At 44.2% G+C, this 144,179-nt stretch overlaps 4 protein-coding genes across 6 annotated transcripts; 2 read left to right on the top strand and 2 right to left on the bottom strand.

Moving 5' to 3' along the window:
* Positions 1-870: 870 nt before the first annotated feature.
* LOC146009717 (lysosomal acid lipase/cholesteryl ester hydrolase-like) lies at positions 871-19,621 on the top strand. The gene is given in 10 exon segments (XM_083150175.1): positions 871-891; positions 1,422-1,536; positions 7,536-7,640; positions 7,643-7,727; positions 9,633-9,742; positions 11,363-11,499; positions 15,020-15,166; positions 16,818-16,889; positions 19,127-19,195; positions 19,388-19,621. Coding segments are annotated over 10 exon segments (1,083 nt in total). The 5' UTR covers positions 871-882.
* Positions 19,622-26,097: 6,476 nt separating this feature from the next.
* On the bottom strand, positions 26,098-53,579 carry ANKRD22 (ankyrin repeat domain 22). Of its 2 annotated transcripts, XM_083149052.1 has the most exons (8): positions 53,466-53,519; positions 52,612-52,697; positions 45,778-45,864; positions 40,844-41,035; positions 37,636-37,743; positions 34,364-34,441; positions 27,957-28,055; positions 26,098-27,284 (listed from the first exon to the last, which is right to left on the bottom strand). In XM_083149052.1, the coding sequence occupies exons 3-8, from the start codon at positions 45,796-45,798 to the stop codon at positions 27,207-27,209; spliced, it is 576 nt and encodes a 191-aa protein (XP_083005178.1). In that variant the 5' UTR covers positions 45,799-45,864; positions 52,612-52,697; positions 53,466-53,519; the 3' UTR covers positions 26,098-27,206. The 2 variants fall into 2 exon arrangements, with proteins under 2 accessions (XP_083005178.1, XP_083005179.1); XM_083149053.1 differs by lacking the exon at positions 52,612-52,697 and having other exon boundaries at positions 53,466-53,579.
* Positions 53,580-61,606: 8,027 nt separating this feature from the next.
* Positions 61,607-124,031, top strand: STAMBPL1 (STAM binding protein like 1). 2 transcript variants are annotated; one of them, XM_083149050.1, is made up of 11 exons: positions 61,607-62,322; positions 101,679-101,763; positions 102,669-102,886; positions 103,321-103,396; positions 105,204-105,299; positions 108,066-108,447; positions 109,598-109,722; positions 115,111-115,248; positions 117,870-117,982; positions 121,187-121,286; positions 123,702-124,031. In XM_083149050.1, the coding sequence occupies exons 2-11, from the start codon at positions 101,734-101,736 to the stop codon at positions 123,756-123,758; spliced, it is 1,335 nt and encodes a 444-aa protein (XP_083005176.1). In that variant the 5' UTR covers positions 61,607-62,322; positions 101,679-101,733; the 3' UTR covers positions 123,759-124,031. The 2 variants fall into 2 exon arrangements, with proteins under 2 accessions (XP_083005176.1, XP_083005177.1); XM_083149051.1 differs by lacking the exons at positions 61,607-62,322; positions 101,679-101,763 and having other exon boundaries at positions 102,851-102,988.
* A 4,068-nt stretch (positions 124,032-128,099) lies between these two features.
* ACTA2 (actin alpha 2, smooth muscle) lies at positions 128,100-137,965 on the bottom strand. The gene is made up of 9 exons (XM_083149049.1): positions 137,812-137,965; positions 135,179-135,338; positions 133,050-133,178; positions 132,043-132,153; positions 131,374-131,458; positions 130,951-131,112; positions 130,665-130,856; positions 129,647-129,828; positions 128,100-128,407 (listed from the first exon to the last, which is right to left on the bottom strand). Exons 2-9 carry the CDS (start codon positions 135,305-135,307, stop codon positions 128,264-128,266), a joined length of 1,134 nt encoding a protein of 377 aa, XP_083005175.1. The 5' UTR covers positions 135,308-135,338; positions 137,812-137,965; the 3' UTR covers positions 128,100-128,263.
* Between the last annotated feature and the right edge of the window lie 6,214 nt (positions 137,966-144,179).

Below are 144,179 nucleotides of genomic sequence, written 5' to 3'. Positions count from 1 at the left end.
TCCAGAATATATGCTACTGTAAAACCTTTGCCTCATATTGCAGTTATCTCTGAATTTATGCAGAATTGAAATAATTGTACTTTTCGCATGTACTTGCTAATGGTCTGTAATCAGTGCGAGATTAAGCCCTGTGAAAGCCGCTAGGCAGTGCAAATCTCGGGGACCCCTTGCAAACTAAAGCTGTGTACACACGGCAGCGATATGGGCTATAATCGTTGGAAATATGGTCGCTGGCGACCATATTGCCAGTGATGGGAGTGTGCCCCAGCGATAAATCGCCGGATGCGCGCTCCCGTTTTCAGCCCCATTGTGATCGCTAGTCGCAGGAGCTTGCTCCTGCGACCAGCTGATTACCTCTGAGGCTCCCCCGGCAGAGGTTCCCTTACATCAGCGACCATCTCTGGTCGCTAATGAAAAGGAGAGACTGAGCAATATATCTCCCCCATGTGTACGCACCTTAACTCCTAGTATACTGTATGTTGAAATCTTAAGTCCCCTCTCGCAACTTATCTCCTGATACATTTTTCATTTTAAGGTGCGTACACACGGGGGAGATATATTGCTCAGCAATATATTGCTCTATATATTGATCTATTTAGTTAGTAGTTTATCTCTCTCTCCACTTTATCATACTCCAAGGCTTAGTACATTTGCCCCTATGCATTTCCAGGTAAACTTTCCTGTTACTTTTAGGCTTGATTTAATATTTTTCCTTTATCTGGGTCTTGCCCATCTGTGTCTTTTCCTGCCAGTTATAAGATGTGGAGGTTGGTTACAGTGACCATATTGATGCTGGCTCATATCACACAACCAGTGGACATGTCCGGGAACTGTGGGAGTGAAACTAGTCATATTAATTATAAACCGGACCCTGAAGCAAGTATGAACATTGTAAGTTTTTCATCCTATTATAATAATTGATGAAAGTAGTAAATATACCTCCAACTATTAAAGTATCTTAAATACTGTACAACAAAAGGACACTATGGGGGATATTCAATCTCCCGCAGCCATTCCTGATGGAGGAGATGGCTGCGGGGCCATATTCAATGCTGTCTTCCTCAACAGCATTGAACAGGGGATATCAGCAGAACGAGCCCGACTTTCAAGCAGTCGGGCTCGATCTGCCGAGAGCGGTTAGAAATTGACGAGCTCCCAGACGCAGCTCGCCGATTCCCGCCGTTTTTTACAGCCACGCCCCATCTGGACCTGGTTCAGGCGGGACATTGAATCCCGCCTGCAAAATCTCAGTCGAGCAGACCGGAAAGGGGACAGGGTCACGCTTTCAGGCCAGCCTGACAGTCGTGACCCAACAATGAATACCTCCCTATGGCAATGCCCACTTGTAATGTTTTCTGTTACCCCATATGCGAGGCCATATAACTTAATACATCTCCCAAAAATCTAATAATACCTTTTAGAGTGAGCTGATCAGATACAGAGGATACCCCAGTGAGGAATACGAGGTGGTCACTGATGATGGATATATCTTGAGTGTCAACAGAATACCGCATGGAGTCAAGTTCCAATCTACAGGTATATATATTATCAACTGGCATGTGGGGCTGGTGCTAGTAAGAATTTGGTGGGCAGGTCTAGCGATCAGGGCTGACAGATGTCAAAAGGAAATGTGAAATGTGCAGCACCTGAGACAGTGTGTAGGGAGAGGAAAGGGAAGACTGAACCAGCCAAGGTAGAGGCAATCCAAAGACTGAGGGTAGATGTATGAAGGCTTGTTTTGGGGGATAAGCAGTATCAGTGGCGTTATCTGTGCTCATACCACTTATTGCCCATGTATGACAGAGGAGAGGCGTGGCAAGCACCTATGTCATTATTGGCACTGTAACCTACAAGATAGCATGTCGATTTGCGGGGGTTACAAATTACAACAGTTACAAATGCAGCTATCGATATAGACAGTTGCAGGTGTTTTTGCCCATACACTGCAGCAGGGAAAGCACTGCCCCTGGCTGGGGCATTCTTTGTGGGAGTAGCAAGATCACACGAATGCCTAGTGGAGCCGGAAGGGTGAGACAGCACTAAGCTCTGCGCTCTGTTAGGGTTCCCTGGAGGGGGAAGTTTACACTCCCTTGCTCCCCTGCTTCAGTAGAGAGGCAAACCTGGAAGTGTTATACCCGCAAGATGCATGATACATCTACCCTTGACCCCAGGCTATGACCTAGAGACTGTTTATGGTCTTTGCAGGAAACTCCCCAGAGTAGGTCGACAGGACACCCGCTTGTGAGTTAGCATACCAGTCATTGAAAATGAAACCGGCAACTATGTGTTGTGTATGCGTTTAAAACAATGCTGCAAATGTGTCTAAGGTCGAGATGTTATATTATGTGCCATTCTGTACCTCTTTGTATTAGATTCTGTTAAGCTGTAACCCACTACGTTACTCTTTATCATTATTGATGTACCATGTGTCAATCTTTTTCATTTTCAACTTTTAATAAAAATATATAAAAAAAGAAAAGAAAATGAAAACGGCTCTGATACAAGCTCTACTACCTGCAGTAAGAACTGTCTAGTACAGACTGATGCATCACAGAAAGGACTCAGGGCCTGATTTAGCGGATTTGCAAACATCGCTATTCTGTGATGTTTGCAAAACTGCGCATGTGTGAACGCCTGAGCCTGCATGTGCGCCCCCATAAACAGTGGTTGCATTGCAAATAATGTGACTGCAGTCTACGGGCCAGTGGGGGGAGACTCAACAGGGGTGCGGCACGGGCAACTCAGGTGTGTCCAGACTGATTGTGGGGTGGGACATGGTATCTGCGCGATGTCACGTGCTGCCGCTGCAGCCCAAAGGATGGCAGCTCTCCATCTTGCTTTACAGCTCTGCTATGTAGCTAGGAGGCTACTATTGGTACGTGAGTGCTTCCTTATATAGTGAACCGCTCGCATGTTAGCAATGCAACTGCATGCTGGGAGGGACCCAGCATGTGGGGCGGCCATGCTCTTAAAAAACAAGCAGAATCAGGCCCCCAGAGCAGTATTGAGCCAGTGTGGGCAAGATGGGCAAGAGCACCCTGAGGCCTGTTTGAGTAGGAAACTGTTACAGAGGTTAGTGGGGGATGCCACAATTGAAAAGTGATGATTGGCAGTTGTCTGGGCTGTGACGTTCCAACCCTATATTTACAGCTGACATTTCACTGTGGGGATTAATTACATCACAATTGGCTACAACACACCACGGGGGAAATGGCAGAATATTATAATAAAGCATTGCCCTTCAGATTTGTGACTTTCATCCAATCCACAAAGCACAGCACAGAGTGCCTCAAGTGCCTGAATCCCCGGGAGCTACCGGTAGCCCAAAATGACTACTGGACCAGCAGCCAAATTATTCAGACATGGCCCCTAATACTTAGCCCCTAATAACTACAATAGATGATGAAGGATTGGTCAAAACATGACAGCCACTTAAATGACATTTTGTGTCAAAACATAATTATGCTAGCAATCTATGGTCTGGAATGCCTATCCCTTTATTACAGAAATCATAAGGCAGTACTCCTCTGTGCAGAATACTTGCTGATTAACGCCCCAGGAGATAAAAAGGGGTGTGGCGTGTGTATGTATGTGTGTGTGTGTGTTGCGCCGTCATAAATAGAGTGGCCCCAGCCTGCTGTACAGGGCGGCAATTTGTGACATTGAGCCCTTTAACCACGAACATTTGTTGGGCAGTAGGCTTATAGAGAAGACTGGCCTATCTTGGACGAAATCACAAACCCTCATTAACATACTGTTTTTTTGTGCTGTTTTTTTATTTTTATTTTAGTATACTCCTGTCTCTCCCAATAGATTTAGATGGATTTATTTATTTATTTATTAACAGTTTCTTATATAGCGCAGCATATTCCGTTGCGCTTTACAATAGCAGACTCTGCATTTATGTGTTATGTTTTTACAGCACCAGTTTGCTTACACTTTACAGCTCATTTCAGCTTATTCTAGTTATTACAAGTTGACTTTACACCCATAAAGTAAGTTAAACCCATTATGAGGTTCCCTTGCCCCTGAAATTTGACTCCTTTGTGTAGACATTAGACCTGAATAAAATTTTATATGTGAATAAACTATTAGGTTTATACTCTGTTTCTCATAGATCACTGAGTAGTGAGTGAGTTCATAGACTTCTTCAATCCTCTGTGAGGGGCCCTCTGGAGACGTTCTCTTCACAGTAAGAGCACTTATGGGCATACCGGGCACACTAAGAGCTCTCATTCCCTGTTCTGGTTTTTTTAAGGCAGTCTGCACTTGTGTAATACAAAATACAAATGATTGTATTATTGCACAAATGTATAGCAAGATTGTGTGACAAACCAAGTGTTTTTTATCATTGAATCAGGGTACATTGGTCTTCTCATAGAATCTTTAGGAATCACATAATTTCACATCATTTTAGCCCCTGCCCCAATCCGCGTTTGAAGGTCATGGGGGTGGGGTTTGCCAAGTCCCGCCTCTCCTGGCAGAAGTATCTGGTATCCTCTCCCGGCTTCTCCCAGAGAGGAGAGAAAAAAGTCGGCAAGTATGCTCTCCCCACCACAGTAGAATCTTGTCTACTGTGTATGCGCTAGTCTCCAGAAACATGGCGCCAATTTTGGTGGTGATTTTTACCCGCGAATACAGCGGCTGGCATGGGACTCCGGAGAGGTAAATATTAAAACATGGGTGCAGTATGTGCGATGTGGGACCCCATGGGATCAGGGGGCCCGTGTATACCACACACATTGCACCCATTATGGAAATGCATATGGCCACATTATATCTGGGTTCCTCCACTGGGAAGGAAACATTTCCCCGTTTCTATCCTGTGATGAAACAGGAAATATTTACACACTGCCTGATGTGGCGACCGGTGAGATCACTAGGGAATATTGGATGTTTTTTATGCTTGAACGTCAAATCATCGGTGCGGCCACACACTGTGCAATTAATTATGGGACCGATCCATTAATAATTGAGGTTAAGAAAGATAACTGCATCATTAATGCACAATTTAAATCAGCATATCAGCCTTTCAGCATGCAGAATAATATATATGTTGTCCAATATAAAGAACTGAGAGCAGGAAGCCCTGTGGGTCCTATACTCCTATTACTGTACCTGGAAAGTCTTAAGCCGGTACACACGGGGCGACTGCAGCCTCCGTGGTAAGCGACGGGCTTAAGCATGATTGCTCAGCACACATCGCGGTACACCCATAGGCGTGCGCAGCCCATTTTATTAGGGGGTGCACCGTCAAAGGGGTGTAGCTCCACCTATTGGGCGTGTCTAACACCGCCAATCAGGCATGTCTTCCGTCATCTATTGGCACTCGCTACAATATAAAAAGTCTCTCAGCCACACCATAATCTCCTGCCTATTTCAGTTTTAATCTTCTAATTACGCTGTGTAACAGTACATGCAAATACAGTCATAAACATATATTGATGACACAGATATGTAGTGATATGACAATGGTCTAGTACAATTAACAATGCAAAACACACATCATTAATTGATGGGCGTTCTTTAAATCAAATACAGTTCTAAAAAACAAAAGTCTTTGGTTAAAGGTATTGCTAGCGGCAGAGGTGTTCGTAAGGGTGGGCACAGCATTAGGGGGTGCCTGTGCTCCCCTAACACTGAATGTGCGCACGCCTATGGGTACACCCACCATGCTCACTGCGATGTGTGCTGAGCAATCTATGCGGAGCGGGGCTTTGCCTATTGTTTATAGGCAAAGCCCCACTATCTAGCAGGAAAGACAGCACAAGCACTATCTTTCCCTGTAGGTGATGGCGACACACGGGACTGCACATCACCATCGCCATCACCTGGGGCCAATCACACGGCGCAATCAGAGCTCCATTTCTAAGCGATCTGGTCAGATCGCTTAGAAATGGGTTGAAAATCGGCAACTGTGTATTTAGTATATTCTCCAATTAAAACCATAATATGACACTGTCTTAAGGTGCCCATACACTAGTAAGATTTATCTTCAGATCTGGCTGGTTGGAGCAAAAACATGGTTATGGATGAGTGACAGTTTGTCAGTTTTCCAGCATTTCCAAGCAAATGGTCAACTGTCATTTGCTCTCATCCATAACCATGTTTTTGTTCCAACCAGCCAGATCTGAAGATAAATCTGCGTGTGTATGGCCACCTTTTACTCTATCTTTCAATCATATTTCCTTTTTATCATCCTAATTGGTACAAGTTATTAGTAAGGCGAGGAAATCTCTGCAAAAACACACAGAAGAATATTTCAGATATCCCCTCAACTACCGTATAGTAACTTACTCCTCCGTAACGTCTAATTATATTGATTTACTGAACTGGTGTTCTCTAGTGACAGTACTCAGACACTTCAGCAGCACACCTACACATAGTATAGATCTCCTATATCCACTGCAATCATCAATTATTTATATCTCCTACAAGACACTAATTGGTACAGTCCCTAGATTTATGACCATATAGCGCAGATGGAAATGACATCATCATATTTGCAAAATGTAACTTATTACAGTTTGTTGCAAAAAAGAATATAAAATAAAACCATTGTTCTACAAAATGACTCTTCCCTGATATTGGTGACTGTTCCTTCACACTATGGGTGCGTTAGTTCCTGTATCTCTGCATTCATTATGTGCTCCTTCATAGTTCAGTGCATGCACAAAGAGCCTGTTATCAATTCTATTCTGACACTCAGCGGCATGCCCTAGTCACTGTGATCAATAGCGCTGGTGCCTGACATATTCTCAGAGCTATTTGCTCCCATCCTTTGAATAAATTCTGTCATGGGCTCTATCCACATTTTCTTGAGCATCAATGACTCACCGTTTTCAAGGCACATCCCAAAAAAGTGTGGCGTCTTATTTTTTTCTACCAAAAACCTTCCTAAAGCACATGTAGAAAGAAAATATTAAATTTTTTTTTTAATTTAGGTGTCTTTAATCACTGCCCTTTTAAGAGTGCATCTTAAACTAGTATGGTTACATAGTGGTTAGCATTGCAACCTCCCAACATTGAGGTCAAGCATTCAGTTCATGAACAAAGTATATCTGTGTGGTGTTTGTATGCTCTCTATGTGCTTGTGTGGGTTTCTTCCGGGTTGCTCTGGTTTCCTCCAACAATCCAAAAACATACTGGTGGCTTCAGACAGAAAGTCTACATTTGAAGCTACAGCTCGGAGGCTCGCTACACTCGCCACAGGTTTATATCCTACTCCATGCCCACTTGGATAGCGGGGAAAGGAAAAGGACCCCTTTTTCCCATTGAATTCTATGTTAAAATGGACTCAGACCATTTTAACATTGAATCCTATGGAAAAATCGGGACCATCGCATCGCATACGATGTGGTCGCATGCGATGCGTTGCTACTGATCCGACCCGATTTCTAAATCGGACGCCCAGATACTGCATAAGTACCAAAAGCTACTATGTGTGATAATAACTGGGAATATTAAAAAGTCTTGTAAATTTAATTGCAATTCATAATCATTTTACTTATATTCTTACTGTATTTATTCTTTAGAAGCAAAACCTGTGGTATTCTTGCAACATGGCCTGCTTGCCGATGCCAGCAACTGGATCTCTAACTTTGAGTACAATAGTTTGGGGTTCATTCTGGCAGATGCGGGTTATGGATGGGAAACAGTCGAGGGAATACCTGGTCTAGGAAACACAAGACTTTGTCTCCGAAAGAGGGAGAATTTTGGGCTTTTAGGTACAGTATTTTAATGTTTGCATTTAATTGATTAAATACAACTATAGGCATATCATGAAACCTGATGAGGACTCTGCAAATGATGTGCATGCTGGTAATCTGGGCATATTGGGGAGATGCACTAAGCATCGGAGAGAGATAATGTGGGGTGTGATAAAGTGTCAGCCAATCAGCTCCTAACTGCCTTGTTACATGCTGTGTTTGAAAACTGATAGGAGCTGATTGGTTGGTACTTTGGGCCTTATTCTAGTTTACTCTTTCTCACAAAATCCTTCTTAGATGGGCAAAACCATGTGCACTGCAGGTGGGGCAGATTTTACTTGTGCAGATATAAATAGATTTGGGTGGGGTTTTACTTCAAAGTGAGATCTATATTGCAGTGTAAAAATAAAGCAGCCAGTATTTTCCCTTCACAGAAACAAAATAACTCACCCAAATCTAATTCTCTCTGCACATTTTACATCTTCCCCCCTGCAGTGCACATGGTTATGTCCATCTAAGAAGGATTTTGTCAGAAAGAGTGAACCAAAATAAGGCCCTTTATCACTCTACACTTTATCTGGTCACTAAAGTCCATAGGGACTTATTTAATCCCCTTTTAAAGCAATAATGCCACTAATTTTGTTAAATGTTGGGCAATGATATTTCTATTCCCAGCCTGCAGTTTACAATTTGCCCGACTGCATTAAAGGCATTTCAAAGCTAAGTGAAAGTGATTGATATTTTAAAAATCTTTGTTTAATTTGCCAATTTTAAATATTGGTACTGAATGTGGCGCTAAAGCTTCATGACATCTTTTGACCATCAATAATTCGTTATCAATTCATATTGCAATTCCTTTAGTTTATTAAGAATTTAAGGTTTAAGATTATATGTGATTTGAATGTGATGCACTCTCTGTAATTAACCCCTTAAGTGGTGTATTTTCTTTTAGGGAGCGCTCCCCACTGCGTTTCTCGGGGCTGGGCAGCACTGCTGAGCCCTCCATCAGCCGCAGCATGGCCCTGCCCCCGGCAACCTGGCTGTGTGCGTGGTGACGTTAGCAAGGTCACACCACACACAGCTGGGGGAAGGAGGCGAAGCCGGGCAGCGGCTGAAGCTGAGGGCAGCGCTGATCTCAACGCTAAGCTCAGCGGCACTGCTCGGCAGGAGGGAGAGCAGGCAATCACACTCCTGAGAATTTTCCGGGTTTGCCAGTCTGCGCACTGGACAGTAGCCTCTCCAGAAGGGACGTGTGGTATTTATTTGTTTATTCATTTATTCCTGAAATACGGAGAAGAGGACCGTTTTCCCTATTATAGGGTTGTACACCTTTCTCTTGCTTACATTGGGCGCCATTGGAGGGGACACCTACATCTCTTTTTTTAAAAGTGTGCAATAGCTTATGCTCATGCTCTCAGTGCTAAGATCCCCAGGGATCGATCATCCACCGCCTATAGGAGGTAATTCTGGTTGACTCGCAAAGCAGCAAATTTTGCTGCTTTGCGAGCCAACTAAAAGCTGCCTGCATGAACGCCCGCCCCCCCACTGGATGGCGAATGTCCCCACAGGCATGCAAATGGATGTTTTGCATAAACATCCGTTGGCAGCCTTGTGTGCAGGCCCGAAATCATTTGATGGTCACCGATAATGACTCTACTCTGGGAACAGGGGGGGGGGGGGGGCAGCTGACATCCAGTGATGTCAGCTGCCCGCCCACAGAATGCAGGAAGCTGCCCACAAGGAGGCAAATCAAACAGAATGACCTCCATAATACATACAAGATAACATGCATGTATATATGTGCCTAGCCATCCTCCCCTCCACTACATGGTTGGTGCTGGAGCCAGGGCTGCTTCTAACTCTGCAGGTGTAGTTATGTTTTTCTATGCTTTATGGACACAATATTTGTCTTTTTCTTTCCAGTTATGATGATATGGCAAAGAAAGATCTTCCCGCAGTTATAAGTTTCATTTTGCAGAAAACCGGGCAGGAACAAATATACTACATTGGCCATTCTCAAGGGACTACTATAGGTATGGTAACCGGATTGGTATGATCAAATCGGTAATGATACTATTTATGTATTGTCCTACAGCGCCTCTTGTAGGACATAGGTGACATGTTCAGAAAAAAGGTGTCAGTACACTACTCACCTAAAGTTACTCATTGGAAAAAAAGATTGTATCTTCCGCACTCTTTATAAGTGCGTATTGTACACCGTATTGTATCTTCCGCACTCTTTATAAGTGCATATTGTACACCGTATTGTATCTTCCGCACTCTTTATAAGTGTTCAAAGGCTTATTGTATTCATTTATTCAATGATTTCACTGAATTCTTCCTGTAACTAAATATAAGAATTTAAAATGTGATCATAAAAAAAGAAGGGGGGGCTTGCTGTAATTATGCCACGCCCCATTTCCTGTAGATGTCGTGATTCGTGGCTTTTTAAGGAGGTGGTGGCAATTAATTATGCGATTTGCGTCATTTTATCCCAGCCTCCTCCCCAAAGAGCCGCAAATGCCTGTATTTGAACGGCAGAGGGAGGGGGGTGGGGCTGATGTGGGGGGCCCGCTAAATGTGGGAGGCTTGCGGAATAAGAATGCGGTACAGGCAGCCATACAAGGAAAGCACTGCACAGGTGACACTTCTGTGTGATACAGGCAGCCATACCAGGAAAGCACTGCACAGGTGATATCTCTGTGCGGTACATCTCTGTGTGATACAGGCAACCATACCAGGAAAGCACTGCACAGGAGACATCTCTGTGCAGTACAGGCCGCCATAAAAGGAAAGCACTGCCTGGGTGACATCTCTGTGCGGTACAGACAGCCATGCAACGAAAGCATGGCATGGGTGACATATGAACCAATGGTACTTGTGTATTATAGCGGCGCCCATCGCATCGTATACCAGAAGGCGATATCGCGCGATGTTGTACAATGACATACAATTTTAAAAATGTATGACATTGTATATGCCATAGTATGCCATACAATGCGATGGGATGCGAATATAAATTGTATAAGCACCCTAATGGGTGCTTACAATGTTAAATGCACCCTAATGGGTGCTTACAATGTTAAATGCACCCCCACACCACCCCCCACTATAAACGTGAACCCGAAGCCTGGCGAGCGCAGCGAGCCACCGAGCCATAAGCGTGGTGAGCGCACGCGCATAACTTCACAGGTATACGCGTCCGCTCGCCACGCTTCGGGCTCGGTGGCTCGCTGCACTCGCCACACTATATAAAATCACCTCCACGCCGACGTGGATAGTGGGGGTATGAAAAGCTCGTAGGACGCGTACCGCCGCCCCTCGCGGGCTCGCTGTGCTCGCTGTGCTCGCCACACTTCGGGTTCACGTTTATAGTGGGGGGTGGCGTGGGGGTGCATTTTACATTGTAAGCACCCATTAGGGTGCTCAAAATCACCCATTAGGGGGCTTGTACAATTTTTTATCGAATAGTCGTGTAAAATCGCATCGCATCGTATGCCATCGGTTGTATGGCATACGATGTGATGCGATAAAAACACTGCACGACCAACATCGGGGGCGCCGCTATAATACACAAGTACCGAACCAATAATTGTGTTAATGTTATTATTTAGCAATAAATAGTTTTTTTTATTATTTTTTTTATCTTTCAGGGTTTATAGCATTCTCCACCATTCCTCAGCTGGCCAAAAAAATTAAAATGTTTATTGGTCTAGCTCCGGTGGCTACTCTTCAATACCCTTCTGGTCCAATTACAGTATCAAGATTTATCCCAGACTGTGTTATTAAGGTATGATGTCCTGCTGCTGGCTTTTGTGTAAATCTGTGATGACTGCCATCAGTTGTGAAGCTAAAAAAATCTGCTACTGCACTGCAGCAGCCCACAGTTAAGGGGTGTACACACAGGACTGAGGGGTAGATGTATGAAGAAGCTATAAGGGAGGAGAAGTGATAAAGCGCATGGTACTTTATCACCGACCAATCAGCTCCTGACTGTTAAGTTACAGTCTGGGTTTAAAATGAAACAGTTAGGAGCTGATTGGCCGGTAATAAAGTACCAGGCACTTTATCACTTCTACTCCCTTATAACTGCTTCATGCAGTACATCTACCCTTCAGTACTGGCGAATTGGACTAAGCCCCCTATGTAATCAAGATGTAGCTACTGTAACTTCTCCAGAAATGGCTGTCTATGGATCTGTTGAGGGTAAAATTAATAATTCTTTGAATTGATGACCCAAAATGGCTGCTGCGCCTTTGTATTATATATATGTTTCTGTATTTTATGCAAATCTTAACTTCTGTATTATGATCATAATATCTGTAAAGTGCCTTGAGTTCTATTGAAGTAAGAAACAAGGGCCTAGTGCTTATCTAAATTCCCACAGGCGCAAGGACGGATTTAAGTACACATGCCCAGTCAGCGGCGTAACTATAGCACCTCAGCCCCCGCCACCGCGGGGGGGGGGGGCGCTGTGCATGTGGGGGCTGCGGTGCTATAGTTACACCCCCCCCCCCAATCCCCGGCAGACTTACCTATCTCGCTGGTCCCGGCGGCTCCGTTCCTCTGCTGAGGACCACCACAAAATGGCCGCCCCCATATAGCACACAGTTCTCTGAAACTGTCTGCTGTATGGGGGCGGCCATTTTGTGGTGGTCCTCAGCAGAAGAAGAACGGAGCCGCCGGGACCAGCGCGATAGGTAAGGCTGCAGGGGATTGGGGGGGGGGGGGTGTGTGTTTGCATGGGCGGCGGGGGATTGGGTGTGCTTGGCGGGGCGGCGGCGGGGCGGGGGCGCTCCCCCCCCTAACGGCGGGGGGGTGCCCAAAACTTAGTTACGCCACTGTGCCCAGTGCACACAAAAAAATGCCTACAGGCTCAAGGCTGCATTTATATCCACAGGCCTAATTCCCAACTAAATGCCCACAAGATCAAGGCCTGATTTATGTACAAGGGCCCAGTGCCCACCTAAATGCCCACAGGCTTAAGCCCAGTTCTCACCTAAAGCCAACAGGCTCAAAGCCCATTTACCCAGTGCTCACCTGAATGCCCACAGGTTAAAGCAGGCATGTCCAAAGTCAGGCCCGGGGGACAATTGTGGCCCGTGCTGTCATTTCAAGCGGCCCACAGCCTCCAGCTGGCAGCGGGCAGAGCATCAGATGTGGAAAGCACAGGACACTAAAGGTGGGGCCCCGGCGAGGGTGCCTTTACCTTGCTGTCTGCTGCAGTGAGGACGTGCCGGCCGCCACAGTCAGATGTGTTTGGTGTCCTACCCCTGCTGCTGCAATCGTATATCACCCTACTCCACAATCACCGTGACAGCAGTGTTTGGGGAGGGGGGCAGCAAGGGGGAAGCTTGCTCCCGTAACATGCAGAGCGGAGGAGGGCGGCAGCGGGAGCCCAAGCATCTCCTGTTCTTGCAGTGCCTGCTTTGCCTCTCCTTCCTCTGGCTCACACAAGGGGCTGGGAAACATACAGAGAAGGGAGGGGGCAGAGTGGGGGACATACAGTGAAGGAGGGTCAGGCTGGGGGACATACAGTGAATGGATGCAGTGATGGCCATTCAGAGAAGGGGGAGCAGGGGGAGGCTGGGGGACATACAGTGAATGAGGGCAGAGTGGGGTACATAGTGAATGGGGGTCATACAGTGAATGGGGGCCATACAGTGAAGGAGGGTCAGGCTTGGGGACATACAATGAATGGAGGCACTGATGGACATTAAGAGAAGGGGGGCAGGCTGGGGGACAGAGTGAATGGGTGCAGAGTGGGGAACATACAGTGAATAGGGGGCAGGCTGGGGGAAATACAGTGAAGGGGCAGGCTGGGGGACATAGAGTGAATGGGGGCAGAGTGGGGGACCATTCTGATGTGATTAATGATTCAACGAATTTCAGGCTGAATGGTCGGCCCCCACACATTTACACTTCACCAAATCTGGCCCCCGTCGCAAAAAGTTTGGACACCCCTGGGTTAAAGGCTCGATTTATGTCCGCTGCCTTCTATCAGCTTAATTTTGCATAATTTCCCCTTTCTGGTCAAGTGAAGAATCCATCTACTTTTTGATGGGGCTCATATGTCTATGGTTAGAGACATAGAAAAAAAGAGAGAGGTAAGGAGAGAGAGAGAGAGAGAGAGCGGTAAGGAGAGAGAGAGAGAGAGAGCGGGGTAAGGAGAGAGAGAGAGAGAGAGAATAAACTTAGGCAAGTATCTCCTTCTGCCGGTGAGCTGTGCATTGCCAGGTCCCTGGAGCTGTATGAATGAGGCATCAACAGCAAAGCCTTGATAAAACTTTTTGGTGATCGGGTTGAGAAAGAGGCAGGGCTTGTCATACAGCAGGCGTGTCCTATGGTAGAGGGGCTGTGGCCTAGCACCGCAACCTCCATTTTTCATCAATATGGGAGCGTGCCCATCGCTCCAAAAGCAGCTGGGAATCCCCCATGCTCCCTCCCCGCACTAAAGAGATGTTTATTCGCCGATCACTGGCTGCTCTGCGGTGATCTCTGGCTCTCCCCCCCTTGCCCGTGGGACAAGGTGACCTGCACAAGGGACAGAGGGACAGTCTGCAATTAGCAGGGATGTGCCCCTGTAATCAGAACAGTTGGAAGGTATGCGTTACAGTACCACTATGACAACCCTGTATGACTTTACAGACACCTCCCAGATCAAACGCTGTCTTCTATGGCTGGCAGCACCCCCGTCCTGGTCCTTGTCCTATTCGATTTTGCTTATATATACAAAATCGAGTGAAAAATAGTGCATATCTCACCGTGTGCACCCTCTATTAGTTATATGGGTAGGCATTTTCGGTATAGGACAATAAATTGGGTGTGGTATGAGTCACCGACAGTCGGGATCCTGACAGTCATTATCCCGACGTCGGGATCCCGACTGCCTGGCCTCAGACAGCGTGGCCAGCGCAACAAAGCCCCTTGCGGGCTCGCTGTGCTCGCCACGCTGCAGGCACGGTGGCGATCTACGCTCGCCACCTATTCTATTCTCCCTCTATGGGGGTCGTGGACCCCCACGAGGGAAAATAGCCGCCGGCCGTCGGGAACCCGGCCGTCGGTGTTTTAACAGTCGGGATCCCGACGTCGGGTTAATGACTGTCGGGATCCCGACTGTCGGGACCCCGTCCGGCACCCCAATAAATTATATACGCTATTGAAATGTATTATCATTGGTTTATATTCTCATCTTAGTATATCACATTTTCGGGTCAATGTTTGTTAACTTATTTTAATTGTTTAAGGACCCAGATGGAATTTGCATGGAGCTTGTTAAATATGAAGCCTATTTTGTTATCTTTTTTTAGGGGCTTTTTGGTGACAAGGCATTCCTACTACAGACACACATTACCAAATGGCTGGCCCAAAAGTTTTGCAGTCAAGTGGTACTGGACGAAATGTGTGGCAATGCTTTCTTCCTCCTGTGTGGATTCAATAGGTGGAACCTAAATATGGTATGGTGACAAGTATCTTATGTATAACAGGAGAGTCTGAAGTCTTTTCCGGTAAATCAGCATAATATCCCTTTCAGACCGATATCCCGGGTCCAACCTGGTCAATCAACTCTGGTTTAAAGATGTGTCTCAGCAGCTTGAACCTTGTTCTCACCACAGACGCCAAGGCATCTTTTGTCCAACCCAGGTTGGATTGCCAAGTCACCCGGGTTTTTTCAGGGGACCCTGTAACACCAAGCCGAAACCAGGCAATAACCCAGGTCAAAAGCTCAGAAAGGGATATAAGAGTACAGACCATACATGCAGTTTATGTACTGTAAGTGATAGTCTTCAGCAGCTCAAAGGCAAATCCAATGCTCATCTGAACTATTGATTCATCCCACAGAACATCCGATGGGTAGATGTAATAAATGACACGTGAAAATGATGGATTGGGTGTAAACACTATACAATGGTTGTGCAGACTGATCAAAGTACCAAAATTGCACAAAATACCACACAGGGCCTTATGGGAAGGGGTGTGGTTTTACAGTAGAGTGTGTGGCCTGGCGACCCAATCTCCAGTTTCTTCACTTCACTTTGTGTGTCCCGGAGAGGAAGCGGTACATCTGTCAGAATGAACTTAGGTCTACAGTCATTAGGTCGACCCCACTAGGTCGACTGGCAGGAAGGTCGACCTGACTTAAGGTCGACATGGGCCAAGGTCGACATGACTTAAGGTCGAATTTGCATAAAGGTCGACATGAGGAAGGGCGACTGGTCATAAGGTCGACATGGTTTTTTGACTGTTTTTTGATCCGAATGTCGACACAGTCGACATGGACACAGTTGGCAATGAGAATCGGACCCTCGCATCGCTCGCTTCGCTCGCAATGCTTCGGGCACGGTGCCTCGCTGCGCTCGGCACACTATTTTATTCTCCCACCACGCCCTAGTGGATGGTAGGGCATGAAATACCGCCTGTCGGCACATGTCGGCTCAAAAAACAATGAAAAACCCATGTCGACCTTATGACCAGTCGACCTTCCTCATGTCGACCTTTATGCAAATTCGACCTTAAGTCATGTCGACCTTGGCCCATGTCGACCTTAAGTCAGGTCGACCTTCCTGCCAGTCGACCTAGTGGGGTCGACCTTCCTGCCAGTCGACCTAGTGGGGTCGACCTAATGACTGTAGACCTAAGTTCATTCTGACAGATGACCGCATCCCCCGGAGATGCTAGGCAGCCCCAGAGACTTTGTATGCAGTACTAGCTCTTACACTGTGATAGAAGCCAAGTGCTGCATATAATGTTACAGTGCACAACATGATTTTTGTCACTGAAGAGGAGCTGCCTTTTTGGTGTCAACTTGGTGGGCGACACCTGGGAACAGCCCTCACAGCCGGAGCGAGGCCACTAGATAGGAGAGTTCTCCTGCATTTGGCATATTCTAGGTTGTGGAGATAATAAAGTCATACAGAAACTAGTTTCAGGAGAAAGTTATTTTCATATATAGGCCCCATCCTTTTACCCATTGCATGCTCGCATGCTTTATTCTATGGTAATAGATAAGCATGAAATGCATTTTATAAGTAATTTTCACCTTATTAATAATAATAATAATAAGCATAATAAGCAGCTTTGGTAAATTTGCTTGCTTTCACACCATAGAGTCGAGTGAATGTATACTCCTCCTTCTGTCCTGCGGGAACATCCGTGCAAAACATGCGCCACTGGTCACAGGTATTATCATTTATTTTAATTGAAATTAATTGGATACGGTAACTTTTATGAAGTACAATATAGCTGATGGACAACTCAAAGTCCTGTCTTATGTTGGCGGGCACATAGCCGGCTCTACTCGTAGGCAGCTGGCTAGGGCACTGGAATTTTTGTGTTACATAGTATTTAAGGTTGAATAAAGACTCACGTCCATCTAGTTCAACCTTGGTATATTAGCTTCATCCGTTGTAATACATAGTGTATACTGATATACTGTATGTGTGTGTGTGTGGGGGGGGGGGGGGGGGGGGGGAGGCGGTTAAATCCTCAGTAATATCTAGTGGTGGGCTTAATCCTCAGTAGTATCTTCATAGACACTTTCGGCAGCTCCCTAATACACCAGGGTCTTTAGAGTGGGGTCTCAATGAAGAGACATTCCTGTTGTACCTAACGCAGGTGGCTCCACTTTACCTTGAGGGGCTGGAAAGTGGGTATTGGTAGCATTGTGGGGTCAGCGGGGGGGGGGGGGGGGGGGGAGCAGTAGGTAAAAATATTGCCTAGACTGCAGAGAAGCCTTCACCATCTTTGGGCGTATACAAATCAAATGAGTTTCAGAACACTATGGTTGCAGCTGTGGAGGAGCAGAAGTTTATTTTGGTGGATGAGAGGAGTTGGACACAGCAGGGGTGCAACTGGTGGAGTACAGTATAGAAAACTGGCGCACCTAGTTTTGTGGGACAGTGTAAAATCTTGCTTTTATTTGGTGGATTGTTAAAAAGAGATGGAGTGGGTATATATTTAGGGACTTACCCTGCGCTATGAGATATTACTATTGTCACTCAGCAAAAGAACTGGTGCAAAACTTAATTCCAGACACAGAAACATAGAATTTGACAGCAAATAAAACCCACTTGGCCCATGTAGTTTGCCAATGTACACGCACACACTTACATGCTAGGGTTGCTTTTTGTAGGTGAGCCAATTAACCTACCAGTATATTTTTGGATTGTGGGAGGAAACCCATGCAAGCATGGAGAGAATATACAAACTAAGGCCATGGTTAGGGGTTGCCTCATCACCTGGATTTCCGGGATTCTCCCACATTTGGTGGCAACCCTCCAGGAGGCTTTTCCATTCACCCAGAATCCGGGTGCCTGGAAAAGCTTGGACAGCCCTCACTGCAGCGCTGCCACTGCCCAGCCTGATGGCTCCTGTGGACAAGCTCCGGTTCACGGCGGGGGGTTATTGGGCTGACTGTCTGAGAGCCCGGTTGTGTACTGGACAGCCTGGCTGTAGAGTGCTGCAGTGGCGCAGCATGTGTTCCTTCAATCACTAGCACTGACTGGACTGTCTGTTAGCCGCTGCGGAGCACAGACGATCTCGTGAGATGATGAAGTCATCATCTTGCGAGTCTTTGTCTGCAGCCTGCAGGAGCTGCCAGCTTGATGTTCTGGTGTTTCAAGTGGTCGGTCGCATGTGGACGGGATGCGCGGGGTCAGGTGGTAACCCTAGCCATGGTGGAAATCTAACCCATGACCTCAGTGCTGTATGGCAGTAATGCTAACAATCCGTACTGTCCCATCTGTAGTTCTGATATGGCAGAAAGCTGCCAATTGGGGTGACATTTATACAGTGCAACATTTCAGATTTATTTTTCCCCGACAGCTGCATGTACTTCTAGTTAGGGCTGGCTGTAGTATTAGAGAAAACATTGTAACTAACAAGTAGGTTTGATCAGTAGTAAGTTGTTTACAATGTAATAAAAAGCATACTTGCCTACATTTGAAAACTAGTTTCAGGGAGATTATAGTTGGTAGTAGAAGTTTGCACAGTGCCCCATTGAGGGGGCGTGTCATGCTCCATCCAGAGGGCGTGTCTAGTTCCATATATGGAGAGATTGTGAACGTGGCACCTAGAAGCGTGGGTGTGTACTGCTACATCTGAGAGGAATCTTTTATTATGACTTATATCCAAATGTAGTTGAGCCCCAGAGCAGTTAGTAACAGCTACTATACTTGGTAAAGTGCTGGGAAATGGTGCTGATGATTCAATGTAACTGTATCTGTCTCTTATTCCCTTTTCCCCAAAAATTTAACAGTGTAATGTGGGCTAGGTGAAATGAGGGAGATTGCTAGACTAATGAGGGAGAGAGGGAGATTGCTGCTATTTCAGGGAGTCTCCTGCAGAATACAGGAGGGTAGGAAACTATGATAAAATGGTTCATAATGTTTACTAACATAGTATGTTTTATTGCTTAGGCTGTCAACTCTGGGAAGCTGCAAGCTTTTGACTGGGGTTATTCAGGCAACATGAAGCATTATAAACAGGTGAGGTTATACATACAGATATAACAAGTTTCCATGAATACTGTTCTTCTGTCAGCTATAAAAGGCATGACGTTCTCAAGTTCACACAGCACGCAGTAGTAATTGCCCATGTGATTCCAGCCTCACATGTGTAATGTGATAATCGCTAACTAGAGGAAATGTAGCTGTAACACACTGTATTGCTTTCCCCAGCCAGCTCCTCCTTTGTACAATGTGAAAGACATGAAGGTCCCCATGGCAATATGGAGTGGTGGCAATGACTGGTTGGCTGATCGGAAGGATGTGGCTTTGTTGCTCCCTGAAATCACTAACCTGGTTTATCATGAAGAGATTCCAGAGTGGGCACATCTAGACTTCATTTGGGGCCTGGACGCCCCATATCGGCTATACAATCAGATCCTCAATTTGCTGAGAAAGTTCCCTTGAACTATTTACGATCAGGAAAACGTTATAACACATCTACAACAGAGATATGTAATAGGAAGCTTTCTTTATTAAAAAAAAAAAAAAAAAAAATCACATATAGAATTTTGTGCACATTATTTGACAATACCTTTTACTTTAACCAACGCCATTTGATCATCATCCCTTTTGTATATATTCACACACAGAACTTGTGTAACCCCTGTACTACTCCATAGGCCTGAAGAATAGGATTTCATGCTAGAGAACTGTGCTAGCAGAGTAGGATGTTAAAGAGGGTTGTGACTTTTACTCGGCGTATAGGCATACTTCCAAACATTACCCTCTTCAGGAGGGACACGTTGCTCTGTTCCTGGACTTCCCTGGTAATGTATGATAACCATCACCTGTGGGGAAACACCTTTCTTATCAATTACCTAGCTCCTCACAGGTGATGGCAATCATACATTACCAGGGAAGTCCAGGAACAGAGGGGTAGATTTACGATTGTGCGCAGAGGGGTTTTTGCGCTATCCCCCTGCGCTAAAGCAGGGGATAGCGCTTCCCCTCATTTATCAAACCTGCTTGACAGGTAAAATATCGGCGGCGGTGCGGGGGCGGAGAGATAGCGCATGTACTTTTTTCAGTACAGGGCGCTTATTGCATACCTGATTTATCAACGTTCTTTATGCGCCTCTGAGGCGCTGTCCTTATCGCCAGAAATATCTGGCGCTGCAGGTCTCTCCTGCCGCTTGCTGATCTCCGGCGTCTGCAAATTCAAACTGCGCATGCGCCGGGTACACAACATCCCCGGCGAACATTACCCGGCGCATGCGCAGTTTGAATTTGCAGACGCCGGAGATCAGCAAGCGGAAAACTGCGCATGTGCCGGATACACAACGCGAGACCAAGGTATCCGGCGCATGCGCAGAAGACACCGCCGGACGGAGGATCACCCTTCGTTATGGGAGGAGGCGTATCACCACAGGTCAGTGATAACGCACTCCCATAACGTGCGCACACATATTCATAAATAAGGGCATGAAACAGGTACGCTTCGCTGCGCAAAAGTGGCGAAAAATACCTGCGCCCATAACGACCATTTGCCACACATTGATAAATCCACCCCAGAGCATTATGTCCCTCCTGGAGAGGGTAATGTTGGGAAGTATGTATAGGGATTGATGTCCCTATCTCCCAATAGGGATGTAGGGGCACCAAAAGATCAGGGCACAACGGGCGAACTGCTTGACTCTAGATGTCTGCTGCAAAGAAAACAGGTTTAGTCAACCCTGGGAAATTTGGACAAAACAAACAGATACAATGCAGCACCTATAATGAATTGAAAAGTAAAATATATATATATATATATATATATATATGTAATGAATCAATGGTACATTTAATCAATTAAGAAAGGTAGTAACAAGTAAAACAATTGCATATATGCAACATAAAATGGTACTTGTTTCCTAGAATGGCGCCCACGATTTCCATCGTATGGACTCCTAAAAATCTCATTGCATTGCATCCCCCTGTAATATTGCGGCATGCGATGCAATTCGATTTTTAATTGTACAAGCACCCATGCCATGAGATGTGATGGGTGCTTACAATGAGATGTAACCCCCAGTATCCATGCCATCCCAAAGTGTGGCGAGCAGCGGCGGTACGCGTCCTCCGACCTTTTCATACCCCCACTATCCACGTCGGCATGGAGTTGATTTTAGATAGTGTGGCGAGGATACTGGGGGTTACATCTCATTTTAAGCATCCATCAAATCTCATAGCATGGGTTCTTGTACAATTAAAAAATCGCATCGCATCCCATTTGCTGGCATGCGATGCTATGCGATATTTAACTGTACAAGCATCGCATTGCATCGCACGCATCACACACCACTAAATAAGGTACACAATGCCATGTGATGGGCGCCGTGCTAGGAAACAAGTACCCATAAAATAACTACCATAAAAATAACCCGTTCCTATGGATACCTGGAATAATTTTAAGGACTGGCTCAAGGCAATATATATTTACCCTCCGCCTTCTTGGATTGGGGCTCAAAATGTCCTGTGGATAGCTGGTAGGCTTGAATTCCTCCCAGAACGTTCCAAAAGTCTTTCTTGGGGGTAAGGGATGATACCAGAGTCCCTGATTTGTAATCCGGATAATGAAAGAGGCATGGAAAAGCTTGGAGAAGATGACCACTGGTTGTGGCCTTGAGCTGTGCGGCCAAAAGTATCAGTCCGTCCAGGCTGGTCCGGATAGTGCCCAAGATAAATATAGGTGCTGCTACTGCTGCTTTCCTGATGTGGTTTTCTACAAAATATCTTTTTCAAAGGTGATGGGATTTACTCGTACTGCAAATCTGAGCCGTAAATTTCACATGTGACTGCATATGACTAGAGAGCTCAGCTGGGACAGGGGAAGGCATCAGTGGTTCAGAGGCTCCTATGCACTTTGATACTTTACTAGATGCTTGCACTTCTTGCCAATTAAATGAATGTATACACATTGTGTGTAGTGCAATTGTTACCATGGGGCAGATGTATTATGCCTATCAAAAAGATACGCTGGAGATAAAGTGGAAGGAGATAATTCATCAGCCAATCAACTCCCAACTGTCATATTTCAAACACAGCTGATTGGCTGGTGCGTGATCTCCTTCCACTTTATCTCCAGTTTATCTATTTGCCAGGCATAATACATCTGCCTCCATATTTGGTACTCACATTGATGCAAAGCCTCCAGTCGTATTTAAGCTGCATTTGACATACTGTATAGGGAGGGACATGGTTTCCTACCTGACCCTTTCCTTCAGGGAAATAATGCTCTGTTCCTGGACTTCCCTGGTAATGTAGGATTGCCATCACCTGTGGTGAAACACCTTTCTTATCAATTACCTAGCTCACCACAGGTGATGGCAATCATATTTTACCAGGAAAGTCCAGGAACAGAGCATTTTCTCCCTCATGGAGAGGGCCAGGTAGGCAACACTGGGGAGGGAGTTGCAGTGTGTAGGTCACATTACACAATCCAGTTTCCTATTCTGAATACGGACAACTGTGCTGTAACTAGCACAGGGCAACATTAACATAACTTTTAGAGGCAATTCCTCATTCCCTAATTCATCTAAATGTTTTTGGTTGTACATTTAAATAATGCAAAAATATAGGATTTTATTGCCAGTTTGCCATTATACTTGTTTTGCACAATGACAGATGAGTGTGTTATTATAAACAGCAATATTTTAATTTAGAGTAAAATTACAGCTGTACAATTATCCAAGTAAAATTGCCATTATTCACCACAAGATGGCAGAGTACAATCGCAAGTTTTACTGACATCAAATAGGAGGGACGTAATATTTGAAAACAGAATTTTGAGCCTGGAAATAGAATCTACATGGTTGTGCTGGCTATTGGCTACTACTGTATGTTGCTACTTCAGTATTTTTTCGTATCTTTTATTTTTTTATTTATTTTTTGGGCGGCGGGTTCTCCAAAAACGGAAAAATCTCAGCGGTTTCCTGAATTGAAATAATCTGTGAGATATGTTAATGAACAGTTTTCAATGTAAGGTTTTGTAGCAATCCTGTTACTTTAACACAGTGATTTTCAAATCGGTCCTCAAGGAGCGCTTAACAGTTCATGTTTTCCAGGTCATGAATATTTGAATTGTGACAGTTGGGGATACACTGGTTCTGCTGGCTCGCCTGGAAAAATGTGACCTGTTCGTGTTCCCTGAGGACCGAGTTTGGGAACCACCGCAGAGTTTAAAACCACAGCAGAGTTTAACACGTAGAGAACGTGTTAAACTCTGCGGTGGTTCCCAAACTCGGTCCTCAGGGAACACGAACAGGTCACATTTTTACAGGCGAGCCGAGTTCTTACTTATATTTACTTGCTGCTTCTATTTTCCCAGAGAAGAACGTACATGGGATACCACTGGCCACTTCATTAGCCCCATTGCAGCAAAATGCTGCAATTCATGGTTCTGCAGGGAAGGGTTAGCCTAAAATGACACAATTCACATTGTTAAGCCCTGTCTTCTCCATACAGCACTGCGTATTAAAGGTGATTGTCTCCCCATTATACCCACTTCCCTAGCAAGCAGGCAGGATGCGGGAGAGACACCTACTCCTCTTGGGGTGAAGAGGACTAACTAAAAAATCATGAGTCTCCCAAAACTTCCAGGAAAGTAGGTATGTATGAGCATACTTGCCTACTTTGATTCACTGGTATATCTTTAAAGGGTGCAAAAATGTGTGGTTCCCAGGCCCCTGGGTCCAGGGGAATCAACACACTGTCCACCATGCACCCATTTAGCTATATTCACTTCTCTTTTGTCCCAGCTACAAATGCTGGGAAAACGGCTGCCATTTTCTGGTGGTTTGTGCATGTACAATAGAGATGACCCCAGGAACGAGGTGTGAGTTCCATGTTCCCGGAGGCCTGTACATGTGGGATATGGTCACTAGGTCTACAACGACTAGGTTGACACCACTAGGTCAACATGACTGAAGGTCAACATGGGGTTAGGTCCACAGTCAATGGTCAACATGGGGTTTTTCACTTTTTTTTTTAGCCAACATGTGCCGAAAGGCGGTATTTCATGCCCTACCATCCACTAGGGCATGGTGGGAGAATAAGATAGTGTGCCAAGCATAGCAAGGCACCACGCCCGAAGCATGGCGAGCCATGCGAGGGGACACTGTGCACTATTTTGGTTTCCATGCCAACATTAGGGACAGAAAAAGTGAAAAAGCCCATGTCAACCTAATGACCCTGTCGATCAAACCCCATGTTGACCTTCAGTCATGTCGACCTTCATGCATGTCGACCTAGTTGCTGTCTATCCAATGATCCATACCGTGCGAAGTAGACTCTGATGGGTAGTGTATGATGGTGGTCAGTATACCAACATTGGAATTCCAACTGTTCAAATGCCCGACAGTCGGGAGCCTCACTGGCAGGGGCTAGTCTCCTTCGTTGAGATCCCCCAACCCCTATAGTGGGAGAATAGAAGGGGCTTCTTTGCGCTTGCCCACCTGTTGAAGTACCGGTGGTCGGGATTCCGACTGTCGGGCCGTTATACCACACCAGACTCTGGCACATTGCCAGAGTCTGCTGCTCAGCCCATTTGAAGCCTGCCCACAGGGCCCCTCCTCTCTTAAAGTGCTTCTGCCCCCCTGATAGAATGTCCAGGAGACTCCTGATTTTTAGGGGGCGCTCCTAATCTCCAGAGAGTAGGCCAATCTTCCAAGTACTTTGTAGCATCAAGTCCCACTTGCAAAATATTAATGTTCTTAATAAGTTGGTTGCTTTATTTCACAATTAGGATTGAAGTGAATACAAATTGGCACTTTATAAATAACAATAAAAATCTGTAGTACATCAACATAAAATTACCAAATGTGAAGTTTAAAGAAAGTATAAATAAGACAGAAATAATTACAAAGCTTATACAGTACATACACTACATACACAGAAATAATATGAGAATTTTAGTTACAGTATATATATCCTCTAATCAAATTGTTCTTTCCCCTCATATAGGCCCAAATGCAATCGCCCGTGATTTGTGGCAATTGCCATGGTTACAGAGAAGTACACTAGCTGCAAGATTTAAAGACATTTTTAATACCAAAACCAACTATTTTTTGCTACTAAAAAACTGCCGCTTCTAACCTCACTGCAAATGCTTTGAACGTTCTGTAACTTGCAGGCCTTTATGTTTGGACCTTTATCTTATTTAAGTTGGGAAGGGGCATTTTTACAGTACACACTATTACAATATTCTGCACCCTGTAAGAAGTTGCAGCGCAGTTTATGTATAATTCCTCAATGGTAGGACTTTCTTAAATCCGGTACTGCCCCAACAGGGTATTGTATGTTTTATTGACTGGGTCCCTGAATTTATACAATGTCTTCCTGCAATGATATTAGTACACTCAAGAATTAAGATTATTCTATGTGCTTGGGGAATAGATTTGATAAAGTCAGCTTTGGTGATCCATGTTTTCCTTTGTCACTGGTGATAATTACTGGAAATCTGTAACATAGAATCCTTAATTTCATTCTTATGGCTGTCGACTTACTAGTTAGTTGTACAAAACACATTGATGAACAGTGGAAAAAACATTTCTTAGGAAGAAGATACAGTATGGGGCAGATTTAGTATGGGCGCCCTGCCCATACTAAATCTGCCCCATACTGTATCTTCTTCATAAGAAATGTTTTTTCCACTGTTCATCAATCAGCAACAGAAATCTTAAGTCCCTGTACACTGATATTTCTGGAGCCTTCCTACTACCCCACCCCCTGCTTACATATAATGGGCTAGATTCTCTAAACTTCAAAAGTGATAAAATGGAGAGTGATAAACAGCCAGCCAATCAGCTCCTACCTGTCATGTCACAGACTGTGTTTGGTGTTTGACAAATGTCAGAGAGAAGCTGATTGGCTGGCTGTTTATCACTCTCTATTTTATCACTTTTGAAGTTTAGAGAATCTGGCCCAAAATCACTTGTAATGCTTACACACCGCACTGGCTGGGCTCCACCGCTGCTTCTGCTGTTCACTGTGAAGGGAGAAGAGCGGAGCACAGACTTCTCCCACCCCTATGGCGGCCCTTTCAGATATGGCGCCGGCTGGTGAACCAATTGGAGCTTGCAGCCAATCACTGCGGCTGCCAGTACATGAGCTTTGATTGCCCGGCACCGCATTTGAAATGGCCGCCGGGAGCCAGAAGGGTTGGAGAGAAGTGCCATGGGGCAGTCAGCGTCGGTGGAGGCAGTGCAGGTGGGGCAGTCGGCAGGGGCGTTTGTGGGTATGACCCACTAGTGAGGGCACTGTGACAGAAGAGGGTGGAGCGGCCGGTTCCCAGAGAGTAGGCGGCTGGGAGCGCAGAGCAGACTGTCAAGGGACCAGGGGCACAGAACAGTCGGCTGAGGGAACACAATACGGAGTACAACATCACTTCTGCAGCAGCCATGCTCACGGGACCTTCATAGAGGCGGGGCCCATTACAGCTGTCCACTTTGACTCCCCCCTGTTGCCAAGCCTGAGTATGGATACCCAAGCCACAGGTCATCACCAGCACCATAAAACCAACTAAAACAAAACAAGATCTACAGTATGTGCTAAACTTTCTTCCTAGTCTTAATTACCTGCAATGTACTGTATGTAATACTTCATTGTGACAGCTAACAAAATCCCCCTGTATATGTAATTATTCTCAGAGCTAGTGGAAGCTTTCTCGGAAAAAACTTCAGCCTACCAAAACACCACCAGCAACACCAATTCCCACTTCCCAACCCCTCAGGTGAATGTGTGCAAACGGCATTATGTCCTGTCTGCTTCAAGTACAAAAAAGGTCTCTCTCAGAGAAATCCCCAATTTTCTGATAGGCAGACTCGTGGCACCCTTTCGATCCGGGTGCCCTAGGCAGCTGCCTAATCGGCCCGGATTATTCTACAAAAACTCTACAGTGAGGGAACATTCAGAAATACATACATCTGATGGCAAGTACTGTAACCACTCCCCCAGTACTACACTTATCAGCTGGCCTTCAGCTTGTAATGGGTCCTGGTCTCCCCCACAATTAGGAGGACTTCTGCATCACCTGCAAGATTTTTTGGGACTTTAATTTCCTTGTGATATCAAATGAGCTCTCCCCCTCCTGTGAAGAAATGAAAGAAAAAAATAGAAGTCTGCTATAAAACCACATACAGTGTTCCAAACCAATCGTTTTATTTTATATACTGTACGTGTATTTCAGCAATGGATTTGATGTGTATGTGAATAACACATAACCCTCTATTCACATTTGCTTTTCTGAAGCTCCTGTACTATGGGGTGCGATTCAGATTCACTCAGTATGACCCAAATTTGCTACCCCAGCCGATGTTTGGGGATTGCGCATGTGCAAACCCCTAGAGCGAACGCCTTCATCGAGTTTCACATAGTTGGCGGGAAGGGGGCGGCCATGGGGCGGAAGAAGAGGGAACCCCAGCATTGGGCATGCTCATTGAGACGCTGGGCGTACCCCTGTGAACGGATGTACCCATGCCTGCTTGGGGTGGGTGGCTGATGCCATATGATGTCAATGGACACCCAGAATTCTTTGGGAAGCGTATGCTAGAAAAGTCAGTCCAGGCTGACTTTTCTTTACGAACAGTGGAATAATCATTTAGATGGCAAGCATCCAGCAACGGACTGCGCCGCCGAATCGGCCCTGGCAGCGTTTACCTGTTTGCTAGGCAGCGAATATACACAGCCTAGCGAGCAGGTCCGAATCAGACCCTATATCAGTTACTTGCCATTAGAACAACATTGACTCTCGTATGCTCACCTTATTCTTTATGTAGGGATCAGCATTAGCTGCCAGCAGAATCGGTATAACAGCCTGGCTCTTCATCTTACAGGCATAATGTAGGGCGGTGTTTCCACTCTGGAACATAAAAAGGGTTAGGGGTTGGGATCTTTGGAATAAAACAGCAATGCAATGTGGGAATTTCTTATACGTTACACACGTTATTTTGGTCAAAATAAACAATTAGGGCACTGAAATTGCAGCAAATGGGTTTTAACTATAAGCATCAATATTGGTGCTATTATTAGTCCAGTAGACACTGTATAAAAATGAAGTGATGCCAATAATACATAATAAAATAAAAAAAGCAGACAAACAGTTCCCTAACAGTGATATCCCCCCAAAAATATAATACTTAAATACAAAAAGTATTACTACATGATCAATACTTTCTGCAGTGAAAGTATTCATGTACAATTGCAAACAAAATAGTGCTACTGGCATAACTGCCTCAGCTGGGTTACTGTGATTGGCTGGTGCAGGGGTTCCCAGTGGTTGCACTTGGGACTTGTGTTCCATATTAAAACACACTGTCGTCAATATGGCATTTGTCAGTGTTTTATGGACATGCTAAGAGCCTGGGGAAATCAAAAGGATATAAAGTCACTAGTGAGCCCGCTCGAAGCAAAAGCTTCGAAAGCTAGTCTGCTACCTTCTGTGTTTGAGCAATTAGTTTGACTCGCTGCCAGCAGATGGCAGTGTTTCTGAGACTCACAGATAGATAAATACATACATACACACAAACCCATCATTTGCCATATGCAGGTTAGAGCCAATAGCATCTGCTGAAACATCTTTTCTTGGAAGTAACAACCAAATTGCTAATACACAATTCTTCTTGTGTAATGCTGCCAAATTTGCTATAATACAATCTGATTGCATCATTGCAAATGGGCTTGGTCTGTGAGCAATAAGGACACACACACACTGGTGTAACAATGGCATCGCAGCCCAAGCGGTGGCTTGGTCTCTGCAGATTCCAATAGGTATGGCCATCTGTATTGAATCCGCTGAAAATGTCCCTCCAAAAATGTCCGCTGCCTTGGAGGTAACAGATGCTAGAGTTCCTACTGGGTAGCGTACATCGCTACCCGGAGTTACAGATTATATATAGATTTAAGCTCCTGGCAATGTATGTATGTTTACTCCTGGAAATGAGCATGTAACCCACTTGTTATACCACTGGTCACACATGTAAAAACCAAAAGAGCCCAGTATGAGTACAATGATGCAGTACACTGCAATGTGATGTAAAATGATTACATATTGGGCAGTATAATATTTCTCCCTGCTGGATCCAATCAGATTTAAACCTACCAGACGTTTAGAATGTGACAACCACATTCAGGGATTGGTAACTGACTAATTTGATGAGCTGCTTGTCAGCCCATGCTGTTGGCAGCCTATCAGGAGAGAGCACGGTCAGAGGCCCCCTCCTACACATGAGACTGACTTCACAGATGTTGAACATGATGCCCTCAGAGATTTAATGCACTCTTCAGGCTGAACTTGGAATAAAACCTTTTACATGTCCTCTGAGGAGTGGATTGTGTTCAATTACTAGATCAACATCTCATTTAATGGACTTAACGCACAATGAAACTGAACCATACACCGCTGCTTAATGTGTTCCTTTCGGCATATGAGATCACTACAACCAGTAAATCACTATTAGCTGGATAATGCATTTGTGAGCTGATGTTATACAAGGCTGAGACCCTATTATGGTACAGTACCAATAACAATACTCTCCACCTCAAAGTGTGCTTTAATGTAAATCTGAAACCACACATTAAATACAGAAATTCAACAATCTATTTTCTTGTTGCATTAGAATTACAATTATCATGCATTCAGCTCAGTGGTGTAACTCCAAGGGGCAATGGAGACACCGTCCTCTGGGCTTCAAGCCCTAAAGGGCCACCGACACATCCACATACAAAAAGTGTCGGGATACATAGTGTCCATGTATCCCGAAACACTGCCATCTGGTGTCTCAGATCTCCCCCGCACCCATGGCTGTGAATGGCTGATTATGTAAATCATCCATTAACAGCCATGCAGGGAATCGCGGCATGTGAGGGGGCAGCCATCCCTGCAAGTGGCGTTTAGTCCACACGCAATGCTGCGAAATTAGCAGCGTTGTGATGACCAGAATAAGGTCCCATATTGGTTTTACATATTTTAACTCCACCATGCCTCCGGGCGACTGGGATGAATGCAGCGGATTCAGCTATATAGAACAGGTAAAGAAATAATCTTTCTGCTTTTCTGAAATGTTGAGGCACTGCGCTCAAAAGAACAGTGAGTGGGTGTTTGTTATGCGGACAGTCAGACTGTCGACACCAGACTATTATTATGGATGTTATGGCGACACCTTGCATGTCAGGATATTGAGATAGAGGTTTTCTATTATTAAAGCCACAACACTTGCACACAACTGTACTATGGACTTAACGACCATGCTAATATTACCTAGGTCAGCATGTCACCATAACAACTTTGTTGTCACTTTGATGTTGACATTCTGAATATTAAACATAATTACTGAAATGGATGCAGTTAAAATCCCGGCGGTCGGGATCCCGGTGTTCAGAATCCCGACACTTTCTCCCTCCGTGGGTGTCCACAACTCCCCTGGAGGGAGAATAAATTAGCGTGCCAAGCGTAGCGAGGCACCGGGCCCGCTGCGTGGCGAGCGCAGCAAGCCCGCAAGGGGGGGCGATCCACGTCGCCCCCTTGTCGTGATTTCGGCGGTCGGGATTTTGAACGCCGGGATCCCGACCGCCGGGATTTCATACTGAATCCAACTGAATACGTTGTGAACATCAATATGCCTGCTGCATTTTACCCAGCAGAGGTGCCACATTGTAGTACATCCAATATATCAGACTGCTTACCTGCACAATACCATCTATACTTTGTTAGACTTTTCCCCTTTGCCATCGAGCCCAACTACTGAAACCGACACTGTTGGACCGATTTGAATGAAACCAATGCAAGGTGGCTTGAGTGGGTCTAGATTAGGTTCCCGGGCACTAAGACCCCTAATCCAGACCCCATTGGGGTCCAGCCACTAAACAAAGTGGGTCAGGTAAGCAAGATATGGCAAGTTGCATAACAAAAAGAGGGTAGAGGACATGGGGTGTAAGAAAAAAACGTGGCGAGATCCGGGAGCTAACCACAGAGAGCTATATTCAGGGCACACTATAGGCATGGGGAGCATGTTTAGGGCCTTCCGCTGGATGGATTTGGATAAGAACTTCAGATGACACTAGGCAGCCACATTTTGGGTCTTTTGGAAGCTTATAACAAAAGAAGGATTGTTAGAGGCCCAAATAGTCACTTTTAACAAACCAGGCAAGGTGCCTACTTCAGTACAAAATTGCTGCCCCATTGCTTTGCTGAACACGGATGTTAAAATTTATGCTAAGATGCTTTATTCACGCTTGAACCCCTTTTTGCCTTCTGTAATCAAATCTGAAGTAGGGTTCATCCCTGGTCGGCAGGCCCCAAATAATACCAATAGAGTTCTAGGCAGTGGCGTAGCTACGTTTTGGGCGCCCCCCCCGTCGCCGCCCCGCCGAGCACCCCTACCCCGTCGCCCATGCAAACCCCCCTCAATCCCCCGCAGACTTACCTATCGCGCTGGTCCCGGCGGCTCCGTTCTTCTGCTGAGGACCACCAGAAAATGGCCGCCCCCATACAGCAGACAGTTTCAGAGAACTGTGTGCTATATGGTGGCGGCCATTTTGTGGTGGTCCTCAGCAGAAGAACGGAGCCGCCGGGACCAGCGCGATAGGTAAGTCTGCGGGGGATTGAGGGGGGTTTAACTATAGCACCGCAGCCCCCGGCGCCCCCACATGCACAGCGCCCCCCCGCGGTGGCGGGGGCTGCGGTGCTATAGTTACGCCCCTGGTTCTAGGTGTTCTGGCGTTCTGTGGTTCCCGGTCAGAACCCTTGTTGGTTATGTCTCTAGATGCAGAGAATGCTTTTGACAGACTTCACTGGGCTTATCTGTGGGCTGCTCTTGACTGTTTTGGCTTTAGTGGAAGGAGGTTTGCTTCAATTTCTGCCCTTTATTCTTCCCCATATGCTAAAGGTTTTTTAATGGCTGCGTCTCCTTGAGATTTAGTATTTCTAATGATACTCGTCAAGGGTGCCATTTATCACCTCTATTTTTTTTAGGTGGAATGTGGATACAATACATGGCCCAGTAATTGGGGTATTCTCCACAAGATTAGCCTGCTTATTAAAACCCCAGATTTCCCTCCCATTACGTCACTCAATACATGATAGGTATTCCAGAGGTCCCGATTATAAGCTGAACACTTCTAAAACGGAGGCCTTCCCTTTACATACTGTATATCTGAGATTGTAGTCAAATCTTTCAAATAAAAATATAAATATGCTTGGTAGGCCAGTTCCCTTAAATACTTAGCCATTCATTTATCAAGGGGCAATATTTTACTGGAATGTAACCATGTTGAAGGCTTTTGAAACTGACTAAAATTGCTTGCTACACAAGGTCTCCTGGCTGCAGGCGAAATGGTATGATTGCCGAAATTAACGTACCTCTTCTGCACTATTCCGAGATTATTTCCCAGACTCTTCTATAATAGAATTAATTAGATTTTTTCCACATATATATGAAATTATAATAAAACACGGGTCTTCAAAACAGTGGCCCTCCAGATGTTGTGGAACTACATGTCCTAGCATGCCCTGACAGTTTAGGCATGCTCGGATAGGAAAAAATGTGGCAATGCGTGTTGGAACATGTAGTTTCACAACATTAATTCTTGGGAAAAACATGGCCTCTCTTCTCTCAAAGAAGTTCTAGAGAACAGTCTGGCCCCTCTTTGGTTCTTAAAGCACAACACAATATACCAAAACAGGATTTCTACAAATATTTACAGCTCCGACACTGGTTGCATAGTAACATGCCTAGACATACGACAAAGTGGTCATCCCTGAAGCTTAATGTCTTGTCTATGCTCTCCCTCTGTGAGAAGAGGAATTACCTCCTATTGGAAACCAAGAACGGCAAACTACCCGCACAGCTTAAATGGGAGAAAGATCGCAATATTTCCCTTTTATAGGAAGTGTGGGACTCCACTGCCTTCTCCGGTTTCAAAATGTATTGGTCACTCAGGAAATGTTTTATAAATGAACCCAAAAAAACCTATCTTACCCCTGATCGTTTACACAAAATATTGTCTCATGTATCCCAATATTTTTGGAGGAATTGTGGTTATATTGAAAACATTTTCCATGTGTTTTGGTCCTGTTCTTTGCTCCATCCGCTTTGGACTGGACTGAAGTGTCTCTCCTGATTAATACTGTTTTATTATTAGTAGATGTTCCTGCTGAGCCGCTGGTTTCCCTGTTTCACTACTACTGTCTATTGGAGATAGAATGTGACCACAAAGGCCACTATTGCTCAGTCTTTTGTTATACCGACTAAACAGGTTATTGAAAATTAGATACATAAAGCACTACCTGTTTGAATCTACAAACTGTGTGTACTCTTCAGCATCCATTCCTATGAAGTAGATTAGATGGAGTCAGTACAGAGAGAAACAGCATCAGTCCTCAGCTGACAATTCTCAATTTAGATCTCTCCATCCTACATTTTCTGAATTCTAGCCTTACAGTTTGATCATGTGTGTTTTGTTTCGACTATTTGTTCATTAACATATGCATTGTATCATGTATGGTTTGCTACCATACTGTATCAATTGTGTTGCTTTTTATTTGTTTTCTACAGTATGTAAATATTCAATATCTGGCTTCCCCTTTATCTGTCTTTGCTTTTTGTTTCCCCTTTTTTGTTGTTTTTGATTGATAATTTCAATAAAAACTATAAAAAAAAAAGAGAAGGATAACGTTCACGTATTGCTAATTGCACAACGAAACACGTGCAACAGCATGTACCTCAGCTAGTTTAACATATAGGACATGATCCTATATAGATCCTCGACTATTGAAGAGAGTAGTGCCGGAATTGCTTTTATAGGATTCCTTCCAAAGACTACTGTATATATTTTTTTTTTTTTTAAATGATGTATCAGCTTGTACAATGTGAGGCTGTAGGCAAATTTAGTGAGCCAATTTCTTTCTTCATATACTAAGATGGAACAATATAAAAACATAATGTATTCATTACGCACTTAAGCAAAATACAAGCGGTTTTCAAATGCTGCTCAGAACACACTTTTTTTTAAATTTTTGAATCTATGGTTAAGTGCATGCAACACTCGGGACACTATACAGAATGTAAATTACAATCAATAAAAAGGAGCTGGCATTGGGAACCGGAAACGCACATTGTATAAAGATAACTGAATATAATATAGTAATTGATACGTCAATATGTCACTTACAGAATCCGCAGCATTGACATCGACATTGGAGGCCAGTAATAGTTTGATCAATCGCTCATTCTGTTTACTCTTAGAAACCTGTACATACAGTAAGCGATACACAAAAGAGGTGAGTGAAAAAGTTGTCAAAGCCTGAATCACTTATTATAATATTTATTTTTATATTACACTATCAAGGATGGATAACCGTTATCCGTTTGTCCCTTAGAATGGGAAGAAATAACTTGCGAGTTGACTTTAAAATTGTTCAACATACACAAAAAACTTGCGGCCATCACTTTTGCTATTCAATTAGAAATCTGTATTAAAATTTAGTGGAAATTAACATGGCATTTAGGGCCTTATTCTAGTTCACTCTTTCTGACTAAGGGGGTTATTCTAGTCCATTCTTTCTGACAAAATCCTTCTTAGATGGACAAAACCATGTGCACTGCGGGTGGGGCAGATGTAACTTGTGCAGAGAGAATTAGATTTGGGTGGGGTTTTTCTTCAAAGTGAGATCTATATTGAAGTGTAAAATCATGCAGTCAGTATTTTCCCTGCACAGAAACAAAATAACTCACCCAAATCTAATTCTCTCTGCACATGTTACATCTGCCCCCTGCAGTGCACATGGTTTTGTCCATCTAAGAAGGATTTTGTCAGAAAGAATGAACTAGAATAAACCCCTAAATCCTTCTTAGATGGACAAAACCATGTGCACTGCAGGGGGGCAGATGTAAAATGTGCAGAGAGAATTAGATTTGGGTGAGTCATTTTGTTTCTGTGCAGGGTAAATACTGACTGCTTTATATTTACACTGCAAAATAGATCTCACGTTGAAGTAAAAACCCACCCAAATCTAATTCTCTCTGCACAAGTAACATCTGCCCCACCTGCAGTGCACATGGTTTTGCCCATCTAAGAAGGATTTTGTCAGAAAGAGTGAACTAGAATAAGGCCCTTAGTTTGTAGACCCAGTCTAGGTGTTCAGTAGATAAAAAGCCTTATGTTAATGTAAAAGTTACAGGACTCAGTGCGCTACCCCTTTGACAAGACTGCCAATTATTAGGAATTATTTTAGAGGATTTTAAATAAGAAAATATGACTAATAATTTTCTCTAGAAGCAGCAATCGATTACATAATGTAGGGTATATATATATATATATATATATATATATATATATATATATATATATATATATATATGTATGGAGATTGTATAGATAGGAAATTCCATATGGAAGTTACAAGGCTTTGTTTCCAACTTTGTACATACTTAATTAGGGACACTTGAAAATTACTACAGGTTGAGTCTCCAATATCCAAAATGACAGGTATGGGTCAATGGGGCAGATGTATTAAGCCTGGAGAAGAGATAAACTGGAGATAAAGTGGAGATAACATGGAAGAGATAACGCACCAGCCAATCAGCTGTGTTTGAAATATGACAGTTGGGATCTGATTGGCTGGTGCATTATCTCCTTCCACTTTATCTCTTCACCAGGCTTAATACATCTGCCCCATTAAGTCGACCCAATTTAGGTCAGGCCTTAGGTCGACACCTGAAATAGGCCGATATGGCTAAGGTCGACAGGGTTTGAAGGTCAGCACAAGCATTAGGTCAACAGTTAAAAGGTCGACATGGTTTTTCACCCGGATGTCAACATAGTCAACATGGATACCATCAAAATGTAACGCTGTGCTTGCCATGCTTCGGGTATGGTGCCTCACTGCGCTTGGCACGCTATTCTATTGTCCCTCCACGCCATAGTGGATGATAGGGCATGAAATACTGCTTGTTGGCAAAAAAAAACGTGAAAAACTTATGTCAACCGTTTGACTGTTGACCTTATGCTTGGGTCACCATTCCAACCTGGTCGACTGTAGCCATGTCAACCTATTTCAGGTACCTTCAGTGGTCGACCCAATGCAAGTCGACGTTAATAGGGTTGACCTAATGACGATTTCCCCAAAATGACTGGAGCCAGAAGTATTTTGGATTTTGCGTATTTTAGAATATTTGCATACCATAGTTGGAGATGGGACCCAAGTCTAAACACAAAACGCATTTATGCATCAAATACTTTACACCTTATAAAACATAAGGGGGAATTCAATTAGGCCCTGTAATTTACCGCATGTGAAAAAGGGTGGTAACCTCAGACTTTAATGCCAGGGGCTATGCCATTAGAGCACCTTTTTTGCACCTGGAAAATTATTGTGTTAATGAGCATTAACCCATACAATCTGAGATAAGCTCCTAAACCTATCGGTTGTGGCACCCGAAAAGAGGATATTTAATGTAAATTTATTTTCAAGCAAAAATAAAAAAAGTCAATAACTACAGCTTGCAGGGTGCCTTCAGGACTTATTCGGGACTAATTGAATAGCCTCACTGTTTCATTGAACCTGCTGTAAAGGACAATACTGTGGCTATTGCAGTTCCCCCAATAGTATCAAGGTAATTAAATAATGTTATGTTAGTGTACATTAAACCATTTCAGTCATGCTCCAAAGATTTGGGATTTTGGAGTTTTTAGGATATTGGTTTTTCAGATATGGAAGACACAACGTATATTATTAAATCCTTTAAGAAGTTAGGCCCTTATTCTGATCGGTGCGGCCGGAGCCGATTATGCGGCCAGGACCGTGCGTGCAAAACCCCGCCTTCCATACGGATCGCCAACTCCCTCCGTATGCGGTAAGAAGCTGTCCGAACGGACCGCACGTGTATTTTTCACGTAATACGCCTCCTCCATCTAAGGGAACCTCCCCCATCATTCGATGGTCGCAGACCATCGAATGCAGGACCGTGTGCTCCACCAGCACCCGCAACCTCAGACCACACGGACATTTTTTCGTGCAAAAGCAGGGATCTGGGCGGGCAGCTGACATCCGGCGATGTGATATGTCCGCCCCCTACACGTGCGTCACGGCCGCATTACCATACGTACGCCCAGCGTTTTCATGGGAACTCCCATGAAACGCGGGGCGTATGCATATGGTAATGCGCCCAAATAGCCCTTTAAGCCCCTCTCCACCCCCTGTTCGGAGTGTTCACATATCATGCGGGATTTGGCCGTACGCCCCGCTCGCACATGCGCAGAGACGCCTCTGCACATGCGCAGACACAAAACATCGGCGGGCCGAACGCACGCGGATATATCCGCACCGATCAGAATAAGGGCCTTAAAGAGGTGTGCCCTTCCTCACGCTTCGAAGGCGAGTAGTGTAACTGCACACTGGCTGTAGAAGTATATCCCATTATCGGTGTCTGATTTGCACTCACCATGATAACATATCCAATAAGCATAACTGGCATCAAAAGAACAATTAGCAGGTAGTCGAGGAATGTGAACCTTTTCCTTACTGCATAGTGCAAACATGTCCTCTCCTTCTGTAACCAGAGAGAATGTTTTTTATTACACGGTCAGCATGTCACCTTCATTTATCATTTAATGTACTTCTTGTTATATTTGAGTTGCAGTTAACCCTAACGTTACCACCAGAGATTGTAGCAAGCAGTGGTGCTGCAGGTTAGAAAAGGTTTTGTACAACAACATAACAATAATAAAAACAATAATATTTATATAGCACTTTTCTCCCAATAGGACTCAAAGTGCTTTACATTTACAGCACACAAAACAAGCTTAAGTGGATATTAGTGAAATGCTTGAGAGGACAGGAAAGTCTTGAGTCTATTTTTGAAGGATTCTACAGTGGGGGCTTCTCGCACTGTGCAGGGAAGGGAGTTCGATAGAGTCAGAGCCACAAAGCCAAAAGCTGTATACCCAGATGAGTTCAGGCAGATTCTAGCTACAGTTAATAGTCCATCAGACTATCGCAGTAATGAAGAGGGCAGTAAGGATCAGAAGCTGCTTCAAGTACCTTGGGCTCTGGTCATGAAGGGCTTTAAAGGTCAGTCAATCTTAAAAGCAGTTCCCCATCTTACAGACAGCCAGTCAAGGGAGTAAAGAATGGGTGTAATGTGGCTGGAGCGGGGCTGGCTGGTTAATAGCCTGACGGCTGTGTTTTGTACCATCTGCAAGAGGTACAATTCTTTGCTGGGAGACCAAGGTAGAGAGCGTTGCAGTAGTCTAGGCATGATGATGCAAATGCATGTATGACTGCAGGCAGATCTTCTGGGGGAATTAAGTGCTTGATTCTGGCTAGGTTTCTTAGATGGAAGAATGAAGATTTGATTGTGGCCTTTACCTGTTGATAAAGTGTCAAGCCACTGGACCTTATTCTGATTGACTCGCAATAGTCTACTCTACATGGTCCTTAATAATGTATTTTATCAGTAAATGAGATAGTCAAGGTACTGCCCACTATAGATCAGCGCCCTAGCTACCAGAAGCTGACATTGCAGCACCACCTACAGTCTGGTAAGAGCAATTTTTGGGATGGACACCCAGTTTACTACTCAGTAGAATCATGGACAGTGCTATAGTTAGTATTACTACCTCACTCTCTTGTCATCTCCCGCCTTGACTACTGCAACATCCTTCTCTCCGGGCTACCTCTTGCCCGCCTCGCCAATCCACTCTTTACGCCGCTGTTAGGCTCATCTTCCTCTCCCGCCACTCTACCTCCGCCTCCCCCTCTGTCTATCTCTTCACTGGCTCCCCATTGCTTTCCGAGTTCTCTTTAAACTCCTCACCACCACCTACAAGGCTCTTTCCTCTTCCACCGCTCCTTACCTCTCTTCACTGATCTCTATCCCTCCCATCCTCTTCGCTCCGCCGCCGACTGACCTCTCACCTAATCACCTCCTCTCACTCCCGTGTCCAAGGCGCTGCCCCCCTGCACTGGAACAACCTCCCGCCACCCATCAGGCTGATTCCCTTAACTCCTTAAAGCGCTCCCTCAAAACCCACTTCTTCCGACTAGCCTATCCTTCCTCCTCCGAACCTCTTTCGCTCCTCCTATCCTGCCTAACCTACCCCTCCATCCGTTCCTATTTATCCTACTGTTTTCGTTCGTCCACCCACCTCCTTTTAGTCTGTTAACTCTTATGAGTAGGGCCCTCCTTCCTAACCCTACCTCTTTACCTCACCAGCGCTCCTGCCCTGTTCTTCCCTTCCTCTACTTCATCTTCAGTCTCCTCGACAATTTCGACACCTACTTCAGAACTGATGCTGATTTTAGTTCTACCCCTATTTAGGCTGTATTTTATCAACACACCCTGTACGTTACCTTGTAATTTGTTTGCTATGTACGGCGCTGCGGACACTTTGTGGCACCTTATAAATAAAACTACTACTACTTTGATGCAATTCCCACCATGGCCCTAGCAGTGTGGCTTTTCTTACGTGATGGGTACTAGCGTGAATGTGTGTACATATGTGTTAGGGAATATAGATTGTAAACACCACTGGGATGGATTTCAATGATCAAATATTCTCTGTAAAGCAACGTGGACAGATCCAGATTAAGGGCCTCTTGGCCATGGAGCTGAAAATGTGCCCAGGCCTATTATGAGAAGCAGGGGAAGTGAGGCCAACGCCATGTAGAAACCATACATTATAAGCTCCAGTGTCTCCCTAATTATATAAAACTTACTATACAAAACTTGCTTAAGTCTGTGGAAAATAGAAATGCAGTTTTAATAGTTATGGTTTATGGCCCACCATGTGGCCAGCTGGTGTCGGTCTGGTGATCTTCATGCTGTCATGAGGATGGGCCTAATTTTATGTGGAGGCCTGTAGCCAAGGGCGTAACTACCATTGGTGCAGGGGGTGCAGCTGCTATGGGGCCCAGAGCTGAGAGGGGCCCATTTTGCCTGTCAAAATTACATGCGCTGTATATATTTTTCAGCATTAGGTGATAAATAAGGGTCCCTTACAAGCTTTTGCTATGGGGCCCACATGTATCTAGTTACGCCACTGCCTGTAGCTTCAGCCCCATCCGCCCCATTGTTAATCTGGCCCTGGCTGCAGAATATGTGTGCCCTATATAAATAACTGGTAATAAGTAACCAAATAATATGTACAGAGCTGTACAATACTGGGTAACCTCTTTTATAAATGGGATTTACCTTCTTCTGGTAATCACGTGTACAGCTAAATAAAAGAAACAAAGGAGGCAGCAAATGTACGGTTACTGGACACATGGGGGTATTCAATGTGGGATTCCCACTAATGGAACATCCCGACAGTTGTGAATCCCGTACGGTTTTCGGTCAGCTCGTCTGCAACTCGACCGGTGGAATTCAATGTACCACCTGACGAGTGGCGAAAAGCGGGCCTGTCGGTGAAAACGGATGTGGATTGTTGAGAAAGACTGAGACAATCCAAAGCCGTTTCCGACAAAACAGAACTGACTTGTTTTAAAGTCGGATCGGTTTTATCGAAATCCACAAATAGCAGCATGGAATAGCACAGTCGGAAATAGTGGCAAACATTGAATACCGTCCATAATATAATATTAGCAATAAAGCATATACCGGTAAGACTATTTCAAAGTAGACAGAAATAATATACATTTTCACTTACATTATTTCGGAGGTTTACATCAGCTTTCATAGACAGCAAGAAGCTAGCTACTTTAATATTGCCTTTCCTGCAGGCACAGATCAGTGGCGTGTCCCCTCCAAAATGGTCCTTAACATTCAGAACGCTGCTATCTTCTTTCAGGAGCAGCTGGATGTCATCTAGATCATTTTCATATGCCGCTTGGCAAATTGGCTAATAATAGGAAAATAGGTAGGTAAGGTAAGATTCAAATTTATGTTGCCTGGGCCCTATGCAGGATTAAAACAAACACAAAAAATTCCCGAGCATTGGGATTAAGCCATTAAAAGTGCGGTGTTCTAGTTTTACGTTATTTTAGAGGGTTTTTTGTGATGATCCTTCTCTTTAGTATATTGTTACTGCATCTAGGGGAACAGTGAGAGTTTCCAGACATGGACAGAGGTAGCAAGAGAAGGAGATCAAGATCGCCCTCCATAGGCATAGTGCCAGCTGGCCAATAATGCATATTATACAGCCAAGGATATAAGTTCACTGTGCTGTGAGGGCGGCTTTACTGAGATACATGAGGTGCCAAGATAGGGAGCGGGTAATAATTACTGGCACATGCTGCTGTGTTCTAGGCTCCATGGGTCTTGGGAGTCTGCTGTGCCTGAGCTACATCAGTTCACCCCTGCCTGCTGGTAGGTTTGGTGGTGGTGCCCCCATGGATCTGGCCCATCCGTTTTAGAATGGTCATGCCCATACCTCCTAACTGTACCGATTTTGGAGGTATGGGCATGGACATGCTGAAATCCAATAGGCCAGATCCATGGGTGCATGCTGTACACTATTCTTATGCCCACGTCCCTCTTCCACAGGAGAGAGGAACAGTATCTCACATAATGCCAAGCATGCCCTCACGATGAAGAAAATGGGGGCATGGCTCACAATCGCAGAACTCTAAGAAGCTATGCCCCTTAGCTGTGAGGCCAAGCCCCCTAATTTTTGGACACAAAATGTCCCTCTTGCAGCCACCTCACAGTTGGGAGGGATGCATGCCTCCTCCCAGTAATGCATTAGTGAAAGGGAAGCAGAGCTGGCTAGGACAAAAGTTGGGACAGCATTCTGTGGCAACAGACTGCTTGGAACAGTGAAGCCGCCCATGGGGATTCAGAGGTAAGCACTCACCACTATTGAAGCAAGGGGCGGGAGGGGGTATGTGTGTGAATTTAAACGGCAAAGCCCCACGATCAAGAAAGCTGCGGGACTGCTCATCTGCATCATTGCAGGGCACACACACACTTGCTCCTTTTCCAAGTGATCTAGTTAGAGCGCTTAGAAAAGGGTCTGAAATCGCCCCATGTGTGTATGCCCCTTTATGCTTATATAAATCAAGGATCTACTGCAACTTGCTGATGTTAATATTCTAATGCTGCTTTAGTTGGCTGCAGTTGATTGTGAACTCTGCCTACGTCATCATCTGCTGGTATGTGCAGCTCCAGTTGAATGGAATGAATACAATAGTTGCTTTAACTTGAAATATGAACACACCTAAAAAACTAGACACATACTATAGATAACACTTTAATTATATAGTAGAGGGCTAAACTTCTCAATGGATCATACAAATATACAGTAGACTTGTTAGAACTAAAATGCGCACAACACACACTGTCTACAATAAAAGGGTTTACACAGCAATATATATATACATACATACATACACATACACACACACACACACACACACATACACACACACATACATACACACATACATACATACACACATACATACATACATATATATTCTGATCCGGGACAGATATGGTTTACACAGGTTCTGTGGCTGGCTTAGTTCTGATATACGGTATGTGGCACAGAGATAGGAGATATTGATCCATATGTAATAGCCTGCGCCAGTTGTAGGCACCAATATGATGACACTAAATGGGAGGGGTCAAGAATTTAAAAAAGTTAAAAGCATGTTAAATATTGTCACTTTAAATCTATGGTGTAAATACTGCACTCGCAGGTCATTACATAAGGGTCAATGGGCCCAATTTAGCAAAATTGCAAAACTACAACTCCTTCCACTACATGCAGGGGCTGCCCAGCACAAGGCAAGGCCGTACCCACATGCCAGTTCCCTCCCAATGATACCATTGCAAAGTTTTGTAATCTCATAAAAAATGTGAATGCTTTGATTAATCGCGAAACGCTCGCATCCGCCCTGCCAACGCTGCCCTGCTGTGATGGCAGGCACTAGCTGCCATGTTTTTGGTCACAGCGGCTGCTTTGCTGCCCTCCCAATGATGCTTCACCCCTATTTGACTGTGGATGGATTTTCTTGAATGCGACTGCAGTTTAACTGGTTGCGCGTGTGCACAGAGGCTTGTGCGGATGTGGTGAAGTGCAAAAATCGTGAAATAGAGGATTTGCACATGTTTGCAGACAGCAAGTCTCTGATCAGTGTTTCGGGGATGAAACCTCTTTATCAATATGTCTGGCAGCTGGCTGCACAGCCTAGTGGTGAAGCCAGATGCAGGCCATCCATGTTTCAGGTCACAGTGGCCTTGTGTGCCATCAAGCAGCCACCACGGCCCTCCCACCAAGTGGTCTGAACATCCCTGCATTTTCTGGACCACTCCCACAAAACAGTTACCACCCTGAATCAGGCCCTTAGGCCGGTATCCAATTACCTGTGGTCATTGACTGTGGGTAATTTTTTTTTTGCTGGGAGCTAGCCAAGTAGCCCCAAATTAGGCATTTTTATCACCCGATGCCAGCACTCATTGCCGTGCCAGGATATCAATGATATCAAATCAGGGCTAATTGGATATCCTCCATATTATTTACAGACAAATGTCCAACACACATATCCCAACACATTGCATGACTAAGGCTGTGGCTCCCATGGGTCCTAGTTCTTCCACCGAAAGACTTATTTGGATTCATTTATTTCATACGTTTAAAATCACTGGGTCTCAAACTCGGTCCTCAGCACCCCACACAGTGCAGGTTTTCCAGGTCTCAACATAGAATCAAGTAAAATAATTAGTTCCACCTGTGGATATTTTAAAATGTCAGTGAGTAATGAATCCACCTGCTGGGTGAAAAACTGAACTGTGTGGGGCCCTGAGTACCGAGTTTAAGAACCACTGGTTTCAATATATTTGAATTAAGTGGATTAATAGGACCAAAGTAATGTTCTACTAAATTAGGTGCCTAAAGCACAATAATTTCTGCTCTTTATTACTGACCTACTTTTAGGAACAACGTTAAGCACTGCTAATGGCCAAACAAGCAGCTGTGCCAGAAATGAAACAAAATATAGAAAGTCCTGAGCAAGATTTTGTCACAAAAAAAGTGACAAGAAAAAAAGAAGGACAGGCCAGATTTGTGGCAGACATTTGCTGCTGGGAGCCAGAGATGCATTTTTACCTCTACTCCCATCCCTGAGGCAATCCAGATTGAAAACATTTGGCATTGGCATAAGGTTGTTCCTATGTTCTGCAACCAGATAAGCCTGGCAAGGCTCTGTACTGTACTTTACTGTGTTTATCTGGGGGGGGGGGGCAGTGGTCAATAGACTGTGCATGTATATGGTCCATAGTACACATGCGCGAGGCCATCCTGCGATAACATCCAGCTAATTTTTATTGATCGCTGGCAGATCGCATGTTGATTGGTAGAAAACCGTCTTTTATCAACGTGTATAGATACAGCCATGTAGAGAAAAATTGAAAGTAGTAATATAGCTATATGAGTAATATACCACAAGGTAACAACTTAAGCCCCGTATACACAGTAGTCCAGCTGCACCATGGCCAATATACTGAAAAAGATATTGATACCGGTCATGGGTGGGCAAACACTCTGAACAATATTGGTACACTATCTAATTCAGTGACGTCACCAGGACCCACTGAACAGGTTACAAATTCTTCCACCTTTTGTAGCAGGGCTGGACTGGCCATCTGGCAAATGCTAGCAGGGGCCGATGGCCTTATGGGCTGATTTTGTGCAGCCTGTGCATACTGAGCGCCACTGTGCGGCGCAGCGCGTCAATTGCATATTGACGTCATGGCGATGTAGCTTCATGACACGACCGTGCCTGAGCTGCCGGTGCAGCCATCCAGTCTGAGCAGCGCCGGTGGGGGGAGCTGAGGGGCTGGCCGCGGGTGGGAGAAGCTGAACGGCCCCTCAGCAGGGTGCTATTTAAGCAGAGGCAGAGCATCACTTTTAACATGGCAAAACGCAACCTGGTTTTGCAGTGTAAATGATTGCCGCTTTAAAAAAAAAAAATTTGGGAAAACTCTCCTAAAATCTCTCACCCTATAAATCAGGGTTGCCTACCCTTTCGGAATGTCCGGGAGGGTTCTGGAAATAGGGGCATCCCAGAAAGGGGGGGGGGGTAAGCCTCCCGGATTTCTGCCAGTCTCCCGCACCCGTCCTGTCAGCGGGGTCGGTGGGACCAAATGACACATTCCCGTCATTGAAGCCCCGCCCCCTGCTGTGCAATGCCCGCAATGCATGGTGGTGGGGGCGTGACCACGAGGACGCGTTCGCACTGGTCACGCCCCCATGTGTCATATTGTAATAGCTCCACCCCTTTCCCCACTCCATCAGCGGCCCTGCCCTCCTGTCTCAAAGAACTGGCAGCACGAAAGTAGGCAACCCGGCTATAAATCGTGCATTACCTTGTATTTTTAGGACAGTAAAGCACCTTATTTCAATAACATATTATGCATACTATGTGTTTACTAGTTTCAGATGTTTACCTATGTAAATGCTAAGGCAAACCATTATATACTCACAGCAACCTTGTGCAGTTTGCCTGCATTATTACAACTGAAGTCATTACACTATGTCTATGCCAATGTCGTTACTACTTGCTTAAGATTACATTAAGTTGCTATATAGCCATAAAGCGAGGTGCACTTAGCAGGTGTCAGTGTTCCCAGCACACATACCTCAGAGTAGAGGATTCCCATGACTGCAGCAGATGTCCGGATGAGTCTGATAAGGAGCAGATATGTAGAGCTTCCCGGTCACCAGCTCTGAAGTGTAGAAATCAGATAAGAAAAGTAGAAATATTAAGAAAGATCCTTGCACAGTACATCGATACCTAACTGGAAGTGTGAAACATCCTGATGTGAAGGATTGCTGAAGACGCCCAACCCATAAGTGTTGTATTACTCAATTCTATGACAGATCTAGAGCAAGTTACAACACTGGCTCTCCTATACAAAGTATTAATGCTGCCACTGAGCGTCAGACATACATGTGGCATTGCAGGAAAGTTATTAGTCACATCCTGGAAGTAGCAGTCACACAATACACAGGTGAAGGCAAAGTTGCTCAATAACTACCACACAGGATAGGAAGAATCATTTATTTGGGACATACAGTACAATATAGGGACTGTACCGCATAAATTATTGCAAGGTGTTCATATACTGATTGGTGGGGATGCGGGTAACATCCCAGCTGTTGGGAATTTGGTGGCCAGGATATAGACACCATTTTTATTTGAGGGTATCCCGTCCAGGGCTGACCAGCCAAGGTAATCATACTGCCACCAGGGGACCTTGCATAAATGTGTCCCCTGGTTGTGGCATAACAAAATATTGGGGACCCCCAGATTTATAGTCCCCTGTATCACTACTACCCCCCCCCCCCCCACACACACACGTATTTGGGGAACAAGGACTTCCTCAATGATGTGGATATTTTTACTTTTGACAGAACCATGCACAGATCTCACTGATATGATCATGGTTCTTCTGTCAAACTCGCCAACCTGGACCTGGTCTACTGTTTTTGGTAAGGTTTCTGTGCAATTTGAAAAATCGCACACTATTACTTGTAATGTTTGCACATTTACACGCTACTACATGTGCAATTCTTGGTGAACCTGGGATTTCTGACGTTTTTTGTGCAAAAAAAAAAAATCTCACCCTATTACATTTTGCCCCATGGGTCAGATTCTATAAGCTTTAAAAGTAATAAAATGGAGAGTGATAAATAAGCAGCCAATCAGCTCCTACCTGATATTTTTCAAACACAGTCTGTGACATGGTAGGTAGTAGCTGATTGGGTGGCTGTTTATCACTTTTGAAGCTTAGAGAATCTAGACCCAGGTCTTTTACCTGGCATACTCCAGGCCTAATAACTACAGTATCTAGGATAGGTCAGTGCTAGTCATTTTTGTATATGTACATATTTTGTCTAAGGAGTCCAAATTTGAGGTCAATGTTTCCACCTCCGAGGCCAAGTGACTGCAGGGTGTTAGAAGTGTGAGCACTTGACTTCTTATGTGATCTGCTCACCACACAGGTGGAGACTGGTGGCACCTTTGCTATTGCTATATATAATACTGGACATGACATCAACTACCAGGCCCAAGCTAAGAAAAAAATAAAAATTAGTTGCCATAGGTCTCAATGTAGGCTGTTTTTTCTGTGATTGGAAATAGGGACATCAGCTGAGTTTTCACTGCAAGTACATTATGGCATACTTAGTGATTCAGGGAATACCCCACAAATATTAATTGATATAGGCCCTAATAAACTCAACCTGTGTAGCACTAGTAACTGTGGCCGGTCTGCCCTGCGGTGATCCTAATGAGAGCCAGTTTAATCTTCGTGCCTTATGGTATCGCCACTGTAGTACTCCAGATTGGATGACCTACATTTGGCCATAATGGGTCATCATTTATCTTTGTGAAGTTGAGCAGTTCTTGCCCTATAAAGAACTACTGGCTGCTGTGCCCAGCATGTAATCTCTCAGCTTGCTCTGTCCTATACTAATAGTATATGCCCTACAAGCATCCACATTGTACAGCTAATACAAACAGGTCAATCCCTTTAACGCCTCATACACACTGGCCATTATTTGCCCAGCGCGTATGAGGAGTGATTAGGTGAAAAATCCCTGGTCAGAAAATTGCTTAGTGCATACACACGGATCAATTTTCTCCCATCCCACTTTCCATAGTACAAGACCAGTACTATTTTTCTGGAAAAATAGGGCCAGGAACTCCCGAGTCTGGGGGTGGATCAATTAAATAAAATAGATAGAGAAAGAGAGATGTATACAGTATATTGTATTTAGAAACAAAGGCACTCACAGGTGACTTTAAAATAAAAAAAACTTATCTTATGGAAAGTACATGATGTCATATTTAATTAGAGGTTCAGGAATTGAGTTCCTGCTGAAAAATAGCCTTGTATGGAAAGTGGTTCACTCGGCTGGTAAAAAGCCCAACAGACAGCGGCGGCCATGATGCCGCCATGGAGCGTGCATCAGCGCTCATCTGCAGTACATACACAATGGGGGATTTTGAGTTAAAAGTAGCTCAAGACACCACAAAGTGAGCTACTTTGAGCTCAAAATCGCTGAGTATATGTGGACCTTTATTATCACATAAAAAATCTATGTTGGTGTGTAGTGTGAGAGATAGTGATACCTAAAAAGGTAATCATCATTTTTTCCCCCCCCCCCAACAAAGAATTTTGAAAAACCCTCATAGATGTTGGGTCATTATCATACGTACTTGAAAGAAAATAGGATTTTTAGGTATGTGAAGATGTAGGTGTGCACCAAGGGGGATAGGGAAAAACTGGAGTACGGTTGTAAGATGGCACCCCTTGTGTTGATCTTTACACTAAGACCAATATAGCCTTAAATTGTTTATTCAAAGCATATCAAAAGTCCATAAATTACTAAAGTTTATTACAAAGTCTCTTATTTCAAACAATGGTAGCAGGTTTTCCAGATTGTGATGAAGTTCATTGAATAATTTCTGAAACTTGGAAACATAGCAAAATGAGAAAACCCAATGCGTTTCATCCCTTCCCTTCCTGGGACTTCATCAGGGGTTTGCGAATAACAAGAATGACTTCAGACAACTTTTCATAAGCAGGTATTCGTAACAAGCTGGTTATTGGGTCCTTGTATAGTTGAAGTGCCTGAGGCACGGAGTGGAGTTCTAAGTGATTCTCCTCAGGGAAAGTCTGAGAATAGTCTCCTCTCCAGTCCGGAGTCAGACTCCACACACACACTGACACAGCAGCCGGAGAGACCCGGCGGCATTCGGCTGCACACACAGCCAGCACACAGACACGGGGTGGGGGCGGGGCATCACGCATCGACTGCAGTGCACTGTAGATGTCCGCGTGGGTAACAGCTTACAGATGGGCCCCGGCCAGACTCTGGGGCCCTTCAGATCACCGGGGCCCATCACATATGTCCCCCTTGACTCCCCTGTCACCGGCCCTCCCTGCTTGTATAGGAAGTCGTGCAAAAGGGTCAGCAGTGGCTGGGAGACAAATAGGATTGTTGTTGAAGCTCTCAAGAGAATTCAGGTTTTAAGTATATCTATGCTTACGGTGCAGGTAACTAAAATAGTATATCAGTCAATTTGATTTATCCATCTGGATTCAAGCAAGTATATCCTCAGAACCTAGACTCTAAACTGAGGATGGCACACTCTGTACAAAGGGAAATACTATAAGGAGGGTAAAGTGATGCATTTGAACACTTTGCTCCACATTTTTCTCCTTGTCACTGTGCACACCCACATCACAGGTGGGCGGAGCTAATCTTTGTCCAATTGTGGAAGTAAACAAGTCATACATACAGTATAGCACTGCTAAGTTCAAAACAGAGATCACTACAGTGGCTCGGGCCCGGGCTAAATCATACCCCCCCCCCCCCCCCCCCAACATGACCCTCTCCAGGAGGGACAGAATGCTCTGCTCACCTGGACTTCCCTCTTAAGTTATGATTGCCATCAGCGGTGATGAAGCACCTTTCTTATTAATTCATCTTATCAAAACAAGTGACGGCAATCAATTATGGAGGACAGTCCAGGAGCCGAGCAGTTTGTTCCTCCTGGAATGGGTCATGCTGGAAGGTATGCTACATGGACGTTCAAAAGAAAAATCTAAAATTCTCATTAAATGAAAATGGTTTTGTAGAAAGAACAGGGGACCTGCCACTAGAAAGGAGAAAGGCTTTTACACTTTAATTAAAAATGTAAATTATCTAGCCTAGTAACTTGTAATAAAGTATTAAGGAGAATCCAAAGAGCAACATTTCATTCTCGCTTTAGATTTAGCACTAGAACAGAAAAGAACATTTCCATTTTAATCACAGTATTTTATAGACATTATTAACATTCCGAACTTGGAATAGAGATCAATGCATTTACAGCGGAGGTAAAATGCCTCACCCTATGTAACCTGCTGACTAACATGGAGACTGGTTTTTCCAGTTTACCCATTTCATACAACATTATCCTGCATAATGTAGTAGTGCCGGTTCTAAAATGGGAAAGTTCATATCTAGGTTATTTTCTGACGGGATCACTAATAGAGTTATATTAGTCTACGCCTTGCATTGGATGGGGACCAACACTGCAGCTTTAGCCGGCGGTGTAACATGACACGGTGCAATACTGTATATGATATTACATACATTGGATCAAAGCAATCGGGATCAAGTCACTAAAAGTTACTTTGTTACTTCCTTAGGGGCAGATGCATTATCTGTATCAAGGTTGACACTCGTTTGTGCACAACTTGTGAACCAAAGTATACATTTCCTCATGAATCGAGCGGTAATGGCAGGGTCCAGCTTTAGTGAATAATTATAATGATTAACTCATTAATGTTATTTTGGAGGGAAAAAAAACAAACAATGAGTAATTGCCGATATCATGTAATTATATCTTATTATTAAAAATACGAAATGTTTTAACTTTATTAAAATGATTTATAGATCCAGAAAGTTCATATACTTTATACATTTTTTGTGAATATTCTTAGGACAAGATTTATTGACCCATCCAATGAAGGGAATTTATTCTAAAGGGGTGTACACACAGTGAGATTTTGGCAGGAAATATATATATATATATCCATTTGGATGCAGTCATTTTATTTTTCCAGCAATGCTAAATATTTTGGGCAGCCACATGGTTTTTGCTATTTATATCAATGCAATAATTGTAGCCGTGGTAAGAAGGCTGCGGAGAAGATTCACATGGACAGAGCCTTCTTGCAGGCTTTGTCCCTTCATGGCGGTGATTGGTGCTGTACATCACTGCGATGTATGCAATTATTGTATAGACTGGGTTGATTTTATCTCCTCATACCCGCATCCTCAGATGGGGAATGTGAAATATTTGCCCTAAGGGTCAACACAACGAAGGTCAACATGCATTGGGTCGTACACTGAAGGTCAATATGGGCAAGGTCGACAGTCAAATGGTCAACATGGGTTTTTCACATTTTTGTCCCTAATGTCGACACAGACACCGTATTGGTGCTCTGTGTCCCCTCGCATGGCTCGCTGCACTCGCCATACTATTTAAGGCTTCCTCCATGCCCTAGTGGTTGGTAGGGCATGAAATACTGCCTGTCGGCAAAAAAAAAAAGTGAAAAACCCATGTCGATCTTTTGACTGTCGACTTTGCCCATGTCGACTCAATGCTTGTGTCGACCCAATGCTCATGTCGACCTAACGATGTATACCCTCGCTTCTCCCCCTCTGATGTGACAGACGCTAGCACGCAAGGCACTGCCGGCACATGCGCAGATTGCAGAAAACGTACTGGAATTGCAATATTTCTGCCCCATTCTGGTTGTCTAGATTATTGGAGATGGTCACTGGGACGTGATATATTCCTGAAGGTCAACCTAGAATTAGGGTTTCTATTGCATTAATATATGATGTCATAATATGATAATTGCCATCCTGAATTTCTTGTTCTACATGAACAAGTTACTGTAATGTAAAGGATATCTTGCATTCTCTATTGGGTGAAGATCTTGGGATGGGTGTACTCCCCAGTAACACCTGAGTTACATGCGAACCCTTCCTGCAGTACATAGTTACAGTTTGCACAGGAAGCAAATTCCTTATCTGTAACATGAGTATTGTTGGAAAGAGGAGTAAAAGTAAATAAAGAAAATAAACTGTACAGATCACGCTATAGAAATATACCTCTGGATCGCTTACTTACGCCGATGTCAGTGTAATATCATATGCAGTATTATCTCATACCTCCCAACTTTTGATACAAATAAGGAGGGACATACTGTAATCTCAGGATACAGAGGATATCATTGAATAGCTCTGGGTGCTTGCAGTAACTCGGAAGCTAAACCCTGAGGTGAATCCTGCAGTGAATTAAATTCCCCCATAAAGTCTGTACAAAATTATGTGTGGCGATTTAACTAGGCAATGAAACACCTGCTAATACACTGCCAGACACTTGTGGCCTGTTAATTAAAGAACCCTGAGAAAAACTCACCAATAGAATATATATGTGTGTGTGTGTGTGTGTGTGTGTGTGTGTGTGTGTGTGTGTGTGTGTGTGTGTGTGTGTGTGTGTGTGTGTGTGTGTGTGTGTGTGTGATATATATATATATATATAAAAAAAACAAATATTTATATATTGAACGGCCATTATATTGCGGGCCCCTCGGCTGCTTACTATATGTCTGTTGGTGCGTACACATGTACAGATTTTCTGTCTGATCTATCTGGTGGGAAATGTAGGGGGAGCAACTGACAATCAAAAAAATTGTTCCCAAACACTTGAAAACAGACAGTGATCAGTCAGACAAATTGTTTAATCGTTCTGATATAGAACAAATTTATCAAAGCATATATATTTCTTTTTCTGTTTTCCTGCATTTGGGTGGAAATTTTTGATTGTCATATGCTCCCATACATTTCCAGGTTTTTGTTCCCACCAGATAGATCCGACAGAAAATCTGTACGTGTGTACGCACCTTGTGAATGACAATGTTCACAGACATATCACGTAAGCCATTCAGCCCAGCTGATGTATCTATAGATATTTTTGGGGGATTTTGAGCTGTAAAGACAATGGTAAAGCACTTTGAGTCCTATTGGGAGAAAAGTGCTATATAAATATCAGGTACTTGTGAGTTATCTGGGCGCCCGATTTCTAAATCGGGTCGGATCGGGCACATCGCATCGCATCGCATGCGACCATCGGATGCGATGACCCGATTTTTCCATAGGAATCAATGTTAAAATGGACTGAGTCCATTTTAACATGGAATTCAATGGGAAAAAGGGGTCCTTTTCATACCCCTACTATCCAAGTGGGCATGGAGTTGGATATAAACCTGTGGCGAGCGTAGCGAGCCACCGAGCCCGAAGCGTGGCGAGCCCCGCGTGGGGACACAGAATACCGTCCGCTCGCCACGCTTCGGGCTCGGTGGCTCGCTACGCTCGCCACAGGTTTATATCCAACTCCATGCCCACTTGGATAGTAGGGGTATGAAAAGGACCCCTTTTTCCCATTGAATTCCATGTTAAAATGGACTCAGTCCATTTTAACATTGATTCCTATGGAAAAATCGGGTCATCGCATCCGATGGTCGCATGCGATGCGATGCGATATCGCATCGCATCTGATTGTATGCCTTAACTTAAGGCATACAATCAAAAAATCGGGCGCCCAGATAACTCATAAGTACCAAATATCATTATTATTATTATATATCAGTGCATACGGCTGTGATTTGTCGGCCATTACCGACCGCTGGTGACTGACATCTCAAATGGAAGGACACATGTAAATGACCAACACAGTGGCAAGTGTGTATGCACTTACCAGTCTTCAGATAGGCTTCCCAAGTGTGTACCTAGCATTAATTCACCATGCTTTCATACTTCCCACCACAAGCCATTTGGAGGACTTCCCTCTTAATGTATGATTGCCATCACCTGTTTTAAACAGATTAATGGCTAAGAAATGTGTTTTCACACAGATGATTGTAATCATAGATTAAGAGGGAAGTCAGGAATAGAGCAGGGTTGCCTACCTGTCCCTCTCCTTCAGGGAGAAAATGCTCTGTTCCTGCACTTAACTGGTAATGTATGATTGCCATCACCTGTGGTGAAACACCTTTCTTATCAATCAGTGGCGTAGCTAGGGCTCCGCAGCCCAGGGCGCAGGGTCACGGTTATTATTTCTCTGCACAGCAATCGCAAAAAAAACCCACCCCAAATAAATGATAATCTATGGCAACTCCAGGCACGCCTCCCCATGACGTCACTGCCCGAAAGTGCCCCGGCAAGCCTGGACCGTGCACGTGTGTGGGAGAGAAAGTGAGAAAATGCCAGATGGACCATGAGTAGTAGTAACCTATGTTATACCGCCCAACATGACCCTCTCCAGGAGGGACACATTGCTCAGTTTCTGGGCTTTTCCTTAATTTATGATCGCCATTACCTGTGTTGAAGAACCTTTCTTATCAATGAACCTGTGTGAAACAGGTGATGGCAATCATACATTAAGAGGGAAGTGCAGGAGCAGAGCATTGTGTCCCTCCTGGAGAGGGTCATGTTGGGAGGCATGCTATCTCTATCACTGGCTCTATGCAGGGAGCTGCTAGGGGCATTGTAGGGGATCTAGGCGGCCGCTGGCCTTCCACCACAAGTCCCAGCGTGCCCCTATATGTGGGGGTGCTCAGGTTCCCCCGCAGAAAGCAGCCAGACCTTATTTCTGGGGGGCTGGGTAAGCTATGGTGCAGTCTCCCCTGCCTTGCATGACACTGAGATCTTAGATATGTGTTTGGCTTGGGGGGAGCAAAATATACCTAGCTCACCACAGGTGATGGAAATCATACATTACCAGGGAAGTCCAGGAAAAGAGCATTTTCTCCCTGAAGGAGAGGGTCAGGTAGGTAACCCTGGAATAGAGCACCCTTCTGGGGGTTGAGGAACGAGGGTCTCTCTAAGCTTCGGCGAAGAGGACCCACCGTTCCCTATTTTCCCCTCTTCAGCCTTATGGTTGAGAGGGGTTAGGGGAAAAACTGGGCCCTTCTCCTTCGGGAGATAAGCCCATTCAATCGCACGGCCCCCTTTGCACGTGTTTAGGCACAGCACTGGTGGTAGGGAGCACACCTCGGGCTCCTGAGTTTTTTCAAACTCTGTCCCTCCAGGAGAGGGTCCTTTGGGAGCAATGTTCCCTCTAATTTTACAAAGGCTATGTGGTGCAAAAGATATTGGCTGTGCAACTTTGGAAGGAAATTTAAATATTTGTGCGTCACATAATGGTATAAAGGCCTAGTAAACTAAATGGTTCATTTTTATATGCCCCCCACAGTGCCAGGTACACAAATGCCCCCCACAGTGCCAGGTAGTGGTACATACGCCCCCACAGTGCCATGTACATATATGCCCCCCACAGTGCCATGTACATGTGTGCCCCCCACAGTGCCAGGTACATATACGCTCTTACAGTGACATTCTCCTTACCATGGGGCTGTCGTGCCTTAACCAGTGACTTCGGTGAGCTGCGGGCGGGTGGGCTGCTGCTGAGCTACTCAGTGCATGCTATGCGGCGCCAGCATCTGACGTCAGACGCCAGCGCCACATAGCACTAACAGAGCACGCAAGCTGGCTCCAATATGGTGGCGCCCTGCGCGACCGCTCAACTAAAACATGCCTGGAGCCGGCTGCAGCTCTGACAGGTGTGCGAGCGGCAACATACCTTTGTGCGCTCGGGTGTAATGTCTGTGCGCACGCACACGTGCACACCTTAGAGGGAACACTGTTTGGAAGGTACATGTGCTTTGCATAAGTAGTTAAGTTACCAGAGGCCCAGAGTGAAGTGGGGGGATCACAAGCTCTCATGCATGTAAAATATGCGTTGTATTGCAGATACCCCAGAGATCATCAGCATTGTTTGCATCGGGTGGCACACTGCGCCCTGGAATCAGCGTAAACCAGTGTAGTGTTAAGCTCACCCCTTGGACTTAAAACTGCAATAGCTTATACTGATTCTTGATCAGCACTGGCGATCAATTGATCCAGCATGTATTGTATATTACAGTACATGCATGATAACATCCATGAATATACAGTATGTGCTGTGCGATCCCCCCCTGCACTACTTGGTCGGCGCTGCAGCCACCTCTGGTAGTTACCATATAACAGCCCCTTTGATGGCCTGAGGGCCAGATGAATCAAGCCTTGAAAAGTGATAAATTGGAGAGTGATAAACAACCAGTCAATACTGTTATTTTTCAAAGCCAGCCTGTAACGTTATCCAGTCCCTGGGTTGACAATGTCTAGGTCAACCACCATTAGTGACTAGGGGGTTATTCTGGTTCACTCGCAAAGGCACAATCACTCTCTAATGGACAAAACCATATACACTGCAGGTGGGGCAGATGTTACTTGTGCAGACAGAGTTAGATTTGGGTGGGGTTTGTACTTCAAACTGATATCTATATTGCAGTGTAAAAATAAAGCCGCCAGTATTTACCCTGCACAGAAACAATAAAACACACAAAAGTAACGTTCTCTGCATAAGTTACATTAACCCCACCTGCAGTGCACATGGTTTTGTTCATTAGAGAGTGATTGTGCCTTTGCGAGTGAACCAGAATAACCCCCTATGTCGACTCCTAAGAATGGTTGACATTGACAGAAGGTCGATACAATCTTAAGGTCGACATGGACATGGTCGACACTTAAAAGGTCGACACAAGCTTTTTTAGTTTAGACCAACTTGTTTCATAGTTACTTTACTATCCAAGTGGCATACAGATGGAGCGCCTCTCTTCCTTGGCCGGGGATCGCCAGAATATCCTCGCTGGTGATCGCATTCATGGTGCATAGAATTGCTTGCCTCGCCCATATGCGCTGCAATAGCGACTGCTTGCAGCTTGCCAGAGTTGTTCACACTGTGTGTACGCATAGTGCATTCCTATGGACATTCCCGCACACACACACTCACAGGCACACGCATAGTGTGCAAACATCGGCAGCAGACGAGATGATGGGTCTTCTCACATCTGTAGGGGTATGGGTCATAGGGTCGATTGTATGAAGGTCGACATACTGAAATAGGTCGACATGGCTAAGGTTGACACAAGCGTTAAGTCAACAGTCAAAAGGTCGACATGCTGGTTACCCCCCTCCCCCAGCTGCGGCACACAATAGGGCATAGGCTGGTCATAAATCTCACTCCAGGCCCATGAGGATGGTCTGTAGAACTCTAAAAAGCAAACTTTATAGACATACTTGCCTACTTTAGAAAACCAGTTTCAGGGAGATTATAGTCAGTAGTAGAATTTTGCACAGCGCCCCATTGAGGGGGCGTGTCTTGCTCCTCCCAAAGGGTGTGTCTAGTTCCATATATGGAGAGACTGTGAATGTTGCACCTAGAAGTGTGGGAGTGCAATTTAAAATGACTTAAATACAAATGTAGATGAGCCCCAAAGCCGTTAGGAAGAGTTATTATGCTTGGTAAAGTGCTGGGAAATGGTGCTGATGATTCAATGTAAATGTATCTGTCTCACATTTATTTTTTTGTCCAAAAATGTAACAGTGTAATGTGCGCTAGTTGAAATGAGGGAGATTGCTAGACTAATGAGGGAGAGAGGTTGATTGCTCTTATTTCAGGGAGTCTCCTGCAGAATGCAGGAGGGTAGGCAACTATGTTTATAGATTAAACATATGTATCTTAAATATACCTCACGACGTGCACACAATCGATCGCACAACTCGTCAAAATTGTGGTGTTTTGCACTATATCGTTCTCGTGTATGGCAAGTTTAAGCCTTGGCGTGTGATAAAATGGAACCAGTCAGATCCTGTAATGTCCGGTGTTTGAAAAATGGGAGGAGCTTATTGGATGGTAGTTGCTCTCTCCATCTATTTGTTAAGGAGGGGGGTGTAAACTATGCAATTATCATCTGATCGCATCAGGTACATAATTACACAGTGTCTGGCCACGGTTGGGCATCAAATCCGAACAGTCCGGATGCCAGCAGACGGATGCCAATACAATTCAGTAAGGGCGAGATGTACTAAAGGGAAAATGCGGTAAAACCCCCGTTTTACCGCATTTTCCTATGTACTATTACCCGGCCGCACCGTTATCGCAGGGCAGGGTATCGCCACCTTTGGGTGGCGATACCCTATAGAAGCCTATGGGCTTCTTTTCGCCGCCCGCCACCGCAACCCCGCCAACCCCCCCTTTCCCCCCTCCCTTGGGCTTACCTTCTTGCAGGTCCTCCTGGACCCCGGAACGTAAGCCCTTTCTCCCCCTATCAACGCAGCCGGACGTCCTTCCGGCTGCAGGGGGGAGGTGGAGGCGCCGGGGACAGCCTGCTTAGCTGTCCCCGGCATGTAGGCAGCAGAAGCCGGCTGGGAGGTGACGGAGACCCCCCGCAGACCAGAGTACTGTGCTGTGCGTTTTGTACTTCAAAGTGCCGTGTGATTTTGGCACTTGTAGGGGATGCGGTGCGATGCGATGTACTGTACTGTGCGGGTGTGATGCGATTTTAAAATAAAAACATTTAAAGTTAATAGTCACGTAATGGACATCGCTTCGCATAGTATGTACTACAAAAGTGATGCAATTCGATGTAGCACAAATAGTATTGCCTGCACATACTTTTTGTGCAATAAAATATTGTACCCATGGGGACGCGCATCGCATCCTCGCAGGTACATGGTGCGATTCTAACCAACTTTAAAAGTTCAAAACGCATGCTAAAATCGCAACGTGTATGGGCACCTTTAGGAACTGAGCACCAATTATCTGTCTGTGGGACATCAAAAAGAATGACAGTTAACCTCACATCTGACAGTTGATACATACCAGTACTCACCATCAGACAGACAAATCACCTGACAGTGTAGTGTCAGATAATTGGCCTGTTTGTCTGATGGAGAGTTTTATCTGACAGTATATGGTCACCTTACCAGGCCTGTCAGAACCATGTCATACAAAGCATACAGCTGGATCTCATGACCAGTATACAATGCAGAGACCTGTCACCTTGTGACAATTGTACACAAATGTAGAGTTCTAGATTCTGGTTACCAATATTGCAAAAACAACACTATTCTTCCTAAAACGAGCACTGTGCTTTCCACTTGTTATTTTTCTGTAGGTAAATATTGATTTACTGATACAACATATTTATAACCTGTGTTTTTTTTTTTAATAGCAGTTATATGTTATAAGGAAAAATACAATGACTTAAAACACACAAACGAAAGCTGTGATAATATTAGCAGACACACTGCTTTGTAAATAAGATTTGAGCAGTGGATTTATACAGTATTTATATATGCATCTTTTTTTTGTGTCGCTATTCATTAATGATTATTATCCCTGACATATTATCCCTCCATCCATCGGCCGATCACCCGTACACACAGCATGCTGCGCCAATATATCTTTAGATATGTCAGCGTATCCCGATACGTCTGTAAACGACGCCGTTCTTAAACATATCACTGGTACCCAATGGCTGACGGCTCAGTGATATATCTCATGTTCAATTGAACAGACGATATATCGGCCAGTATGTACAGTATGCAGCTTTAGGGCGGTATTCAATCTGGGATTATGACTGTTGGAATGCCCAGACAGGCAGAATCTGGGGAGGTTTTCACTCCGCTCAACAGACGGAATTCAATTCGTGGCCATGGATTCTCAAATAACGACTGTGAATTGGACAATCCACGGCCTTTTCCGACAAAACGGGTCTGACTTGTTTTAAAGTCGGATTTGTTTTGTCAGAATCCACCTTCAATGCTGTCAGAAATGGCAAGCATTGAATAGGTGGTGGGCGCTATTTCCCCAGTCAGGACTACAGCTTCCCCAGATACAATATGTCACAGTGTTGGTGAAGCCAGATGCAGTCAGTGAGACTGGCTACACTGTGACTTGGAGTGACTTCCTATTTGAAGTCTGACCTGCCAGTCTCACAAGGCAGTCCCATTGGGAGGTGTTCCCTATGGGCTGCCTCTTTGGCTTCTATGGGCATGTGCAGTATCAAGGCCGATACTGCGCATGCGCTGGTCCCAGTGCCTGTCAACTGCATTGTACAGGCGTCGGGACTGTGATTTGGATTCTATAGGCTGCAGCAGAATGCTTTATCAGCCTTGGTACTGCGCATGCGCACCCTCAGCTTCTTTGGGCTGCAGCCAAAGCAGCTCATAGAAGCTGGGGTTATGTGCATGCGCAGTACCGAGGCCGATCCTGCACATGTGCCAGTCCCGGTGCTTGTCATATGCATTGTACAGGCGCTGGGACCAGCGGATGAGTGGCAGCAGGGGTATGCCAGCATCACAGCCAGCACCAGCGATGCTGGGACCCCGGCAGGTGAGTGGCAGGAGGAGGGGGGGGGCAGGAATAGTGTGTGAGCGGTGATGGTGCCGGGACCAGCAGGTGAATGGTGGGTGTTGGCATCATGGCCAGCAGCAGCCCCCCACCCCCTACAATCAGGTAGAAGCTGACGCTGGATATAATCAAGTCTAAGGTGGTTCAAGTATGAAACTACAGTAAGCTATGGTACAGGGCCATAACTAGGGGTGTGCATGATTATGTGCTGCTATGATAAATCACGCCTGACAACTTTCTGGCTGCTAACTCTGGGAGGGAGCAGCTTGGTCAGCTCAACAGGGTGTGAGCCTTTGGAAAGGGGGTAGTCTGGGAATGCAGAGATTATAAGATGTCATCATGCCCCCCTCCCCAATATGTAATGCCCACATTACTGGCATTGCAAAGTGGGGGAATGAGGATATAATGACACAATTCAGGGTGATTCATGTCATCACCCCACCCACTTGTTGTCAGGTAGTAGGGGTGAGCGGAGGAGACTTGCCTGCTTTTCTGGGTGGCACTCTTGGATGTTCCTGGAAAGTAGGCAGGTATGTGCTGAATTAATGTTAGATCATGACCACCGACTTTCTGGCTGAACCATGCAAATGGGTACAGTCAGGTTGGGGTGATGGGGGGGGTGGCAGCATCAACATGGGTGGGCAGTGTGGGGTCTTTGCAGCCCTACCCCTCAATATTCAATGCCTAGATTGCTGACATTGAATAGCAGTGGGCTTTAGCGGAAATCACGTCATGATTTAACTATGGGTACGGGGAGGAAACGCCATCTCCGGGACACTTTACTGACCTTCCAGGGGGGGCAGGAGCGCCACCTGATTTTTAGCAGCTTCCCGGCAGATCCGTTAGGGTACGCAATTATGTTTTAGATATGTTTACTAATAAAATATTGGTATAAAAATAAGTGTCACATTCCTCTTCCTGCTGGAACACTCCATAGCAACCCAATAAATATGTTTTATGCCTTGAGGGGATCATAACAACATAAAGCAGTACCTGGTTGAGGGGAACCTCAGATTATTTACCTTTAAATAATAAGGACCCATACCCTCAATCCTGCCTGTCTACATCATCACAATTCAGTTTCACAGCATCGTATTATACAGACAATAAATATCTCTGCACTAAACAAACAAATATGCGCAGCATTGCACTAAAAAGCACACGTCCTATGGAACAGCAACAGAACACACCCACGCTCTGTATTCCCTAACCATGCCTCCCTCCCACACCCACGCTCTCTATTCCCTAGCCCTGCCTTCCTACACCCACGCTCTGTATTCCCTAACAATGCCTCCCTCCCACACCTACGCTCTTTATTCTTTAACCCTGCCTCCCTCCAACACCCATACTCTCTATTCCCCAACCCTGCCTCCCTCCCACATCCACTCTGAATTCCATAACCCTGCCTTCCTCCCACGCTCTGTATTTCTAACCCTGCCTCCCTCCCACACACTGTATTCCCTAACCCTGCCTCCCTCCCTCCCACACCCACATTCATACTGTTTTCCCAACCCTGCCTCCCTCCCACACAAACAGCCATGCTCTGTAACCCTGCCTCCCTCACACACCCACTCACAGACATGCTTTTCTTTGTATACCCGGCCTTTACCCTGCTCCCACACAGCTCACAGGTGCAAGAGTATACCCGAGCATTGTGCATTACCCCCCTTCCATGAGACATTGCTCTAGATCAGATTACCCTGCTGTATGTGTCATTGTTATATGTCACAGTGACAATGTTACTCCTCCCAAGTTGACATCAGGGAGATAACTGCTGGAACAGACAGGGGAAGGGGGATTGTGTAGTACTGGGAGGAAGTGCTACTAATTGTATTCCTCATGGCTCCGATTAATATTGTCATAGGAGGCCAGCATAGGCAGCAGCTGCAGACATTGGCTTCCTGTAGAGGCGGAGGGAGACTTTCCCTGCTCAGCAGCTATTATCCCCAGGTTGCAGGATCCCCCGGTAGGACTGAGCCCCAGCAGATCCCGATTCCCACTGCCCTCTGCTCTGCTCCATCCCCCTCCAGTCCCTGCAGCTGTGCAGAGCCCGCTGTGTCAGTGTGCCTCCTGTACAGCAGAGGAGCATTCTCCCTCTCACATGAAACCTGCTCACAACTTGCTCATAAACACAACATCTGGTAAACAAGCCATTAAACAGGGGGCAGGAGAGAGGTGGGGAGCTGCACAGAGCCAGGCTGCTGCCATTTGATGCTTTGCTATTACAATAAGCCAGGAGCTGCAGTCCTTTCCAGCAATGGCCAGCAATCAAAGCGGCTGATGACAGGCACAGGCTGCACCAGGGACTGCCTCGCTAGTAAGTACCTGACTGACTCTCTCCTTCTCTCTGCACTTACTGCTAACCTGCTAGGATTTAATTGCAGTCCCCGTATTCGATTTAGCATCATCGGTGTCTGTCATTTTATGATGGGAGGGGGTGGGAGACTGGCATCTGCTGCTGCAGAAACTCTGAAGAACATGGGGGTGACATTGTGTAGGCAGAGCTGCAGTGTGGAGGTCGGGGTGTTTGTCAGTTCACCTACTATGGCTGCTATGGGACTTTCTCTCTGGATTTGCCTGAAGATCTGATTTCAGCCCATTGTTACTGAGTGCTGACATTGGGGGAGTCAGATAAGTGCACTGTCCCTCTGGTGGTGTGCACTGATGCTGATAGTGTGTTCTACAGTCATGGAAAGGGTTTCTTTACTTCCTGGCAGAAATGAATAGTCTCACATTGGCAGCATGGTATGGTGAGACATTGTGGCTGGTATTATAAAGACAAGACTATGTATAACTGCATAGGAGGGTATTTATCAAAGCTTATAGAGAGAGTACAACTTATCACTTACTGTCATTTTTTAAACACAGCCTGTAGCATATAAGTTAGAAGCCCATTGGCTAATTTTCTCTCGCTGTGAGCTTTCATACTGGGTATGTGTGAAAACCGGAACCGGACTAGACCCCGGGATGCCGGACAGGCTCTATTCATCAATATCTGTCATTCTGGAGCTTGTAGTATCCCGTCCTGTGGGGCTGCTTGACACCTTTCACCAGGGAGAGGAAGGGGGAGAATACAGCCTCCCTGCATGGTTCGGGGATGTAATAAAAACCCGAAATGGTCCGGACCATAGGAGGAGGCTATAACTTGACCCTTCCCCATGTCCCCTGTGGAAGCTATCACAGACACCGCCGGACAGGCACCCCCCAGACTGGACATTACAAGCTCTCAAATAGAGTTTGATGATCCGGTCTCGGTTTTCACTTATGCTGGTCACACACCAGACCAACTTTCCTCCAACCATCCAACTAGTTGATTGGTTGGACTGAAAATCTGGTATTGTATGGGGTCAAATGCCTAATACAATCTGCTCACAAACTCAGGAGAATGGACAAAAACATTCAGTGAAATTGTTTAAATCAAACCTGTCCAACTACAGTGCATTGTCTGAGTGACAGTTGTTGACCATTTTCCGATTTAGGAAAAAAATGACTTCATTACAAATAATATTTGCTCCCAGCCAGTACCAGGTTTTTATTCCAACCAACCTTCTAGTGGGATGGTTGGAGGAAAGTTGGTGTGATGTGTGGGGGGTGGGGGGACCAACAAGTCTGCCTATCACAAAATGAAAGATATTTAATTAATGGAGGTGGCAGTTGTGGAATTTCTAATACGCCGCCCTTCACATTTTCACTTGAGGTGGCAGTGTGGGGTTGGGTAGGGGGCAGTAGGTTGAAGTTTTGCCTAGGGTTACAAGAAGCCTTACATCTGGCATGGGCCTGACACGCTTCAGGGGTCACAAGGGCAGCTGTCTAACCTTCAAAGGGCTGCATGCTTCCCTTATAATCCTGAAACAAAACTGCTGAAATTGGTGGTTTATAAAACTACTGTTTATTAAAATAAACCCATAAATCTCAAACTAATACATTGAATGAAATAAAGAGACCCGCGTCTGTAATAACATAACAGTAGACATTTTAAACAAGTTTTACAAGCTACAGTATGAGTCCTACTGGAGAAAGAGCTATATAAATAAAATTATTATTAAAATAAAGGGCCAGGTGTATCATGCTTCAAAAAGTGATACAATCAGCTCTTTCCTGTAATTTTTCAAACCCAACTTGGCAGTTAGGAGCTGATTGGCTGGTTGTTTATCCCTCTCCTTTGTATCACTTTATGAAGCTTGATACATCTGTCCCTAGGTGAGAAACATCTGACAACAAAGTAGGAAGGAGCTGGGGGCAGCAGGTGCAGGCTCACGTATGTATACCCCTTTCACACTGCCAGCAATATTCCTGGTTATTACATGCAAAAATGTTGCAACCCAAACTATTTTGCAGTGAGCAAAGGCAGCAAGAAGTGAGGCAGGAGGAATCCCGGCGCGAGTCAGTGAGACGGCGCCTACGGCTACGTGGTCAGCCGTGACGCCGGTCCACTGTACTGAGTCCCTGCTTCAGCCGCATTTGGGCAGCTGCGGCAATAAGCAGAAGTGACACCGGTCCCCCTAAACTGCACCTACCGCACACTCCTCCGAAAACCATAGGAGTAACATCAGGCTGCTAAATGGGTACCCGAAGATTCCACTAGTGTATCTGTTAGTGGGACGCCGCACTCAGATACCTTTCAGAGACTAATATCAACTGTATTCCCTTTTGGGACTTAATAGACATTCCTAAGTATTCAGCAACTATAAGGAAGTTCTATCCACCTTTGTTGCGCACAATTGAGACCAAGCATACAGACTATCCAATTTATGCTTTTCACAAGTTGACACTTTTCTGTGGATAATTGTGTACATGTTAATTACATTTTTGTTTTGTTTTCTAAATGCAATTGCAAGCATAAGTCCATTACCAATTCCTACTGTATATACGTATATTTATCTCAAACATATCTAATAGAAACAATTAAGGCAGAGCGCAACACTAACCCACAACATTGAATCTCCTGGAATGGCCAGGAGGCTTCCAGAAATTGAGTGGCGCTCCCAGCCCCCTGGAAGATTTTGCAGGTGGATGGTGGTGATGATGCGATTCATGGTGAATCGTGTCACTGTGACCCTGTGTCACAATCTTGGCAGTGTGTGGTGGTGGGGGGTCCGCAATGAGGCATTTTCGTGGACATGCTGCCCCTCCGTACCTATCCAGCAGCACCCCCTCTGCCATGCCCCCACTATGCTACACCACACACTCTGCCATGCATAAGCTGGCTGCCTCCACCCGGATAACAAAGCATGCTTTGGAGTACATTTTTGTGCTGTATCAAATGCATGCAAGCTGTTGTCTGCTGCTCGCACTGTGCACATATAAGTTCAATACTGTAGCTGATTTTAGCTTGTACCTCCATAGGAATGAGTGCAGAAAATTAGCTATGTGTACTAAACGTGCTATTGCTTTACTGTCAGTTATTACACATGTTAAGACCTGTACACAAGGGGCAATGTAAGCCATTATCGCTGCCTAATATCCCCAGTAGGTTTTTTTTGTGTTATGGGAGATAAATTGGTAGGAGCGCGCTCCCTCAGCCAGCCCTCAACGGTCGCTGGTAACAGGAGCGTGCATCAGCGACAAGCGATTTCTAGTGAAATTGAGGTAGAGACAGAATTGCTTGCAATTTTTAGCCGAATTCACTGGTTGCTGATGTAAACGGTGCACTGAGCAATATATTGCTGAGAGACATTATGCCAAAATTGCTGAGCAACCAAATTGTACCGTGTGTACACTGGTCAGGGGGCCAGTGGTATACAAATGGCAACCGTGTGATCAAAGACTGATTAGGATTGTTTCATGGTAAATGTGAGGCATAGCATAATTGGCATATATTATATGTGAGTGCCAATATCTCTGGGAGAGATGTGCAAAATATGCACTAAAAAAACGCCAGCGTCGCTCACATTTGTTATAGAAATTCAAATAAAAAATGTTGCGTAAAAAAGGATTATATTTCCTATATAGGGTAAAAATTACAGGTCATTATGAATAAAAATGTGTGCTTTAGATATACACTATTACTAATCGTTGTAGCCATCGTAATTGCTGATTGTCCCTAATGTTAAGGCTTTGTCCTTGGAATTCCTCTTGTGCTGTATTATAGATGCCATCATCAATTTTCTTAAAATGCAAATAATTATAACAACGTTTGGTGGAAATATGAGCAGCACTGTAGTAAGACTCGAGGTCTGTCTGCAGCTCACTAAAGCCCACATCCGCAACGCTGACCTATCTGAAGTTATAAATCTCTATCTCCCAGTTATCTGATCTGACCCTGGGCTAATGTTTCACTCTATCCCCTGAAGGTGTGTACACATGTACAGATTTACTGTCTGATCGATCTGGTGGGAACAAAAACCTGGAAATGTATGGGAGCAACTGACAATCAAAAAATTGTTCCCAGACAATTGTAAACAGACAGTGATCAGTCAGACAAATAGTTTGTCAAATGCTCCCATACATTTTCAGGTTTTTGTTCCCACCAGATAGATGAGACAGAAAATCTGTACGTGTGTACGCACCTTTACAGATACATCTGATCAGACCTACGATCCACTTTCTTAGCAATAATTGGTCCAAGGGATTACAGTAAAGTTTTGCCAAGCATGGTTTAGGCTTCTTATCTGTGTAAATCCCGTTGTTAAATCTGAATGCTGGGATGTGTGTCTGATTTGGTGTGTGTAGTTGTTTGGTTTGGTCCTGTCATCAGGATAGAGATGAGCTTCATGTTTCCTGTCATAAGTGACTGTAGGAATGTGATCACTGGCTGTCAGGCTTCCCGCTGTGACAAATCAGATCACATCACAATGATGGCATTTCTTGTTAAAGCTACAAGTTTTTCATAAAATAAATAAATACTGTTTTGTCCAATAGAATCAGCACGCACTAGTGGGCAGTGCTCATTCCCCTTGGTGCTAATGGTTTAGGAAATAAAACAAATCCATAACAAATTCCCCAGTGAGAGGGATCTATTCATTTATGTGAACTGATAAATGGGTATTGATACTGCTTTGGCTACTGAGTGTTCCAGATTCATGCATTTGAAAACGGGATTATATACCTGTATATAGTGTCAACACTTCCTACAGCACTCTATATACATAGGCCAACACATGCAATACTAACTGCCCACTGAACTGCATACGATACATCGTATATGGTCCTTTTTCTTGAGGTGTTGTATGCAATCCCCAGCAAGTGCTGCTGAATCTGATAAATCTTACGTGGGACCGTGAATCAGATTGGAGTCTGTGGTTAGGCACATACAATTCGGGCACTTTCCACCCGATCGAATCGGGTAAAAAGGGCCCAAATTATATAAGTGTATGGGCACCTTAACAAGAGCACATAGGTCAATGTCTGGGAAGCCTATTAGCCTACCGGTATGTTTATAGACTGTGGGAGTAAACATTTTTGATAACAGGGAGAACATACAAACACCACACAAATAATGACTGGTCGCAATCAAACCCGTAACTCTAGTGCTGGAGGCAGCAATGCTAACCACTGTGCCACTGCATTTCGTGCATGTATGGTGTTTTCACTTCTATCAGGACTGCTCAGCCAATTGCTGATTGACATATATCTATTAGTACAGTGATTGTTGGCACTGCTGCAACATATCTTGTAGTACAGTATAGTGTTCATTGTAGCACCCGCTATCTTTGAAAACCCATGTAGTTCCTCTTCCCTGCCTGGGGTGTCGCTGTCTGCTGTAGTGCTTCTAGCACAGTGTGGTCTCTATATCAGCACTGATATGCAAACCAGACCTGTGCTAGAAACACCACAGCAGACAGGGACACCCCAGGCAGGGAAGAGGAACTACATGGGTTTTCAAAGATAGTGGGTGCTAGAATGAACACTACAGTATGTAGATTTGGGACAAACCATTGTATATGTATAGGCAAGTGATTTACTTCCCGGGAGCAACTCCTTGTGAAATACACTAACAAGATAGCACACTGTTGTGTGGTCCCTTATTAATTCAGTTACCCTGGAGCACACAAAGCAGTCATCAAGGCATAAGCTTTTGCCTGTGTCTGAAGCCTAGGTTTGTATATTTGGTGGTGATATGGTGCAAGTAGCTTGGTAAACACATACAGCTTTTCAGGTGAATAAATGAAATAATGCTTTACTGTCAGCATCAAAAAAACAAAAAAACAACCAAATCTACATTCTGTATGATAGACAGCTAGCAGTTGGTGTAGCGGAGAGTCTATACTTCCAGTATTTTCCTTAATATGCCAGTAACAACTAAGACCAGCGTTATTGGCGGGAGATTGATAGTAATGGTTCTGCTATTGTTCCTGTGTGTGCGCTATTGAGGTACTGTCCTGATAATTGCGCTCGGGCTTGCCCTCTTGTGACTCCCCATATAAGCTTTCGGATGTCTTTCTTATCAAGTATATGATTCACATTTGAAAACATAAGTAGCATTTTTGAAGTCTGTGTGTGACCTGAGAGGGGTTAGGTAAATGTTTGGTACATACATACTGTTGGTTTTGCACAGTGATAGCTTGCGCAGACCAGATATGTCACATTTCGAGTACTTTTCTTACAGTCCAGCCCTATCCTAAGGCAGTTCACGTAAATATTACAGTACCGAAACAGGAATTGCAGTAAGTTATTGTTGTTGGTAGAAACAAATCACATACTGTAAGTTTAAGACTCTTTCTAAAATCTCACCACATACTGTAGAATAGCTTGGAGTGCAGGATATCATTCTGACTTTTTATTACTGCTATAACAATACCAAGTTTTAATTTTTTATTTAATCTATGCTTGGAGAAGAATTCCCCCCCCCCCCCCCTCACCACCCACACACCCACACACCTACACACTCACACAGTTCCCGCCTTGTGCCGTTCTAATACAAGACCTGAGCTGGGATAGAAAACATGTTCGGGGAAGTGACACTCAAGGTGACATTAGGCCAGGTACTGTACACACTGTAATGTTAACATGTGGTTGTCGCCTTACATTTTTTTATTCCGTTCAGGAGGTCAGTGGATTTCCCTGCGCCTGCCTCATTACAAGTATCTTGTGCATGGCACAAATCTGATCACAGTGACTATTAGGCATACCTCCCAACATGACCCTCTCCAGGAGGACACAATGCTCTGTTCCTGGACTTCCCTGGTAATTTATGATTACCATCACCTGTGGTGAAACAGCTTTCTTATCAATTAATCTGTTTAACACAGATGAGGGCAATCATACATTAAGAGATAAGTCCTGGAGCAGAGTATTGTGTCCCTCCTGGCAGTGGCGTAGCTACCGCTCCGCAGCCCCAGCGGTGGCGGGGGGGAGCCGGTGCCACGGGGGCGCAGGGTCCTTGTGCTGTGACCTGTGGGGGCTGTGCCTGCTCTCCGGCCGCTCTTAAGCTGCCGCATTGTTCCCCTGCACATACCCCCTGATGCCACATGCCGATGCCCGCCCGCCTGCAGTGCATTACTGGGAGTGTGGGAGGGGCCCGGCCGCTTGCCTGTCCCTAGTGCTGTCCTGGACCTCTGCTGCTACTGCTTCCCACGCGCCACGTGCTAATAACCACTACTCCTGTAGGTACTGCTGTTTTGCACTTAGTGTACCTGCAGTCTTGAGATGCTGCTCCCTCAACTCCCGACTCCCACCCCTTCGTGGCTGTGCTCCTCCAGCCTCATTCAGGCTGCCGCCTGTCATTACCCTCCCCTGAGTCCGTCCTGCTCCGTTTGCCGGCTGCTGTTTTTATACCACATACATCCAGTGCCTGCGCTCCCTGCCCAACACCCGCCGCTCTGGCACCTGACGGTGGTGATTTCCCCCCCCCCCCTCCCTTGCTGAGGCACCCGGCGACTGTCTTCCCACAAGCGCAGGGACCCCCTGGGCCCTGCATTCTTCTCATCTGTCAATGATATTTCTGTCAGCTTTGGCCAGCCTGTGTACATGCAAAATGGTAAGTGGCAGTGTTTGTCCATGTGTCAGCATGTGTCTGTGTGTCACTGAATGTCTGCATCAGTGTGTCAACATCTTTCCATGTGTCATCAACTGTTTGTATGTATCAGCATCTGTCAGTGTCTATGGGTCAGCATCTGTCTTTGTGTCGGTGTCCACATTTGTGTCAGCACCTATCTGTCTACATCAGTATCTGTCTGCGTCAGCATTTGTGTCAGCTTCCATGTGTCTGTGTCATTCTGTGTGTCAGAAACCGTGTTTCACTCTGTACCAGCGTCTGCCAGTGTGTTAGTATCTGTCTGTACGTGTGTCATCAGCATCTGTCCATGTAGCAATGTCCAAGTGTCAGCATCTGTGTCTGTGTCAACATCTGTTTGCTTATCAACGTCCGTGTGCTAGAGCCAGCATTTGTGTCAGCTTTCATGTGTGCACCAGTGGCTATATGTCTATGTGTCAGCATCATGTATGGGGGGGAGGGGGGCGCTAGATTTTTTTTTGGCAGGGGGGGGGGGGGGGGGGGGGGGGGGCGCTAGAAATTTTTTGGCGGGGGGGCGCAAAATTTCTAGTTACGCCACTGCCTCCTGGAGAGGGTCATGTTGGGAGGTATGTATCAGGCCAAATCATTCCCTAGTTGGAATTCCTTCTTAAATGTCCTCTAGGGAGTCTGACTGCTGCCAAAGAGCAGGCACCTCTGTGTATTTTGTAAAACACTACTTGTTGCAATAGTTATTTTAAAGCATATATTCTAATTGATTCCAAATCGCTCAATTACATTGCATTGACTGTATCGGCCTTACTACTTGTGGATTTCCATATAAATTGTACCCAGAGTGGCATGTTACAATCTATGGCATGGATCTCTTATGCATACTTCGCAACATGACCCATTCCAGGAGGGACACAATGCTCTGTTCCTGGACTTCCCTCTTCATTTATGATTACCATCACCTGTGGGGAGCTACATTAGGTAATTGATAATGAAGGTGTTTCAGCACAGGTGATGGTACTCATACATTACCAGGGAAGTCCAGGAATAGAGCATTGTGTTCCTCCTGGAGAGGGTCATGTTGGGAGGTATGCTTATGCAACACAACTCTAATTAATTGCACATGCTAAAACACAGGTTTAAAACAATTTTTCATTGCTGAAATGCGTAGTTAAGCAGTGTACGCACAGTGCGATTTATCCAGGTGATTTCTTCGCCTAGATGGTTAGCCAAAATCGCACTGTGTGTACACTGCGGGGGATAGCCCTACAACATCTCTATCGCTGAATGCCTGACTGGGGCAGAAGCAGCAGGGAAGCAGTGACAGCCCTGCAGTGGTGAGTATTTCTGGGGCAAATCCCCCCCCCCCCCCCCCGCCCTGGGAAGTGTGCACCTGAAAAGCCCACCACTGAAGGGGTTAATGAATGGTTCACTCAACGATGTACTGCTTTGGTAAAAAATCGACTGCAGCAAAAATGCTTATTAAATATCCTACACAGATGTTACAGTCTGTGACTGTTGACTTAAGCTTATATCTGTCATGGGTATTTGTTCTCACCGGTCTTTGATGATCGTACCTGTTGCCACAAATAATTACTTTCCAATAATACAGTGGTGAAAGCAACAACTTTCATGCATGTACTACTTTTTGATTAAAAAATCTTTGATGTCTGCCGGCAAGACTTATTCCCCTTTCATATCAAAATGCCAGGTCTCACTCAGGATTTTGTAGAGGGCTTCAGCCTGGATGCCACCCATCTGAGACCCCTTTCAGACTGGCAGCAGGACTTGGCTTATTGCTGAGTGTTGAATCTTGGAGAGGAGATCATCCGGCTCTTCCTATAATATAAACAGATCCTGGGTTGTATAGACCAGGCCTTCCCGGTTACACTGAGCTTTATCCATGCCCGTCCCGGGAAAAGCACAAGGTTCCATCAAAAACGAATGCTGTGAACAAGGTGGGGAAGTACATGAGAGAAAACCTAGTTACGTTCTACTCAAATTTCTATAGGGTGCATGCAAAAGTTATCAAATTTACTCTGCATGGATTACCAGCCTTATTCTAACATGCACATTCCTGGGGGAGCCTCACTGTGGAGCTGCCCCTATGTAATTGCTTGTGCAGAGAATCTAGAATAGGAGTTCTAAGTGTTTTGCTCTGCGACCCTCTGACTATAAAAGATTACAGGAACCTCAGCAAGTTGCAGCAGAATGGCTGCCACACGTGTGATCAGCAGACTGCACATGCACGGCAGCAATGTGGAGGCACAAAACAGAAGTGACCACTAATGCCATCACTCACTTTCTTACACAATTGTAGAGACTAGCTCCTTTTCGGAGTGTCTGCCTTTCATTTGTTTTTTCTTTTTTAATATATTCATGTGAATGTTAATGCTTATGCCTGCTGTGAAGGCTTTGGAGAGGGAGGCAGAAGATGACAGCCCCAGGACACAGGTACCCCCTTGTTGCCAGCCGAGTGCCCTCTATGGATATGGAGGGAGGGAGCCAGGAGTGCAACCTGCTGGTGGCAGAAGCCGCTGTTGATCGTGGGGTGGCGTCAACTACTTTTGGGGGGACATTTCACTGTTCAGCAGTGTTTTTTGGGTTTTCTGGCCCATTAACCATTGTTCCCTATGATGATTTGGGTAAATTGAGCCATTTAACATTGATTCCTATGGGAAATCGGGGGCATCGCGGGTAAATTGAGGCATTTAACATTGTTCCCTATGGGGAAATCGCGGGCATCGCGTCGGTACCATCGCACCCGATTTTTCTTAACGATGACCACGATCATGATAGTTGTGGCCGTGCTAGGAAACAAGTACCTGTTGATGTGTTAATTCACATAAGGTGTTTTATTTTATTTTATTACATATATGTGTTAACTTATTACATAAAGGGCCTGATTCGGACCTGCTTGCTGTGCTGCAAGTTTTCGAAGCCCAGCGAGCAGGTAAACGCCGCCTCACACAGTTGAAATCCCGCTCATGTGCACAGCTGCACTCACCATTAAATGGATTCCCGCCTGTTTATATGCGACTAGGTTCTGTGAAGGCCGCGGGGAGACAGAGGCCGCTGATGCCAGCAGCTCTTCCTCCCATCGACTGGGTATTGCCTGAGTTTTCTGAATTTATCACCCCCAAACGGCCGCAGGGTGTCCATTTTCTCTTTCAATGGTCCTGGTGACACAGCTTCACATTGGGATGTAGGAGGGTCCGCAGGAGCCAGGCACCTATCCTAAAGCTTTTGGAGGGTAGGCTCCTCCCCTACTGCATCCCAGATTCCTCAGTTCGTGTTAGGTGCCCACTGGAGTGGGTGCTATTCTAAAGGGCTGCCGGAGCAGCCGAAGGAGTAGAGCTAGTTAGGGTTTTTATTATTTTATTAACTTTTACACTAGCTAGGTAGGCACAGTGTGAGGATTCTCATTAGTGAATCTTCACACTGCTAGCGCAGCAGGAGCTGACAGAAGCGCGTCCTGTCAGCTCACTGTGCACATGGGAGACGCTGTCTGGCCTCCCTGTGCAGCGCTTACAGCTTCTTTTAAGAAGCTGCCTGGGCTCCGGAGCGCTCTGAAACCGGCTTCACGCTAGGTGGGGATCATGGGGGACAGGCGCTCCGTGATGGCGGCGGCCATTTTATGCGGAGCTTACACACTGAGCTCCTGATATGAGAGGACAGCAGTGTTGTTACAGGCATGTTCCGAGTGGTCCCCAGCTGAGGGGGAGATACTGGAACAAGGAGATCCTACAATGGGAGCGGCTGTCTGGGGGTAGTTGGCGCCAAAAGTCACAGACCCCGCAGCAGCAGGGACTTGATCCCTTCCCTCACTCTGTTTTGGCGCCATTCAGAACGCTTGCAGCGGAGCTGAGCTGGCTTACAGATCCTGACAGAGTGATTGGATTTCCTGGGCTTCGCTTTCCCCATTCTGAAGACTACAGAAAGCTAAGTGACTGAGTACTCTGTATATAATGTATGTACATTTAATGCTGTGACCGTGTTATTGAGAACATCAGGTCTGAGCAACAGCCTGTGGTCTTGGGGGAGGGAGCCTTAAATGCATTGAGCGCTTGCAGTGGTTGTACACTGAGAATTGTCCCTGAGGGGGGCTTATGTATTTATATGCGCTGCTGTGAAACCCATGGGGAGTGAACTCCAGAGGGTAGTACATCGGAACTTGCATGGGCCAAGCCCTAGGCAGGTCTAAAAATGCTTTGGAGCATTACTGGACAGGCAGAGTGATGGCTGGTAACTTCTCTAGACCATTGCCATTCTCTCAGCAGTCCCCTAGCTCTGTGCCTCGGACCCAGACAGATCCTGATTTATTACTGGTCATGCAGGATACTGCTATGGGAATCAGCAGGTTTAAATTACTTGTTGCACAAGTTTTATGGTTATTCTGTGGGGACCCCTAAAAGGTCTTATTCAGGGCCATTATTAGCTGCTGATGAGGTAGGAGAGTACACAGAGCAAACCAGGGTGATATTTCTGAAGAGTCCTCAGCCTCAGGGGTAGAGGATTTTATTACTGCTGTTAAACAGGCATTAAATTTGTCTGTGAAGGATAAACTCCTGCAAAGGTTGTTTTTTATGAGACAGCGTAAAGAATCTGATATCTCCCTGCTAAGGGGCCTGAAAAACCCCTGATAAAAGGCTTCAGATACTTAAAAGATTTCTAAGCCTGTACCCCATGCCTGAGGTGCATGCTGACCTCTGGAAAAAAGTCCCAGTGGTAGATGCTTCTGTGGCACGTGTATCAAGACCTCAGGTGGAGCCGCTGTGCTACCAGTACAAGGGGTAGCAGCGTTTAAGGACCCCGCAGACTAAAAGCTGGAGGGTAGCCTCAAAGCATTATTTTAAGGGGTGGGATACACCCTACGCCCTCTGAGGATTTCAGCCTGGGTCTCTAAGGCCATGATCGTGTGGGACAGAAATTTGTGCACTATTTTACACGCTGACCCTTGTGTGTTATTGCTTGCAGAGAAGCTTAAAAACGGCTGCAGAGCATGTATTGGAGTCTGAGAGGAAGCTCTCAAAATGGCTGCCAGAGTTTCCACAGTGTCTGTAAATGCCAGGAGAGTGATCTGGCTTAAGGCTTGGGAGGCAGATAATGTGTCTAAGAAAGCCTTAGAGACAATAGCTTTTAAAGGAAAGCTGTTACTTGCTTCTGAACTGAAAGAGATTATTAAGCAGGCCACAGGTGGCAAAAGTACTGTCCTGCCAGTCCCTGCAGCCAAGCAGACATCAAGGTTTTCTGCTTTCAGGCCAGCCATGCGGCCCTCCCTTAGAGGAGGTGCGTCTTTCTGAGGACAGCCCTTCAGGGGAAAGGTCCTAAAGTCTAAATTTGGTTCCTTTCATAAGAAACCAAACACAAAGGAGAGGACAAACCGTCTGCATGACTGCCAAGGGTTTTGCCCGGCGGTGGTCAAGATGGGGGGTCATCTGACACTGTTCAAAGACGCATGGGCATTGTTAGACCGGGATTCTTGGGTGTTAAAAGTTATAACCCAGGGTTACAGAATTCCCTTCAAGGGTCTTCTTCCAAGAAGATTCATTCCCACGCCAATACCAAAAGGGGCTCGGCTCCGTACAGCTCCCTTGGGAGCGGCTCATTCTCTTTTAGAGAAGGGTGTGGTGATCCCGGTCCCCAGAGCGGAATGGAAAAAAGGCTTTTATCCCACTCTGTGTCGGGTGTCCAAACCAGAAGGGTCTTTCAGACCGATTCTCAATTTAAAGTCGTTAATTATCCATTTGTGGGTAGACCATTTCAAAATGGAGTCTCTACGGTCAGTGCTGTGTAGCCTGGACCAGGGAGAATTTTTGGCGTTCATGGATGTCCAGGACGCATACCTTCATGTTCCTGTTCACCCAGGACATCAGGCTCTATTGAGATAGGAGACCATGCACTTGCAATTCCAGGTGTTGCACTTCGGCCTGGCCACAGCGTCAAGGGTATTCACCAAGAAATGTCTGTAATGGCGGCTGTGCTTCGACTGAGGGGAAACACTGTGATCCCATATTTGGACGACCTGCTGTTCAGAGCGGAGTCAGCAGACATGTTGAAGAGTCACTTGGCAAAAGCCATTGGGTTTTTGGCAGGCTCACGGCTGGTTTTTAAACTTACAAATGTCTCAGTTGGTGCCGTCACAGAGACTCCAATTCTTGGGGATTGGTCTGGATACCCAGTTGCATTGGGTGTTTCTACCAGAGGCATAGGCCAGGGATCGGGCTGCCTTGGTACAAGAGATCCTAGGGTCTCAGAGCACAGCAGTATGGAGGTGCCTCAAACTGCTGGGGAAGATGGTGGCGTCTTTCGAGACGTTACAGTTCGCCAGGTTCCACTCTAGAGTGTCCCAGTGGACAGGGAACACTCAGACCATGAGGTCAGAACAAATGGTGTTGTTTTCAGAAACTCGATCCTTCCTAAAATGGTGGATGGAGGTGGATTCCCTTCGGGGGAGTCGGTCCCTGCAGTCCTGGAGCTGGTTGGTAGTCAAAACTACCGACGCCAGTCTCAGAGGATGAGGGGCAGTAGTCATGGACCTGCGTCTGCAGGGCTTGTGCACTTTAGAGCAGAAAGACTGATACTTTACAGTCTGCCTTACTGATCAACAGCTTGGAACTGAGGGCTGTGTGGAAGAGGTTTTCTCTGGCGGGAGAAAAGATTACAAGAGCTCCCTTTTAAGCATTCAGACCGACAACGTCACAGCTGTGGCATATCTGAATCACCAGGGAGGCACACACAGCAATCTGGCCATGTGGGAGGTGTCCCAAATCTCCTTGTGGGCGGAACAGAATGTTCTAGCATTATCAGCAATCTTCATACCAGGAGTGGAGAATATAGAGGCCGACTTCCTGAGCAGGGAGAAACTGATGGAAGGAAAATGGAGGCTGAATCCACAAGTATTCCACTAGATTACAATAAGGGGGAAACCCCGGATAGGGACCTGAAGGCATACAGGTACATCCATCAGGTACCCAGGTTGTATGACAGGATGTGGGATCCACTGGCAGAAGCAGTGGATGCCATGACTATCCCCTGGGAGGGGAATCTTCTTTATGATTTTCCGCCAGTTCCAATGCTGGCAAGAGAGTTGAAAACAATACAGGCCCAGACAATTTCAGTAATTTTAGTGGCCCCAGATTGGCCAGGGAGATCCTGGTACTCGAGGCTTCAGAGATTATCTGTGGACTCGTGGAGTCTACCTCTGAGCTCAGACCTTCTAAAACGAGGACCGTTCAACCAGCTGGATTCAGCTCGATTAATTTTGACGGTCTGACTGTTGAAAACGCCATTTTGAGGAATATAGGATTCTCAGAGGCGGTGGTTAACAATGAGGAAAGCCAGAAAGTCAGTGTCTTCTGTAAATTATTTTGGGGCCTGGAAGACCTATATTTGGTGGTGTGTAAGACAGAGGTCACGCACATCGAGATTTAAAATGGCTAAATTGTTGGAGTTTTTTACAGGAGGGCCTTTCCTCTGGGTTAGGCCTTCAGTCACTCAGAGTACATATCTCGACCGTGTCAATTTTTCTTTCCAAAGAAGGATTGCGTTAGAACCAGAAGTACAGACCTTCCTGCAGGGGGTTTATCTATTGAAACCTCCCTACAACCAACCAGTAGCACCAGGGGAATTATCTCTGGTTCTGGAGTACCTTAAAGAGGCGCCTTTTGAGCCGTTAAGGTCGGTTGACCTTAGTTTCCTTTCAGGGAAGCTGGTATTTTTGTTGGCGGTGGCGTCAGCAGAGAAAAAAAAAAAAAAAAAAAAAAAATATCGGAGTTGATTGCTTTGTTCTACAAGTATTCCTCCCTTATATGTCATGATAATAGGGCTGCCTTTCGGACAGTACCCCTAGATTTTTACCAAAAGTAGTCTCTGCTTTTCTTCTAAATCAGGAGATTGTTCTGCCTGTGTTTCAACCCCCAGAGGGTTGTTAGGAAAAGGGACAAATTGAGGAATTTGGATATTGTGCACGTCTTGCGCGTGTATGTGGACAGAGTTAAGAGTGTCAGAAAGACTGATACTTTACTGGTTTTGTATGACATACACAAACTTAGTTGGCCTGCTTCTAAGCAGACCATTGCTAGGTGGTTGCGCTCTGTTATTGCGTTTGCATATACTAAAGTTGGTAGGCCTGTACCGGCCTGGATTAATGCGCATACCACCAGGTCGGTTGCCACCTCTTGGGCGGTTCGACATGGGGCAACAGCTGAGCAGGTTTGCAGCGCTGCCACTGGGTCATCTGTTCATAATTTTGCCAAATTCGATAGGTTCCATGAGTTCGCGTCGGTGGACGCATCATTCGGGCGAGCAGTGATGAATACTGCAGACCTGAGCGTACCCACCCAAAAGGACCGGCTCTGGAACGTCCCAATGTGAAGCTGTGTCACCAGGACCATTGAAAGAGAAAAAGGGATTTTTGTAAGAACTTACCGTTCGAATCCCTTTCTCTGATATGGTCCTGGTGACACAGCGATCCCTCCCTTACGCTCAGTAAGTATGCCAGTGTTCATGATGTTTCATGTTATAATTGGTTGAAAAGTTAAATTTAAAATTGTGCATATAATATGTGCAGTTGTTTGTACTGAGTTAATGTATTCCAGTGGCTTTGAAAGATTGAACTGAGGAATCTGGGATGCAGTAGGGGAGGAGCCTACCCTCCAAAAGCTTTAGGATAGGTGCCTGGCTCCTGCGGACCCTCCTACATCCCAATGTGAAGCTGTGTCACCAGGACCATATCAGAGAAAGGGATTCGAACGGTAAGTTCTTACAAAAATCCCTTTATTGACATCATCAGTGGCCTCCTTCCCCATGGCCTTCCCAGCAACTTGTCGCTTACGAACAGGGTGGAATCCGTTCATTGGTGAGTGATTCTGAATGGAGTTCCCCCTGTGTGCATGAATGCATTTGCAGCTGTGCACTTGGGCGGGGCGGTGCGAGGCGGCCTTTACGTGCTCGTTGGGCTCAGCAAGCAGGCCTGAATTGGGCCAATAGTGCAACACACTGTCCAGTCAGAATGTGCTAAATTGTTAAACTCAACGTTTACTATGTACCCAGTTTAGCAGATTGTTGTTTGTCTTCTCTGGAACCCTGTGTGACTCTGAGGTAATAGAATTGCATTGCACCCTGTAAGTATGTATTGTCTTCTATTCAGCGCTGACCTTGCTCTTGTGTGGTTATAGAAAATGGAACTCCCTATTGCTAGTGATATACTTATGCAATGTTTCCTGGTTTGTTTGTTTTCCTTCTCTTTCTAATATATTGGGCTACAAGCCTGGAGTATATGTGACTCCATGCAGTAGTCGCTGTTACATATAAATATTTAACTAGAACAGGTGACAGATATACATGCTAATAGGCACAGGAAATGTATAGATGACTGAGCGCTACCATTTCTCTTCCTCTTTTATGTCCTATATATAGAATAGTGGACACACAACTTACATTTGGGTTTAAAGTACTTCTAGTTTTTATGGGAGATAAACATTTCGGCTTATGATTGTGCACCACAGAGGATGCCAAAGTTCCTTATTCTGCTTCACTTTTATTTTTTTCTAGACAATACGCAATATATTTATTTACTATCCTCCGGTAAGCTGCAGAATATTCACTATTTTATTTGCCCCGTTGGCCTTACATGTTGTTGTTTTGTTTTACACACCAGGTACAGAGTATAATAAACTTACATTGCTTAATGAGAACCTGACACCTGTTTTTTTTTAATTCATTGAAGTGTATGACATAAGTGAACAGGTGTGTTCCTAAATAATCTTATTTTTACTTGTTTCTATATTAGAACAAGCTTTATTTTTTTGTTTTATGTTGGTTTGTGAGATGTCCCCCCTGCGATGTTGCAGTCCGCAATGGAAAGCAGGCACTGATGTAAATACAGTAGGTCTGACCCATAGGTACTGCTCAGAAAGGTATCTGAAGTGTTTTGTCTTCAATCAGATATTCTAAAGCAGCTATTACAGAGCAATTGCCCCTGAGATAACATTAGATGCTAAAGCAGAAGGTCCGGTTTAAGAGCACACCGATCCTAAACATCTTACAGGAACACTGTTCCCTTGAGTTCCAATGTGAATCATTGCTGCGGTCATGATCCTGTATGTTTGTAGATCAATAGCATAAACTGATGGAGTGTAACATATTAGCTGTATATAGATAGTCCATATATTACTTAATGCACACTTCCTCCTAGTAGAGTGTAGGCACATCCATAATGGAATCCGGGTGGAAGGTAGTCCGTAAGTTCACTCAAGGTGGTCGACATGGCCAATAAGTTGACAGAGTAATATGATCGACACAAATGTTTTCTCATGATTTTTAGGTTTAGGCTCTTGGGGGAGGGATAGGAATAGGCTGTAGGAGGGGACTGTTATGGTTAGACATTAAAGGAAGGTTAGGATTACAGTAAAAAAAAAAAACCTTTGTGTTGATTATTTGCATGTCAGCATTTTAACCTGATCAACCTAATGTGGGGTACACACCAGGACGATCTGGCCCAAAACGAGTCAATTTAGATACAATCTCGACAGATTGTATGTAAATTGGCCATGTTTTGGGCCATTTCGCTGTCCTTACAATGCGATCCCGATCCGATGCACGGCCCCGCGGGTCAGTCGGTCTTTTCTGAGATCCTACCTGCTGCAGGTAGGATCTCAGTATCGACTATTGCAGTGGGTGGGGGTCGTGATCGGATCGCGATCGCATCAATGGCATTTTCGCGGCGGGTCGGCGGCGCAGTCAGCTCGTGAGCGGGTCGTACGTTCCTGTGACAGCAAACTCACGAGCACCATCGTCCTGGTGTGTAGCGGGCAGAAGTCCATGTCAACCATTTCATCGTCGACCTTTTGACCATGAGAATCCTCTATGTTGAGTGGTACAACCTTGTTTACTGGGGCCAGGTGGACAGCAAATGAATGGGGTATTACTGCCACAATACACATATTTTGGTTAATTTGTCAAAATTGCTGTTTGTTTTCCTTGTAATAATGCTCTGTGAGGTGAAGCATTTGCAGTCGCAGTATGGTGTTTGGAAAATATTGAGGCAGCAGGCTGAAATGTGCACACTCGTTTCCAGATCATTTTAAATGGCCAGATCTGCCAGAAAGCTTGTATAGTGTTGGTCCATGCAGGACCACAAATGTTAGGGAATTTTTGTCCACTTGGCCTGTTTATTTAAAACGTTTTTTTTTCTGTAATTGCGTAAACATATTTACATTTATTTCATTTTTCTTCTAATGTCTTCCCGTTACCCACTGTATTATATATTTAATTTAATTAATATTTAGTAGGCTAAGCATATCAGGGCCGAAACTAGGGTTTCCGGCGTAGCAGGGGTTCCGGTCCGGGCAGCGGGGTCCGGGGACAGGCAGCGCCACGGCGGATTTCACTTGTAGCAAGCTACGCAATTTGCCTGGTGGCGGGAAGCGCTTCTGATTTTGAAAACACTTGCCGGACGATGATTGGCTGAGAGAATTCAGCCAATCAGCATCCGGCAAGTCTTTTAAAAATCTGCTTCCCGCCGTGCAAATAGCGTAGCTTGCTTCCAGCTGCCGCTAGTGTTGTAGTGTTGCTCTCTGCTGTGGTTCTTCTAGCACAGTGTTGATTGTATATCAGCATCTATTCACAGCTGCTTTGCGGAGTGACTACCAGATGCCTCCCCGCCCCTCTCTGCTGCGGGAACAGCCCCATAAAAAAGTGACAGTCCCTCAGAAATTGGGACAGTTGGGAGGTGTGTGTGTGTGTGTGTGTGTGTGTGTGTATGTACGTATGTATATATACACTGCTCAAAAAAAATAAAGGGAACACTTAAACAACACAATGTAACTCCAAGTCCATCACACTTCTGTGAAATCAAACTGTCCAGTTAGGAAGCAACACTGATTGACAATCAATATTGCATGCTATTGTGCACATGGAATAGACAACAGGTGGAAATTATAGGCAATTAGCAAGCCCCCCCCCCCCCTATAAAGGAGTTGTTCTTCAGATGGTGACCACAGACCACTTCTCATCTCCTATGCTTTCTGGCTGATGTTTTGGTCCCTTTTGAAAGCTGGCGGTGCTTTCATTCTAGGGGTAGCATGAGACGGAGTCTACAACCCACACAAGTGGCTCAGGTAGTGCAGCTCATCCAGGATGGCACATCAGTGCGAGCTGTGGCAAGAAGGTTTGCTGTGTCTGTCAGCGTAGTGTCCAGAGCATGGAGGCGCTACCAGGAGACAGGCCAGTACATCAGGGGACGTGGAGGAGGCCGGAGGAGGGCAACAACCCAGCAGCAGGACCGCCTTTGTGCAAGGAGGAACAGGAGCAGTACTGCCAGAGCCCTGCAAAATGACCTCCAGCAGGCCACAAATGTTCATGTGTCTACTCAAATGATCAGAAACAGACTCCATGAGGGTGGTATGAGGACCCACGTCCACAGTTGGGGGTTGTGCTTACAGCCCAATACCATGCAGGACATTTAGCATTTGCCAGAGAACACCAAGATTGGCAAATTTGCCACTGACTCCTTGTGCTCTTCACAGATGAAAGCAGGTTCACACTGAGCACATGTGACAGAGGGCGGGATGTTGTAACATCCGCAGCCCATTATCGCGTCCCTTCGCCGGCCACCGCATTTTTAAAAACGGCATATGCTCTAACATATGCGGTTATCAACGCAAGGGACAGCTCTTGCGATAAGAGCTGTCGCTTGCGATGCGGTGCCGGCACTGGACTTCCGGGTCTGTGACCCGGGAGTCCATCTGCGCATGCGCAGAGTGACGCGCCGGCCGCAGGGCATGCTGGGAGGGATCCGTGATGGATTCCTCAAACAGCGCTGCGGTAAGAAGCCCATAGGTTTCTGCAGGTAGTCGCCAGCTTTTTCTGGCGATTCCCTCCGCATCGCTGACACTGCGGAGGGGGCACAGAGCATACAGAAATGCGGTAAAAACCCCAATAACGGGGTTTTTACTGCATTTCTGTCTTAGAGAATCACCCTCAATGTCTGGAGACGCCAAGGAGAATGTTCTGCTGCCTGCAACATCATCCAGCATGACCGGTTTGGCAGTGGGTCAGTAATAGTGTAGGATGGCATTTCTTTGGGGGGCCACACAGATTTTGTTGTCAGCACATTCAATTATGTAAAGAACAAAGTATTTAATAAGAATATTTCATTCATTCAGATCTAAGGCTAGATTCTCTAAGCTTCAAAAGTGATAAAATGAAGAGTGATAAACAGCCACCCAATCAGCGTCTACCTGTCATGTCACAGACTGTGTTTGAAAAATGTCAGACAGGAGCTGATTGGTATATATATAATGTGTGTATATGTATGTATGTTGTTGATATGTAATTTTATGCATTAGCTTTACCTGTTCCCAACTGACCCCCTGCACACACTGTTTCCCCCTCGCTAGGTTTTTGGAAGTGGCGTATGTGGCCGCTAAAACAGCAAGGTTCGCGGCTAAATGCAGCAAGCCTTGCTGTTAGGATACCCCCGGAATGCTCGCAGAAAGCATTGAATACACCCCATAGTCTAGCAGAGAAGCTGTCTTTGCAAAATAATAAATCTAAGGGTGAAATATAATAGGGTGAGAGAATGAGAAAGTGAGAGATTTGGTAAGAAATCTACAGGTTTTTTAAAGCGGCAATCACACTGGTTTTGCAGTGTAAATGATCCCATTGTCACAGTCCTCAGAAAGCTATGGGGCTAATAATTAATAGAGGAACTGCCACAGATATCTCTATTGATCAGTTGATCTAGTGATTTTTCTTTGAAGGTTTATTTAACAGCTACTGTATATCCCTTTTACATGAATGGCCATTCACAATGCTTAGCAGACCTAACCTCCTGTATCCTTTATACAGTAGTTCATGGATATAACATAAACCTTTTAGTACATCTATAATCTCATTGGAAGCAGATCATATGAAAGAGGAGAAGCTGGCTGTCTATGGATATTGTCAAATGATATGTTAACAGATTGAATGTCTGAGCCGGCAGCTTGGCAGAGGCTGTTGTTTGGCCTGGCACTTGGCAGCTATGTGAAGGTGGAAAGAATCAAAATCTGTGACCTCTTTTGTTAATGAAGCAAAGTTTCTGCACAGGTTTATTTGATATTGTTGTATGTGTGTGATTTGAGCTGTGGGATAACAGAGACGTTAAATGATTTAGTTACATTTCTATAACGAGGTGTTTTTTTTAATTACCCTGGTAAAGCAAAGCGTAATTTTACAGTACAAGTAGATGCCACTTTTCACTTGTCACCTATACTTTCTAACTGTGGATTGCTTAAGTGAAAAGGTGAGGGATTGGGCCATGTAGGGGAATACCAAGGCTGCCATTGATCCAGGGAGGAGCTGCCAGCAGATGTAACCACTTGCACTACATGCACCAGTCATTGGGCAGTATTCAATGCGGGCGCGAGCGGCTGGCAAGGGGGTTAAACGGCAGGGATCGCAGAAAACCAGAGATCCTCGCTGTTGGCCGCTCTCCATATTCAATGTTCCGAGGGAATCCTCGCTGTAACAGGACAGTGAGGATTCCCCCAAACAGTGAGGCTCGCGGCTAATGCAGGGAGCCTGCTGCATTTAGCCATGCTGCATTTAGCCAATACGCTGATTCCCCCTCACTCAACCACGGAGCGAGGAAGAATCGGCATATGCAGTGGGTGGGGGTCAGTTGAATACTGACGGGGCGAACGGTGACAGCGAGCATTCAGCACTGCTTGCTGTCACCGCTCGCCCCGGCATTGAATACACCCGATTGAGTATATACAGGATGTACTTAGCGGTGGGGTGCAAAGGATAGCGAGTGGGCCTATCCTGCAGAAGGACTGCTGTAGCACAATTGCTGTCTGTGACAGATAGGTACTTCACTATTGGGTGTGATTTAACTATTATACCATGATCCACAAACAGACAAAAAATAATCACAATTTATTCCGTTGTGTTTGAATTGTCCATGGTTTCAGGTAAGCCATTATTTCCTTGTGGGGAGTTGTTGATAAATGTTTTTAAGTGTACAGCTTAATATATAGTTGCCCCTCAGCAGTGTGTTTATGATAGAAAAGTCAATGAGGCGGCACACTGGTGAGAGTGCCCATGCTGAAAGTGCCTACAATGGGTATATTAGTGTTCCCGCTAGGCTGTTTTAGCGGGGCGCTGCACCCTGCCCGATCTTTAAAGGGCAAAATGCGCCCTGCCCCTCCAGCAGCACCCCGCTAAAACAGCCTGCTGCCTGTCTTGCTGGTGTGCCCGGGGAAGTCCGCCCCTTTGCACGCCTCTTTAGTGATGCGGCAGCCCAGGCACGCCCCTTTTATTGACGCGGCAGCCCAGGCATGCTCCCTTCAGTGACGTGGCAGCCCAGGTAAACACCCTTCAGTCACATGGCAGCCCGGGCATGCCCCCTTCAGTGACGTCGGCGGCCCGAGACCACCTACAACGATGAAGTTGGCAGGCCCGGTCTGCCCCCATTGCGCAGCCCCCGTGCAGCGGAGCCTTGCCCCCAAAAAATCCTAGAGGGAACACTAGGTATATGAGCACCAGAACTGGACCATTGTGCGTTGAAAAAAGTCACCTAGCATGATTATACTGTACCATGTTTTCTTTTGCATCGTGTGAACGACTGGGTGCCTGTGCGACCTTTACCTATGAAAGGGATGATGCCAAGATGCAAGAGGTTCTGGGAAATGTTCTACTGGGAAACCTTGTGTACTAGCATTCATATACCACCTACTGTATGTAAACATTGTTGCGGAGCAAGTATACCCCTTTATGACAACAGTGTTCGATAATTGGCAGTGGCCAGCAGGACAGTGAACACTGCCACACTGCAAAAATTGTTCAGGAAAGGTTTGGGGAACATAACCAAGGGTATAAGGTGTTTCTCAGACCTCAATCTGATGTAGCATTTGTGGGATGTACTGGAATAAGAAATACAAGCCACCTCAAAATGTATAGAACTTGAAGGATATGCTGCTAATGTCTTGGTGTCACATGCCACAGCACACCTTTAGGCTGGAACCACAGGCAGCATTTGAGTGGACCCGCTTGGCAGGAAGGAGACTGTACACCATCTTCTACGCTGTCGGCCACACACTTACTGCGGGGCCCCAGCCGCTGGTTGGACAGGATGGGGAGCAGACCGGATTTCAAGTTCGCACAGTGGGTTATTCTGATTTTTTCGGAAATGCACAATCCCTCTCTAATGGACAAAACCATAAGCACTTCAGGTGTGGCTGAAGTAACATGTGCAGAGAGTGTTAGATTTGGGTGGGGGTGTACATCAAACTGATATCTACAGTAAATTGCAGTGTACAAAAAAAGCAGCCAGTATTTACCATGCACAGAAAAAAAATAAAAACCCAAATCTAACTCTCTCTGCACATGTTACATCAGCCCCACCAGCAGTGCATATGGTTTTGTCCATTAGAATGTGATGGTGCCTTTCCGAGTGAATCAGAATAACCCCCACATAGGGGAGGCCCCTGATGCTAACTGCTATAAATGTGGTAATCCTAATGCAGATTTAGTCCACTGTATGTGGTCCTGCCCTGTTGTACAGTCCCTTTGGCTCTCCCTTCAAGAATATATAACATCGACATTAAACGTAAACTTTTCCATCACTATGTCTTAAGCATTCTGGGGAATTTACTCCTCTGATGACTGCAAGAAATTGACCCCTGGAAATCGTTTATTGCTCATCAAACTGGCAGCGACCATTAAAAAAACCATTCTTTCCCAATGGATTTCTCCCGATCCATCCCCTATGTCCTTAGCTTTTGACAGAATTTCCCATCTGTTCACGATGGACTGGACAGAAACATCACTTCATAAGGAGATATTGACGGCAAAGTTTATTGACACATGGTTGCCATATGTTCGAACCTTATCCCCTCCCTTGAAAATGGGCCTTAAATATTATTTTTCACATACCTCATGGTACCTTCTAGAATCATTGAGTACTGATCCACCTTTTTAGTAATATCTGGAGACTGCCTGATTTTAGTTAGCCCCTGCTATATTACTGTACTTGTACTCTGTCATTGTAATTGAATTTATCATCCTGTTGCACTTTATGTTACTGTCTTGAATTGTATTTAATGTACTTTTGATCGTCACATTTTTGTATTGCAAAGATTTTTCCTGTCAATAAAACTTAAAAAAAAAAAAAAAAAAAAAGAATAACCCCCACAGTGCGGCTGTACTGTGTTCCACTAGAAATCTGGTCTGCACTGGCTTGGATCCTGTTCTGCGGGGTCACGTGAAATGCATCGTGTGGCTCACAAAAGCCACCTTTCTGCCTAGCGGGTCCCATTCACCAGTATGGCCCCAGACTTAGAGGTTTTGCATAGTCCATGCTTTAGACTGATTTTGGACGTGTGAGGTGGATCGACACACATGATATCTACCAAAATGACTCTGCTTTGCAATTAGGTGATAGGAGTAATGTAGTGGGCCCCTGTGTGCTATCTATCGTTCCAGGTATGTGTTCTGTATACCTTCCCACCCAGTGGCTAGAGAAAATTGTCCTATTTTAGAAGTCCTATTTCTGTATGAGGAGGTATTCATGTCATCTCTGCTGTAGCATAATTACTGGGAAGCATTAAGTTAGAGAGGGTTTACCCGATAAATGTACAGTATTTGCCTACGTTGTGGATGCACTGATGTTGTGCCTTGTGCTAGAAATAATACTATTGCAAGTAGGAATGCATATCCGATAAACTCAACTAATTATATTTCCTCGTCGTATTGGGCTTTTTTAAATGTCTCATTTTATCTAGGACAAATCCTCTATAATATGGATTTCAGGTATGAGGATTAATTTCTAGCTGGCGCAGGATGAAATGATTTCTACTTTGGCGCACATGACTAATGTATACAGATGACTCATTCATTTTTGGTAATGAGCGGCTATGTCTTGCTGTATGAAGATAGAAAAGGCCTCCACGTCATTCTCATGCAGCTCAATCCGTAGGATGATATTCTGCAGCTTCTGTTTCTGTCACCCAGTGTTTTGTTAACAGTGACATTAATGAGAAACGTTTCCAGTTGGATTCTGCTTACATTTTAAAACTCTGCATTTGTGGCCATGAAAAATAAAAAACTCTTTTAAAAAGAAAACCATATTTGAACACTCATTGCCCTGTGTTTTTATCTGTGTATATAGATGGTGGTTTATTGGAAGAGTAAATGTCTGCACACATAATTATAATTATTGTAATATAATTGTATAGATCAATGGCGAACATATTGATATGTAATAAGACTGTAGTACAGGATGAGTATCCCTTATCCAAATTATTCCCAAAATTATAGGGCAGGATGTATTAAAATACATTGCCGCGCCACCGCAGCGATGCTACTGCATATGTACTAACAATGTGGTGACGGAGGCCCCACAATACCTGTGGTGTGCGTGGGGGTCTCCGTCACCTCCCGGGGTGCCTCCTCCACCCCCCACGGACAGGAAGCCTAAGCAGGCTGTTCCTGGTGCCTCCTCCTCCCCCATGCAACTTGAATGACCTTCAGCTGCATTGCTATGGGGAGGAGGAGTTTACCTTCCCAATCCAGGCTTCCTGGAGGAAGGTAAACCAGGGGGGATCAGCATCTGCGGCGGAGGTAGAGGGTTGCGGCGGGCGGCGATAAGAAGCCCATAGGCTTGGGTGGCAATACATTTGAAAATGTGGGTTTTACCGCATTTTTACCTTGGTATATCCCGCCCACAATCTCCAGAATGTAACTTTTTTTTTTTTGCTAAAAACCTACATCTGTAACTGGCACTACTGGGGACATCTGGAACTGGCACTACTGGGGACATCTGGAACTGGCACTACTGGGGACATGATATGTAACTGGCACTAAATATATGCAAGGAAATGATTGCTTGGCATTCAAAGTCAGTGCCTGAGATAGGACACAAACTTTGTTTAATGTTTTAAAACCTTGTTTCATGCACAAATAAAATATATTTGTGTGGATTTCATTTTGATGTGTTTATACAACATAAATGCAAGATTCCTCATTCAAATATAAAAATATTCAAAAATCCTGAATAAGCCGTTATCCAAAATGATCCTGGTCCCCTGAACATTTTGAATAAAGGATACTCAACCTGTAGTACAAAATTTGTATACCATAATACAATAAAAAAAAAAAAAAAAAATACTTGCTTTTAACAGTTGTACTTTGTAATGTTTATCTGTTTCCTATACATTGTGGAGGCAGCCATTTTGTTGGCTGAATCAATATTTGTGAGAATGTAGCCTGTTGAGCCTCTAGGTACTATTGCTTCACTGAGGAATAAGAAAGTTAATGGACTGATAGACATTGCGTTCATGAAAACTAGTGTCAATTTTAAAATGGCTACCTGGGAATGCAATATTTAAAATTAAATTAATATATCTAATGTCCATTTATTTGCATTATGGTGAAGGTCCCATTCTAGTGACATCATATGTTTTACATTGTTAACATTTTCAGCATGAATAAAATTAACAAAGGTTAAATAAATCATTTGCATTTTTTTGTGCTAAAAAGTTATTATATTTTAGGGGAGTGGAATTTATTTATTTCCCCCACATTTCTTCTTGCAGCCTTTTGAGGTAGCGTTAGGAATGACAAGCTTGATATTAAATGGAACAACTGAATTTGTAAGCTTTAATATTATCTGGAGAGGGCAGTGATTCCTGCAGGCAAACGCTGAAGAGTATAAGAAAACCTAGGCATTTTCTATATACTAGATGTCCTCATCTGGTTCCTATTAATGAGCCGGTTACCTAAAACATGCGGAAACGCTAAAGGACCATAATGCATAATGAAAAAACCCCATTGTGATCTGGTTTATATTCATCCTAATTTTGATGGTACAGCATCTAGCAAACCTGAACGTTTGAACACGCTACCATCCATTCTGTTCACTACTACACCCTTTCAGACTGGCAAATCATGCATGCGTATGGTACCCTGTGTGTATGCACAAGCCGGTCGTGCAACCTGAGCCTGCCCTGCGGGCGTTAGGGGGTGGGAATGCAGCGTTTTCCGTGAGTGTCCCAGAAAATGCAAGAATTCCCCGGCTGTTGGGACGGTGGGCCACTGATGTCTTCAGCAGGCTCCTGTCGACCGCCATTGCAACGCTGAGTAAGTTCAGACTTACTCAGTGCTGCAACAGGAAAACCGTTCGGTGGTGCGTGGATTTGAATGGTTTTCCCCTCATGTGCATGGCTGAGATCACACCTATGCACATGGTTGGGGGTATTGCAGATGCCGTGGTGGCGGGGCAGCATTTACTGTACCTGATCGCTGGGCTCCAAAATCTCGGAGCCCAGCAATTAAGTGTAACTTCCCACTATAGTTAGGAGGTATACCGCTTGTTACAGTAACCGTCATTCTCCGCATCACACACAAAGGCAGAAAACTGTATTTGGCACTGGTTTTCTTAAATGTATTCTCATACCTCAGGAGGGGTGTGTGCAGAAATGTATCTGGTGATTCTTAAAAGCGCGGTCACTTAAATAACTCTATTACCTTGTTCCGGTGCTATTCATGTTGCGATGAGTTGCCCTTTTTGTAGGTTGAACTTTTTGTGCCATTTAGGAATTAGAAAGGGGTACATCTGATCATTTTTAGCTGCATCTGGATCAAGTAGATTGACATTGCATGCTTTGGCTAAGCATCCTAATTTATTTAGATCCCTTTACAAACTTTTCCAGGGTTAAGACCTCCTGTACAGATGTTTTACACTGTTCTTAGCAGGATTGTGGTTTGTGATTGGACTGTGCCTTCTGGCAACAACAATGATAAGTCTACTTGTCATAACATCTGGACCACTTCCTATTTGTTAAATATCCGAGCAGTCTCGCTGCCAACGCACCAAAAAGAAAAAAAGAAAAGAAATCTGCAGGTTCTTATGCTTTTTGATGTCCTCTATAGTGTAGGAATTGTTGCTCCTCTACTGCTGGGGCTCTTATTGAAGATCTTGAGGGCTCCTGGAGTTCACTGACGGGCTCCTGAATTATACATCATTTTGTCCTCGCCAGCATTAAGGTTTATTATTTTCCCTTATTAAGTACGCCTCATGTAAGCCGTGTGCCTAAGGGAAATCAATGCATCTATTTCCCTCGCCTCATCTGTACAAGTAATTCTCATATTACTTGGATATTTGCACCAGTAAACATATGCTTTCCCTTGTAAAGAGCCACTAGACGGGGTTCTTATTGAAAGCGGTGCTGAATGTCTATCCCATTAGGTGTAAAAATCATGATTCCCCATTTGGTGCCACCTTGGCTATACAGTACATGCATTTAGAAACGCAGAATGAACTTCACAGATTGTTGGATAAAAAAATAACTGCAGCTAGCAATACTCATTAATACTCAACAAATTAATTGCCAAACAGCATTGGTGCCCATATACAATAGCATCGTATCTAGTACAAAAAAACATGCAATGTGTTACGCAATCAGCATGCTTTTTGTACTAGATGCAATGTGATCTAGTACAAAAAGTACGGGCTGCACATACTTTTTGTGCTATGCGATGTGATGTGCGCAGGAGCACGTATTGCATCGCACGGATCACATCGCTCTGTGTATGGGCACCTTATGACCTGTATTTGGCCAGCCTCTATTTTACCAACTGAAAAGATATTGATCAGTATGTTTAAATAAATAAATATGGTAGTCTATGTACTCCGCCTTAAAGATGGGTAAACTGGACAGAGATAAAGTATTGTACCAACCAACCAGTTCCTAACTGTAATTTTTCAAGCCCCGGGTGGGATACGTCATTATCGCATTATTAATGAGATGCAACCAGATCAAAAAGGACATATTTTGCTAAAAAGAGCCGTCATTTGTCGGCACCATACACTAGAGCAGTGGTGGCCAACCCGAGGCTCTTGAGCCTCATGCGGCTCTCCCCCTTGTAAAGTGCGGCTCCTGCTCCCACTGCTGCCCACTGCCCGCCGCCCATGCCAGTCCCCACTGCTCCCGGTTCCCTGAATCCCTTCTCCTTCTGAGGGGAGGAGAGGCCGTGGCCAGCAGCCAATCAGGAGCCGGCCAGCGAGCTTTGATTGGTGGACAGACCAGTCACAGGGAAGTGAGGGGGGAAGGAGATGTGTGCTGTGCTTGTGTGCTCTCCTCCCCTCCCCTCAGTGACATGACAGGAGTCGAACTGCAGGGGGACGCCAGACTGTCCTCTCCCTGCCTGGCAGCAGCTGCAACAACGGTGAGTGCTGCTGCTGGGATATTTGCACTGTGGGGGCATATCAGTTTGTGGCACTGTGGGGGCATACCAGCTTTCTGGCACTGTAGGGGCATACCCGGCACCGTGTGGTGCATACCTGGCACCATGGGGGCATATGTATATATGGCACTGCACTATTGGAGGCATATTTGTATCACACCCACCCAAGGGGTCAAAATAGACCACCCCTTTTTTTGGCGCATTTGCGCCTTCGGCGCGCGCATGATGTTGGCTCTTTAGCTTGACTACCGATATTTTTCAGCTCTTTACCCTCTGACCAGTTGGCCACCCCTGCACTAGAGGATAATGTAAAAAGACCATTTCTAAGCGATATCTTTTACAATATCCTCTAGTGCATACACTCGGTATCGTTAAACATGCGCACTCCCACGCATTAACAACCCCATCCCTTGACTTAACATGTACAGATGAAGATGTTAACGAGGGCTTTGCTGCAGCATGGCCGCCGCTCCCCTCGTTGCTCCCTCCCCGCCAGCATCGGCAAGTGTGGATGCACTTGCCGATGTCGGTACCCCGATACCGGCCATGAAGGCACCATGAGCTAGCATGTATGGGGCTTAAGACTTCCAGGTTCATGACCCAGAGTTCTGTCTGCGCATGCGCTGGCTGATGCCTGCACCACTAGGAGTGCTGGGAGGAGGTCTGATTCGATCCCTCAAAGCAAAGAGGTGTGATATGAGCCCATAGGCTTCAAATGGTCAATACCACCATCAGAAACTGCATTTTTGGAGGTTTGGTTATATTTTCAGGTTTGTTGCATTGTGCCTGTAGTCTGTAACATGGCAGTTAGGAGCTGGTACAAACACTGGTTACATGTGTAGAAAGCCTTCTACTAATATATTATATAAATTACTGTTCAAAAGTTTGGGGTCACCTAGATAATTTCATGTTTTACATGAAAACTGACTTTTATTTATCAAATGAGTAGCAAAATGAATAGAACATATAGTCAAGACATTGGCAAGGTTAGAAATAATGATTTTTAAATAATAATTTTGTCCTTCAAACTTTGCTTTTGTCATTCCTGTTGCAGCAATTACAGGATTGCAGACCTTTGGCATTCTAGCTGTTAATTTGTTGAGGTAATCTAAAGAAATTTATCCCCCTGCTTCCTGAAGCACCTCCTACAAGTTGGATTGGCTTGTGATCACTTCTTGCGTACCATGTGGTGAAGCTGCTCCCACAACAGCTCAATGGGGTTGAGATCTGGTGACTGTGCTGGCCACTCCATTACAGACAGAATACCAGCTGTCTGCATCTTCCCTAAATAGTTTTTGCATAATTTGAAGGTGTTATTTGGGTCTTTAGGTGCCCATACACTAGTAAGATTTATCTGCAGATCTGGCTGGTTGTAACAAAAACATGGTTATGGATGAGTGACAATTTGTCAGTTTTCCAGCATTTCCAAGCAAATGGTATACTGTGATTTGCTCTCATCCATAACCATGTTTTTGTTGTAACCAGACAGATCTGCAGATAAATCTGCGTGTGTATGGCCACCCTTAGTCCTGTTGGAGAAGGAAATTGGCCCCAATCAAGCGCTTTCCACAGAGGGTATGGCATGGCGTTGCAGAATGGAGTGATAGCCCTCCTTATTCAAAATCCCTTTTACCTTATACAAATTTCCCACTTTACCAAATCAGCACCAGACCTTCACAATACTTAATAGATGGTGTCAGAATAGATGGTGTTCCAGCATATTTTCACTTGTTCTGTGCCTCACAAATGTTCGTCTGTGTGATCCAAACACCTCAAACTTCGATAAGTCCATAACACTTTTTTTTCCAATCTTCCTCTGACCAATTTTTTTCTTTTATTGGCCAGTCTCCGGTATGGCTTTTTCTTTGCTACTCTGCCTAGAAGGCCAGCATCCCTCTTCACTGTAGACGTTGACACTGGTGTTTTGCATGTACCATTTAATGAAGCTGCCAGTTTAGGATCTGTGAGGCATGTATTTCTCAAACTAGAGACTCTAATGTACTTGTCTTCTTGCTCAGTTGTGTATCGGGCCTCTAACTTCTCTTTCTATTCTTGTTAGAGCCTTTTTTGTGCTGTTCTCTGAAGGGAGTAGTACACACCGTTATAGGAAAAGTTGAGTTTCGTGGCAATGTCTCACATGGAATAGCCTTCATGTCGAAGACAAGAAAAGACTGTCTAGTTCCACATGAAAGTTCTCTTTTTATGGCCATTTTGAGAGTATAATCGAACCCACAAATGTGATACTCAACTAACTCAAAGGAAGGCCAGTTTTATAGCTTCTCTAACAAGCAAAACCGGTTCAGCTGTGCTAATATGTGCACAAGTGTTTACAAAGGTTTTCTAATCATCCATTAGTCTTCTAATGCAATTTGCAAACCCTGGAGGGATGGTTGCTGGAAATGGGCCTTTATACTCCTATTTAGATAATAAGATATAAGACGTTTGCAGCTAGTATAGTCATTTACCACCTTACCAATGTATAGAGTGTATTTCTGATTAATGTAATGTTATCTTTGTTGAAAAAATACTGTTCTTTTCTTTCAAAAATAAGGAAGTTTATAAGTGACCCCAAACTTTTGAACGGTTGTGTGTATGTGTGTAATAAATATCTCTCTCTCTCTCTCTCGCTGTATGTGAGGGTGTGACTGTTAAAACTGTTTATTTAACATCTTATTTGTTTTAACTCTGTTAACTTGCATACTATCCAATTATAAAGATTGTTCCTAATTGACTTTCTGGACATTATTTTATTCTAATTTCTATTTAATAAAAGTCTCTGGGTGAAATGTAATAGGATGAGAGATTCATAAAGTGAGAGGTTTAGTAAGAAATCTCCAGATTTATTAAAGCGCTAATCATTTATACTGCAAAACCAATTTAATTTTGCAGTGTGAATGATTGCCGCCTTAAAAAAACTGGAGATTTCTTTTCAAATCTCTCACTTTCTGAATTTCACATCCTATTAAATTCCACCCCAGGTGTCTGTTACTTCTGACTGTGTACTTATTGTAAAGAAAGATTTCACTAAAATATTATTTTCTGTCTTTTACAGATGCATTAAGTCCCATGTTATCAGCATCCTAATAGGTTTAATAGGGTTTTTTTTTGTGCAGCTTTGACCCAGATGTTTCAGTTCTAGTAAATGGGACATTAACCTTCAAAGAATACTGTCCTGTTTGCCCATAGACATGTTCCTGTTATAGGAAGACACGAGTTATTAATATTAAACAGAGCTCTGGCAGGATCATTTAAAATGCTGTGCAGCTAGCGTATTGATTTTTCCACTGTAAACCAGTTGATGCTTTTTTTTTTCTCATATGTTCCATACATATAAAGTGTGTATGCATTACTGTGAGGGAATAGGGTTTGATCACTCAGGCAGTGTTTGTCCCAATGTGTGGGTGGTGGAACTTCAGTAACATTACTCACAAAGCAGTGTTTACACATTACAGCTTTGAGAAGGAAACCTAATGAAAGATTGATGTTGTGATAATAGTGTTTATCCTTAAACCTACCTGGAAAACGGTCTGTCATGTCTCTAATGTGTCATAGGAGTAGCTGCTGTAGCCATTTTCTCCAGGATTCATATTCCACATAGGGATGGCCATTAACCATTGATGATTCTGAATCATCAATGGTTTATGGCCAATGTAGAATAGTTTTGCCATGGATGGGGGAGAACTAGATGGTTTCCCATCATCGATGTCAAGCTTAAATGAATAGTTCCATTTTTCGGTACTTGTGTAGTTTCACGGAGGCACTGGCATCGCATCGCATGCGGTTTGCGTGCGATGCGATGGTACTTGTGCAGTTTCACAACACTCCTGCCCGCGGATCGCAATGCACGCAAATCGCATGCGATGCAATTTAGCACACCCCCACTATCCACGTCACCCCGAAGCATTACGAGCGGACGCAGTACGCGTCCTCCCGACCTGTTCATACCCCCACTATCCACATCGGCATAGAGTTGATTTTCTAAAGTGTGGCGAGCGGATGTGGAATACACGTCAAGTAATCCGCGTCCCCACGCTTCGGGCTAGTTTTACGCGCCCCCACGTGGGGCTCGCCTCACTTTATAAAATCAACTCCACACCGACGTGGATAGTGGAGGTATGAACAGGTCAGGAGGACGCCTACCGCGTCCCCTCGTGGGGCTCACTGCGCTCGCCACACTTTGGGGTGACTTGGATAGTGGGGGTGTGCTAAGTAATAGTGTGGGTGTGCTAAATTTCATTGCATCGCAGCACATGCGATCAAATTGTGCGATCGGTATGCGATCCGTGTGCAGGGGTGCTATAAAACTGCACAAGTAGCATTGCATGCAAATCGCATGCGATCCCAGTGCCGCCGTGAAACTACACAAGTACCCATTTTTCTTGTTATCCCCAAGGGGCCGGGACACGGAGCTCTGCCCTCGACCCCGTGAAGCCCCGCCCCTGTGATTTGATTTGCACACAGGCCAATCAGTCAAAGAAAATGGATGACCATTGATATGTAAAAACATTGATGGTCATTCGTTGCATAGTATGACACTATCGATGGCCAGTTGCACTATTGCCAAAGGCAACGATGGTCCTGCAAGGGTGGATATCAGAATGCGATGGATTCAAACCATCAGTGTTTTTTATTTATTTATTTATTTATTTATTATCTGCTAGCATGCGGCCACACAGAGGAAAAATCATTGGATGGTTGCTCACCATGGAATGACTTTTCTTCCCTTCGCAGATAAAAGTAAGCCTATACTTACATACTTTTATCCTGCATGGAGATTAGCAAGTTGGGGGCGGGAGCTGAAAAAAATGTATTTCAGCCGCCCACCCTGAGCAGGCCTGGGCACGTTTGCATTCCCCCCTTCATTTCTATGGGCACGCCCATAAAATGTTAGAGGCGGACCCCTGTGACCGCCCCCTGCCTAATGAGTGTATAACTTGCAGAGGGTGTTTGCTCCGGGGTGTGAACATGCGTATGAGTGACTATGTGCAAGCACACTCAACCCTCCATCCTGGACAAGGCCATATTCAGACCTGTGCGAACGGGTCTGAATCGGACCCTTAGTTGCAGCTTCAGATAGGGAAATGCAAAAATGTCGGGACACCGTGAGGTACGTGTTCCTTCTTGTCAGCCCCCAACCGGGAGGTTTAAGCTACCTCATTTCTTATAGCAATCATTCATTTTCTCTTCCCGTGATTTTCTCCAAAACAAAAAACAAAACAAGAAAAGTGGGTAAAATAATGTGGAACAGTAGGTAGTCATTATGTAAACATGCAGACTATCTAGCATAGTTTCAATGCCGGCGTTGTATTGACAGTGAACTTATCAGCAGTCACAGTTCTGACATTACAAACTCTAAACATAGAATATGTTATGCCAATATTCTTCATTTTAACATTATGGTCATGTCAATATTCTGAATGTCAACATATATATATTTTTGTAATTCCTGAGAGGGAAATTTACTAAGATGGTTGTTCTATTTCACATGGGATGTTGCTATGGGCAACCAATCAGAATCTACTTCTTTTTTATTTGGCATCTTCTAGAAGATAAAGGGGGCCAGATGCACTAAGCTTCAAAAGTGATACATTGGAGAGTGATAAACAGCCAGCCAATCATCTACTTCCTGACATTTTTTCAAACACAGTCTGTGACATGTCAGGCAGGAGCTGATTGGATGGCTGTTTATTTCTCTCTATTTTTTTCACTTTTGGAGCTTAGTGCATCTGGCCCAAAATTTCCAGGTGGTCTCTGCGAGCGCAGCGGTACGCGTCCTCCGACCTTTTCATACCCCCACTATCCACGTCGGCGTGAAGTTGATTTTAGATAGTGTGGCAAGTGCAGCGAGCCACCGAGCCGGAAGCATGGCGAGCGCAGCGAGCCCCGCAAGGGGACGCCGAATACGAGCCGGAAGCGTGGCGAGCGGATGCGTAATACATGTAAAGTAATCCGTGTCCCCTCACGGGGCACGAGAGGACACGGATTACTTTACATGTATTACGCATCCTCTCGCTGTGCTCGCCACGCTTCGGGCTCGTATTTCGCCTCCCCTTGCGGGGCTCGCTGCGCTATCCATGCTTCGGTCTCGATGGCTCGCTACTCTCACCACACTATCTAAAATCAACTCCACGCTGACATGGATAGTGGGGGTATGAAAAAGTTGGAGGACTCGTACCGCCGCCCCTCGCGGGCTCGCTGCACTCACCACGCTTCAGGTTGGCTTTGATAGTGGGGGTGGCGTTGACAATGGGGGTGCATTTAACATTGTAAGCACGCATCAGGGTGCTTGTACAATTAAAAATCACATCGCATGCCATTTGGTGTCATGCAATGCTATTCGATATGTCACTGTACAAGCACTCCTGTTAATTTAACATGAATATCGCATCGCATCGCACACCACTAACTATGGTATGCGATGGGCGCCGTGCTAGGAAACAAGTACCCACACTTTTTACTAAATAGAGGCTAAACTACCATCCAATCAGCTCCGCCCTGACATTTTTTCAAACAAAGCCTTTAACATGGCAGTGAAGAGATGATTGGACGGTACTTTCTCTTTTCTATCTCTCTCGAAGCCTTGGTACAATTGCCCATATGTGAGAGGCTGGGCACTATTAATCTGATCTGACCAGTGGCCATCACTAACTGCCGCCCACCTGCCACCCTGCACGTATAAGTTGGAGAAGCTATCCTATAGGGCTATTGCAGTTGCAGCAGCCAAATGCCAAAGACCAGTACATTTTGCTCTCTCTGGCATGTAAATAATATTATTAATAAGCTTCCTACAGACTCATTACACATAGCACACAATGGGGCTGATGCAGAGTGTTCCTTGTCTCAGGTAAGGAAATATTGGGGAGATGTATCATAGCGGCACCATTTAATTTGAAAAAAAAAAAATGTATTATATGGATGCTAAGCGTTTTGCTGGGTGAGTGAGCAATGGCCTAAGGGCCTGTTTCAGAGTTGATCGCGGGGAAATTTACTAACATGTATATTCTAGTTCACATGTTATGTTGCTATGGGAAACCATAATCTACTTATTTATTTAGCACCCTCTAGAAGATCGTAGACAGCATCTGATTGGTTGCCCATAGCAACATCACATGTGAAGTAGAATACATATCTTAGTAAATTTCCTCCAGAGTGATACACTGGTTATATATATAATTTATTCATTATTCTACAGTATGTGGATATTATGGTTTGTGAGTTGGGTCATGCAGTTTCTTTTTGTGCATGGAGCAGAAGCGTTGTCAGAATTGCTTTCTCACAGCACTGGGGTCTTGAGTTTGGTTCCCCATGAGGGACCTTTCTCTGTGGAGTTTCCCTCCGGTACTCCAGTTTTCTTATACTCTCCTAAATCCTACTGGTAGGATATTGGCTGCTAAATAAATTCTACACAAAGGAGGTCATTCTAGTTTGAACGCTCCCCTGCGCGTTCGCACAGGGGAGTGATGTTTTGCTACTGCGCATGTGCAGAAGCATTTATGCACATGTCCAGGCTCCGTTTTTTAATGGACACGGCAACTTGTATAGTCAGGGGGCAGCGGACACGGCTCACGCCCATTGGAATGCCCAGCGTTTCATGGGTGTCCCCATGACAATGCTGGCCATTCCCATGGTAATTCGGCCGTGACGCAGGTGCCGGAGGTGGGAAACTGACATCACCGGATGTCAGCTGCCCGTCCTCTTCCCGTACAAGGGCACCACAAACCAGAGAGTGACTTGGATTTACGAGCGCTGTAGAAAACATTTGTTGGTCGGCGTTCGTGCCCTAGGCGGACCTTCATGCGGGTGGCGGCCGGCATTTGGTTAGCTCGCAAAGCTGCGGAATTTGCAGCTTTGCGAGTCAAACAGAATGACCTCCACAAAGTGTGTATGGGTGTGTGTACATGCATCCTATACAATCATAGTTTGACACTTCGCTCATGTGCGCTGTGGCTGCTGCAATGATTGTCTGGGGGAATAACCCTATCCCGCTTCCCTACAGCTTACCTCTAACCCCCCCAATCACAGCCTAAACCTAATGTTACATTCTGACAATATTGACGTGTTGCCTGTTGACATTTTAATAATTTTGATTAATAATAATAATAATGTTGATATTGTAAATGTCAACCTGTTCAGTTTGACTACATGCATTACAACGACATTTCAATACATTGTTAACAAGGGATAAGAAGCCCGCTATGTTTTGCCATCCTGGTCATGCACCATGTCGGTGTGTTTAGAATGTCAGATGTGCATATGCTTAGAATGTTGACAAAACAGTGGTTCCCAGCATGTAGCGATCTCTATCTTCATAGTGCAGCAGTGTCTTCACATCCATTGTTGTCAGGTGATGCAGAAGTCCAGTGGTGAGTACGCTTACTCCGAGTCCTATCCCCAACCCTAGAGCTTAATAATGCTTTCAATTATTTAAAGGGATTACATTTGCCCAGAGTATTATTTGTGGATCTTGTTGTAGTGCGGACTGATTTTAATAACTATAATATACATATGTGATATTATAGTTGTATATCCTATGTTGTTAGACTTTATATGTACAATATACTATTTTTATGTGAGAAATCTATACAGGCGGGTAACACATGTAATTGTAATTTAGAAGCCTATCATTTTGAAATGTAACATTTAAAGAAAAATTATTTGTACCCCGAGACTTTTTTTTGTTATTTCTTCTTCACACTTTGGCCCTTATTTTGATCGGTGCGGATATATCCGCGTGCGTTCGGCCCGCCGATGTTTTGTGTCTTCGCATGTGCAGAGGCGTCTCTGCGCATGTGCGAGCGGGGCGTACAGCCAAATCCCGCATGATCTGTGAACACTCCGAACAGGGGGTGGAGAGGGGCGTGAAGGGCTATTTGGGCTCATTACCATATGCATACGCCCCGCGTTTCATGGGCGTTCCCATGCAAACGCTGGGCGTACGTATGGTAATGCAGTCGTGACGCACGTGTAGGGGGCGGACATATGACATCGCCGGATGTCAGCTGCCCGCCCAGATCCCTGCTTTTGCACGGAAACATGTCCGTGTGGTCTGAGGTTGCGGGAGCTGGTGGAGCACTCGGTCCTGCATTCGATGGTCTGCGACCATCGAATGATGGGGGAGGTTCCCTTAGATGGAGGAGGCGTATTCCGTGAAAAATACACGTGCGGTCCGTTCGGCCAGCTTCTTACCGCATACGGACGGAGTTGGCGATCCGTATGGAAGGCGGGGTTTCGCACGCACGGTCCAGGCCGCATATTCGGCTCCGGCCGCACCGATCAGAATAAGGGCCTTTATCTTTCCCCAGCTGAAAATCCTAAACCTTTTGTTGAAATAAATCAGTTTCTAATGAGCGTAGAACAAATTGATTGTATGTTCTGAAAAGATGCTGAATGTTTGTGACATGTGCTTGAAATTACTAAGACCATTATGATTTCTGTGCCTGCTTATCGACCAGTGATTCATACAGAACAGAGGCACTGACGTTATTTGATACTTGTGAAGTAAGCATTGATTTTCTTTCTTCCCCCTTTTGTTGCAGATGGAAGGATTCTAACGCTTATTACCAGCCCCTTCCCATCAAATCTGAAGACACTATGGAACAGTCTATCTCCATTTCAGCACTGGTGAATTATATTTGGTTTATTATGCATAGTGCTTTTTATTTATAGAACTTTCTATTTAGTTATATACAGGTTTTATAACTTGTAAAAATCTAAAAAGTTCAGAGACTTTTATGGTTGCTGTCCAGGAAAGATACAAAGCCATGAAGGATTGTTTTTTTTCTTAAGGGGTGGGCAGAGTATGGTTGATAGTTGATGGTTCTTGATGTATCCCGTTAAGCCACACCCCTATCACACATAAGCCACACCCCTATCACACATGAATAAGATTACTGGAAGGAAGGGGGGATAGTGAAATATAAATATAAAATAAGAATGTCATAGAAAAGTATGGCTCAAGCTGGTGGGGGATCTGTAATTCTTATTTTACATTTGCCATTGTAGGACTGAGGGGAATTGAACACTACAATGACATTGATAAGCTTATGTAAATTATTGTAACTGTCTCAGAGCATAAGGAGCAGGGACAGCAGTCGTTTCTTTTGGTTTAATACAGCTGAGAGAAAAGATAGCCAGCACCTCCCTCATGCTATTTGTAGTGCTTGTGTTTTTTTTTTTTTTTTTTATATATCTCGGTAGTATTATATTAGCAACATTCATAGTAGTATTGTATTTACATTTCAGTATTCTAGTTTTAAACAATGTGATAATATATATATAATACTGTGTATATAATTGTTATTATTTTTACATGCTAAAGTTAGAGCAATGGTGTTTTTGAAAATTTCATGGTCAACTTTTTCTAATGAGTTGAAGCTGCTCATACACTAGCTAGTGTTCATTCTTGCACCCACCATCTTTGAAAACCCATGCAGTTCCTCTTCCCTGCCTGGGGTGTAGCTTTTTGCTGTAGTGCTTCCATTAATCTTGTACCTCCCATAACCTCTTGCTTTTTTGTTTGTTTGCAGAAGAAACTTGTGGCTATACCAGATCACACTGATGTATCTCTAAGCCCAGAGGAGCGTGTCCGTGCTCTAAGCAAACTGGGCTGTAACATCACCATCAATGATGACATCACTCCCAGGCGCTACTTCCGGTCTGGCGTGGAGATGGAGAGAATGGCCTCTGTTTATTTGGATGAAGGAAACCTTGAAAATGCCTTTGTTCTCTACAACAAGTTTATAGCGTGAGGAATCAGCAGTGTCCTATTTTAGTCTCTTAGACTGGGGTACACACTGGAAAGATAAAGCAACCGACTGCCTGGCATGCCGACTGAGCTCCCAGTTAGGTAAGCTATACATACTTACCAATCGGCTGCTCGATATGTCGGGTCAGACATCACTGGGTGGGCGTTTACATTTCCCGCCCAGTTGTAATGTCACTGTCGCCGGTTCCTGCATCCAGTATACGCCCAGCCGGTGGGTTGCCCGTATACGCATGACACAATATATCTGTGAATTACGTCATTTACAGACATATCTGGTTTAGGCTACTGCTGATCCGCTACTGATATATGGTTCGTCGCTGGAACGAATGCTATATCTTTCTGTTGTGTACCCAGCCTTAACTGTTTGATCGTGTCCTGACCGTGGCTGTGAAAGGTATTGTGTGTTGTTGCAGGTTGTTTGTTGAGAAACTGCCTAATCATCGAGACTACCAGCAATGTGAAATCCCAGAAAAACAAGATATTTTGAAGGTTGGTTGAATTTACCTATACGCAAATCCATTTTTACTCTCCTATACATCAACCATTTGTTAAATTTTACATCACTTTTTTTTATTCTGTGGAAAAAGATTTTCTTATAAAAACTGTTGGTCAACCTCAGTTCCCGCATTTTTATCTTTGGTCAACCTTGCCCTATTACAATTGCCAGTAGAACTGGGATATGGGTGGATTGCTTTCAAGCACAGCCAATGGCCCTTATTAGATCTGATCGCAGTACAAATGTGTTCTCAAAATGGGCAAAATATGTGCACTGCAGGTGGGGCAGATGTAACATGTATAGAGTGTTAAATTTGTGTGAGTTATTTTGTTTCTGTGCAGGGTAAATACTGGCTGCATTATTTTTACATGATTTCAGTTTCAACACACCCCACCCAAATGTAACTCTCTCTGCACATGTTACATCTGCCCCACCTGCAGTGCACATGGTTTTGCCCATTGGGAGAACAAATTTGTTCTGTGATCAGATCTGAATAAAGGCCAATGTGTATCGACCAATAATGAGGGTCATCACCCTCCAAACAAGATACAGAAAGAGAAAAATAGTGGGATACACACTGGTGCTAAATATATACAATAAACTTCATAAAGAAATACAACACCCCTTAAGTAATAAATGTTTAAATGTCCACCAAAGAAATGTCAGTTTCCTTCTTCATTCCAAATGTTATGTTTTTCATTCCAAAAATAGAAAGAATACCAATGGAGTAGTATGTTCATGACCGGTAGTATGGAATACTAGAATCCTCCCAGCTTCTAACAGTTATTTTACAAGTGTTTGAAATAGGACAGAATCTGATTAGCCTGTATTGTCTAACTCACCAAGTACATAATGATGTGATTAGTGTGTGTAATTTAATTTAATGTACTGTATTGATATTTGTGTAACTTGTTAATTGCATTTTGATAGTGTAATACACAAGCACCTGTGTGCAGCGTGACTGAGTCGAACCGAGTGATGTAGCTCACCGTATTTTTATTTATTGTGCGTCTTATTCGATTCACAAATGCAGCAAAAAAATAAAAACACTCCCAAGTGTACTACAGATGGCACAGGAAGTAGTCTCCTCCCCCCCCATCCACCCACAGAGCATTGTCCAGTTGCAGTCGCTGTGGTCAGACTGGTACCACAGAGAACCGATTGGGAGCAGCAGCCGAGCAGAGAGGACACTGACCAGAGATGGATCATGATCAACCTGCCCCCCCCAGCCCCAGCTGCCAACAGACTATAGATTTATTACCCTTCTGCCTGACCCCATGCTGTCATTGATGGGGCATGCAGAAGGTTGACTAGCTAATACAAGTCTGACAGTGGTGGCTGGGAGGGGGGCTGATCATGATTTGATGTTTATTGGTGTCCTATCTGCTTAATCAGAACAACTATGTGATTCCTATCCAAGTGCCACCCGCTGTCATTCCACCATGTCAGCGGGTGGCACTACCCACTCCTCGGCCAGCACCCTAGTGAATGCTAACCTTAGGAACCACTATCCTCACAGGAGACTTTCTTTATAGTCCCGAGATACAAGATCCTAGTAAATGGATCATCCACATTCTCATGAATACAATATTGGCTCAGCCCACAATTTGGATGCCTCAGAGGTGTAGGATAAAGGATCACTCAGGTGTTATATTTTTACATATCAATATCACACAAGTGGCCTTTGCCTATGTCGTTGTGAAAATGTATAGGCAAATGGTGAGTTTTATATAATATATTAACAGGAATAATATAATGTTTTATACAATAATTGCGATATATTTCCTGTTTTCCCTTAAGAAATTGAAGGAGGTTGCATTTCCGAGGACAGATGACCTTAAAAAAGATCTTCTCAAGAAATATAATCTGGAATATCAAGAATACTTGAAAGGCATAGTAAGTGGCACTGGATATTACTGTTGTCTCTGTCTTTATAGGCATTTGTAGGCGTTTGGTATAATACTGCCAGGGTGCTGCCATTTTTTATATTTAAATCCTGTACTTTGTATTTTACAAGAAATCCACTGTAGAAACAACAAAAGAAAAAAAACAAAATGAAACCATGTAAAACATGGGCCTCAACAAAGTTGTTAATACAGCATCAGAAAATACGTATCGTGGCTAATTTTTATATTTAGACAGAAAAAAAAGACCTAAAAAGACCCACACACATCATAAAAAGGGTTAATTAAGTATCAGGGATTCCATGGCTTGCGGGGCCAGGCCCTCAAAACATAAAGGAGAACATATATAAAGGGAGAGATGTACTAAGCCTTGCAGAGAGATAAAATTGAGAGAGGTAAATTACCAACAACTCCACTGCTAACTGCTATTTTCCAAGCACGGCCTGTAACATAGCAGTTAGGAGCTGATTGTCTGGTACTTTCTCTTTCTCCATCCTCCAAGGCTCCGAGTAGTTACAGTAATCAATGATCCTGTACTCTAGAGTCACTGACTGGGAAATAGAGACAAGGGGTCGGAGCACTGGTGACATGGGACCTTATTCTGATTGACTCGCAAGGCTACAAACTTCACAGCCTTGCGAGTCCATCATACGCCACCCCCCATACCCCCAGCCCAGCAAGCATTACCCCCTGCACAGCTGGGAATGGATGGATTTACATAATCATCCATTTGATGGCCGCAGACCATCGAATGATTTCTCCCGCGCACGCAGTTCATAGAGACCTATATAGTCACTCTAAACTGCGGGCGCTCTGTGCAAGGACAGGGCGGATGGCTGACATCCGGTGATGTCAGCTGTCCGCCCCCTGCAGTCCGTCACGGCCTCATTAGCCTGGGCGTTCCCATATGCTGATGGGACTGCCCGGCGCCCCACGCCCTTCTCCGCCCCCACTCGATGTGTAGGGTGCGTGCACCCGGCTAACAGAAAGTTTGCCGTGGGTGTACGCACCCTGTGTCTGCACATGCGCCTAAACGTGCATGCGCAGACGCAAAACTAATGCATGGAGGACTGATGGAATCTGAAAAGGTCCAGTGTGCTAGAGAAGTGAACAAGAGGGAGGAGGAACCTGACTCTGAGTGCTTACTTACTAAGGGGAGATCAATTGGAATATGATCTGGGAACAATGTATTGGGGAGGAGAGGATCCAGTTATGAGATGGAATGCTTAGCTTTAATAGAAAGGTATGTTTTTTGTTTTTTTTCAGTGTGCATTAAAATCTGGGGGCGACTGGTAAATCGTTTGAGTAGGGGTGAGAGTGAGTTCCACTTGTGAGAAGAAGTGACCAGGGTGGAGGTGGGAGGAGTGGAGAGGGTAAAATATGAAGATGAGGTTCTGGATTTAGAATGAGTGGAGTGGATTAAGGCTTATGGGTGTGACAGTGAGTTTGTTTTGGATCTTGAGAGGTGTTTGGAGGTCATGGGATGAATTCCCACCATGGCCTCTGTGATGTGGAGTTTGTATATTCTCCATGTGCTTGCATGGCTTTCCTCTGGTTTATCTGGTATCCTCCCAGAATCCCAAATGTACTGGAAGATAAATCGGTTCCAATAAGAATTAACCACCGTATGTATGTATGTATGTATGTATGTATGTGTGTATGTGTGTGTGTGCACATGTGGTAGGGGCAGGGTCTGATTGGATAGGCCAAATGATCTCTGTAAAATGCTGCAGACTATGTATGCACTATATAAATAACTGGTAATAAATAAGTGAAGCAGACTGCACAGCGGGAGAGGAAAATGTGATGAGCAGCAATGTTTAGAATAGATGGAGGTGAGAAGTGAGACAGAATGAGGCCAGATAGGAGGAGGTTACAATGGTCTTAGAGGGAAGGATACCACTCTGAGGGGCAGATGTATTAAGCCTGGTGAAGTGATAAAGTGGAAGGAGATAGCGCACCAGCCAGTCAGCTCTGAACTGTCATTTTTCAAACTAAGCCTGTTACGTTGCAGTAGCTGATTGGGTGGTGCGTTATCACCTTCCATTTTATCACCATGAGAATGAAGTTGAGACAAGTGAGGAGAGAGGTGGAGGGACCCATGAATGCGTTTTGGCTCGGTCATTTGATTTTCAACCAAAAACCTCTAAACCGAACACTCATAGCATATGTTACATAGGGCCTTATTCTAGTTCACTCTTTCTGACAAAATCCTTCTTAGATGGACAAAGTCATGTGCACTGCAGGGGGGCAGATGTAACTTGTGCAGAGAGAATTCAATTTAGGTGAGTTATTTTGTTTCTGTGCAGAGTAAATACTGGCTGCTTTATTTTTACACTGCAATATAGATCTCACATTGCAGTAAAACCCCACCCAAATCTAATTCTCTCTGCACAAGTTACATCTGCCCCACCTGCAGTGCACATGGTTTTGTCCATCTAAGAAGGATTTTGTCAGAAAGAGTGAACTAGAATAAGGCCCATAGTTAGGGTCACAGTTTTTGTTTTTGATCTCCTGGATGTCCCCGAATTATTACTAATCGGATTCTAAGAATGCTCACAGCAGCTCAGTTGATTTGAGAGTGAACTTGTGTGAGGATAGTTCTGCATGTAATGGGAAGAATGCGAATGGGGGAGGTCACACAGAGGTATACAGTATATCGTAAGTAGTAAACTGACGCAATGACTTAGGACGATTATGTTGGCACACATCTTTTGGAGTGAATAGAATTTATACAATTAACACATTTTATCCTTAGAACAAACGCAAAGCAGAATGTCTGAAGAAAATGGAGCAGCAACAACTCATAGAGGCAGAGAAGAAGCGCGTGGCACAACTACGACAGCAGCAAATGGAGACTGAGCAATTCAGCTTTTTTGAGGACCAGCTCCGGAAACAGGATCAGCTCAGGAAACAGGACCAGATCCGGGACAAGCAGAGGAATAAAGATATCACTAAGAACAAGGTCTCGGAGCAGACTGATGGCAGCATTACGTCTTGTTTTTCCTCTACTAAGCCCCACTCTGTGGCCAATTCACTTTCTGGAGCAGCTGTAAAGAACGATGCAGCCATGTGTGCTGGGCAGTCTCCTCCTGTTACTAGGGCCTTAAAGCCAGCAGCAACTCTAAGTGCCGTACAAAGTAAGTGCTTACAGTCGCTACTGATCTGAATTGTCCGTGTGGCTATCTGTGTGTACAGGTTCATTTAACTAGTCCTGCACAAGAACCTCTTACATTTGCTGAGAGAACCACATGATGTAGGACACTGAAGATGACTGAGGTTATCTATAGATACTTAAAGCCTAAAGGTCAGAATTTAATTTCTATCATTGAAAGGTCAACTAAACCGAAAACACAACTTGGCCTGATAATTATGCTATTTAAATGCATAGACTCGTTATCTAGCAGGACGGAAGATGACTTCCATTGGCCTTATAGCTGGAGCTTGTCTACTTTGGCCACCCATGGATGATAGACAATACTGTCACTGCGCAGGATTGCAGCGTGTGTGTACAGCTATAACCCCTTTCTTGCAGGAGATGACCTCTTGTACTAAATTGTACTGCAAATGGAAATGGAATGTTTAAGTACTGGTAAAATGTATCATATTAGTAATTCCAGCATCCTGATTACCGCCAGAATAATCCTAACTACTGGGATGCCGAACATAAGTATGCGGGGAGAGGGGGGTGTAATAGGCACGCTGCATGAACTGCGGCTTATCAAGGATTTAACAATTATCGAAAGAGCGTGCATGGTGCGCTGGGTGCATTTGCAAGTTGCTGATGTCAGCAGCGGTCCCAATCTCCCAACGGCCATCGCAGCGCCATGTAAGTCTTGGCATACACGACCACTACACTCAGGGGCAGTACATTAGATGGTGAGTGATTACGAATGGATTTCACTCTCTTCGCATGGCTGCAATCACTTTCGGGATTAAACTGTGGCGGGGTGGTGACTAACTGATCGATGGGCTGCAAAAAGTTGCCTCCTCTATGACAGGGAGCCGGTGCCGCACTGTGACCTTCTCATGCAGCACTCAGCTCCTGTCACTGAGGAGGAGCCAGGAGTGCAGACTCTGGTGAATGAAGAAGATATCGGGCTGCTCCCAGAGTCATATAAACAGGGGCTTCCCACAAGACCTTTCGAAGAAAACTGAGGCTTCCGGCTATTCCATGACCCTTTACCACACCTGGTGTAGCCAAGCTTAGTGCAGTCCCTGGATGGAACCATATCTAAGGTATTTTGTGAGTATGTGTTACTTCTCTTAAATACCTTTTCTATTTTTCAGATGAAATTGTGGAAGGCCTTCGATTGGTTGTTCTGCCCAAAGATCTTTCTCACAAATTTCTGCAACTGGCGGATGCAAACACAACAAGGGGGATTGAAACATGTGGGATTCTTTGTGGCAAACTGGTAAGATGGTGTTTATATATATATATATATATTTATATCGTTTTTTGAACTTACATATCTTGAATTAATGATATATGCACACGGGGTAATTTACAAAGATCGAATGGGTAGGAATGCACATATTCATACCCATTAGATGTCAAATACGGCTGGTAAATTAGCATCTGCTAATTCAGCTGATTTTCCATATGTACATACGGCAACGTCAGCCGAATTCTGGTATACCATCGATAGAACTCGCCTGTATATGGCCATGAGTTCTATGGTGGTGTGCTTATTTACTGCTGAATTTGGCTGATAATTCAGCAGAAAATATGACTTGAAAATACTTCTCCTTTTCTAGGTGTATTTGGCTGAAGCCTGCAGGGATCAGCCAGATCCATGCAGGCTTCTCTGTGTAAAAAAATAAAATAACAATAATAATAAAAGTCGCGGGGTCCCCCTTCCTGAGTATAACGGATTCGGTATGAAATACCGACAGTCAAAATCCCGACAGTCATAATACCGACAACCATTGACCGACGGTCAAAATACAGACAAGGTCAAACACACACACAGGTCAAAAAGTATAAAGAAGTTAGTCATATTTTGTTGGTCTGTATGTTGGCATGTCTGTATGTTGGCATAGGTGGACAAACCCGTATGAGTAAAACCCGTATGAGTGTACCACGTCCCCTCGCATGGCTCGCTGCGCTCGCCATGCTTCGGGCACGGTGCCTCGCTACGCTTGGCACACTATTTTATTCTCCCTCCATGCCCTAGTGGATGGTACGGCATGAAATTCCGCCTGTCGGCACATGTCGGTGCGACATGGACAGTCAAATGTAGTACCGCATCCCCCAAGTTAAATGTCTGTATTTTGACCGTGTCTGCATTTTAAATGTAGGTATTTTGACCTTGTCTGTATTTTGACCGTCGGTCAATGGTTGCCGGTATTTTGACCGTCTGGATATTGATTTGTAGGTAAATTGACTGCATCCCTTATATATCTATAACCAGTACCAGGCTCTTGGCAAGGTCATGGTTCCCAAAACACAGGGAACAAAAGGAGTAGGGGTCCCCCATATATTTGGAAACCAGCATTGAGCACAAACCACAGTCAGGGGACACTTTTTACAAGGTTCCCCAGCCAAAACATAAGAATAGTGGCTGGTGAGCCCTGGCCGGGTCTCTGGGGGAGTGGGGGCTACCCCAATAAAGGGGTTCCCCCCTCCAGGGGAACCCCCGCCCAGGCTGTCCCCGCCACACCTGGGCTGTGGGTGGTGGGCTGTTGTTGGAAAAACAAAGTATAAAAATAAACTGATTAAAAATATATATAGGGTTTTGTAGTAGATCTACATGGCTCAGCAAGCTCCTCCTCCCACTTGCTGGGACTTTGAGAACCACAAGTTCCAGCATGCAGGGCATTAATGGGCCCGCGGGGACTTGTAGTCCTACTACAGAACAACAGAACAAAAATCCCAAGAACATACACACACCTGTAAAAAAAACTTTAATACATACTCATGTAAAGGGTCTGCTTTCTATAAGAGCATAACGTACACAATTTTATGAATATTGTTAAGTTTAATTTAGATACAATTCTTATATAAAGCTTTTTTATATTTATTTTATTTATTTATTACCAGTTTCTTATATAGCGCACACAGATTCCGCCGCACTTTACAGAGAATATTTCAACATTCACATCAGTCCCTGCCCCAGTGGAGCTTACAATCTATATTCCCTACCACATGTACACGCACACACAGACATTCTAGGGTTATTCTTGTTGATAGCCAATTAACCTACCAGTATATTTTTGTATTGTGCGAGGAAACGGGAGTACCCGGAGTAAACCCACGCAAGCACGGGGAGAATATACAAACTCTGCACAGTTAGTTAGGTTCAAGGTGGGAATCGAACCCATGACCTCAGTGCTGTGAGGCAGTAATGCTAACCATTTATACATAAGTATCCCTAAACATGCAAACGGTTACAAAATAAAAAGATAAATAACAGATCTTTTTAACAGCTGTAATGATTTCCAAATCTTTTTCCTTTAGTGGGGAACAACATGAATATCACCACAACTGGGAAACAAGTCCCAAAGTATTACTGGCAAAGCTTAAATTCTAGAAGCCTTGTTTAGAGTCAGATTTCTAAAGGGCTCAGATTTTAGTGTAGCAGAATGTTCACACTGCAGGCTGCTATTAAGCTCTCTTCATCTAGATGCATACTGTATACATGTCTGTACTCTTCTGATAGGATATATATCCCGTTGTCAAGGCCCTCTTCTCTCCACATTGTATTGAATTGTGGCGCTCTTTTTACCTGTGCTTTATTTAGTTCTCCCTGTACTTTTCCTTTGTACAGTGCTGTAAAACACTTGTGGCGCCTTATAAATGGAAATATAATAATAATAGTGTGTTTTTATTTATAATATGTATAAAATATGTATCGTGAAGGACACAAACTCTTATGAAGATTGAGTAGGTTAACTCCTGTTATTTATTTCCTTTCTGAACCAAGTCTTGATATTTAATAATGGATAAAGCTCTCCATTGCTGTTCAATGAATGTAGTTGAATGAGTACCACAAATAGCACCAGGACACTCTGTCATTGTCACTTGACCACAGAGCCTTTTACCAAGTCCTAGCTGTATCATATTAATGCTGTCTAGCCATCTCGTGTCTCTTCCTTGCCTGGAGCCAGAATGGTTTGCTACAATCTTCAGTTTCTGGGGTTTGAGCCAGAATTGCTTACCGACATACTTTAGCACTTATTAATATTATTATCAGTAATTTATATAGCACACACATACTCAGCAAGGCTTTACATAGAATATTTGAACATTCACATCCGTCCCTGCACCAGCGCACACATTCATTCTAGGATTAAATTTTTGGGAGCCAATGAACCTACCTGTTTATTTTTGGAATGTGGGAGGAAACCGGAGTACCCAGAGGAAAACCACGCAAGTACAGGGAGAATATACAAACTCCACACAGTTAGGCAATGGTGGCAATTGAACCCATGACCTTGGTGCTGTGAGGCTGTTATGCTAACATTACACCGTCTGTGCTGCACTTAGATATTTGTTCTCTCTCTTTTTTTTTTATCTATGAGGAAGACGTCTCAAAACTGGCCATACTAACACATCATAATATACTCCAGATCTGGGGGTGGATCGATTAAATAAAAATAGATAGAGAGAAAGATAAGAGAGAGAGAGAGAGAGATGTATATATTGTATTTAGAAACATAGGCACTCACAGGTACTTTAAAATAAAACGTATCTTATGGAAAGTACATTTTGGCCCAGAACAGGTTCAGCAACCCAGTTCCTGATGATGTCATTCCTGATGTCATTCCCGATGAGGTTCAGGAACGGAGTTTCTGCTGAAAAATAGCACTGTACAGTATATGTGTACATGTACGTACTATGCGAAAAGATAATTGCCTCCTGCGCTTGTTATGTGCAGCAGCTCTGTAAAAGGTTAAAAGCAATTTAAGGTTAAAAAAATAAAATAAACAGAGCGCTTTGGTGTGTAAAGTGTGTTGCAATACCAAAATAGGTACTTGTTTCCTAGCACGGCGCCCAGATTTTCTACGTACGGCACCATAAGGAAATGCGATGCGATTTTTATTTTTTTTATTTTAACGCAACCCCTCCCACTATCCATGCCACCCCGAAGCGTGGCGAGCGCTGCAGGGGGAACGCGTCCGCCGACTTTTGTCATCACCCCACTATCCACGTCGGTGCGGAGTTGATTTTATATAGTGTGGCGAGCCACCGAGCCCGAAGCGTTTCGAGCGGACGCGGATTACATTACATGGATTTTGCGTCCCCTCGAGGGGCTCGCCACGCTTCGGGCTCAGTGGCTCGCTGCGCTTTCCACACTATATAAAATCAACTCCATGCCGACGTGGATAGTGGGGTGATGAAAAAGACGCTGCGCTCGCCACACTTCTTATTAATGTATTCACTGACTTAGCCCATTAAAAAGATAGGATGCAATAAAAAATCGCATCGCATCTCATGCCACTAATGGCATGCGATGCGATTTTTTATCGCATCCTATTTTTTTAATGGGCTAAGTCAGTGAATACATTAATAAGATAGGATTCGATAAAAAATCGCATCGCATGCCATTAATGGCATGCGATGCGATTTCCTTACCCTGAATAGCCCACTACGTAAATGGAGTAGTGGGCGCCGTGCTAGGAAACAAGTACCCCAAAATATACATAAAATAATAAAAATGTAATGTTTAAGCTCTTTTGCAAGATAAACTGCAGAGTCCAGGTAAACAGATTACTTTTTCCATAGTCCAGTGGGGAGTTATTGTATTGCTAGCTATCCCTTACTATTTGTTCATAGCAGCGCGTGGCTTCCTCCTCCTGACACGGCTTTCTTCCGAGTCCATCTAGTGGCACTTCCAGTATCGCCGTCCATACATTTGCATGATGCGTAAAAGTCACTAACGGTCTACTGATTCTATAGTTGATGAGTTCCAACTATCCACTGGTATCAAGCACAAAGCAAACAGTACGTCGGGAGCTTAATGGAATGGGTTGCCATGGCTGAGCAGCTGGATCTCCTAAGTCTCCCATCACCAAGTCTAATGCCAAGCGTTGGATGGAGTGGTGTAAAGCACACCGACAGTGGAGCAATGGAAACTTGTTGAGAAACAAATCATGCTTCTCTGTTTGGCAGACAGATGGGGAGTCTATGTTTAGAAGATGCTGGGAGAACGTTACCTGTCAGACTGCAATATGCCAACTCTGAAGTTTGAAGAAGAGATAATTCTATGTGGCTGTTTATTTGAGGGTTTGGCTAGGCCCTTCATCTCCAGTGAAGGGTGTTCTTATCTTAATACTTCAGCATACCAAGACATTTTGAACAATTCTATGCTTCCATTTTTGTGACAACAATTTTGGGAAGACCCTTTTCTATTCCAACATGACTGTGTCCCGTTGCACAAAGCAAAGACTGACCTCAACTCCATCAAGCACCTTTGGATTGAACTGGAATGGCGATTGCGAGCTAGGGCTTCTCGTTAATGTATATGTATTTAAATACAATGTCATCACAGTCCCTGTTGGTATTATAGTCAGGTGTCTGAATACCAGTTGGTTACGTGAAAAGGGAAAAGCATACCTCCACCCCAACTCACCTACTTTTACCATAAATGAGTATCTCTAATAGGTTTATTAGCCTACAACTATGTTACCCAAATTTCATGGAGTGCGTAATGGGGTCATCGAGAAGTCACTCCTGATTTCTATCAGGGCATGTGAGTGAGCATAATAGACTGACTTGCCTGAAACTGAACAAATACATGAACACATGTTTGTATAGCTTTATGTGCTGTAATATTCACTTATTTTGTTATATTTTGTAGACCCATGACGAATTCACCATCACACACGTCATTGTACCAAAGCAGTCTGCTGGGCCAGACTACTGCGACATGGAGAATGTGGAAGAATTATTTAATGTGCAAGACCAGCACAACCTTCTAACCTTGGGCTGGATCCATGTAAGTGAATGCTGATGCATTGTTTTATATTGGCTATGTAAAGCTCACCAGAAATGCATGTATAATGGTCTCTGGTCACAGGGCCAGATTGAGCACTTAGAGGCATATACATATACTGGCAGATGCTCAATAGTTTAATAATACCACTCGGTCGCATGAAAGGAAGGGTTGATTCTGGGCAAGAAAAAAAATACATTGTTTCTTTTAGCACACTGAATAGTATTAGTAACCAGTCTTGAACACTACATGATAATATAATTCAGAGATAATGGTTACATATATTTGCACAAATGTGTGAATAAGCCCGCAAGCCGTCGTCAAGGCTTCTCTGTATATTGGGGGTCCCTAGCCATAATCCAGAAATGCCAGTGCTGCTTACCAGTGAAAAATATAGTTTTAATAAATATTAGTGTAAGAAGCCGCAGCTTCATACAGAAAGTGAAATTCATTAATATTAAATATTAATACTATTAAAGAAATAATGTTAGTGAAGAAATTTAAAATATTACAGTAAGTGTTAATAGAATGTAATGGTGCGCTACACTGGAGCCATCCAGCCCAACCAATCCAACGGCAGCGAACCCCACACCTCCGTTACCCTAATCTGGGTCTACAATTAGCCAGCAAGGAGCCACATGATAATGGCTCATTACTTAAATATATCCAAATTAAAAGCTACCTACCTTGGATCAACCCCATAATTGAGCACTCAGGGGCCCAGGGCACTAAGACAAGGTATCTGCACAACACTCCACACCATTTCTCATAATACTCTAGGAGTGGCTGGTCTGCGCCAAGTCAATCAGGTCCTGGGGCCATCTCAATACCAAGAGCTGCAAGTCAATTGGTAGTGACTTTAATGGTGCCAGGGATAAGGTGTATAGCATACTGGCTACTAATGTCATGATGGTACACGGTACTGGTCTATGCCCCTTACTTGCACAACTGCTGTCAGGCCACTGTTTGTAGTGGATGGGCGCACATTGATAAAGCTGTATTACACAGAGTCCTATTCTAGTTTTAACCTTTAAAATAAGGCCTTGTCCAGTCTTGGACCTTGTTGCAAAGATATTAAAATATACAATTAGATAATATAATATTGTTAGTTCGGTACTTGTTTCCTAGCACGGCCACAAATCTTGGCCATCGGGGGTAATTTGAGTGGCCTGCGACGCGACCGACGCGATGCCCCCGATTTTTCCATTGAAATGCATTGAAAACAGTGAAAAATCGGGTCGGTCGCGTCGTGTGCGCTTAAAAATGCTTAAATGGTCCACCCGCGATGGCCGCGATTTCCCCATAGGGAACAATGTTAAATGGGTCAATTTACCCAAATCATCATAGGGAACAATGGTAAATGGGCCAGAAAGCCCCAAAAACCCCCCTGACCAGTGAAATGTCCCCCCAAAAGTAGTTCACACCACCCCGCGATGAACGTGAACCCGAAGCGTGGCGAGCGCAGCGAGTCCGCGAGGGGTGGCGGTACGCGTCCTCCGACCTTTTCATACCCCCACTATCCACTAGGGCGTGGAGTGAGAATAGAATAGTGTGGCGAGCGCAGCGAGCCACCGAGCCCGAAGCGTGGCGAGTGCACGCGGATACCTTCACAGGTAAACGCGTCCCTTCGCAGGCTTCACAGGTATCCGCGTCCCCTCGCGGGGCTCGATGCGCTCGCCACGCTTCGGGCTCGGTGGCTCGCTGCGCTCGCCACACTATTCTATTCTCACTCCACGCCCTAGTGGATAGTGGGGGTATGAAAAGGTCGGAGGACGCGTACCGCCGCCCCTCGCCATGCTTCGGGTTCACGTTGATCACGTGGTGGCGTAAAATACTTTTGGGGGGACATTTCAATGTTCCGGGGTGTTTTTGGCCCATTTACCATTGTTCCTATGATAATTTGGGTAAATTGAGCCATTTAACATTGTTTCCTATGGGAAATCGTGGTCATCGCGGGCAAATTGAGGCATTTAACATTGTTCTCTATGGGGAAATCGCGGGCATCGCGTCTGGCCCATCGCACCCAATTTTTTTGCGCATGCGATGCCCGCGATGGCCCCGATTTTACCCCCGATGACCGCGATTATGATCGTTGTGGCCGTGCTAGGAAACAAGTACCGTTAGTTCCTTTGAACTTTACAAAAAATGGGGCTGATCCAAGTTGGATTACATTGCACAAAAGCAAAGAACCTTGGCTGAGTGACGGGGTGGGGCGGGGTGGTTGGTTTCCTTGAATGGGCATGTCCCTCATTTTACAGTAGTGGCCAGGTGAAGGCCGTGCGAGACTGGGCTGCGACTGGCAGCCTGAGTAAGCATATTTCTTGGCTATGCTGCGACAGGCAGCCTGAGTAAGGTTACAATTACTCAGGCTGCAGTTGTAGAGGGACACCAGTACCAATGGTTGTAATGTTCCTCTTAAAATGCAATTGCATCGCAGTTTGATGTGATCGTAAATGTAGACAGGTGGTGCTATGCCCCTTCTGCATTTGCATTGCTTCGGATCTCTTATGAGCTGCAGAGAGCTTGTAATACGATGACACAGAATGAAAATCTTACATTTTAGTAGGTTGCCAAATGGAACATCACATGAATAACACTAAATATTTAAACTTTTTCTTTTGCAGACGCATCCAACCCAGACTGCTTTCCTGTCCAGTGTAGATCTCCACACTCACTGCTCATACCAGCTCATGCTACCAGAGGCAATTGCTATTGTTTGTTCAGCAAAGCACAATGAGTACGTACATCGTCTAATTTATAATGAGATAGTAGAAATGCACCAATTCAATGTAGACAAATTTAAGGTTATGCACTTTGGGAACAGAAACCAGTGCAATACTTATAAACTAAAGGTAGAGTTAGGTCAATTGTTAGGGGAGAAACACTTAAGGTCAGGGGCGTAACTATAGCACCGCAGCCCCCGCCACCGCGGGGGGGGGGCGCTGTGCATGTGGGGGCGCCGGGGGCTGCGGTGCTATAGTTAACCCCCCCAATCCCCCGCAGACTTACCTATCGCGCTGGTCCGGGCGGCTCCGTTCTTCTGCTGAGGACCACCAGAAAATGGCCGCCCCATATAGCAGACAGTTCTCTGAAACTGTCTGCTGTACGGAGGCGGCCATTTTGTGGTGGTCCACAGCAGAAGAACAGAGCCGCCGGGACCAGCGAGATAGGTAAGGCTGTGGGGGATTGAGGGGGGGTTTGCATGGGCGGCGGCGGGGCAGGGGGGGGGTAGGGGTGCTTAGCGGGGCGGGGGGGGCGCCCCCCCCCTAACGGCGGGGGGGGGGGGGCCAAAACTTAGCTACGCCACTGCTTAAGGTGCCCATATACTAAGCGATTTTGGGCCGATTTTACCCAGGTGAAATGAGCCCAAAATCACACTTGTGACATCCAATCCGATGCGCGGTCCTGTGCACATTGGACCGGATCAGGAGGTCGGACGTGCAGCACCTAAGATGATGTCCGACCTCCCTGTTTGCTCATGCTGTAGATTTCCCTGCAAGTCACCTTGCATCCGGGCGGCGGGTGCTGAGCGCTTGCGGACGGTGATCGTCGGGACGGGGAGCAGCAGGTATTAGAATTTTAAAATAACCTGTGAAATGACAGGCCAACCTCTGATTGGCTTAGAGAGAGAACTCTCCCTTCCGGGCGGCCGCTGATTAGCTGAGGGCTCTCTCTAAGCCAATCCGAGGCCGGACAGTCATTTGACATGTTATTTTAATATTCTAATACTCGCCGCTGCCCGTCCCTGCTGATCATTACCCACTGGCGTTCAGCACCCGCTGCCCGCCCCACTGCTCTTCACCGCATGATGCAGCTCCCTGGTTTTACATGTGATAAATGGCATGCAGTTTATTACATGTAAAAAATGGCACATGAAGTGCAAAATCGTATGAGAGCCTCCCAAGGAGCTGCAGGACGGCTCACAGGAGAATTAGGTCCGACTTGTCCTTAGGAAAAGTCTGCTTAATGTATGGGGGCCATTACAGTAAGTAGTACATATAGACCATGAACTTAGATGTAGTACTCCCTGTCACGTAGCAGCAGCAAAAGCAACAGGATTCTTGCCTGCATAAAATAGGCACAGAGGCTAGGGATGACACAGTGATATTACCCCTGTATAAAGCATTGGTAAGGTCCCACCTCGAATTCAGTGTCCAGTTCTGGGTGCCACACCTTAAAAAAAGACATTATGGAATTGGAAAGGGTCCAGAATAGGGCAACCAAATTGGTTAAGGCTTTGAAAGCATTGGACTATGGGAAACGATTAGCCAGGCTAGGAATGTTTACATAGGAAAAAAGGCAATTTAAGAGGGGACATGGTTAATATTTATAAATACATCAATGGCCAATACAGAACTGTTGGGGGTTCTGTTTACCATGAGGTCTATGCAAAGGACATCCCGTAAGGCTGGAGGAAAGGAGATTTCACACGCAGCTAAGGAAAGGGTTCTTCACAGTTAGGGCAGTTAAGATCTGGAATTATCTGCCAGAAAAGGCTGTGATAGCTGATACACTTAATATATTTAGGAAAGGGTTGGACAAATTTTTAGCAGAGAAAGACATCTGGGGATTCTACCATTAATTATATTTATCAGCAGGGTAAATATCAGCCAAGGGCTCAGGGAATGCTGGAGAAAGTAAACAAAGGACCTTTTTTCTGGTTGACTTGTAAGGCTGCGAAGTTCACAGCCTTGCGAGTCCCCTGCACGACCCCCCTCCACGCCGCGATCTCCCGCACAGCTCCAAATGATTTGCATAATCATCCATTCACAGCCTTGGGTGCGGGGGAGAAATCATCATTCAATGATCGACTTCCATCAAATGATTCCTCCAGCCCTCACACATCTGGGACACCTCTGTGGTGTCTCAGATCTCTGAGCGCCCTGTGCGAGAAGTGGGCAGGTAGAGGACATCCGCTGATGTCAGCTGCCTTCCCCCCACACCCGCGTCATCAGTGAATTTCCATGAATGCCCATGAAAAACTGGGCGTTCCCATGGGCGAATCCCCCGCTCTGACTTGCACATAAATAACTGTGTATGCACAGTCGCCAAAAATCAGTCCCCTGTGTGAACACTGGGGGACCCATTAAATCTGAATCACCCCCTAAGTTTGGCATTCTGCAAACTAGTATAACAACCGGTCAAAAAAAAACCAGGGTGAAAACACATGCAGGCCATTCGGACTACACTGCTGCATTGATAGAGACTGGGAGACAAGGCCCTGCGCCCAAACAGCTACGTACCTGTGCTGTAAAGCCCTGGAACCCTTCCCAACCTTCTGAGTTGACAGGACCATGGTAATTATTATGACTGGGGCCTTGGATGGTCCTAGTAAACCTTTGTGGGGCCGGTAGACAAGTGTACATGAGATACCTACCCTGTATACCAGTGTAAGTTAAAATCATTGTTCACCAAAGTGTTTATGTAAAAACAACTTCCCAAATTCACAGTCACTGCCAATTTATTACACAACTTATTTTTCCTTATTCATATTAGTCTAAATGGGAAATACATTATTTGTTTCAATACAGACACCATGACTGATCCCAAGACTGATAGCCAGGTACAGTGTGGATTACAGCTTTACATAAAGTACATACAGGCCATCTGTTGGGTATGCTAACTATTGCTGTCAGATGTGTGACAGGGTGAGAAAGTATCTAGCTCTGTCCTATGTAATATACAGGCTTTGGAATATAAAGGAAAAAAGGGCTTTGTTGTAACAGACATTACTGCCAGCAACGGGCGAGTCGCTAAAGGCAACAGGCGAGTCAGTTCCAGAGTGGCCAAAGCTGTTTTTAAAGGTTTATCCTCAAAATAATAATAATGGAAACCAAAAATAATTATTATTGACCCTGTAGACTGTATTAGATACAATGGCAGGTGCTGTTTCTAGTGTTTGCCTTGTTACTTACATCTTTGTCTCCTCTCCTGTATGCAGCACTGGGATCTTTCGGCTGACGAATGCTGGTATGCTGGAAGTGTCTGGGTGTAAAAAGAAAGGGTTTCATCCACATAGCAAAGAGCCAAGACAGTTCAGTGTAAGTGTGTATTGCAGTGGTTCCCAAACTGTGTGCCCCGTGGCTCCCTGGGGTGCCTCAGGACACTTGCAGGGGTTCCCTGGGTTGGTGGTCCGGGACCAATTTAAATTATTTATGGTTAATTATTTATGGGCAAAACCAGTGCTGGTGGCTGCCAACCATAAACTATGTGTAGAAACAGAAGCAAATCCTGCCCTGACCCTAAGAATCACATATAATCCCAATCTATTTAATGTTATATTTATTCTGCTTTTTTGGGGGGGACCTAGGGGTGCCGTGAAAAATTCTGAAACTCTAGGGTGCCGTTATTCAAAAAAGATTGGGAACCTCTGGTGTATTGATTAATAGGTACTTGTGTATTAACACGGCTCCCATCGCATCCCATACCATAAGGCATACGATGCGATATCGCGCGATGTTGTACAATGTGATATAATTTTAAAATTGTATGACATTGTATATGGCATACAATGCCATACAATGCGATGGGATGCGATAAAAAATTGTATAAGCACCCTAATTGGGTGCTGACAATGTCAAATGCACCCTAATGGGTGCTTACAATGTTAAATGCACCCCACGCCACCCCCCACTATAAACGTGAACCCGAAGCGTGGCGAGCCCGCGAGGGGCGGCGGTACGCGTCCTACGACCTTTTCATACCCCCACTATCCACGTCGGCATGGAGTTGATTTTATATAGTGTGGCGAGCCACCGAGCCCGAAGCGTGGCGAGTGCAGCGATCCCAGCGAGGGGACGCGCATAACTTCACAGGTATACGCATCCCCTCGCGGGGCTCGCCACGCTTCGGGCTCGGTGGCTCGCTGCGCTCGCTACACTATATAAAATCAACTCCACGCCGACGTGGATAGTAGGGGTATGAAAAGGTTGTAGGACACGTACCGCCGCCCCTCACGGGCTCACCACGCTTCGGGTTCACGTTTATAGTGGTTGGTGGCGTGGGGGTGCATTTAACATTGTAAGCACCCATTAGGGTGCTTATACAAATTTTAATCGAATAGGGGTCTAAAATCGCATCGCATGTGCCATCGGGTGTATGGCATGCGATAAAAACATTGCGCGATCAATATCGGGGGCGCCGTGATAATACACAAGTACCGATTAATATACAGTATCTATACATGCAGAAATTATATTTGGATGAAAGCAAAAGGCACGAGTAACCCTGTATTTGGAACAAACCATGTTGCAATGCAAGAGGAGCAAATACATTTGTTTTATACATACAGAGTAAATACTGGCTGCATTTGAATGTAGCCCACAAATACTGGGCAGCTTTATTTTTACATTGTGTTATTTCTACACCCCATCTAAATCTGTGCACATTTTACACCTGTAAAAAGCATCTATACGAGAAAGCAAAGCATACTACGCCATGGACAAGTTGGTTCACCTCTTCCATTGCCAGATCGTTACCTAACAATTTAAATGTATTTGATCAGTGATATCAGCAAAACAATATGTTATTAAAATATCCCCCTAAATCTGGGACACATAGGCCCTTATTCTGATCGGTGCGGCCGGATCCGATTATGCGGCCAGGACCATGCGTGCGAAACCCCGCCTTCCATACGGATCGCCAACTCCGTCCGTACGCGGTAAGAAGCTGGCCGAACGGACCGCACGTGTATTTTACACGGAATACGCCTCCTCCATCTAAGGGAACCTCCCCCATCATTCGATGGTCACAGACCATCGAATGCAGGACCGAGTGCTCCACCAGCTCCCGCAACCTCAGACCACACGGACATTTCTCCGTGCAAAAGCAGGGATCTGGGCGGACAGCTGACATCCGGCGATGTCATATGTCCGCCCCCTACACGTGCGTCACGGCCGCATTACCATACGTACGCCCAGCGTTTGCATGGGAACGCCCATGAAACGCGGGGCGTATGCATATGGTAATGAGCCCAAAGAGCCCTTCATGCCTGTCTCCACCCCCTGATCGGAGTGTTCACATATCATGCGGGATTTGGCCGTACGCCCGCTCGCACATGCGCAGAGACGCCTCTGCACATGCGCAGACACAAAACATCGGCGGGCCGAACGCACGCGGATATATCCGCACCAACCAGAATAAGGCCCATAATCTGTGTTGTACATTTACCAATATGTGTCATGCCTTAATACCTTTAAAATTCTGTAAAAAGTCTGGGTTTAGAAATAGGTTACATAGTACACAAGTATCAAGGCTTCTAATATGTGGAGAAGTTGCCATAGCAACCAGTTGGCTTTTAACTAGCATTTGTCAAGTGCATTCTAAAAATGATAGGTAGAAGCTGATTGTTTATTAAGGGCACTTTTCCACTATTTAGAATGTGCATGTCCCCTATGGCCAGTTCACAGGCGTGCTTGTAATAATTATGTTTTATTTTCTCCCCTCCCCCTCTCCAGACCTGCAGACACGTTATTGTAAAAGATGCGAAAATTACAGTGCTTGACCTGAGGTGACCGGGGACATCTGTTATCTGCCACAGATTGATCACTGAACGGCTGCCAGTTTTCTTAGCCCATTTCCAGGAATAATTAGTGGACTTTTTCTAATGTATACATTTTAAATGTGATGGCTTCTTATTTATTGCTCCTGCACATTTTGGAATTTGTTTACTTTGAATTCTGTGACCAAACAGGCCATACTAACTCATATATATACAGTATACAATACCATCTCGTGTATGTATAAAATTAGATCAGAAGAGGCCTGGAATAAAAGGTACGCTTAAAGTATTGTGTCCAAAGTTTCCTTCTGTTCTCTCAAGGATAAGGTATTCCTGGTTGATTAACAGTCTTTCTTATATAGAAAGACTGGATGTCACTCATTCCCAAGGGATCGATAGGCTAAAATCTCATACTGATTCAGGGGACAGAATGTGTTGCTCATGTATGTATGTATGTATGTATGTATGTATGTATGTATGTATGTATGACTGGGAGGGCACAGGTGCACTTGAAGTAATGAAGTGTTTTAAGGTGTAGCAAAGTATATTGCAGTATTTTCTAACTATGCAGCACTTAGAGATATTAGTTTTAGATGGTTCGGGTTATATTTTTATAATCCGAAGAGTACAAAACAAAGGGCTACTCACAGCAAGAGTATTAGAACCAAACATATTTTGAGAATAGCTGCATAGCTGGATAGCCTTTTAGAAAGCAGGCAAACAAAACCATAGAGGTTATCTGTCACACTGTGAAACATTTGATTGGCCGTAGCTCCAGGTGAAGAGCATTATGGACCAGATGCACTAATATACCCACCAACATGGCCCATTCCATTAGGTACAAGATGCTCTGTTTCTGGACTTCCTTACCAGTGGCAGTTACAGAGGTGGGGCAGCAGCATAGTCCAATATTCAAAAAGGGGAGCCACACCTACTGCCACCCCAAACATCACTGTCCTGGACTCACTGGCAGTTGATGTGACCCCCCTCTTTGAATTTTGGACTGTGCTGGAGTCAAACCTCTAACTGCCACTGGCAGGGAAGTCCAGGAACAGAGCATTTTGTACCTAATGGAATGGGTCATGTCGGAGGGTATGCACTAAGCTTTAAAAGTAATAAAATGGAGAGTGATAAACAACCAACCAATCAGCTCCTGCCTGACATTTTTCAAACACAGTCTGTGACATGTCAGGTAGGAGCTGATTGGCTGGCTATCTATCACTCGCCTATCACTTTTGAAGCTTAATGCATCTGGCCTTATTTATGATAATGTCTGGTAAAAGCTGGAGTGATGAAGTTTGTCCCCACTCTGGATCCAGGGCCTGTTTCAGCGGTGGACGCTAATAAATGTACCAAATTTTACTTATTTGCATGCGTCTCAGTGGTCACCGATAGGCCTTCCTGGGTGGCAACAGGACGGGGTGGGGAAAAACATAATTTGTCTGACATTGGCAGCCCAAATACCATTGAGTATTCTAAGCAGTCGTAGGGTTGATCAGAAGTCTGATGGTGCTGAAAAAGTCCACTAAATAATGCTCTTTGTGCACACCATGGCGGATTGGAGCTATAGCTGCTGGGCGTTTTAAATAGACAGCCAATTGGCTGTGACATTAGCACAATTTTGCTTGGCATCCACACTTAATTGTGCCTTCGGTTACAGTATATTAGGTCTACAATGTCTAGGTCTACAGTCATATGGTCGACAGGGTCAAAAGTTCGACATTCTGGAGGTCGACGTGGAAAAGTGGTCGACATGAGTTTTTCATGTTTTTTTGGGTGATGTATGTTAACATACGTTAACATGGACACTAAGTGTACTGCGCTCGCCATGCTTCGGGCTCAGTGCCTCGCTACACTCGGCACACTTTTATATTTTCCCTCCATGCCATAGTGGATGGTAGGGTATGAAATACCGCATGTCGGCTCAGAATTTTGTTAAAAAATGCATGTCGACCTTTTGACCATGTCAACTTTTTGGCTTTCAACCTATTGACCTTTTGACTGTCGACCTTTGGACCATTTGACTGGTGACCAATAGTGGTCGACCTTATGACTGTCGACCTAGAGTCATTTATCATGAGTCCGGATACCGGGCCTTCAATGTAGTTACATACAGTCATAAGTAAAGATTGTTTAAAACAAAATAATAAATACACTTCAGTGATGATTTGGTTAGTTACTAGTGCACTTGTGCAGCTTGGAAAGTTTGTCCACTACACATGTGCACAGCTTGCACCAGTATCTTGCGCTTTGTGATTGACCAGGGATAGGGAACCTTGTGTGTGTGTGTTATTATACCAAGCATTGTTTGTGTTTCTCTAAATCGCTCCCTTTATTCCCAGTGCAGAGCTGTCACTCTGAGCATGGATAGATTAGTGCGCTTCCTAGGAAGTATTGGATTGTTCCCTGCAGACTGCCTCCTACAGGGTTCTTCATAAATAAGAAACCTACAAGAGCTTTACAGTAATAAAACATAGCAGGAGCTTTAAAATATGTAGTGTTTACAATTTGCCATAGTTATAACTTATTGATACAATAACACAGTAGTATGTTCTAAAAAATATTAATTAATTGTAAATAATTCATTGCAAAATTGTTTAGTTGCATCATTGGCAGGCTAATGCACTTATCCCTAAACATAGAGCTTCCGAAGAAACATTCTCCATTACAATAGCTGGAAAGTCGCTGATTAGTCAAGTTCATCATTTCTCCCCTCCTAGTTTTCTGGATCCCCCAGTGTCTTGTCAATTATTATTTCTTGGGTCTTCAGTTCTAGAAAGGACAGCCACATTCTGATTCCTGGAGTGCCATAGCCATCTAATCCCGGCCTGTTCTGATCTACCAATTACAGCATTTAGTAATGTTATGCAATCTGGTCAACAGAGGTCCCTAGTAGTTGTGTTCCTGATTATTTCAGATATCTCAGGGAGTAAGTACAAATTAATATAATAAGGATTTAAAACCTGGTTCCAGTAGAAACTGAAGTGTAATGCTGAGTACACACTAGTAATTCCCACTGCTGCCTGTATAGTTAAAAATACTGGCAGTGCTGCGGGATAATGATACTGAGCGTACACACTGGACGATATCGTTCACTATATTGGTCGGTGACTTCACCCGCCCCACACTCCATACATGCAGTCCATAATGATATTGTGATATTGAGCTGCATACTGTATACAGATGACAGGGGTCGTTAAAGACCTGCCGGCCGCATGCCTCGTTAACTATATTGACTGTACACACTGGACAATATATACGAGATATCAACAACGATATCGCTATCCGCAACATACTGTACCACCTAGTGTGTACCCAGCTTAAGGGTCCCTTACAGACTGTTAGGGGGGATTCTATTGTTCAGCTGGAAGTCTAGTACAGGGGTCCTCAAACTATTTTGCTCTGGGACCCCAACAGACTATAAAAATAATTACGGGACCCCAGAAAGTTACTGCAGAACACATCACATAGTGTAGTCATCAGAGAGCACTTGCATGGCTGCATTGTGGAGGCATAACATGATGGGAAGAGTCTAAAATAAACAATTCAACAGATTTTTGAATAGTTGCAACCCCATACTGAGAAGGTCAGGAACCACTTGGGGGTCAGGACCCACAGTTTGAGAACCGCTGGTCTCGTACATATAAGTGACTGCTCAGGCAGAAAGTGACCTTTTACCACATACTGTACATGCACCAGACATTGAAAAGCCTGACTCCTGTTACATTCCAGCAGTCTCTTCAGTGTCACTGCACAGATGTCATTGCTGTTATTGTATCAATGTATGTTGATATTGCATATCAACACAGATGGTGTAATTTTTAAGCAGTAGGGAATATTTGATTAGGTGTCCCACCCATCACCTCTCCCTGATTTTATAGGAAACGTGTTTTGTAATATGTTACATAGTTACATAGTAGGTAAGGCTGAAAAAAGACTTGCGTCCATCTAGTTCAACCTGGTATAGATATCCATAATATGGTTTGTAGTTATTTATTTTCCCTGTTTTTATGGTTATAATAATTAGCTTTCATCATACTGCCTGTTATGTAATTATACCGAGATCTAATTAGTGTGAATTACCAAGCTGTGTATGTTTACAAAAGTAATTTCATTCATTTGAAGTCCCTATCAGGTTTACAGTCATTTAGATCGTACTCAAGTGTCCTTTTTTTCCCCTTAATTACTTGATGAGAATTTTTATGTTCCAAGTCTGTTCTGACATTTTTAAAACACCATTATTTTTAATTTATTGTTTTACAGTATGTTAACGATTGTCTCTACTAGTTTGTAATTGATCCACTAGAGGGAGTATTAAGAACATACAGTATATACACTACAAAACAAATCGGAATTTACTTGTAGAATAGTTTAAGCTTTATTCATAACAAACAAAAAAATAATAATACTTTATCGAATTGGGGCATAAGACATATTTTGGAATGAAATGGTGGCCATGTACTCTTTAGAGCACAATTGAAGATATAACTTGTAATTAAAGACAATATAAAAGGACATTTAAAAGCATTTGCGGTGCACAATAGAGGGGCCGGCTTCATCATACTCTGGTTTGCTGATCCACATCTGCTGGAAGGTGGACAGGGAAGCCAGGATGGATCCACCAATCCAGACTGAGTACTTGCGTTCTGGAGGAGCGATGATCTAAAGGGCAAATGGAAAAGGTGAGTAAAGTATTGATTCTAAATATTAGCATATTAGTTACAGCTTTAATTTATCATATATAGTTTCCAAAGTTTGGAAAAAAATATCTATAATTAAAACACATTTTGTCACTCATCACGGTATGAGATTATAGTTATTTTAAACATATTCTTGGTTTAGTTCTTCAGACTACTATTAATAATTCACAATTATTGAGGGCTCAACATGTGCCATGAGGCTACCGTGACAAACACTGTCACATAATATATCTTATGTTGCACAGAGAGACTTTGGAACACTCCTCTGAGATCTGCTGCACTGCAAAATCCTCCATTTATAATGACATGCATTATCTACTTAAGGTTAATAAGCTACTTCTTCCATTAGATCATATGTGGCATTGGTTAAGGTTAATTCACCAATTAGGCTGCAAATGTGTAGAACATTTCTACTTGTGAGCCACGTGATGACTTTTGTACTAGAGTCAGACTCTAGTATTGTGCTTCTTACTGATAGTAAAACACTGTGTAAAACACCAGTTCAGTAAAGAAATTAAATCTATCTTAATGAACACATGAAATATACGCTTTTGATCAGAACAATTTAAACTAATATTATTTTCTTGGAAAATACTTTTTTATATTTAAAGGGTATTTTGAATTGTGGCAGTGGGTTTACCTCTTACTCTAGTACACCAGTGGAAGGCGCACTTGTACACACTTGTATGGTAGATCTATGAGAGCTGGGGGAATCTAATGCAATGGATAAAATCACAGGCACTGAAATGGACAGTTGCTGCTGCCATTGTTATTCCTGTTAGTGCATATTGTCCTACAGCTTTCCAACATAGGTCCTATTAAAGGCGAGAATTTGCCCATTCACCCACCAAAAGGTGGAAATACCCTTGAACTAAATGACTATTTCTTCTGCACTGGAAATAATTATGTAAATTACAGGCTTTCTTTAGAACAGGGGTTCCCAAACGCGGTCCACAAGGCACCCCAACTGTCAATATTTTCAGTATATCCATGGTTCAGCACAGATGGTTAAATCTAATTGACTGAGATACTAATTAAGTCACCTGTGGCCAAGCATGGATGTACTTAAAACCTGGACCATTGGGGTGCCTTGAAGACCACATTTAGAAACATCTGTTACTGGTTCACAGGTACAAGCCACTGCATTACTTTAACCGGTTACTACATTATCATTGCTCTGATCTAGTGAAGAACATCTTACCTTGATTTTCATTGTGCTGGGGGCTAAAGCAGTGATTTCCTTTTGCATTCTGTCAGCAATGCCAGGATACATGGTAGTACCTCCTGACAATACATTGTTTGCATACAGGTCCTTCCTGATGTCAATGTCGCATTTCATGATGCTGTTGTATGTGGTTTCATGGATACCAGCAGATTCCATTCCTGTGTATTATAAAGCATTCTAGAGGTTAATATAATAATGTAAGGATCAGAAGAAGAAAAAAATAATGAATAACTAAACTTTGATGATGACCTTAATTCTTTGGGTAGCTAGTCTATCAGCTAGAGGAAAATGGTCATCAAAGGGAAAGGATTTCTTAGATAGATTCCAATTACCATGTTGCTTTTAATTTATTTACCGTAAGTGTGGGAAGTCGGCCTTTTTTTTAAAACCGGCTTTCATTTAGAAGGCATGGCTTTGCCTTGTAAATGATTGATTCTTAACAAAAAGTCGGCCCGCATCCTGCACAATCAACAAACTGTGGCGCTATTACTTATGGCTGAATGTTGAAGTCTGTAGACCAACTATATGAAAATGTTCCGGCAGCTGCCGAACGGATCTGTCCAAATCTTCTGAAGTTAAACGTGCTTCACCATACCTCCTCCTGCTGTAGAAAACAGGGAGAAGTAAACCAGTGGCCTTGGCAACCAATCAGCTTTAAGGTTTCACTTATTAATTGCATTCTATAAAATTATAGGTACCAGGTGATTGGTTGCAATGGGCAGCTTCTCCATTGGATCACTTCTCCACACTTTTCACTGCTTCATCTACCCCTTTGTGTTAAAAATGTCTTGAGGTTGGAGGCTAATGATTTTGGGTTGTTGAAAAGTTAAAATGTTGCCTCCGTAATTAATTAATGTTTTGTGTACACAAAGATGTCTGTTTTACTAACACCTTTTATATTTTATATACTTAGATAAGACCAACTATTTTTTTTTTTTTGTCCTAGTGGTTTCTATCAGTCTAACATGCTAATGATTGTATACTATACTCTCACCAATGAAAGAGGGCTGGAAGAGAGTTTCAGGGCAGCGGAACCGCTCATTGCCAATGGTGATAACCTGACCGTCCGGAAGTTCATAGCTCTTTTCAAGGGAAGAAGAAGAGGCAGCTGTGGCCATTTCATTTTCAAAGTCCAGAGCCACGTAACACAGCTTCTCTTTGATGTCACGGACAATTTCACGCTCAGCTGTATGCAGGAGAAAAGGCTATGAGTACTTTCTTGTTTCAGAAGGAACCATGTCAGTTAAGACTTTCGTCTGTTGGGATTCTAGAACTCTTACCAGTAGTTACAAAAGAATAGCCGCGTTCAGTCAAGATCTTCATGAGGTAGTCTGTTAGGTCACGGCCAGCCAGATCAAGACGCATGATGGCATGAGGGAGTGCATAACCTTCATAGATTGGTACATTGTGGGTGACACCATCACCAGAGTCAAGTACGATACCTATAAAGAACCAATAATCATCAACAGGTGGCATCTGGAGGGTGACACAGTAGACAGGGTTTGTCCATCATACAGTAGATTTCACTAACCTATACCCAGGTTCTAAGACTATGTGCCAGTGGTCAGCTCTTCCCAGCCATACTGCTGTGTGATTGGCTGATGTTTAGTCAGCAGCAGCTGGCAACTGCAACAAGCATGCTACCTATAAACCTACAGCTGAATATCTAATAATCCAATCGACTCATTTTGCTGTTTACTTACCAGTTGTACGGCCAGAAGCATAAAGTGATAGCACCGCCTGAATAGCAACATACATGGCTGGTACGTTGAATGTCTCGAACATTATCTGCAAGGTGAGAATAAAATGTCAGAGGTAAGCCATTCCTTTGTATCCTGAACACATTTTCCAATACATAGCTAATGTTTTAAGCAGCAGAGCGGTTCCAACTGGAATATATTAATGGGGGGGGGGGGGGAGTAAATTTTTTGGTGTTTTTTTATGATCAATCATTTTCATTACTCGTAAAATTATGAGGTACAGACAAACAAAGTAAAAGGGATTGGGTTGTGGGTTTATAAAAAGGATGGGCATAAGGGTGACAAACAATAAATATTACTGGAATTTTGCGAGCTATCTGTTGACTGTATGGATATTATTGGCCGGTTGATTGATGCCTGTAGTAGCATTAATCAAGCCATAGACTGCTGCTACACTCCAGTGCTAACATTTTTTTTATTTTTTATTTTATTTAGCGTTGTTTTATTTTTAATAATTCTTTATCTCTGGTTGGTGATGGACCTATTGGTCTAGTGCTGAAAATAGTGACGTTCGTCCTTGAAAAAGAAGTCAAGCACAAAGATTAACGGAATACCACACATTAATTTAGCGTAATGTACAGATCAGTTTCTAATGATGAAAAACTATAGTACCTGGGTCATTTTTTCTCTGTTTGCTTTGGGATTCAATGGAGCTTCTGTGAGAAGGGTTGGGTGTTCCTCTGGTGCCACACGGAGTTCATTGTAGAAACTATGATGCCAAATCTTAAAGATAAAAAGAAATCTGAATATATCTGCCACATGTTCATTCACTAGACTTTCCATACATTCCACTGGGATGTTATCAATTTTGTCAGTGTGGTGGTGGTGGTGGGGGGGGGGGGGGTAATTCTATTATATATTTCCCCCAACATATAAATGAAACAATACATAGATGACTGTTGTTTGTACCACAGTATGTTTGAATTGAAATTCAGTTTCCCACATCTACTTGGGAAATAACATGTGTATTTATAGCTATGTCCTCATTATAAGGCCTAACACACACATATCTAGCTACTTATATGAATCATAATTTTCTATCAAACATGTCAAACAAGCTTCAGTCTGCTTTACACAGGGGTGAATGTTATTATCTGATGTCTTTATAGTGACAGTCGAACTATAGGCCGCAATAAAAAAAAAACATTCTGGATGTGTGTGTACTGTTGCCTTGTGTTTTTTTAACAGACCTTTATTATTTTTTAGATCTATACAATACATATAGGGGGTATCCAAGCCAAGATTCCGAATGTCAGATTGTCCCGACAGTCAGAATCCCAAGCTGTTTTTGTTCCTCGCGACTGCACTCAAGAGTTGGAGTTCAGTGTTCCGACTGTTGAGTGTCGGAAAGTCAGAGAATTGGTGAAAATGGCAGCGGATTGGCGAAAAACGACTGTGAATTCGACAATCCACCGCCATTTCCGACAAAACCAGATCAGACTTTTTTTAAAGTCAAATCTGTTTTGTTGGAAACGGCAGCATTGAATAGGCGACAGCTGCTATTTCCACCGTCCGAAATAGTGGCCAGGACTGAATACCCCCCATAGTATTTTATGGAAAAGGTAATGGTATTACCTACAAGCTATACATAAAACACATAGTCTACTGGTAAAATATACCTTCTCCATGTCATCCCAGTTTGTGATGATGCCATGTTCAATGGGGTACTTCAGTGTCAGGATACCTCTTTTGCTCTGAGCTTCATCACCAACGTAGCTGTCCTTCTGACCCATACCCACCATCACACCCTGGGCAAAGAAAGATGAATGAGCGGCTTAGCCACCAGGTCGGTGCAGACTGTGCATTGTACAATGATTTTTAGCACAATTATCAAAACATTTAAATAGAATCAAATTATACAATGACTTTATATTCCCTTTATCTGTCGACCAAGTACTCTAAATATCAGTAATGCATTTTGAGACCATAGAAATGTATTGAGCCTCCAATATTGTGTTCTTTATCTGTTCATGTGTATTACTTATAGGGAATGATGTATTTAGCAGTGGAGAAGTGGACCAATGGAGAAGATCCGCTTATCAACCAATCTGCTTTGAGGTAACATTTACTGTATCAAGAACATTCTATAAAATGATAGGTAGAAGCTGATTTGGTTACTATGTTCAACTTCTCAAATGGTCGACAGCGCTACTCTTTTCACAACTCACCTAATCTCTGATTTGCAGCAGTCTTGTAATTATGTAATCACTGACAGACTATGATGATGTCTACAGTATCAACATTATGTGCATTTAATTGGATACACTATGCATGGTTACTGTTGCCAACACCTTGGACACTGAGTGCAACAAATCTTCAACACTCTTAATAGACATTTATTATTTCTCTCGATTTCACTATGTATCAATAAGTAATTATATCATTATTATCTACAGTAATATCAATGACTTCGCTTAGAGCTATGCTGATCTCTGTTCTAAACAGCCTATCATGTGTATCGTCCAGCTGGGCAAGGTGAGAATGGTGTAACCATAATGGGCTAAAGGTCCATACACACTGGGTGATTTTGAGCTGAAAGCAGCTCAGTTGTATCAGTTTGAGCCCATTGTGTACAGCCTGGCAATGAGATGTGAGGGCTGCTGCACATCATGGAAGACAAAGATTGCATTGTTATACTTCTGAATTTTCACATACTGCAGAATATATACAATTTAAATAAAATGTGTACTCCATTCATTGAAGTTTGCTATATGGGCATGAGATATTCCTCCTTGTTGGTGTGAATGTTTGTGTGTTCTTTCATTGTATGCAGGGCTGGTGCAAGGCCTCTCGGCGCCCCCAGGATTGTGGGGGGTGGGAGGAGTTTGCTCCATTGGGGGGTGCACTGCTGTACTGTTCAATGGGGTGGATAGTGTGCTACTTGTGACTGGTGGCGTGGTGCTGGTAGTGTGAAGGAGACCTTACTTTACCCTGAAGATAGTGCCCCAGGCCGGCTGGGATGATTAATGGGCGAGTGGCTGCTTTCCTGCTCCTCGCGTGGCAGGCAGCTGCTTTCCTGCTTCTTTCCAACTTGATACCGTCATCCAGTGCCCACAGGCAAATGCCTAAAGCTGCCTAGTAGTGGTGCCGGCCCTGATTGTATGCTGCTTAGGTCAAAGTAGTAAAGGCTTTGGAGAGTAAGAAAGTAATACCCAATCAGCTTGTAACTGCCATATTACAGGCTGTGTTTAAAAAATGAGAGGAGCAGATTGGCTGGTACTGTATCTCTCTCCAAAACTTAGTACATCTGCTCCCATATGACAACCATTCGTTGGATAGAATACTGCAAGCCAAGGAAACTCCTTTTTTGTTTTTATTCATACTCTTAGTAATTGGAAACAGTGTATTATTTAACATACAGTATATTTTAATATGAATGATCTCATGCCATCCTAGTGAATGTAGAACACGTCTATAAAGTCAAAGAGAAAGATGTATCAACTCCTACAGAGGGATACAGTGGAGAAGTTGCCCAGAGCAAACGATCAGCTTCAAACTGTCTTCTTCACAGTCTATGCTAGATAAATGATAGATAAATGCTGATTGGTTCCTATGAGCAACTTTATCTCTAGGATTGACATCTCCCACAAAAAATGCTAAAAGTGATGGACAGTAAGCAATGAACCCAAACATGAACATCTTCTCTCTCACAAAGAAGCTATCTCATCTGATGTCTGAGGACCTGGACTGTGGTAAATGTATAGTATTGGTCAGCATCACATTGTATGTTTCAGGATCACATATTTACCTGATGCCTGGGGCGACCCACAATGGATGGAAATACTGCTCTCGGAGCATCGTCCCCAGCGAAGCCAGCCTTACAAAGTCCTGAACCATTGTCGCACACCAGTGCAGTAGTGTCTTCCTCGTCACACATCTTTACAACTTACTCGAACCTCTCAACAAATCTGCGGAGGAAATAAAATATGTGGTGAGTGAATGCTACTGCCCACCCTACACTTACTCCTCCTCCATTATCCCATACTACCCACCCTACACTTACTCCTCCCTACTCTTCCTCATTCATCCCCTACTGCATCCACACCTAATCCCCCCCCCCACCGCACCTACTTACCAGTGATTTGTGTCTGCCCCACCCTTCTCGATTCTGAATGCTCACAGCAGGATACTCTTTCCTCATGGTTTCTACTCTTTCCTTAACATTTCCTTTCTACGTATCCTATCTACTCACCTATGTCAGGCCTAGGGACTGGGGTGGCTGTAGGCAAACACTGTTTTGTTGCATCTTTTGCTTTCGGGTACAGACTTCAAACTTCTATGCTCCCTGATTTTTCTTCATCCATCCTCTGAACCCAGATGTGTAATTTGCACCTCTACTGTTTGTTCGTTGCATAACTTGTAGTAGTTTTGTTCTACTATGTACAGTAACTCATTTGTTTATTGTGCTATTTGTAGTTGCTCTGCTATACTGCCCAGTATGTGATACAGCAGATTTGGGGCATATTAGAAATAATTAATAATATATATAGCTGTAGCTTGCTTTCAGAGGTGTGGTAATGTGTGTGGAAATAGCTAAGCAAGAGGCATTTCCATGTAAGTGATGATCAAATATGTCTTTGTTGCCATTTATGTGTAAATGATAAAGATGTTTAGATTTGAAACTGAAGCTTGACAGGAGCTGTGATCAGTGCTCTGACAGTGGCGTGTGGTACATAAAGGGCAAATACAATTGCATGACAATGATCATAATTCTCACTGACTGCCTATTGATGTAAACGTGTTATATGTAAATAATCAAAGGAAGTGATTTCAAGCTGACATCCACTTGCCAACTGCTCTGGCTATTTACACCTTACTAGTTTGTAGCCATCCAGCTCTAGAGGTGGTAACCTGAACTTTTGTGCAACTATGATGATGGAATAAAAAGTGTCTGCAGAACAATACAGTATTGAAAATCTGCATTTCATTAGCTGCCTGGGGATGCTGGGACTTGTAGTTCCACAACACCTAGAGATAGTCAAAGTCTACTTTAAGGGTGATAATCTGGAGATTCATTTTGTCCAAAGCAGAGAGCAGTATTTTATTTATCATGCCAATTTAACATAAATAAACGTTGGTCACTTTTTTTTTTTTTTTACACATTTATTGCAACAGTGAACAGAGTAAGAACTAATTAAAAGAAACCTAAAGGCTTGCAGTGCCCGAAGAAACCTGTATGTGAGTGAGCCTATAGTAAAGTCTTTGCCACCTGCACTCTGACCACGCCCTCCTGTCATACACTCAGTCTCTTCATGGCACTGTATTATGCCAGCTCTCACCACCTTATGTGAAATGTTTAGTAAAAAGAAAATAAAGAATACATGTAAAGCAATAAAGCCCAATGTCTATCTTTAATTTATTTTTTTAGAACATGTTCTTTTACAGTGGACATTTGATTACTCACTTTGTCAATGAGTAAAAAGTTGATATAAAATTGTATTTTATGTTCTATACAAGAACTACAGTACTTTCTTTCCAAATGAAAAACTAAAAAAAAGTTGTATTGTAGTTGTCTGTTATATATGTACATGCAGTCAGCCCTTTCTCTGTTCCCTCACATGAATGAAGAAGTGGCTGGCTCGGTACGAGCCATTTCCTAATTAGGAAATAGTCTGTCAAATCTCTGTTTTGGGAGCAGAATTCCAGGTCAGGGGGTTTTGTTCCTTCAAACACACATCCAAGGCTTTCTGCCAGCCCACCCCACCTCCCCTCCTCAGAAAAATAAATATATTCTAGTAATAAAAAAAAATTGGGACGGGAAGAGGTTTTTTGTTTTTTTTTACATATTTATTAAGCTAGTTCACACACAAACCATATTTAGTATTAGACCAAACCGACCAGTCACTGAAAACCAGGTTCTACCTCCTGTCAAACTGTTCTGTACAGCAGGGGTCCCTATTAGTAATCAGCAGACTCCCAGGAGCTTGCAGACACATAACCATTAGCCTGCAGACCTGTGATTGTTACACACACTCCTCTCGCTGTCTAAGAACAATTTACAAGACCTTTATCATTTCCAGCATCTATCTGTCATCAACTAACAATTGGAAAAACATCTGTTTTTCTGTACAGCTTTCCAAATCATTCCAGGAGACAACGGGTTAAGCATCTGCTTCCAATTTGTACTGCACTACAGCAAAGAGAAATCCTCTAAAAAATATTATATATAAACATGCAATGGGACAGTTCTTAAACTTGCTAGGAATAGAATACAACATTAACCCTTTATCCCTACAGTACCACCAATTCTCCACCCCAAAACCTGTTCAATGCATATCCAATTTTTTTAAGCAGTGCAAACAATACATCTGCGCATTACATAAAGGATAAAGCTGTATCCTATAAGCGTGGAACCATTGTGGAGGCAGAACAATGACTTACCCTGACAGTGCTCTGCTGGGGTTAGCTGCTCCGGGATGGTGCGCTGGAAATCTGGAACATGTTTGGCTATATAGTCTGTTGGCCTGTTCTCCTCCCACCAGCTTCCCAAAGAAGGAGCACAGACAGAGTGAGAGATGGGGTTGCAGTCTAACACATCCATATAGGGACCTCAAGACAAAAACCTCTAATCTGGGTGGATGAGGGCCCTGGGTCTCTTCCATTGCATTCCAATATAGAACTCAAGAAACAGGAGGAGATTTCAGATGTGGAATATAAACAAATTACAAAAATTCAGGACAGCTGGTAAAATACTGACATACTGTACTCCTGACAAGCAGCCCCTGGCATAAAATAAACATTCTTTCATGCAGGGCCGATGCAGTGCACATCTCACAAAAGAAAAAGGTATACAGTGATCTGGGGATAGTTGAGTTAATGTAGGAATTTCTCTTCCAAAAAGGGAGTGACGCAGATATTCCAGCAACGCAAGAGTTGTTCTTTTAACCATGCCGGTGAGTGTGCCATTGTGAATGCATGTACAATGTTACTGGGCCATGCCATAGTGTAAGGCATTCTCTGGAGGCATAAAGTACAGTAGGAGCGAGTAACTCCGTGCAGATCACAATACACTGCAGCACTTTACCTTATAAAGATATAGTTATAATATAACAACTTGTCTGTTAGAACTTCTCAAGATACACAGCATGTTCTCCAGTTGCAGTAGTACTGAGAAATTACACTTTTCCACTCTCGTGTTAAGTATTCTCTGTAAAACATTTCTTCCTTTGAAGTCCATTTTGTTTGGTCCAGTAACACATCATTTGCCAGTGATCCTTACCTGGCAGGAACTGAATGCCCTTCATTTTAAAGGTGATAAATAATAGATATTTGAGATGTTGGTCAAAGTACATGTTGAACGTCTTACTAAGGGGGAGATGTATCGAGCCTTGGAGAGCGATAAAGTTGAGTAGCTGCCCAAAGCCTCCAGTTTCTAACTGTCATTTCAAAAACTCTGCTATATTAATGACAGTTAGGAGCTGATTGGTTGCTTTGGGCAACTTCTCCACATAATCTCCCTCCAAGGGTGAAATTTGCTAAGATGGAGGATGTTGCTATGGGTAACCAATCGGATACTATCTATTATCTTCTAAAAGGTGTTAAATAAATAAGAAGTAGGTTCTGATTGGTTGCCCATAGCAACATCCCATGTTAAAGACAGTAGGACTGTCATCTTAGTAAATTACCCCCAATGCTTCCATCTTCCCCTATGTACAATAGTGTATTTAGGGGTCTCATTAATATTTAGTACTAGGCAATATGTGTCCTTACTTATCACAGTGCAACTGTTGTTAGTAGTGATACAATTTACCAGTAATCTTCTTGGAACACCATAAAAATTTGTGAGGGTGCAGTTGCCTTTAAAAAGCATTTCAATTGTGAATGTTATTTCTGGAGAGAAGCTTTGTTAGTGACCCTCTATATGGTGATATATGGTACACATGGTTTTAACCCATTAGGAAGCTTTTCCTCAGACTTGTCAGACATTACTGACCATGTGATTTGTTGACAGCAGTGATTGTAGCTCAGCTTATTGAATGAAGAATTCTGTATGGCTGAGAACCTTAAGTACCCCAGTTCATATAATCACTGCGTGGCACGCTGACTGTAACGGATTGGATCATGGTGTTTAGATGGTGGTCTTCAGTATCATACTAAACATACGTAGTTTTCTAGAGCTCAGAAGGTCATTTATTTATTTTTTAGAGTGAGATTCTTATCTATTTCGACATTTATGAATAATGGGGAAATGGGCTTACAAATTGCATTTTGATTGCTTATTTTTATGGCTGAAGACCAGACCAGGAGATGGTTGTCCTCACACCTCACAGCCCTAATGCTGCTGTCACTCTCCATGCATACAGGAGAGTGGAGTAAATTGTGTATGAAACTTGGCTAGTATTCTATAATATAGCCTAATATAGTATTCTATATGTAAAATAATATTGAACAATAAATGCTGACTGCAAGATGTGGATTTCACGTATTCATTTATGTCCCCATCTGTAGCCTGTGACACTGAATATAAATGACTGGATGAGTCTACCATTGTTTAATAGTTCTCCTCCCTGTTGCTCTGCCTCAGTGTCCTCATCATGTAAGTATGCATGCAGGATGCCACCCAGCTCTCCTTGCCTTATTAGCCATGCTATAGGTGTCTGTTCTCTAGTCCAAATAGGCAGCAAATACAGCCACACATATGTCATACATGTATCTAATGTTTTATATATACAAATGAAAGAATAATCATATGAAGTACACAAAACAAATCAGTGTTTCCACAGCTTTATTTAATTTGACAGTAACTTGTCTCACATACACTCTAAGGAGATCTTTAAGGACAAGTTCATTTAACGTAACTGTAAGTGTATTTACTCAGAGCAGATGTCTTCTCCAACATTTATAGACCATGAAAGAACAGAAGGATGCATTAGGTCGGCATGGGAAAAAGGTCAACATGCAGTTTTCATATTTTTTGGGGTGTCTATGTCTACATAGGTCAACCTTGACACCATATAAGTGTAACACAACCCCTTGCATGGCACGCTGCGCTCACCATGCTTCCTCTATACCCATCCATATAGAGTATAGAGCAGTTGGGAGTCACCCATGAATAGACTCTGTGTGTACAGTGTCTTTTCCTGCAGCCAGAGGGGCTGGGGCATGGTAGTGCTGCATAGTAGTTTCTTGTTTATTAATGCAAGTATACATACCTCCCAACTTCTTAATCTTTAAAAGAGGGACACTCGTGTGCCCGAAAAGGGGGTGTGGTCTATGCAAATGAGGCCCCGCCAGGACACGCCCCATTCTTTGCCCTCTGTGTAGCTGAATTTATGCTGTGCGCATGTGCACACCGTATATTCCTTCAGGCTGGGGGGACTCCCCACTGCCCCCCCACTGCGGGACCATCCCAAAAAAAGTGACGGTTCTGTAAAAAACGGGACTGTTGGGAGGTATGAGTATATAGTACAGTATGTGTCTCACATTTTAGCAAATCAAAAGTTACAGATTTCTGTACAAACAGTATAGAAATTTGCCCACATTAGTGTAAATTCAATTTGTGGTACTTATGTATTATCTGGACTCCCATGTTAAATGCACCCCATTTTTTCATACCCCTACTATCCAACTACGCATGGAGTTGATTTTATATAGTGTGGCGAGCGCAGCAAGCCACCGTGCCCGAAGCGTGGTGAGCACAGCGAGCCCCGCGAGGGGACGCGGTCTCATAAGAAAAACGGGAGTCCAGATATTACATAAGTACCCAATTTGTTTCTTCTATTATACAACATCTTTGGGCAGACTTTAATGTTTATTTCAGCATATGTCCTGCTTCAGTTACACTAATCTGGATTTGTGATACAGATGAATCCACATATATCTTTCGTCTATGCGGCACAAGTCTTGTTATACATAACACATGAGCACCGGGTGTCTTTTTTGCAATGTTTACCCTGAAATAGCATCTTATTTGCAGAACGATGGGGAGCACAAGCAGCTTCTGCTGATTAAAATGACTTGCAGCATGCATATATCTAGCATGTGACATCTGCTGTATCTGCATAAGATATGAAACATTATAGTGTTTCCTAGAAAAAAGTGTAAGATAGGTATGCTGCATAACATTTTAATCAGCGGAAGCTGATTGTATGTCCTACTTGCTCAAATAAGGAGCCTAGATGTATATAGACCCATTTATCTAATTAATCACAAGTCTTCATCAGGGTCCCCCCACAAAGAGGTTAGGGATTTCCTGGTGAAAAGCTTGTAGTTTGTAGATTTGGTGCCAAATTAAAAAAATAAATAAAACAGCACGCCTAGGTAATTTCAGTAACAGACTGGGATTGCTATCCAAGAACAGGAGCAGAATACTAGATACAAGATAAAGAAAGAGATAATAAGCCTAATACTCTGGCACATGGCTGCGCTCAAAACTGCTGTACATAGGCCAGCCAGTTACTTTGTCTACCTGATGACATCGGTAGTCATGGGACTAGGGGCACATTGGCCATAAGCTGCCCATACACGGTCCGTTTAACGGATCCGTTTGGGACTTAAATAGCACACATCGCATCGCATGCCTTGTGCATGCAGTGTGCATGCAATGCGATCCGATGCGATGTGTAGCTAGTACAAAAAGTATGTGCAGCACATACTTTTTGTACCGTACTATGTGATGCGCGGGAGCGTGCATCGCATAGTACAGAACGGAGCCGGTCCACAACGGACCGTGTATGGGCAGCTATAGACCTTACAAGGAAGATTCCGGGGAAGCCGGTGCAACAGTGAGGCCACCTGTTAGCCAGTTAATTTTTTTAAGATCTACCACCATCCCTAGGGTGTCCCTTATTTGGGGTAAATTTTTCAATTTGAAGGTACGACGTGAACCACCCTCTACCTTTTGCTATTCTGAGAGCCTATGCAAAATATGAAGTTAAGCGGACAACTCTAACCGTGCCCCAAGACGCTTAAAAAAAAAACAAGAAAATTGTCTAAATTCTCAAGAATTGGATTACTTTTGACAAATACAAATAGTCTGAAGTTTGATGCATTTGGGGTATTAGCCATCCCAAATGTATCTTATAACATAAAGGACAAGGGTTGAAATACATAGTCAGACTAGAACGATAAAATATCACAATTGAAAGCTTATATGGTTGAGCCTCAATAAAGCGAAAAATAGTTAAAATCACTTAAACAAGTCTACAAGTTTTTGGCGCTTGTCTCGTGTATTGGGCAAGTTACTGTCCAGTTGCAGACCAAAAAAACAATCTTCGTGTATTGGGCAACCAAAAGAAGGTCTTGGAAATCTATTTCCTTGTTTACCTGACCGAGGTACTCCTGGGTCAGTGCAATACCTTGCTCTGATGCGTCGTTCACAAACAAGAAGTCTTGGAAAAAAACTTGAGCTTGTTTGAAGGCCGCAGTATCATCCCACTTGCTTAGATCACTATCCAGAATGTACAGTGTCAAATCTCACCTTTTGACAATTTCTACAGAACTACAATCAGAGCACAGGTCTCACACTGCAGCAGCAGCTCACATAGCAAATACCACAGACACACAGAGCTCAGGTGGCTTCAGAGGAGGAAAAAGCTGTCCTATTGACAGGGAAACGCGTCAGAAGCTGCAGGCCAGTCACATTGCCATTGCCATCTTTGCACAGCACTTTGTCATCTGGATCAGTCGACCGGTGGGATCAAGCCACAGTCATCTTTATCATCAAGTGGGACTTTGCTTTCTTGTAACATCTCCTAGGAGGATACAGCTGCTATGCTTTCCTAAGTGGATCAATTCCCCTGGAGGACATTGCTTGGTAACTATACCTCTTATACTAAAGAAAAACCCACCAAAGACTGTGACACTTGCTAAGAGGCGATTTAACTAGGAACGGATGCTCAGTTATTTTTGGATGCCAATGGCTATTAACTACTGTTTTTAACTCATTATTATGCAAATTTTATTGATTTTTTTAATTTATTCAGTGCACAATAAATGTTACAATATTTAAGGCTCATTGGTACGTTAGCGCTACCTTTTTTATTTGTTAAACCCCCCTTTTTGAGGAGTTACTCCCTCTTAGTGGTAGCTGCTTGGTGAAGCTATCCCATACCAGCACCCTTCCATTTGCTACCCAGGTAGCACTAGTACCCTTCTTTTTTGGATTCAGAGGAGGAGACAGAGTGATGTCACTGAACTTTATACTAGATCAGGCAAGCAGCAATAATAATTAAGTACACAATACAACTAGCAACAAAACTCATTAATAAACTGCATTAGTATTACCGCCCCACCCAGCCTTGCTTGATTATATTTTTAAACTGTGGGAAGAACCAAGAGAAAACACAAAAACATGGAAAGAACGTAAAATCTCCACACCACAGTCATCAGAATTGGTCCCATGTGAGACAGAAAAGCAAACTGTGCTCTGAGCCAGTGGGCGTCCATATTGTTGTGAATGGGTACGGAGTCTGAACCTTATGTACCCAGCTCCAAAAAGGGAAGCTTTTTGGAACTTGGACCCCAAGGTTACCGACATCTGGCTGTGATGGTGTTAGTCACTTTAAGCCATTAGGATTTCTCTCCTGCAGTCTTTGTCCAGCACGGAAAAGATGCACATGGCGCACAGTGTCTGTCTTCCTAAAACATGACAGACCCCAATGTGTCAAGAAGTATTTCACAGGGACAGCGCTTTATAGAAAGCATTGTCCCTGTAGAAATGGTTAGAAAATAGTCTGTGTGATCAATTAAAAATAGGATTATTCTCGTTGCGATATTTACTGCAGCAGAAAAATGATGTGATGACCATT

Source organism: Crinia signifera, chromosome 6 (assembly GCF_055691185.1).
Source record: "Crinia signifera chromosome 6, ASM5569118v1, whole genome shotgun sequence".
NCBI classification, from domain to species: Eukaryota; Metazoa; Chordata; class Amphibia; order Anura; family Myobatrachidae; genus Crinia; species Crinia signifera.
The sequence above is the reverse complement of the archived record's forward strand: the minus strand, read 5'-3'. Positions and strand labels throughout refer to the sequence as shown.

Bases quoted from the DNA above. Each gene is read 5' to 3' on its own strand.
- ANKRD22 (XM_083149053.1), bottom strand. From the start codon at position 45,798: ATGGGAATCCTCTACTCTGAG. The intron at 41,036-45,777 runs GTATGTGTGCTG...TCCTATTATTAG, and splicing joins TGGGAATCCTCTACTCTGAG to CCAATTTGCCAAGCGGCATA. The intron at 28,056-34,363 runs GTAAGTGACATA...TTTATGTTCCAG, and splicing joins ATGTCAATGCTGCGGATTCT to AGTGGAAACACCGCCCTACA.
- STAMBPL1 (XM_083149050.1), top strand. From the start codon at position 101,734: ATGGAACAGTCTATCTCCATTTCAGCACTG. The intron at 108,448-109,597 runs GTAAGTGCTTAC...TCTATTTTTCAG, and splicing joins AACTCTAAGTGCCGTACAAA to ATGAAATTGTGGAAGGCCTT. The intron at 115,249-117,869 runs GTAAGTGAATGC...TTTCTTTTGCAG, and splicing joins TAACCTTGGGCTGGATCCAT to ACGCATCCAACCCAGACTGC.
- ACTA2 (XM_083149049.1), bottom strand. From the start codon at position 135,307: ATGTGTGACGAGGAAGACACTACTGCACTGGTGTGCGACAATGGTTCA. The intron at 131,113-131,373 runs GTAAGTAAACAG...GGTTCTTTATAG, and splicing joins TGCTTCTGGCCGTACAACTG to GTATCGTACTTGACTCTGGT. The intron at 129,829-130,664 runs GTGAGAGTATAG...TATAATACACAG, and splicing joins CTTCCAGCCCTCTTTCATTG to GAATGGAATCTGCTGGTATC.